Source organism: Amblyraja radiata, chromosome 1 (assembly GCF_010909765.2).
Source record: "Amblyraja radiata isolate CabotCenter1 chromosome 1, sAmbRad1.1.pri, whole genome shotgun sequence".
Taxonomy (NCBI): domain Eukaryota; kingdom Metazoa; phylum Chordata; class Chondrichthyes; order Rajiformes; family Rajidae; genus Amblyraja; species Amblyraja radiata.
Window position 1 is genome coordinate 127,426,089 of NC_045956.1, and position 144,179 is coordinate 127,570,267.

The 144,179-nt window shown below is 42.6% G+C and overlaps 1 protein-coding gene across 1 annotated transcript; it reads left to right on the forward strand.

The window, feature by feature from the left end:
- Positions 1–14,175: 14,175 nt before the first annotated feature.
- On the forward strand, positions 14,176–101,334 carry LOC116979191 (chondroitin sulfate proteoglycan 4-like). The gene is made up of 10 exons (XM_033030747.1): positions 14,176–14,380; positions 43,362–43,525; positions 43,612–47,130; positions 48,703–49,176; positions 49,426–49,602; positions 51,220–51,418; positions 63,234–63,365; positions 90,359–90,528; positions 98,065–98,242; positions 98,935–101,334. The coding sequence occupies exons 1-10, from the start codon at positions 14,302–14,304 to the stop codon at positions 100,965–100,967; spliced, it is 7,125 nt and encodes a 2,374-aa protein (XP_032886638.1). The 5' UTR covers positions 14,176–14,301; the 3' UTR covers positions 100,968–101,334.
- Positions 101,335–144,179: the final 42,845 nt, after the last annotated feature.

The window sequence follows — 144,179 nt, forward strand, 5'->3', positions numbered from 1 at the left end:
GAATTTCTGAATAATAGCGTTTTCCAGGGTCATATCCACTAAACAATTTTCTATTTTCCCCACGATGCAAATAGACACAATTCTCTACATTATGTTCCATCTGTCATATTTTTGTCCATTCACTTAATTAAATCATATTACAGGCTCTTTACAGCCTCTGCCTGGTTCACTTTCCCACATAGCCTTGCATCATCATCAAATATGGACATGACACTCAGTCCTTTATTCTTTGTCACTCACATGAACTAGCAATGGAAAGAAATGACATGGAAATAGGTAATTTGATCCACTGGGTCTATGCTGCCCATCCACCATACATTCACACCAACATTACATTAATCCCCATATACTCATCAGTTCCCCCAGATCCTACCACACACCTACACACCAGGAGTAATTTACAATGGGCAATTGACTTACTATTCCATACGTCTTTGGGATGTGGGATAAAAGTGGAGTATCCGGGTGAAACCCACGTAGTTGCAGGAAGAACATGCAAACTCCACATAGACAACATCAAACCCGAATCTCTGGCACTGTGAGGCAGTGGCTTTACTAGAAATCTGTCTCTTAAATAGCTGAGGAGCCAGCACTATTTTTTATGGGCCCTATTATTGACAGATAGCAACCTGAAAATTCTGTCCAGAAAGAGTTCCAAATCGATGCCAATATATTAAACCATGAGCCCTAATTTTGTAAAATGTCATTTTGTATGGCATATACTATAATCACTGGTTTCTATCTACAATCTAGCTAGTTACAAGCAACAAAGAAAAATAACTTTTTCAGATATGTCAACAATCTCTTTTTCAGAGTTCCATGCTGACTCTATTCAATCTTTTTTAGTGAAAACCGTCTTAATTTCAGAAATCAGTTCAGAGAATCGTGCTAAATTCCATGTTACACAAAAATGTTGGAGAAACTCAGCGGGTGCAGCAGCATCTATGGAGCGAAGGAAATAGGTAACGTTTCGGGCCGAAACCCTTCTTCAGACTGATAGGGGGTGGCGGGGAGGAGGAAGGAAAAAGGAGGAGGAGGAGCCTGAGGGCTGGGGGATGGGAGGAGACAGCTCGAGGGTTAAGGAAGGGGAGGAGACAACAAGGGCTAACAAAATTGGGAGAATTCAATGTTCATGCCCGCCGGATGCAGGCTCCCCAAGCGGAATATGAGGTGCTGTTCCCCCAATTTCCAGTGTTGCTCACTCTGGCAATGGAAGAGACCCAGGACAGAGAGGTCGGATTGGGAATGGGAGGGGGAGTTGAAGTGCTGAGCCACCAGGAGGACAGGTAGGTTCTTGCGGACCGAGCGGAGGTGTTCGGCGAAACGATCGCCCAACCTTCGCTTAGTCTCACCGATGTAGATCAGCTGTCATCTAGAGCAGCGGATGCAGTAGATGAGGTTGGAGGAGATACAGCTATCAACTCAAACACTTTGTTCAGGAGGAATTATCGTTTCACATTTTCTGTCGCACCTGGAATGACTGCTTGGGTCCTTGACTGGAGTCGAGGGGGGAGGTAAAGGGACAGGTGTTGCATTTCTTGCAGTTGCAACGGAAAGTGCCCGGGGAGGGGGTGGTACGGGAGGGAAGGGAAGAATTGACAAAGGAGTTGCGGAGGGAGCGGTCTTTGCGGAAGGCAGACATGGGGGGAGATTGGAAGATGTGGCGAGTGGTGGGGTCACGTTGGAGGTGGCGAAAATGACGGAGGATTATTTGTTGTATGTGACGGCTGGTGGGGTGAAAGGTGAGGACTAGGGGGACTCTGCCCTGGTTGCGAGTGCGGGGATGGGGAGAGAGAGCAGTGTTACGGGGTATGGAAGAGACCCTGGTGCGAGCCTCATCTATGGTGGAGGAGGGGAATCCCCGTTCCCTGAAGAATGAGGACATTTCAGATGCCCTGGTGTGGAACGCCTTATCCTGGGAGCAGATGCGGTGTAGGCGGAGGAATTGGGAGTAGGGGATGGAGTCCTTACAGGAGGCAGGGTGGGAAGAAGTGTAGTCCAGATAGCCATGGGAGTCAGTGGATTTGTAGTGGATGTCTATGTTACTGCATTTTAATAGTAACACACATTTCTTCTAGCACAGTTGTTATTAATTGACCCATGGCTTTGTGTTTTCTGTCCCTCTCCTTTCTTCATCGGCATTTTAATGTGATTAACTTTTAACCATCTATTCAAGACTTTATTTTTTGTGAAAAGAATTGAGAATTGATTTTCTTGCTGTAACCATCTGTTGTTTTGAGGAGTTTATTGGATTATTGAACAAACTACTATTTAGTACAAAGGTACACAAAATTGCTGGGGAACTCAGCGGGTGCAGCAGCATCTATGGAGCGAAGGAAATAGGCGACGTTTCGGGCCGAAACCCTTCTTCAGACCCTTATTTAGTACAGTTCACACTATTCACACACAGTTATTGAACTGTTTCACATTAATACATGCACTGAAATGTCAATCTCTTTACATTCCATCTATTCAGATGAAAATGTGAAACGATAATTCCTCCTGAACAAAGTGTTTGAGTTGATAGCACATATTATGTTTCCCTCTACTGGTGAGTAATCATTACTATTCTGTTGCTTCAATACTTTCTATAAAGAGTACAGTGCATACAAAGCTACAACCAGTTCAGTAAAAGCTTTGTGGCACTCTCAGAAGAATAAAAATTTTCAAATGCAAAAATGAGGCATACTTGTGTATCAAAAATGGGACGGATAATATTATTTACAAGTGCTGAATGAGTTTATAGTAAATATATGTAAAAGGGGAAGTTATAAATATTCAAAGAAAGAAAGTTCTTACATTTCTAAATATACCTTATTTTTTTATAATTGAAAAAATACAAGGTATTAATGATGATATTTGTGTGTTCTGTGTATCTTGTTCGAGACTTACTTTTTATTAATAGATTCTCTCGATCTCAATCTCTGAAATATCCTTATCTCTAAAACGCTTTACTGCAAGTTGTTCTTAATATCTCCAATGTCTCTGTGCTCCTGTAATGGATACAGATTATTTTTATCTGTGACTCCATGAAGTTTTCACCACTTTGTTTATGACTCTAAATATTCTTTGTCTGGTCTGAAGAGTTTTCATGTCATTGTATTGAATTGTCTCCAGTAGAGGGAAGCATAATATTTTCAATCCAACTCTGTTCAGAAAGTCTTCATAAGATTCACGAGGTTGTTGGAGCTGCATTCATCCAGGTCAATAAAATATATTCCATCACATTCCTGACTTTTTTAGGTTTTGGGATATTGCTTGGAAGGCCTTTTGGCCCACCGCGTCCGTGCCGACCTTCGATCACCCGTTCACAATAGCTCTATGTAATCCCACTTCCGCATCTACTCCCTTCTCACCAAGGGGAACTTTACAGAGGCCAATTAACCTACAAACCCGCACTTTTGTAAGGTGGGAGGAAACCTGAACATCTGGAGGAAACCCACATGGTCACAGGAAGAATGCGCTCACTCCACACGGAAAGCACCTGAGGTCAGTTTAGTTTAGTTTAATTTAGAAATACAGTGTGGTAACAGGCCATTTCGGCCCACCGAGTCCATGCCGACCAACAATCACCTGTGCACTAGTTCTATCCTACACACTAGGGACAATTTACAGAAGCCAATTAACCTACAAACCTGCACATCTTTGGCATATTGTTTGCCTCACAATCAACCCGGGTTTCTGGCGCTGTGAGGCAGTGGCTTCACCAGCTGCGCCACTGTGCCTTATTGATAATTGAGCAGTTTTGGACTGTCAGAAGGTGAGCCACACACCACAGGATTATTAACTTCTGACCAGCACTTGTTGACACAGTATTCATGTGTTTGGTCCAGTTGAAAGTCTGGTCAGCAGTGACTCAAAACAAATAGATAATGTATCTCAGCCTTGGTGATACTATCAAATTTCAAAGGAAGTCTATTTGATTCTTTTGTTGGAGATGGTCATTGCCTTTTGTGACATGCCATGTCAGCCCATGTCTAAAGGTTGTCAAGTCAACCTACAGGCGAGCTTGGGTTACTTCATATGGCAAGAAATTGAGAATGTAATTGAACACTGTGTAACTATCAGTGAACAAAACCAGTTCTGACCTGGTGATGGAAGTCATGCCATTGATGAAATTGATGCTTAGGCCTTGGACACAGCCTTGATGAACTCCAGCAGTTATATTCTTGGTCTGAGATAATTGACCACCAACAATCTGAAGCATCTTTTGTTGCATGAGCTAAGACTCCCTGCACTCCCTGATTTTCCCTTGTTTCTGGGAATAATTCAGAAAATGCAGGATCATTTCATTCCAAAGAGGAAGAAAGATTCCAGGGGGTGAATAAGACGACCGTGGCTGACAAGGGAAGCCAAGGACAGTATAAAAATAAAAGATAAGGCATGTAACATTGCAAAGATTAGTGGAAAGCCAGAGGATTGGGAAGATTTTAAAGAACAACAGAAGGTAACTAAAAAGGCAATACGGGGCGAAAAAAATGAAATATGAAAGTAAGTTAGCTAATACTATAAAAGGATAGCAAAAGATTCTTCAGCTATATAAAGAGTATGAAAGAGGCAAGATTGGATGTTGGACCACTGGAAAATGATGCAGGAGAAGTGATGATGGGGAAATAAAGAAATGGCAGAGGAGTTGAATAACTTTTTGCATCAGTCTTCACAGTGGAAGATACCAGCAACGTGCCTGGAATTCAAGAGAGTCAGGGGGTGGAAGTTAGCGGAGCGGCTATTACTAAGGAGAAAATACTTGGGAAGCTGAAAGGGCTGAATTTGGATAAGTCACCTGGACCAGATGGACTGCACCCTAGGGTTCTGGAAGAGGTGGCTTTAGAGATTTTAGAGATTTAGAGATAGGAGTGTTGTGCCTGCTGACTTTAACACCGTGGAGCTGTGGTTTGCGGAGCTTCTAGCCGTGGGTGCTGACTTTAACATCGCAGAGGCCTGGGATCTTTTGCCGAGGATCACCAATGTTGGAGCTCCACCCATCTCGGCCTGTGGACTTCGGAAGCCGCGGTCTTCGGTAGGAAGTGGCTGATTACAAAACTCCAAACCGCGAGTGTGTTCCGTTCCGTTCCGACGTCGGAGTTTCGATCATCCCGGAGAGAGGGCCTGTACATCGGGCCGTCCGTAGCGGTGACTGCGGAGGGCTCAAAGGCTCAGACCACGGGTGAACAAAGAGGAAGATGACCTAACTATATTCCACTACAGTGGGAAAAGTTGATTCCGCTGTGGTGGATGTTTATGTTCTTTTTATTTGTATGGCTGTATGTTAACTCAAATTTCACTGTACCAACTGGTGCATGTGACAATAAATGTAACTTGAACTTGAGATTGTGGTATTTCAAGAATCACTAGAGTCAGGAGTAGCTCAAGACAGTTGGAAAATTGCCAATATTACCCTGCTGTACAAGAAGGGAGCAAAGCAGAATAGTGGGAACTGTAGGCTGGTTAGTCTGACTTCAGTGGTTGGTAAGGTTTTAGTCCATTATAAAGGATGAGGTTACGGAGTACTTAGAAGTTCATGATAGGAACTCTAAACTTTAAACTATTATATTTAAGAGTTGCCTAAAATTCGCAATAAGAATTGGGTATATTTCCTGCAACGGATATATAATACTAACATTCTAGTACTAACCTCTAACAACTATTAATAATCAAGAATATTAACTAACACTAACTAATGATAATAAGATTATTTAGATTATTTAAGAATTAATTAAAAGTATGAAATATAAGTATAGTATTATTCAGGTATTTTATAATGAGAAATGTTTGATGGCCCTCTCTCTGATGTTTTCGTTTTTGATTATTCTTTGATAAATGTTTATATTATACAAAACTAATATTTCAATTTGAGACTACTAATTATACCATTAATGGAATATAATCAATATTTCTTTCCCCCCCACAAATTGTATGCATCGAATTGGAAACTTTCCTTTCAAGGAAAGTACGGAGCTAGTATTTTTATAAACCAAAAGCTACGGAAGTCCATAGATGCTTAGCCACATTAGGGTGGCTATCACTAACTGCACTAATTGTAGTTGTAGTTGCTTTTCTTTTTTACTTTCCACACTTTACTAACCCTATTAGCTATCACCTTTTTTATCTTATATCACATTATATTTTGTATTTGGAATGGAATTGCATATTTTATTTAAGGAGATACGTTCGGATGGAAAACAGACGTGACCTAAAATTCATCTACCTGAAGTTCAAGTATAAGGCAGGGTTGAGTGTGCTGAGTCATCTGCTCTACCACTTAATCACAAGATGCAAGACATGAATATAAAAATTGGGGGTGAGGGAATTAAATTCTGTAGTTGGAATGTTAAGGGAATTAATGAACCTATCAAGAGAGGCAAAGTGTTAGCTCATTTAAAATCATTGAAAACAGATATAATATTTCTCCAGGAGACACATCTTAAAAAGGAAGCACAACACAGATTGAAAGCAAAATGGATTGCTAAAGCGTACCATTCTTCATTCTCACATAAATCAAGAGGTGTTGCAATATTAATTCGTAAAGGTATACCCTTTAAACATATATCAACGATAGAAGACACTGAAGGCAGATATATTGTAATAATAGGGGAGTTATACTTAAAAAAGGTGACTCTCCTCAATGTGTATGGACCAAATTTTGATAGCCCTCTGTTTTTTAAGAGAATTCTTAACAATATCCCGGAAGGTACACAACAAAACTTAATAATCGGTGGAGATTTAAATTGTACATTGGATGCTTGTTTGGATAGATCATCAAAGAAAACTAAAATCTCGATCAAGTGAATTTTTAAATTCATACATTAATACTACTAATATTAAGGACGTTTGGAGAATTGAAAATCCATCGGGCCGAGAATATTCATTTTACTCACCAGTACATAAAACTTACTCAAGGATAGACTATTTTTTAGTAGATTCAAAACTTATCCCATTCACCTATAACTCACAATATCATAACATCATAATCTCAGACCACGCCCCATTAACATTTATGATCAAAGTAAACGGAATGGCAGAGACACAGTCACAATTGAGATTTAATCCCCAAATCTTAAAAGATAAGTCATGTAATGAATATCTAGTAAAACAGATTTAAATGTTTTTTGAGGCTAACGATAGCCCTGAAATCTCTGCCTCCCTTCTTTGGGAAACATTTAAAGCATTTGTACGAGGAGCATTAATTTCTTCCCAATCATTTTTTAATAAAGAGAATAGGGCCAAACAACAGAAACTGGAAATGGAAATAAAGCAATTAGACACAGAAAATGCAGCAGCACCATCCACGATAAAACACAATAAAATTGCAGTATTGAAATATAAATTAAACAAGATTTATTCAGACCAAGTTATAAAACTTTATCAACATACAAAACAATTAAATTTTGAATTTGGTGACAAACCACAAAAACTATTAGCGCGTCAACTTCGCAAATTGGACGGGGAAAAAACAATATACAAAATTAGAACAGATAAGGGAGAAACATTAACACTGCCTAAAGACATTAATGATAGATTTCTACAATACTACCAAAAATTGTATTCATCTAAAATAACAGAACAATCAACGGGAATGGAAACATTTTTACAGAATTGTAAGTTTGCGGGTCTAGATCAGAAAGAGAGAGAATTGCTAGGGGCTGAAATTAGGATAAAAGACATTGAAGAATCAATAAAGTCCTTAAAAAACGGAAAGTCGGCAGGACCCGATGGTCTAAATTCGGAATTTTATAAAAAAAATTATGATTTGCTTTCCCCACGCCTACAGACAATGTACAAATACGCGTATACTCAACAGAAACTCCCAGAAACTCTAAATGAATCTACAATCATACTTATACCAAAAACGGACAAGGATCTTGAAGACCCAGGTTCATACAGAGCTATAGCCCTCTTAAATACTGATCAGAAAATATTAACTAAGATTCTATCTAATAGATTGAGCTTAGTGATCAGCAAATTAATACATCCCGGCCAAACAGGGTTTATCCCCAAACGGTATTCATTTTTTAATCTGAGAAGATTATTTAATATTATATACTCCAATAGAATCCCTAACGCAGAGCTAGCAATTATCTCGTTAGATGCTGAAAAAGCATTTGACCAGGTAGAATGGCCATATTTATTTTTGGTGATGGAAAAATTTCAACTAGGAGAGAAGTACTGTACATGGGTTAAATTGTTATATTCTAACCCAACAGCTAGAATATTAACAAACAAAATGTTATCAACTAAATTTAATCTCTCTAGAGGCTGTAGACAAGGATGCTCACTATCCCCACTATTATTTGCTCTTGCAATCGAACCCCTAGCAGAAAGCGTTAGAAACCATCCAGGAATATTTGGATACAATACTAGAGACACAAGGAATAAAATCTCCTTATATGCAGATGATATACTAATATATATTACAAAATTAGAAACTAGTATTCCAAACCTATTAAATCTAATAACTCAATTTGGTCAGTTTTCGGGATATAGAATCAATTGGAATAAAAGCGAAATCATGCCAATAACAAAATTCAATTTACATACAATACAACAATCCCCTTTTAAAATAGTTAAAGATAAATTTAAATACTTAGGAATCTATGTAACTAAGACATATACCTCTTTATTTAAACTAAATTTCCCACCCTTACTGAATAAACTACATAAGAATATTCAATACTGGAAAACACTCCCCATTTCAATGCTTGGGAGAATTAATGCTATAAAAATGATTTTTTTACCGCAACTGCTGTACCTACTTCAATTAATTCCGATATATATCCCAAAAACTTTTTTCAAAAAAGTCGATTCCATTGTTACAAGTTTTGTCTGGGATTATAAGAATCATAGAATAAGTAAAAAACATTTAAGTAAATCAAAGATAAATGGAGGTCTGGCTTTGCCAAATTTCTTATTTTATTTTTGGGCAGTCCGTATTAAAAACATGAATTTTTGGCTGGAAGAAATGGATCAACAACCAGATTGGCTAATGATGGAAAAGGAAGACTGTCTACCTTTTGAAATTGGACCGATCATATTTGCCCCCACAAAACTGCACAAAAAAACCTATAAAGAAAACCCCATAATACATAGTGGAATACGAATTTGGAAACAAATAAAAAAAGATTTAAAATTGAATAATATACCACTCTGCCTTCCCATTGTAAATAATCCTTTATTCAAATCATCCTTTATGGACAAAGGTTTCACACAATGGAAAAATCATGGAATCAAAAATATAGGACATCTTTATGGGAAAGGTACTTTTCTTTCATTTCAAGAGTTACAACAGAATTATGGACTGCACTCAAATAATTTCTTCAGATATCTACAAATTAGAGATTATGTTAAATCTAATACACAAGTTTACAGGAATAGGGAATCAGAAATTCTTGATGAATGTCTGAACAAGCATCCTAATACTGAAAAACTAATAGCTTATATTTATAACACCCTACTAAATAACGAGGTACCACTGACCGAACCATATAGATACAAATGGGAAAATGAAATAGGTCATCCTATCACGAAAGATATGTGGGACGAAAGTTTACAACAAATACATCAATGTTCATTAAATGCCAGACATACTTTAATACAATTCAAGGTCTTACATAGACTACACTTCTCTAAAATAAAGCTAAATAGAATCTTCCCACAAATCTCTCCTATTTGTGATAAATGTCTACATTTAGAGGCCAATTTAACACATACGTTTGCAAACTGTATAAAACTTAAACATTTCTGGACAGATATTTTTGAAATAACTTCAGAAGTTATTAATACAAAACTGGACCCAGACACAAAATTAATAATACTTGGAATATCAGAACAAAGCTTAACACTCACAACAAACCAAAGAAACTTCCTCAATTACAGTATAATAACCGGAAAAAAATTAATATTAAAATTTTGGAAAGGCCCTACAACCCCCACAATTAAAATGTGGATTACGGAAATGTCGGAGACCCTATACTTAGAAAGAATTAGACTTGTCTTAATGGACAAACAAGATCTTTTCCATAAAATTTGGGCTCCATTCATTAACTATCTGAAGGGATAGATTGGCACAGCACGAGGACCCAGCTGAAACTTGAACTCAGGAACAGATGAAAAGCTATACTTTATAACCTACGAGCCTATCTCCATTGATGTATTACAGGTAACCCATTCCACCTCCCTTGTTTTTCTGTTGTGTTTTTTTTTTTTTTTTTGCTTTCTTTTTTATTTGTAACTTTCTACCCTCTCTTTTTCTCGCTTTCTATAAAAAATAAAAATACTAGAAGTTCATGATAAAATAGGCCAACGTCAGCATGGTTCTGTGAAGGGGAGATTTTGCCTGATGAATTTGCTGGAATTCTTTGAAGAAGTAAATAGTAGGACGGACAAAGGAGAGTCAGTGGACATTGATTACCTAGATTTTCAGAAAGGTGCCACACGAGAAAGTGGGCAGAGAAGTGGCAGATGGAATATGGTGTAGCAAAGTATGGAACTCGCCTGTACTCACTGGAGTTTAGAAAAATGAGGGGACCTCAATGAAACATACCAAATAGTGAAAGGCTTGGATAGAATGGATGTGGAGAGGATGCTTCCACTATTTTTAAGAGCCCTATCTAGCTCTCTCTTGAAAGCATCCAGAGAACCTGCCTCCACCGCCCTCTGATGCAGAGAATTCCACAGACTCACCACTCTCTGTGAGAAAATGTGTTTCCTTGTCTCCGTTCTAAATGGAACGTTCTAAATGTTTCTGCACTGTATCTCTAAACTAAACTACTAATGTCTCTCTTTTTTAGGAAGAAATGGATCCAATTCAATTTATAGGTGTGTTCCACATTCTTTGTCCAATTTATTCCAATGATATTCTTATCACATGTTGGAGATAAGTACAGAATGGAACCATTGGATGTGAAATTGTATATCATCTGTTAGCCAACCTGAAATAAGGGTATGATCAACAGTTTCTGTCATTACTTTTCATGAATGATCACCATGTTCCTTGGAGATCTCTGCTTCTGGTCGTTATCCACATAATCTTATAACTAGACATTCCTTTACAAAAGTGCTGGGCAATAACCACCTAAAAACATGAGAGGGAGAGTTTAACAGTTTACCCCTGAGATTCAATTGTGTCAAATGGTCCCTTGTGAAAAACATCCTAGGATTCAGTAATGACCCAAACTTAAATACTATGGCTGCACGAGCAAATCAGAGGTTTGGTATCTCATGCCATGTGACTCACCTACTGATATCTGACACTGCAAGCAACATATACAAGGCACGTCAGGAGTGAATAGAATACTGTCCATGTGCTCAGATGACCAAAGAGGAGGTATTGGCAGCTTTAAAGTGATTTGGTTAAATCCCTAGGGCCTGACTAACTAGATCCCCATATTTTGTGGGAAGATAGGGAAGAGATTGTGGGGGCCCTTGAAGAGATATTTGTTCAAGCATTAGCCTCAGGTGAAGTTCTAGAAGGCTAATGTTGTACCATTATTTAGGAAGGGCTGCAAGAAGAAGCCAGGGAACTACAGGCTGATGAGCCTGACAGTGGTGGGTACATTGATGGACGGGTTCTTATTGACAAAATCTACTGGCATTTAGATAGGTACAGGCTGATTAGGGATAGTCAGCAAGGTTTGTACTCACGATTGTACTCATGTACGGTATGATGGAATGGATAGCACACAAACAACGTTTTTCACAGTATTTTGCAACACATGTAAGAAACCAACACTAATACCAAGTGGGGAAGACAAATATGCAATGGGCACAAAGAATCAGACCAATTGATGGATTGCAATTTGCAATATGAGAGAGGTCGTTGATGTAGTGCGAGCTGAGATAATTAGACATTTGAAAGAATATTTTTCGAAGATGTGGTGTGAGAGCTTTTGTAAGTGAGGTCTGAGGGTAGGGATAGAATAAGGGCCACAAAATGTGTGGATTTATATAAGTTTATAGAGAGTGCATTAAAGGAGGCAGGCCAAGCGAGCAGTGCTGTAGTTGGATTGGGAAGTGATTAAGACATGGATCAGAATTTCAGCGGCAAAGTCACAGGGCAAATGAAGGCAGTTTCTATGAAAAGGAGATTTGGGAATCAGAAGCTTAAAATGTACATGCATGCAACAACAATATGAAGAGTCTGAATAAGCCTGAGATAACAGCCAGGAATGTGGGATGATTAAGTTTTGATCCATAAGAGGGATAAATTGCTTTATTGGCCTAATTTAATTCAGTTTAGTTTAGTTTAGTTTAGAGATACAGCGCAGCAACAGGCCCTTCGGACCACCGAGTCTGCAACGACCAGCAATCCCCACACATTAACACTACCCTACACACTCTAGGGACAATTTACATTTATACAAACTACAAACCTGCACGTCTTTAAGGTGTTGGAGGAAACCGAAGATCTCGGAGAAAACCCACGCAGGTTATGGGGAGAACATACAAACTCCGTACAGACAAGCGTCCATAGTCAGGATTGAACCCAGGTCTCTGGTGCTGTAAGGCAATAGCTCCACTGCTACGCCACAGTGCCTCCAATGGACAAGTCATGTCATTTGCAGGCTTCAATACCTCAATTCCAAAATAGATACTTACAGTAAGTTCTATCACGGTTAGAAATTATCAAGTTACAAAAAAAGGGAGTGATATCTCTAAAAAGTGTAATAATTCTACCAGCCTGTATGGATTGTCAGCTGAAGACAGCTCAAAATGGCGCCTCAATCAATGGGCTGTTCTGTACATTCTGTATTAACCGGGAGATTCTGCTTATGTATGTTATTAGTCTTGCTGATCTGTACGGAAAAAAAAAATTCACTGAACCTTGGGTACACGTGATAATAAATAAACAATTGAACCATTGAAAATTGCAAAGATAGTGAATGGTGTAGCATTGAGAACCTCAAGTTCATCAGCAGTACCCAGAAGCAAAACAAAAGTAGGAACTAATATCATCTCCCAAACTATCCATCCACCTCACCTATTCAGTATCTCCTGCCCCACCTATGGCAAAGTCTCCACCTCATTTTGTTCTCATCAGCCACCCTCAGAAACACCAAACTGGAGTGTTGGAAGTCACCCTAAACCCCAAGGGACCACCTAAGTAGAAATATGTTTCGTTTTTTTCAAGACTGTTGATTACCACCCTCTTGATTTATGGATTCCCAGCTAAGATTTCCAAGCTGTTTCCAGTGCTTTCAGCATCTGATCTGCTAAGTACACAGCGAAGTTGATACCAACCCACTCATTTGCCACCTTGATTTATGTACTGTGCTTGTTAAAGAATCCTCCTCCTCACTCCTTCCAGGTGTCCTTGGTAGATTAAAGAGACTGTTGGTTTTAAAAGACACTAAAACAGACTGCAGACAATTTAAGTTATGACATTCCCCGCCCCATCAGTTTTGGCTGGTCTCCATGCTGACCAGAGGCACAGATTATAGACACAAAATGCTGGAGTAACTCAGCGAGACAGGCAGCATCTCTGGAGAGAAGGAATGGGTGACGTTTCCTATTGGGACCCTTCCTCAGGGGAGAGGGGGACATAGAGATATGGACCGGTAAGGTGTGAAACGACCAAACAGCATAGAAAACATGGGTTCTGAAACTGGCAAATACATTCTGTTACAAAATCATCGCAAATGATAAATGATTGAAGAGAGAGAGGGTGGTCTCTCAGTCTGAAAAAGGGTCTGGACCCAAAACGTCACCGAATTCTTCTATCCAGAGATGCTGCTTATCCCGCTGTTACTCCACATTTTGTGTCCATTTGTCAAGAGTGTTTTATTGTCATAAGTCACAGATAGAACAATGAAATTATTACTTGCATGATCTTTCTTACATGATTAAGGAAATGTTGAATGGTTCATTGTTAGCTGAGGGGAAGGTGACAACGAGGCTTACAATCAGCAACATTAAGCAGGAGGACAGGGAGACTGCTCGGCAAGGGAGCAAGGGTTGCTTGCAGTTGGAGACTGACGGGAGCTTGAGAGGGGGTTGCGTGCAGTTGGAGACTGACGGGAGAGAGAGAGGGAGTTGCTTGCAGTTGGAGACTGACGGGAGAGAGAGAGGGGGTTACGTGCAGTTGGAGACTGACGGGAGAGAGAGAGGGAGTTGCTTGCAGTTGGAGACTGACGGGCACAGATGAGGCGGGTCTGTAGCAACAGATGCGTGAGACGTGATTTGACGCCGTGCGCCTGTGTGTTGGCGGAGCAGGTACGGCGCGAACCCAGTGCCTGGAGTTTCATTTAACAAGCTCTGCCACCCAACATGTAACAAAGCAAGTGTGGAGGCAGTTTGCAACCAAGTATGGACTTTTCGGGAAAGTTAAGACACACTTTCTTACTCTTGGGGACGTTTCTATCTACGGCTGGGCTTGCTCTCGGGGGTAAGTTTTGCAACTCTAAAGTAATTAGAACTACTTTTCTCGGGGGAATAATGCAGGCTTGTTTCCATCAACTTTTGGCCGTTCAACTCTTCTCCCCTTAATCTTTTCTCATTTGCGATGTGTTTTTTTTTCAGAGTGTGTTTGGTAGTTTTAGAACCCGCGTTGTTGCCTTTTCCATACTGTGCAAATTCCTTGCAATAAGAGTTAAAAGTGAGCTTACTGTCAATTGTTTAAGTTATCTATAGATTCAAAAGGGCATGGGCCATATGGGGTTAAAACGTCGAGGTTTTTAACCGTTTAAAAACGGCAGAATTAATTGAAATATTTATTACCATACCTTGTCGTTTGTTTGCACTATTTATTGAAAATATAAGTACAGTAAGAGCATGTTTATTCAAAATCTTTTTTTGTATTGTTTAATGAAGCATGTAGTTTTACAAATGTGTATTCAAACGGATAAATGATTGGGAATGTTTGAGTTCCACTCCAATAAATTTGCCACACAAATCCCTGTCAAGGACATGACAGCACTTGCCCTGCAGTTAACTGTAATGTCATTAGTTTTAAGTTCTAGCTATGCAGGCATTTGGTTGTCACTAGAGTTACTACTTTTTGTTTTTTCATCATTTATTTATTGGGCATACCCTGTACATATACAAAGTAGTATCAGGATTCTTGATGTGGAGGTTGATATTTGGAGCAATTTACTTGTCATTTCTATTTTTTCAGCAAACTGGAGGTCAATTTCTGAAAGGTGCATGTTATAATGGAGCATGTTTTCTTCACACATAGCAGATGATGAGTAAAATCAGGATTCTTGACAAGTGGAGATTAGCATTTGGAGTAATTTGCTGTCACTCTAGCGTTTCACAGCTGACTGCGGGATTGGATTGCCACTGATCCTGCCAATCTTTCAGTTCAATGGTTCACTGGTGCGAGGTGCAAACGCACAGTGAAATTCTTCTTTTACAAACAGTCCAGTAGAGTATTGCCATACCTAAGTACATCTCTGATTAACAAATTGTACATAAATGCAAGAGGCGCCAAAATGTTTTTGCGCCAATTTCAAATTCCGATCCACGCTCTAGGTATTATGAGGGGTGCCCGTTCCAGGCAAGCCCCAGGTTATTGCGGGACTCAAGCATTGCCTTCCTTGGACGTACGGGTCGAACAGCAAACCGATGTCTCTCTCCTCGCCTGTCCACCTTTTTATCACGTGTCAAACCTTTCGCAAGATGCTGTTTTAAAAAAATATATATAATTTTACTTGAGTCATTGACCAAGACAGATTTTGAAGAATCACCAAGCAATTTTGCAAATTTTTTAGTTTAGTTTAGAGATCCTGCGCCGACCATCACTCCCCGCACGTTAACACTATCCTACACACACTAGGGCCAATTTTTGCATTTACCAAGCCAATTTACCTACATACCTGTACATTGTTCGTGTGTGGGAGGAAACCAAAGATCTCGGACAAAACCTACACAGATCACGTGGAGATCATACATACTCCAATGTTATATCTTAATTTTAATTTACGTATTCTATTCAATACATGCCGTCCTCACCACAAATTTATACTGATGTAGAAATTGGTCATTGTGTACTACCATCCTGCTGTCTTTCAAGATACCAGACATTTTTAAAACAGAAAGAACTGGAAAGGCTCAGCAAATTAGGCATCATGTGTGGAAAGTGAAAGAGTTCACCTTTCCAGTTGGAGACCAACTGCCAGAACCATGAGAGAGGGGAAAAATAAGGTAATTTTAAATTGTGGAGGGAGGGGTAGATAGGTCAAAGGGAATATCCATAATTGGCCAAATGGGTTAATCTGGCAGTTATATGATGATTGTTATGATTCATTGTTATGTGTTAATATCAGGATTGTGGATCAGGCTGCACAGAGGGAGAAAGGAAAAACAAAGCCAAATCACAGACAAATGTCTTGCAGCAATAACGGCCAAGTCTGATGCAGGCAGAAAAGGGAGTTATCTAAAGTTAGAGTTCATTGTTGTGTCCCACGGGCTCCAGTCTCCTCAGAGGGAAGGTGAGGTACTGTTCCTTGAACTGTTCCTCAAACTGTTTAGGAGGCCACAGGCAAAGAGGACGGTGGGAATTGGATGGAGATTTAAAGTGGCAGATGGAGTACAGATGCTTCGTAAAGTGATTCCTATGCAATTTCCTTCAGCAACAAGATTCCTCGATAATGGCCTAGTATGGCATTTTCAACTCGCAGGAACAGGAGGCTGCAGAGAGTGATGGGCTCAGCCCAATCCATCATGGGCACAGCCTTCTGCTCCATCGACAGCATCTACATGAGGTGCGATGGAAGTAAAGACGCTGATCCCCTGTTTAAATCACTGCATCAGTGTAAAGAGTCCATGTGTTCTTGGAGCCGAATTAGGACCTTTTGGCCCATCAATTCTACTCTGCCATGCAATGTTAGCTGATTTTTCTTTCCCTCTTAACCTCATTCTCCTGGAAAGGTTGGGTACTACGTTTTAACATTTTTGTGAAATGTGTTCTTGGAAATGGATTTCACGGTTAGGGACCTGATATTTTCACATGATTAAGGGGACAAATAGATATTAAAAACTCAACCATATTTATTGGCACATTTAGGAACAAAAGGCAATGGGAAAGAAAGTGAATAATGTACTGTTGCGTGAGGCTTTGAAATTGATTGCATGGAGTCTAATCAATAATCAGTCCTACAGCCTTTCCAACTAATTAAATACACATTATATCGGAAGGTCTCCAGTCTGGGCTCTTACCAGGGGTCATCCAGTGGAGGCAGAGTTTGCAACTTTGGATGCCACCATGTAGCTAATAGTGTATCGCTTGCTGCTTGAGCACCACAATGAGTTGCAAAGCGTACACAATCAATAACCCACATTGCGAGTTCATCTGACATACATGTTTGTCCTGCCGGGGTAACACACAATCCCGACATACAATCAACCAGACAACCGAGTTGCTTCCATATTTCTATATCTCGTTCAGGAGAGTTCTCCTGTAATCTAATGATGTCTTGGATAGTTGGCATTGGCTTTTCTGAGGGAGGCTTGTCTTTTTCTACACTTTTAGTGTGCCTCATCATTTTAGGTACAACCACCCTGTACTCCCGGGACATTTCTTTAGCTTTTTGGTCAGCACGACAATTTCCTATATCTACTGAGGTTTGGCCCTTAGTATGAGCACTACATTTCATAACGGAAATTTGTTCTGGCAACATTAAGGCTTGTAACAAGTAGAGATGCTACAAAACTTACCTTCAGCGGCGCTGCAGTTCTGTCACTGGCCATGTGCGCGACTTTGGCGCCTTTGGGGGGGGGGGGGGGGTCGGGATTAAAATGCCGTTTTCTCCTGCTTATCGGAGGCGGTTTTCCTCGGGCTGCCAACTGCTGAAGAACAATCGATCGGACTTCCGTTCCCGATTTTTATGTATTTAATCCCGAGACAATTTAATAATTACATTAAAATAAAAAGCGACTTCTAACGCCCTCAACGCCTACAACGTGACGGAAAAATGTTTGGGGTGTCACTGACAAGTAACACTGTCTTTTAGGAGCCCACGGGGTTACAGTTATCCCGTTATCTCCATATTCAATTTTCAACTAGAATGCACATAGCAAATCCCGAGCTAGCAGATTACAATCCAGACCTGTGGTGATTACAAACTCATGCTGCACTGGCCCGCTTCGGTATGTTACTTCAACTGGCATAGAGGGGGTATTGGCATACTTGCCCTTGGAATCCGGACAGTCTCTGGGTTTTGTCAGATTTAGGAAGATTGTAAATGGACTACATAGATGACATGGATGCCCCTATGTCCACTAAAAAGGTGCATCTTCCCACAACCTGTAGTTATAAAACAGGTTCCTCATCAGTGTTGCCCCCGTTCACCACTAAATTGGCCAGTCAGTTCTGGGAAAACAGATGATTCTGGGAGAAGTTGCATGCCTCTCCTGTCCTCAATTTCCTTGCCAACCTCCACTTTGCTCGTGCTGATAGCCCCCTCCTCCTTGTTTTCGTCATGGGCATTACCTGCTCCAATGACCATACCCGCCACAGCTAACGCAACGGACTGGTCCCAATGCTCTGCTCACTCTAAAATGCGGCTTTGGGGGAACGTAGGGTTGGCTGTAAGCGGGGGTACATGGTCCACTGGGGTAACCTGTACACCTGTGTCCATGTCTCTCCACCCATCCTGGCACACAGTACTGGGTTCCGCTTGGTAATTGCTGGTATCTGGAACAACTCTCGGTCCCTCCTATTTCATTACATACTCCGTTTTTGCTTTAACCTGGGGCTGATTCTCCTGTCTGTTACTATCCTTCCAATGGTACCTAATAGCACGGACCATTTGACTCGGACTATTTGCAGACCAGTCCTTATTATTAGTGTTTATTGCCTCTGCAACAGTGGCTGGCAGACAGTTTATTAAAATAGCACAATACTGGGGTGAGTTTTTTTCACACAGAGAATTGTGAGTCTGTGGAATTCTCTGCCTCAGAAGGCGGTGGAGGCCGGTTCTCTGGATATTTTCAAGAGAGAGCTAGAAAGGGCTCTTAAAGATAGTGGAGTCAGGAGATATGGGGAGAAGGCAGGAACGGGGTACTGATTGGGGATGATCAGCCATGATCACATTGAATGGCTGTGCTGGCTCGAAGGGCCGAATGGCCTACTCCTGCACCTATTGTCTAGGTATGTTGCAAAGCCTACCTGAAGCGTCTTTGAAAATCTGCCGTTGCGGGTGTGCGCGATTTTGGCGCCGTTTAGAGGGGGCGGGTTTAAAACGCGATTTTCTCTAGGCTGTTCAAATCGAAGATGTTCAGCCTAGTTAATTATTAACGAAAAATCGCTGGAAGACCCCGTCGCAAAAACTATTATTAGTTTTAAAGGCCTCGTATAATAGTTATAGTAGTTTAAAAATCAATCTCTAAACCCGCGACCGTCAGCAACCGCAGCGTCTCATAAAGCAAATAGCTGAAGTTAGGTTGTATATTTTTACATTAAAAAGGGCTTCTAAAGATCCCTTTATACAAAGTTTAATATTGCGAGTAGCTCATTTTGGGCCCATTATATCGCGCAGTATTTTTCTCGGCATTTGGGGGCACAAATCTACCGCAATGTGAACGTTCTAAACCAGCGCGTTCCACAGGGACCCACTAGAAAGCTGATTTAAATGGGCATTTATTTACAGCAATTGAACACTGAATTCCTTCCATTTGGTCTATAAATTAATGTAAATGAGATTTAAAAATCATGTTTTATTGTGAATTATTTGTGAATATTATTTGGACATTTAGGCTATTTAAAAATGTTAATCATTTATTAAGAAATGGATAGATTTTCTCGGCATTTGGGGGCACAAATCTACCGCAATGTGAACGTTCTAAACCAGCGCGTTCCACAGGGACCCACTAGAAAGCTGATTTAAATGGGCATTTATTTACAGCAATTGAACACTGAATTCCTTCCATTTGGTCTATAAATTAATGTAAATGAGATTTAAAAATCATGTTTTATTGTGAATTATTTGTGAATATTATTTGGACATTTAGGCTATTTAAAAATGTTAATCATTTATTAAGAAATGGATAGATCTAGTAATTGAAGTCTGAAATTAGCTACAATTAGGTAACTAACTAATTATATGCTTTAATTTCAGGTCATCCAAGTAAGATTATTTTATATTTGTTTCAGAATGCTTCAATCTATGATAACTGAAAATTTCATTCAGTTCTCTTAATTTTTAAGAAAGTTATGGGCTTTTGACTGTTCACGATCACAACTTTTTTGTTATGTCCATAGAAAATCAATAGGGAACAAGATGCTCATTTCCGAGTATGAAAATGGCCATAACTTTTTAAATACTTGAGATATGAAAGTGAATTAGGTGTAAAATTAAACTTATTTTTATGCTTTATCTGATGGGATAAATTACAGACTTGATTTTTAAAATCTCAAATTGCTATATTGTCTATTGAGTTTGCACCGTTCTGATAATTAGCATCCTCTGAATAGTCTATATACATCTCCGAAAATCTTTCCAAAAATTCTTCTGCCCCTCTCCTCTCCGGGGTCTAATATCCAAAATGTTGGAGATATCGATGGGTTTCTGCAGAGTGGTAGTATGGGCAGCTAGGATTGCATCCTCCCATGCCGTCCTCTAGGCAGGTTAGCTGGTGCATCATGAGTTGGGGATCCCAAGTTAACTAAGAATCTTGCATGTTTTACTGGGGTTAAATCTTGTTGCACTGGAGCCCACAAATCTCTTGAATCGGCATGATATACTTGTATGGTAGTTCGGAGGTAGTCTATAAATGAGGCCGATTACTTCTCTCTATCAGGCATCCGACTCAGTACAGCCATCATCTCATTCGGCTTCCAAGGGGAATAAACACCTATGGTTTGGGTGTTACCGGCGCCAATTGCATTTGCTGGATTAAAAGCTAGGTTAGACATTTCTCTAACCGGGAATTGGCAGCGAGCGGGTCGTCACTCAACTATCTTGTCTGTCCCTGCCTCGTGCTCAGCTCCAGATTCCCAGGGGCTCAAATCACTCAGAATCCTCGTTCTCGGTTATGAGAGGAAGGCAATAATTTTCAAAGGACTGGTCCCGTTCTCTTGGTCTACGCTTTATCCTTCTTGGTTTAGGGGGTTCCTGAACTCGTAGCATGAGTATACATTTTCTAGTTTTACTCTTAGTACCGAACACAACCGGGTTGGGGTCAGCGAATTCTGAGTTAGTGCTGTTGCAAGGGATGCGGGTGGTGCTGTGGGATCAATATCTGCATAAGGTTGGGGTTGTAGATGGGTCCTAATACGGACACTTTCCCAATCTCTTAAATACTAATTGTCTCCCTCTTCTAAGCCAAAGCCAACCATTGGATCACATAATCCTTTTTTCTTATCTATTTCTCACCCATCCTGGGACTGTTTGGACTCCCGTTCCTTATATTCCTTATAAGCACAAGTACATTCTCTTTTCAATGTATCCATAGGTTTGATCAAACTTCTTTCTGTAAGCACTATCCCCAGTTTCAGAGCTGTTTCTTGCCAATTTGCTAACATTACGGCTTCTTTCTGTTGCCTCGGCGCTTGATAATGTTGTCTCCAGAGACAAATATGCTCCTTAGCAGCCATATTTTGACTATACTTCCAAATTATCTTCTCTATGTATTTCACACCTTCCAGGGTCACTCTCTCGATCCAGTCACTCGAGCCCTCAGCAGCCTCGTGCAAACAGAACAGAAGAAAAGACAACCGACACGCCCCAACGAATCGATCACCCACTTATACCCCAAACAGTGGCGGGAAACTAATGGCGCAAATGTACAGGGGGAGGCAACCCCTACAAACCAATCACAAATTCAATGCATAGAAACAAAGTAAAAACATCTTTAGGAGCCCAGACTTTGTGGCAACAGGTGGGTCACATGGGTAGATGCTTCTTGAAACTTCTTTAGAGGTCCAAAGAAAATATTTGGCCAGGTAAGGTTTAGAAGGATATGCGTCAAACACAGGCAGGTGTAAATGAGGCACATCTTGATTGATGTGGGCTGATGGGTCTGTTTCCAAGCTGTATGACTCTATAGAGAGGTAGATTTTGTGTGCGATAGGTTGCAGTGGCAGTAAGATTTATCACATTGCCTTCAGGTGCAAGTTAATTGTTGATATGCACCAATCTTATTTTATCATCTGTTAAATGTGCTTCTTCATGCCTTTCATCTTTTTAAATGCTTAATTTTGCAAACTGTGTTTTGACTGCAAACTTGTGGCTGGTTCCCCAGTTATGCTTCTGGTGGAGCAGAGGGACGGCAGCTTCGTGATCTGTGCAATTGTTCATGTGCAGACACTAGAACTTATTCATCAGTTTTAAAAACCTATAGCCTCTTAATTATTCCTGCCATGATATGGATCATTATATTGCTATCACTTTATAATTTTCATTCTCTGTTTCAATGAAATTGCTTGTGTACATTTGTTAATCATATTGCCAGGCTTTAGTGGAAAGAAAATCTGGGTTTATTTTACACTTTTATTTAGACCAGTTTTATACTGAGAGGTGTTATTTCAGAGGGTGCTCATTTACCAGATTACTGCGCAGTTGGCTTGTTATTTTTAGGGATTTGGGGATACAAATAGCTGCACTGATTCTTTTTGGTGATGTGTTAAATGAAAAGCCTTTATCTCCTAAAGAACTCAAATATTGATAACATACTTTCCATGGAGCCAGTCTGGAGTGGGTTCAAACTTCAAACAAAAGTAGAACAAAAGCACATACAGATTTTATGTAAGAACACTTCAACACCAAGCGGCAGCTGCATTCTTGTAGTGCCATTCCTTGAGTGAGCTATGAAATGAAGGGCCTCATAAGTTTGTAACAATGTAAGATTATTTGAAAAGCACAATAAGAATCCTGGTTATCTACGGCAATCTCTTTTTCTCTTAAAACATCCCTACAGAGTAGTTGGTTATTCATTTCATTGATTGTCAATGGGACTCTATTTGCAATTTACTTATTATATATGCTGACATAAATGTTGCACTTTATTAGTCACTAGACCAAGTGCAGACCCATTGGGTCTGCTCCCCCAACGCAGCCGTTCCCTACCCGTAGCCCCCACGGGAGACGTGGTCCTCCAACTCAAGCGGCTCAGGAATGAGCAGTGCGGCTGGTTTTAAATGGCGTCTTTGAGGCGAGATGCGGGCGCCAGCAGCCGTTATGGTCGCTGGCCAGCAGGAGGCGACAAAATGAGTGAGTGGGGGGGGGGGGGGGAAGAGGATTTAATGAAAAATGTGGACATAAACATAACGAAATCTAATGAGGAGTGGATAGTTGGAATGAAAAGTGAAATGTCTACCGAAATGGCTGCTTCTATGGGTGAGAAGCCAGTTTATTTTTGAAATATTGGGGGGTGGGGGGGAGAAGGATTTGATTAAAAAGGTGTACTTAAACACGACGAAATGTAATGAGGAGCGGATACTTAGAAAGAAAAGTGAAATCTCTACCGAAAATGGAAAAGACGTCGGCGATTCTGCGTCCGGTTTCGGAGTTGCAGGGAATCAATGGAAGAAATGCGGCCGGAAGCCGTACATGTAAATGGATCCATTCCGATTGGACGTCTGCGAGCGTCGGGCATCGCGATTGGACGTCTGCGAGCATCGGGCATTGTGACATCGCACGGCGGGAACGAATCGAAAGGCAGAAAGGCAGCCGGACGGATGTCGGACGGATGGGGCGAGAGTTTTATAGATAGATAGATAGATAGATAGATAGATAGATAGATAGATAGATAGATAGATAGATAGATAGATAGATATAAACTGTGCAAATAAGATTTTTGGTACATAACTTAGAATTCATATAGTAGAAATGTAAGTATGATGCCAGCAGCTGCGGTACATTATATTGCATGCAAAGTGAACCTTACAGTTGTTATTCTTTAGTCCTTGCACATGGAGGATAACAATTGTATTTGCGTTTTTCTAATAAAGCGCAAGATTTCCAAGACTATCAATAGGCTATGAGGTATTGGCAGAAAAGCCTCACTTCTATGTTGCTGCCGTGAGATGAATGCGAGAAGACTGCGCTTTTAATGTTATCATCCTCAGCTGTCAGTGCTAACATTCATGTTAATAAGAAGCAACATTTTAATGAACATAATTCACCCTAGTCAAATGCATTCCACAGACTTTATGGTCCATATCCCAACACCTAAACGTGTTGTTTTATTGAGTATTTCATTATTCTTGTTATAATATTTGCTAACATCATCTGCAGTTTTCAGTGCACATTGGTTGAAGGAAGTAGGACGATAGTTATGGATGAAAAGTGTTGTGGCGGCTTTGGAGAGTGTAAAAAATGGCTCACCAGGATATTGCCTGGATTAGAGAAGATTAGCTATAAAGAGAGTGTGGACAAACTTAGATTGTTTTCTTTGGAAGGAGATGGGTGACCAGATAGAAGCATATAAAATTATGAGAGGTATAAATAGTCGATTTTTTTTCCCAAGGTGGATTTGTCAAATGCTAGTAGACAGAGATTTAGGGTGAGATGCAATATGTTTAAAAGAGATTTGCAGGGCATTTCTTTTGCATCGAGAGTGGTAGGTGCCTGGAATACCATGTTGGGGAAGGTGTTGGAAGCAGATATGATAGTAACATTTAAGAGGCATTTGTTTAAGAAAGAACTGCAGATGCTGGAAAAATCGAAGGTAGACAAAAATGCTGGAGAAACTCAGCGGGTGAGGCAGCATCTATGGGGCGAAGGAATAAGTGACGTTTCGGGTCGAGACCCTTCAGACTGATGGGGGGGGGGGGACGGGAAGAAGAAAGGAAGATGCGAAGACAGTACGCTATGGGAGAGCTGGGTATAAACTACCCAAGCGAAATATGAGGTGCTGCTCCTCCAATTTACGGTGGGACTCACTCCGGCTATGGAGGGGGCCCAGGAGAGAAAAGTTGGATTCGGACTGCGAGGGGGAGTTGAAGTGCTGAGCCACCGGGAGATCAGGTTGGTTATTGCGAACCGAGTGGAGGTGTTCAAGCGAAGCGATCGCCAAGCCTACGCTTGGTCTCACCGATGTAGAGCAATTGACACCTAGAGCAGCGGATGCAATAGATGAGGTTGGAGGAGATGCAGGTGAACCTCTGTCTCACCTGGAAAGACTGATTGGGTCCTTGGATGGAGTCGAGGGGGGAGGTAAAGCGACACGTGTAGCATTTCCTGCGGTTGGAAGGGGAAGTACCAGGGGAGGGGGTGGTTTGGGTGGGAAGGGATGAATTGACCAGGGAGTTACAGAGGGAGCGGTCTCTGCAGAAAGCCGAAAGGGGAGGAGATGGGAAGGTGTGGCCAATGGTGGGATCCCTTTGTAGGTGTCGAAAATGTCGGAGGATTATCTGTTGTATGTGACGGCTGGTAGGGTGGAAGGTGAGGACAAGGGGGACTCTGTCCTTGTTACGAGTGGGGGGGATGGGGAGTGAGATGGGAGCTACGGAAAATAGAGGAGACCCTGGTGCGAGCCTCATTTATAGTCGAAGAGGGAAACCCCCGTTCCCTAAAGAATGAGGACATTTCAGATGCCCTGGTGTGGAACACCTCATCCTGGTGTAGATGCGGCGTAGACTGAGGAATTGGGAGTAGGGGATAGAGTCCTTACAGGAAGTAGAGTGGGAAGAAGTGTAGTCCAAATAGCTATGGGAGTCAACGGGATGTAGTAGATATTGGTCAGTTGTCTGCTACTTGCGATGGAGATGGTGAGGTCCAGAAATGGTAGGGAGATGTCGGAAATGGTCCAGGTGAATTTGAGTGTCCAATGGAAGTTAGTGGTGAAATGGATGAAGTCAGTGAGTTGTGTGTGGGTGCAGGAGGTAGCAGCAATGCAGTCGTCAATGTAGCGGAGGTAGCAGCAATGCAGTCGTCAATATAGCGGAGGTAGAGTTCGGGGATAGGGTTGTTCGACGTACCCTACAAAGAGGCAGGCATAGCCTGGGCCCATGCGCGTGCCCATAGCTACGCTTTGGATTTGGAGGAAGTGGGAGGAGTCAAACAAAAAGTTGTTAAGGGTAAGGACCAACTCCGCTAAGCGGAGGAGAGTATCGGTAGACGGGGATTACTTGGTTCTGCGGTTGAGGAAGAAAAGGAGGGCTCTAAGACCCTCCTGGTGGGGGATGGAGGTGTAGAGTGACTGGACATCCATGGTGAAGATGAGGGAGTGGGGGCTTGGAAAACGGAAGTCATGGAGGAGACGAAGAGTGTGTGAGGTGTCTTGGACATAGGTAGGGAGGGATTTGACCAGGGGGGATAGGATAATGTCGAGGTATGTGGAGATAAGTTTGGTGGGATAAGAACAAGCAGAAATAATGGGTCTGCCAGAACAGTCGGGTTTGTAGATTTTGGGGAGAAGGTAAAATCGGGCCGTGCGGGTCTGAGGAACGATAAGGTTGGAGGCTTGGGAGGGCAGGGAGCCGGAAGTGATGAAGCCAGTGATGGTGTTTGAGATAATGGCCTGGTGCGCGTCCGTGGGGTCCTGGTCCAAGGATAAGTAGAAGGAGGTGTCTGAGAGTTGTCGACTGGCCTCAGACCGGTAGAGATCAGCGCACCAGACTACCATGGCAACTCCCTTGTCAGCAGGTTTGATCACACAGGCATTTAGACAGATACGTGAACAGATAGGGGATGAGCTGGATATAGCCTATGAGCAGGCAGATAGAATTCGTTTATAGAAAAAAGTAGATTTTCAAAGTCTACAGAGAGATTTATGCCAGTTGGAAGAGTGGGCTGAAAGATGGCAGATGGAGTTTAATGCTGATAAGTGTGAGGTGCTACATCTTGGCAGGACAAATCAAAATAGGACGTACATGGTAAATGATAGGGAATTGAAGAATGCAGGTGAACAGAGGGATCTGGGAATAACTGCACAGTTCCCTGAAAGTAGAATCTCATGTAGATAGGGTGGTAAAGAAAGCTATTGGTGTGCTGGCCTTTATAAATCAGAGCATTGAGTATAGAAGTTGGGATGTAATGTTAAAATTGTACAAGGCATTGGTGAGGCCAATTCTGGAGTATGGTGTACAATTTTGGTCGCCTAATTATAGGAAGGATGTCAACAAAATAGAGAGAGATCACAGAGGAGATTTACTAGAATGTTGCCTGGGTTTCAGCAACTAAGTTACAGAGAAAGGTTGAACAAGTTAGGGCTTTATTCTTTGGAGCGCAGAAGGTTAAGGGGGGACTTGATAGAGGTCTTTAAAATGATGAGAGGGATAGACAGAGTTGACGTGGATAAGCTTTTCCCACTGAGAGTAGGGAAGATTCAAACAAGGGGACATGACTTGAGAATTAAGGGACTGAAGTTTAGGGGTAACATGAGGGGGAACTTCTTTACTCAGAGAGTGGTGGCTGTGTGGAATGAGCTTCCAGTGAAGGTGGAGGCAGGTTCGTTTTTATCATTTAAAAATAAATTGGATAGTTATATGGACGGGAAAGGAATGGAGGGTTATGGTCTGAGCGCAGGTATATGGGACTAGGGGAGAATACGTGTTCGGCACGGACTAGAAGGGTCGAGATGGCCTGTTTCCGTGCTGTAATTGTTATATGGTTAATCATAGAAAACAATAGTTTGTGAATGAAGTGGAAATGCTTATCAATTTGAATTTATGCTTGTTATTTTACTTTGGTTTAATTGTGTCATTGTATAGAAAATTTGCATTTAACAGAAACATGGCCATTTAAAGAACTGCTGCAACTTAATTTTAAGGCTGAAATAAAAATTGTTTTACAGCTTATTACTTCATAGTAAATATACTCTTTGCTTGAACATGTTGTGAATTATTTACATTCCAAGAGGAAAATATATATTTTCAGTCTATAGATTTAACTTTAACTTTTAGAGTCAAGTATATCATTTCATTGTAATTTAGAATATTATGTCTAGAGCTAGTACAGACCTGTGGAGAAAAAAATGGACATACCTGTATATGGGCATTGTCTACACAGTAGAAATAGTTTGCTTTAATTATATGGATGCCTGGTGAGATTGCATCTAGAATATTGTGAACAGGGCTGGCATCTAAACCAAAGGAAGAATATACGTGCAAGAGAGAGAGTGCAGTGAAGGTTCACCTGAAATGGCAAGTGTCTCATGTAAAAGAGGTTGTCGCAGGTTTCACAATCTCAAGCGCTCTGGAGCCCAAGTTACTGAATATATTCAAGACAGATTAATAGGTTTTTAGATTGAACAAAAACAAGGAATATAGGATTAGTACTGGAAAATTATGTCAAAATAACATACGAGCCATAATCTCATTTAAATGCAGAACAAGCATGGGAGTTAAAGTTCACAAGTTGTAGGAGCAGAATTAGGCCATTCGGTCCATCGAGTCTACTCTGCCATTCAATCATAGCTGATATATCTTTCCCTCTCAACCTCAATCCCCCATAACCTCTGACACCCATCGGGCCAACTCTTGCTTAAATTTCTATGTTCAAGAGTCAATAGTGTTTTATTATCATACGCCCCGAAACAGAATGATGAGGAGGGACCTAATTGAAACTTATTGAACAGTGAAAGGCCTGGATAGAGTGGATGTAGACAGGCTGTTTCCACTAGTGGGAGAGTCTAGGACCAGAGGTCATAGCGTCAGAATAGAAGGACGTTCCTTAGGGAAGGTGATGAGGAGGAATATATTTATTCAGATGGTGGTGAATCTGTGGAATTTGTTACCACAGAAGGCTGTGGGGGCTGTCAATTGATATTTTTAAGGCAGAGATAGATAGACTCTTGAGTAGTACACGGGTTATGGGGAGATGGCAGGAGAATGAGATTAAGGGGGAGAGTTAGATCAGCCATTATTAAATGGCAGAGTAGACTTTTTTTTTCTTTTTTAAAATTTATTTATTAGAAGTACAATAAGTTACAGTAATACACACCACATATATCTTATTACATTTGTTGTACCCCTTCATTTTTTGAGCTTTAGGAAAGATAGAAATAAAGGAAGTAAGGAAAGTGAGAAAGAGTCATGATAGTGCGAGAGAGTGTTGGAAAAAAAAAAGCCCATTAGAAAGAGAGTTAGAGAAGAAAGTTAAGAAATAGACCCTAGAAAAGAGAGAAAGAAAGAGAAACAGTTGCTCTATTATAAAAAACTACACAAAAAGGGATCTACCAACCACATTTTTCATCCCCCGTTACCAGATCCTGGCACCATTTATTTTTTAAATTACTGTTGCACCTTATACTTGTAGTAAGTCCATAAATGCAGACCACGTCTTTTGGAAGTGGTCTGCTTTGCCTGCGAGGAGGAGTCTCATATCTTCCAGGTGTAATGTTTCGAACATATTTGAAATCCACATTTTTATTGTTGGTATAGCAGCGTTTTTCCAGAATTTGAGTATAAGCTTTTTTCCCGTTATTAGCCCATAATTAAATTAATTCTTTTGGAACACGTTTAGTTCAGGGCTACCTTCCATTATTCCAAAGATAATCCATTCTGCTTTTGGTATCAGTTTTATTTTAAATAATTTTGTGAAGATTTCAAAGATTTCGATCCAGAATTTTTGGATTTTTATACAAAAAACAAATGAGTGGGCTATGGTAGCTTCTTGAGACTGACATTTATCACAAATGGGTGAGACGTTAGGGAAAAGTTTATTTATTTTGGTTTTTGAATAGTATAGTCTATGTAATGTTTTGAATTGAATTAGAGTATGTCTTACGTTAATCGAGCATTTATGCACATATAATAAGTGTTTATCCCAGCTCTCTTTTGAAACTTTTTTTATAGCTAGTTCTTGTTCCCAGTCTCTTCTAATACCGTCAGTTGTAGGTATTTCTATATTTAAAATAGTGTTATATAAGTATGATATTAAGTTTGCTGATTTGGCCTTTGTCTTCATTGCTTCGTAGAGTAGACTTGATGGGCCAAATGGCTTAATTCTGATCCTTCCACTTTTCCCCATTCTTTTTAGACTCACCGGGGTCCTACTTTAGTTTTGAGATACAAAGTCAGGATCGAACCTGGGTCTCTGGTGCTGTGAGAGCAGTATTTTTATTTAGTTTTTTACTTTAAATTACAATATCTGCAGTCTCTTGTGTTTCAAGTTATTAATTGTTCCCCTTTATTCATGTTCAGGTTGTGCATATATAGTCAAGAGTAAAGAAAAGTCAAGAGAGTTTTATTGTCATGTGTCCCAGATAGGACAATGAAATTCTTGCTTGCAGCAGCACAACAGAATATTGTAAGCATAAACACAGAACAGTTCAGTGTGTCTATATACCATAGACCATTTATATTACACATAAATAAACCGATAAAATGAAGCTATATATAACAAACATCAATGATTTCACCGGGTGGCGCCAGCAATGGCTACCTCGCCAACAGTCTGTCTGTCCCTTCCTTCTTTGTTGTTTAATAGCATGTGTTAAATGTATGTCGTCAAGTCAAGAGTCAAAAGAGTTCATTGTCATGTGCCCCAGATAGGACAATTATATATACCTTCTACCTGATGGCAGCAGAGAGATGAGTGTGTGGCCAGGATGGTGTGGGCCCTTGATGATGCTGGCAGCCTTTTTGAGGCAGCGCCTGCGATAGATCCTCTCGATGGTAGGGAGGTCAGAGCCGATGATGAACTGGGCAGTGTTTACAACTTTTTGCAGCCTTTTCCGCTCCTGGACGCTCAGGTTGCCGAACCAAGCCACCTTGGGGGAAACCTTTTCTAAACTCTTACCTCGACGGAGATGTGATTTTTTTTTTTCCGTATCGTATCTCCGTCCGCACTGCGGCCAAACATCGAGGAGCTGACGGCTTCTGCTGGAGACTGACTTCGGGAAGCCCAATCGCGGGAGTCTGAGGACTTACCATCGTGGTGCTCGCGAACTCTGGTTAGAGACCGACGTTGGGAGCTCCAAGCCGCAGGAGCTTCGACCACCCCGACGCGGGAGCTTCGATCGACCCGACATGGGAGCTTCAATTGCTGGCTGCGGGAGCTTCGATCGCAGTGACTGCAGATGGTTCGACTGCCCCGAACACAGGAGAATAACGAGGAAGAAGATTGGACTTTATTGCCTTCCATTACAGTGAGGAATGTGAAGAATCCGCTGTGGTGGATGTTTATTAACTTTTATGTAGTTGTGCATCTTGCTTTTATTTAGTAATTCAAATTTCACTGTATCTTAATTGGTACATGTGACAATAAACTGACCTTGAAACCTTGAGATCCCAGCACTGACCCCTGCAATAAACAGTCCCTAAATCTCAGTGCTTAACTATTTCTAATTATCTTTTAAGGTGATAATTGCTACATGGGATACACAATTATTTTATGTTTGTGTGATGATTAGGGTTCTCAGCATTTTCAGGAAGAAATTAAGACTAAAGTCGTGCCCTTCTAATACATTATTAAAATGCATTCCTGGAGTGGATTCCCAATAGAAACAATAATTAGAGATGTTGTGTTTAAGAAGGAACTGCAGATGTTGGAAAATCAAAGGTAGACAAAAATGCTGGAGAAACTCAGCGAGTGAGGCAGCATCCATGGAGCGATGGAGATAGGCAACGTTTCGGGTTGAAACCCTTCTTCAGACTTAGGGATGTTGATTGATTTTGTGTTGATGCTCAGGATTTCGAAGATTCTTCACACAGTCGGGGGTGATACGAACTGCACCGATGGAGTAGGAGACCAATACAATTAGATGGAATTGCATTTAATTTCCAAAATAGTTTAGTTGTTTATTATCGTCATGTGTACTGGGGTACAGTGACAGAGAATTTACAGATAAAAGGAATGATAATACTGGGTTAAGATTAGTAAATAACAGAGTCAATCCGCAGTAAATGCAAATGAGAGCAGTGTAGAATTATTTCACGCTTGAATAATCGTCTAAACTATCAGAGGTAAGCAGGTGGGATATGTACACGTTTTACCTCAAAATACCTCCATGTGTATCATTAAAACATAGGCATCCCTATCCTTTTGATTCTCTGATCATTCTTGATGCTGACAAAAATACAAAATCCTGTTGTTGCAGTCTCCAGTCAGTTTTCAGAGCTTTTAATTTGCCATGCTTTTTTTTTCCTGCATCAAACAAAAGTATTTAAACATTTAGTTCCCTTACTCTTTCATTGAGTAAAAACATTCTAATGATAACTTACCTTGCAATGTTTTTAGTTGTTGATAAGCTATTCTTAAAAGTCCTTAGATGTGGCAATTTTTCAAACTTGGGCTGATAAATGAGAAGATATTTGTGTCACACAAAGTAATCTCCAACACGAGAGCCTATCTACCATTCCTGACCAATTATTGACATTATCATTGAATCTCCCAGTGTCAATATTCTGTGAGATGCCTTGAGGGCAAACCTAATTGAGCTAGGATATAAATAGAGCAGGTCATATTTGTGCATTTTGCAGTAAATGTCACTTCTCCTGGCTCTCAAAGTCTCTCTTAAATCTCTTGCCTGGATGTACAACTTCAATTAAAAAAACCCAATGAATTCACCAGCATACTAAACACCTGCTATGTTGATGAGACCGCACTCTGAATATTGTGCACACACCTGGTCTCCCAGCTGTAAGAAATATGTCTTTAAATTGGAAAGGGTGCAGAGAAGATTCATGAGGATGTTACCGGACCTTTTGGGGGCTTTAGTTTTCAGGATAGGCTGGGACTTTTTTCCCTGGAGCATAGGAGGCTGAGAGGTGACCTTAGAACATAGAACAGGTCCTTCAGCCCACAAATTTTGTGACAAACTTGATGCCTAATTGAACTAACTGCTTCTACCTGCATGTGATCCATATCCCATCAATCCCTATATATTCAAATGCCTATCTAAAACACCACCATCATTTCTCTTAACCACCACTATCATATCTGCTTTCATCACCTCCTCTGTCAATACAATCCAGGCACATGTCACTCTGTTTATATATATTTTTAAAACTTGTCCCTCTCATCTCTTTAAACTTTCCCCCTCTGACCTTAAAGTTATGCATTTTGGTATTTTACATTTTCACTCTGGGGGGGGGGGAGGGAAAGGTTCTGACTTTACTCTAACTTGCAGAGGTTATTGCGAGGGTGGCAGAAAAAGTGGATAGTCAGTCTTTTTCACTGGGTGGAGTAGCTTCTGTTACCCTAAACCATATGGTTGTGTGTGGCTTTCAGACTCAGACCTGTCACGAGATGTGCCTGATTTTCTTGGCTTTCAATATGCATGGCCTGTTCAGTACTTGACAACCCCTACGGCATCATGTATGAATAAATTTACTAATGGCAGACGCACGGACAACTTTTACTGGGCCACCATGAGCTGTTTGCTAGCTCCAAATTACAAAATGAATAATCTGATATCCTAGTGACCATTTGTCATCATTCTTTTCAATTTCTTATTAATTTAAGTATAAGTGCATACCTTGACTGTTGCTCTACTTGTAATGTGGATCAAATCTGCCTCCGTAGATCTCAGCTCTATAATTGGCAAGTGGAAAAATATTGGCTGTTAATGATGAAAATGTGGAAGGGGAAGTGACTACAGGAAAAGTTACAAAAGACTCCTGAATTAATGGGAAGGAAAGTTCGAGAAGGGATAAGAGAGCAAGGTCAGGGGTAATAGTGACCGGTGTGAGAGGGGAGGTGAACACCGAAGTTAAAGTGTTGCATGGATGCGTGAAGTATAAGAAATAAAGTGGATGACCTTAGGCTCAGTTGGAGATTGGCAAGTATGATGTGGGAATTACAGAGACATAGCTGCAAGAGGACTAGGGCTGGGAACTAAATATTCAGGGATATACATCCTGTCGAAAAAACAGACAGGTAGGCAGAGGGGGTGGGGTAGCTCTGTTGGTAAGGAATGAAATTCAGTCCCTTGCGAGGGGTGACATAGAATAGGTAGAGTCAGTGTGGATAGAACTGAGAAATTGTAAGGGTAAAAAGTCCCTAATGGAGTTATCTACAGGCCATATAACCATATAACAATTACAGCACGGAAAACAGGCTATCTCGGCCCTTCAAGTCGGTGCCGAGCACTTATTTTCCCCTAGTCCCATCTACCTGCACTCAGACCATAACCCTCCATTCCTTTCCCGTCCATATACCTATCCAATTTATTTTTAAATGATAATATCAAACCTGCCTCCACCACTTCCACTGGAAGCTCATTCCACACAGTAACCACTCCCTAAGTAAAGAAGTTCCCCCTCATGTTACCCCTAAACTTCAGTCCCTTAATTCTCAAGTCATGTCCCCTTGTTTGAATCTTCCCTACTCTCAATGGGAAAAGCTTATCCACGTCAACTCTGTCTATCCCTCTCATCATTTTAAAGACCTCTATCAAGTCCCCCCTTAACCTTCTGCGCTCCAAAGAATAAAGACCTAACTTGTTCAACCTTTCTCTGTAACTCAGTTGCTGAAACCCAGGCAACATTCTAGTAAATCTCCTCTGTACTCTCTCTATTTTGTTGACATCCTTCCTATAATTGTACACCATACTCCAGAATTGGCCTCACCAATGCCTTGTACAATTTTAAAATTACATCCCAACTTCTATACTCAATGCTCTGATTTATAAAGGTCAGCACACCAAAAGCTTTCTTTACCACCCTATCTACATGAGATTCCACCTTCAGGGAACTATGCACAGTTATTCCTAGATCCCTCTGTTCAACTGCATTCCTCAATTCGCTACCATTTACAATGTACGTCCTATTTTGATTTGTCCTGCCAAGATGTAGCACCTCACACTTATCAGCATTAAACTCCATCTGCCATCTTTCAGCCCACTCTTTCAAATGGCCTTAATCTCTCTGTAGACTTTGAAAATCGACTTCATTATCCACAATACCACCTAAATTAGTATCATCTGCATACTTACTAATCCAATTTACCACTCCATCATCCAGATCATTGATGTACATGACAAACAACAGTGGACCCAACACAGATCCCTGAGGCACCCCACTAGTCACCGGCCTCCAACCTGACAACAGCCATCCACCATTACTATCTGACATCTCCCATTCAGCCACTGTTGAATCCATCTTGCTACTCCACCATTAATACCCAACAATTGAACCTTCTTAACCAACCTTCCATGAGGAACCTTGTCAAAGGCCTTACTGAAGTCCATATAGACAACATCCACTGCTTTACCCTCATCAATTTCCCTGGTAACCTCTTCAAAAAGTTCAAGAAGATTAGTCAAACATGACCTTCCAGGCACAAATCCATGTTGACTGTTCAGACCCTGTTTATCCCCATGCTTATAAATATTATCTCTAAGTATCCTTTCCATTAATTTGCCCACCACTGACGTCAAACTAACAGGTCTATAATTGCTAGGTTTACTCTTAGAACCCTTTTTAAACAATGGAACAACATGCGCAGTACGCCAATCCTCCGGCACTATTCCCATTTCTAATCAACATTTGAAATATTTCTGTCATAGCCCCTTCTATTTCTACAAACAGTGGCCTGGATATAGGGTGCAAGTTGGATTGGGAGTTAAAATTGGCATGTCGTAAAGGTAATGCTACGGTGGTTATGGGAGATTTCAACATGCACGTAGACTAGGAAAATCAGGTTGGTACTGCACCCCAAGAAAGGGAGTTTCTGGAGTGCTTCCGAGACGGATTCTTAGAGCTGCTTGTACCAGGGAGAAGGCAATCCTGGATTTTGTGTTGTGCAATCTACCAGATTTGATAAGGGAACTCAAGGTAAAGGAGTGACTATAATATGATGTTTTAATGTATAATTTAAGAGGGAGAATGGAAAATCAGAAGTGTCAGTATTACAGTTGAGCAAAGAGGACTATGGAGGCATGAGGGAGGAGCTGGTCAAAGTTGACTGGAAAGAGATCCTAGCAGGGATGACAGTGGAACGACAATGGCAGGTATTTCGAAACACAGAAAATAGGTGTAGGAGGAGGCCATTTGGCCCTTTGAGTCTGCACCGTCATTCATTGTAATCATGACTGATCAGCCACAATCAGTAACTCATGCCTGCCTTCTCCCCATATCCCTTGATTCCGCTAGCCTCTAGAGCTCTATCTAACTCTCTTTTAAATCCATCCAGTGAATTGGCCTCCACTGCACTGTGTGTCAGAGAATTCCACAAATTCACAACTCTGGGTGAAATTTTTTTTTCTCATCTCAGTTTTAAATGGCCTCCCCTTTATTCTTAGACTGTGGCCCCTGGTTCTGGACTCCCCCAACATTGGGAACATTTTTCCTGCATCTAGCTTGACCAGTCCTCTTATAATTCTATACGTTTCTATAAGATACCCTCTCATCCTTCTAAATTCCAGTGAATACAACCCCAGTCTTTCCAATCTTTCCTCGTATGACAGTCCCACCATCCCGGGGATGAACCTCGTGAATCTACGCTGCACTGCCTCAATAACAAGGATGTCCTTCCATAAATTAGGACACATTTCTGGGAATAATACAGAAGGTGCAGTATCAGTTCTTTCTAAAGAGGAAGAAAGATTCCAAGGGGAGTAAGAGGCGACCGTGGGTGACAAGGGAAGTCAAGGAAAGTATAAAAAAAAAAAAGCGAAGTATAACATTGTAAAGATGAGCAGGAAGCCAGAGGACTGGGAAACTTTTAAAAGCAACAGAAGATAACCAAAAAAGGCAATAAAAGATAAGGTACGAAGGAAAGCTAGTCAAGAATATAAAGGAGGATAATAAAAGCTTCTTTAGGTATGTGAGGAGGAAAAAATTGGTTAAGACAAATGTAGGTCCCTTGAAGACAGAAACAGGTGAATTTATTATGGGGAAACAAGGAAATGGCAGACGAGTTGAACAAGTACTTTGTTTGTGTCATCCTTAGTGAAGACAGATCCAATCTCCCAGATGTACTAGTGACCAGACATAAGGTGACGGAGGAACTGAAGGAAATTCACATTAGGCAGGAAATGGTGTTGGGTAGGCTGATGGGACTGAAGGCTGATAAATCCACAGGGCCTGATGGTCTGCATCCCAGGGTACTTAAAGAGGTGGCTCTAGAAATCATGTTCGCATTGGTGATCATTTTCCAATGTTCTATAGATTCAGGATCAGTTTCTGTAGATTGGAGGGTAGCTAATGTTATCCCACTATTTAAAAAAGGAGTGAGGGAGAAAACGGGGAATTATAGACCAGTTAGCCTGACATCGGTGGTGGGAAGATGCTGGAGTCAATTATAAAAGATGAAATAGCGGCACATTTGGATAGCAGTAGCAGGATCTGTCTGAGTCAGCATGGATTTACGAAGGGGAAATCATGCTTGGCTAATCTTCTGGAATTGTTTGAGGCTGTACCTCAGAAAATAGACAAAGAAGAACCAGTGGATGTAGTGTACCAGGACTATTAGAAAGCCTTTGATAAGGTTCCACATATTTGATTAGTGGGCAAAATGAGAACACATGGTATTGGGGGCTTTCAAGAAAAGCTTCTCTTAAGGCTGTGGGCCGAGGAGCTTTATTCCAGTGTTTCGTGACCCAAGTCACAGAACGACATGAAATTTTCACATATTGTGTAAGAAAATTATATAAATCACCCCTGAAACTCGTCATGAACAAGACTTGCACATTTTTTATTAAATTAGAGGAAAAACGAAAATATTTCGGGTATTTTTAGTCCAATCAAAGCACGTTTAACATTGAGTTGTCTGCCAGTTAGCCAATCACGCGCTTTGTTTCAGGCTAGCACACATCATAGCTGAGAGGGCTTCACTGATGCCTGTTTTACTGGAGATTCCGATGAAGGTTCTTTGTCGTGGAAACTTGCAGCAGGGTAATTGAATTTAGTGAGAAAAGCATTAAGAAGTCTGAAAAATGTGCAGCTTTGTGGATAGAAGTGGAAGAAAGTCTTGAAAGCAAAGTCCCTGCTGAGCACAAAGTTGTGAAACTTTGTGAATCAACTCAAACTGAAAGGTAAGATGTAAAGTCTGAATTTATGAAAATTAATCTGTATGGACTTTAATTAATTTAATTGCACCCTTTATAATGTGAAAAAATGAGATTTGGAGGCTGTACATTCACTCATTCATTCATTCACTCATTCATTCACTCATTCATTCACACTCATTCATTCACTCACTCATTCATTCACACTCATTCATTCCTTCATACATTTCTTCATTCATTCTTTCATTCATTCTTTCATTCATTCCTTCAATCATTCATTCCTTCATTCATTCATTCCTTCATTCATTCCTTCACTCATTCACTCATTCACTCACTCATTCACTCATTCATTCAATCATTCATTCACTCATTCACTTATTCATTCATTCACGAAGTTGAGGGCCTAAACTATATGTATCAATAACAAGGTAAATTAAACATTTTCACTAATGCCAGCTTGTTGTAGAGTAATAAGTCTTAATCATCTAATCTCGTTGCTGCCTGCGATAACTTACCGGGAAAAGGTGCTCCGATCGCGGGGCCTATGTATTTAACATAGTGAAGCCGCGGTCTCAATGAAAAAGCGGCCGATTCGCGAACGCGGAGCCGCGGATCTTCTCCGTGGGCGGTGGTGGGGGGGGTACATAGTGCCGTCCGTAGCGGCCGTTTCCAGGAAAACGGAGGAATATATCTATCTGGAATATATATATTGGTATAATAATGTATTATATTATTATACCTATATTACTATCTGGAATAGATATAGTTATAATAATATATTATATTATTATACCTATATTACTATCTGGAATATATATAGGTATAATGATATATAGTTTAAATGGATTGCAACACGGAAATAAGCTGCCCATCGTGTAATATGGGCATTGGCCACTAGATGGCGCTTACTTTCTCATTTTCTAATTAGTTTAATTAATTAATGTGCAACTTTCGGCAATGACGAGTTATGACTTCCTTCTCAATTATATTTCATCTAAATCTGTGGAAAATTTCATGTAGTTTGGTGACTTGGGTCACGAAAACTGATTTCTAGACACATTTTTGATGCTCGGCCCACAGCCTATCTGGATACTTTCAAGAGAGAGTTAGATAGAGCTCTTAAAGATAGCGGAGTCGAGGGATATGAGGAGAAGGCAGGAACAGGGTACTGATTGTGGATGATCAGCCATGATCACAGTGAATGGCGGTGCTGGCTCGAAGGACGGAATGGCCTACTCCTGCACCTATTGTCTACATTTCAGGGCTCTCACATAACTTTTTTTCCCTGTTGCCAGCCGGGCAACCTAGGCAGCTTTTTAAGTTGCCAAATGACAGTTTAGGTGGTCATTTAAGATGGCTTGCACGATGCGTGCGATAATGTGCTCGGACGAAGTGCGTAGTTACCAATCGGAATTATGTTCAATGAAGCATTCACATATTATTTCTGCTTCAAATAAAGTCACAAACTAAACATATTCACCAATCAGGACATGATATATACCACAATGACATGCAGCAAAATAATAATACAGTATCTCAACTCTTTTTACACATTGCAATGAATCCAATTTCTATTATTTCTTTCCACTTCCAAACAAAAGTGTGGTTGGCTTATTCACCGTATGATCAACCTCGGTGAGACCAAGCGCAGGCTTGGCGATCGCTTCGCACAACACCTACACTCAGTTCGCAATAACCAACCTGATCTCCCGGTGGCTCGGCCATTCAACTCTCCCTCCCATTCTGAATCCAACTTTTCTATCCTGGGCCTCCTCCATGGCCAGAGTGAGGCCCACCGCAAATTGGAGGAACAGCACCTCATATTTTGCTTGGGTAGATTACACAAAAGCGGTAGGAACATTGGCATCTCCAATTGCAGGTAGTCCTTGCTTCCTCCCTCCTTCCGCTCCCATTCCCAGCTCTCCCACAGCCTACTGTCACCGCCTCTCCCTTTCTTTATTCCGCCCCCCCCCGACATCAGTCTGAAGAAGTGTCTCGACCCGAAACGTTGCCTATTCCTTCGCTCCATAGATGCTGCCTCACCCGCTGATTTTCTCCAGCTTTTTTGTCTACCACCCATTCACACAAGTGTACCCACTTTCCTCGCCCACTCCCTACACATTAGGGGCAATTTTACAGAGACAAGTTAGCCTACAAAGCCAATTGGGATGTGGGAGGAAACCCACACGCTTGCAGGGAGAATGTGCAAATTCAACACAGTGCCCGAGGACAGGATCGAACACAGATCTATGGCGTGTGAGGCAGCAAGTCTACCAGCTGTGCCACTATATTTTGTTTTCCAACACACAAAAAATTATACGTTGATAACTTTGGTTACTAAAAAAAAAATCAATTTTCAGTCTTAAATCTCTATGTCCCCCTTTGCAGCTACTGTATGTTTTAATTCAGTTCAAGGCTCTCTCGCTCTCTGCATGACGCGTGCGATAGTGTGCTCGAACAAAGTGCGTAGTTACCAGTCGGAATTATGCTCAATGAAGCATTCACATATTATGTTCAAGCATGAACTGCAAATGCTGGAAAATCGAAGGTAGACAAAAGTGCTGGAGAAACTCAGCGGGTGCAGTAGCATCTATGGAGCGAAGGAAATAGGCAACGTTTCAGGCCGAAACCCATCAGTCTGAAGGAGGGTTTCGGCCTGAAACGTTGCCTATTTCCTTCGCTCCATAGATGCTGCCGCATCCACTGAGTTTCTCCAGCACTTTTGTCTACATTCACATATTATTTATGCTTCAAATAACTCACAAACTAAACATATTCACCAATCAAGACATGATATATACCAAAATGGCATGCAGCAAAATTATAATACAATATCTCAACTCTTTTTACACATTGCAATTAATACAATTTCTATTAGTTCTTTCCACTTCCAAACAAAAATGTGGTTGGATTATTCAGCGTATGATCAACCTGTGTCAATAAATCCTGGACCATGGTCACATATATGCTTAACCATGCACACTACAGATTGATGCAAGCATGTTTTCTGTGAAGGACCGAAAATTATCATGACATGGCCATAGCATGGGTCGTTATTGCTATTGGCACAGAATCACTCTCGCTTCCCACATAATTTATCCATGACAAAATATACAGGTTGCAAGGAAATTTCTAAAGGCATTTTATGATAATAGCTGTTAAAACCGACTATACCCATCTGACAGGTTAAACATTACACTAACTGACAAAAGATGGCAAAAGGGCATAGCTGCAGCAAATGTTCTTTTGGTAATATGTTTAAAGGTGTCAAAATGCCACATTACCGGACATTCAGATTAGATGTACGTGTTGTGAACGGCAATGAAGATACCCAGTTTGTATGCACAAGATTTATTTTTTTAAATGATTGATAAACGTTGTTTTCATCATTCCCACTTCAGAATTAACGTTAAAATTTCAACTGAAATATCTCATGACCAAATTTGTGATGTATATGACCGACTGTAGAAGTAAAACCTCGATAAACCCAACGTATAGTTGTGAATGTTGCTCATTAAATAACTAGTACTGATACTCCATATTAAGAGCATTAATTTGCAGTTAAAATGAATTCTGTAATAACGTGTCAACGGTAGCAGTGACAATCGAACACTGCGGTTGTAATGTTTCACGTGTTCACAATTTAATTAATCCATCTTTATGGACTAAAACAAATAATAACATTTGATTGCATTCCGTTATCAAACATGGTCAATGTTCGCTCTGAATAAATTTCCACGATGGATGGATGGGGAGGGGAGATCAGCACAGGATGAATGGGGGGGGGGGGGGGGTCAGTACAGTGTGGATCGTAGGGTCTGTGCAGGATGAATGGGTGATCACTTCAGGATGAATGAGAGGATCAATATAGGAAGAATGGGGGGTTCAGTAAAAGATGAAGAATGAGGGGATCAGTACAGGATGAATGAGGGGATCAGTACAGGACGAATGAGGGGATCAGTACAGGATGAATGAGGGGACCAGTACAGGATGAATGAGGGGATCAGTACAGGATGAATGGGTGGTTCAGTAAAAGATGAATGGAGAGATCACTACAGGATGGATGGGGGAATCAGTGCAGGGTAATGGAGGGTGGGCCAGTACGGGATGAATGGGAGGATCAGTGCATGATGAATAGGGGGGTGGCAGGAGAATCAATGCGAGGTGGATAGGGTGATCAGCGTAGGATGAATAGATGGGGGGGGTGGAGGGGGTAGATGGGGAGTGGGGCACAGGGGATGTCAGTGAGGACTGAATAGAGGCGGGAATGGTGATCAGTGCGGGATGGAGAGGAATGGTCTCAGGATAAGGGGGGGTGGAGGGGCCGTACAAGAGAGAGATAGAGAGAGAGGGGGGGAAGGGGCAGAGGAGGTGGGAAGGAAGGAAGGTCAGCGCTCCTCGGACAACATCGCAGCGCTGCCTTGGCTATCCCTGTCCACCGCCAAGTGCTGCCGCCAAAGGGGGAGGCGGTTGGGATCTTGCCATCGCCTACCCTCCTCCGCCAGCCAACAGCAAGGTGCGGGGCCAAGTGGTGCAGTTCAAAGATCCTATCGCTATAGGATCTTTGGTGCAGTTGCTTCAGACGGCAGAAGGAGGACTCCCCCTCCCTTCCTCCTCCCGGCCTCAGCGTGTGAGAGTGTTTTTGTTTTGAAAGCGGTTATCGCCATTAGTGGATTTGCAAGCAGCGGCCGCTATCAGGGCGGGCGGGGTGCGAGAGGAGGAGGCGGTGGAGCCGCTGTCGCGGCTGCTCCTGCCGCTGTGCGGGGCCCGTCATTCGCTCCGACCCTTCGTCACCACGCACCTAATATCTTTGCCTCGCACGACAAACGTTGCCGACACGAAACGTCACGTTCCTTTTCTCCAGAGATGCTGCCTGACACGCTGAGTTACTCCAGTTTTTTGTGTCCATCTTCGGTATAAACCAGTATCTGCAGTGTCAAGCCGGGCAAAATGACTCGGCGGCACTTTGGGTGGTCAATGGCACCCGGGCAACCGCTAATTTCGAGCCCTGCATTTTTCTAATATATCATGTGGTAAGCTTAATGATGACTTTATGAACTAATTTACTGTAATGTTAGCCACCATTAACATGTGAAAAATAGATTTTGCTAGTGTAATTACTCCAGTTTTCTTTTACATTGTCAGTTTAAATCAATTCCATATACTTTGTCAATTTCAGTAGAGCTTGCAAGGTCAACATTTATTACTTTTAAGGAGGTGCTGGTGAGCAGCCAGTTGTCTGATCGGAAGCTATCAACATTTTGAGACTATAATAGTGATGTTTGACTGTATTAAATCCACAGGACTTCTTTCACAGGTTAGCTTTTCAGCTGTGGTGGCAAAGGCATTAATGGCCTGAATGTATGATGCTGAGCATTGAAACAGTAGGTCATGTTCGTCTTCTGCTGTCAAAGTTGGGACTGGTCCTGCCTAAAACTGCACTGTAAATGGCGGCATTTCTATATTTTCAATTTGCTGACTTTTATTATGATTGGTAGCACTGCAGGTGTTTGAAGTGTAACCTCAAGTAAAGACTTTTGTTGCATTTAATGGTTGACAAGATGTTTTCCTTTAATTTCTTTCAGCATCTTTTTTTGGAGAGAGCTATGTGCATCTGAAAATAGCAGAGGCCTCCAGCAAGTCGTCATTAAGTTTACAATTTCAAACCGCAAAATCAAGTGGATTACTTTTCCTTGCGGCAGGGGAAACCGATTACTGGTTGGTGGAGCTTTGGTCTGGGCATGTACAGGTATGCTGATTATGGGGAAAATTGGAGCAGTGTTTTAAATTGATGTTCATCACTCCTGCTTTAATTGTGTGTTTTGCTCTTCTTAGGTAAAATTGGAGCTTGGTTCTGGTGAAAAGGTTCTCCGCTCTGAAAGAGGGGCGGAGCTAAATGATTTGGCATTGCACATGTTGGAAGTACACCATGAAGGTGATGATGTAACCCTGATAATCGACAAGCACAACACTAGTGTGAAGATTCCAGAACGCCATGAACTTAACATTCAACATGGCATTTATGTAGGAGGTACTGGTGAGTTTGATAAACCTTACCTGGAAGGAGCTGCAGATTCATTCCGCGGTTGCATTGATGAGGTGGTTTTCAACCAGTACGACATCTTGTCCTCTTTGAGAACATATTCCGGCTTTAAATTTGTTCATGAGGTTTCAGCGGGCTGCAGTGATGATTTTTTTGCTGAAGACAGCGATCCTATCAGTCTATTTAGTTCCAAATCGTATCTTGAATTTACTACATGGAATGCACACGAGGAAGCAGTGTTTGAATGTGCTGTAAGCACTGCTGAGTCATTGGGACTGTTGCTATATAATGCTGGCCAACAAGGTGATTTTATTACGATGGAGATTGCAGAGGGATTGATTCGAGTGGTTGTTGGGAAATCTGGAAAGACGACACACCTCACTTCTCCAAGTCAAGTTAATGACAACATTTGGCATTACATTAAGCTGCAAGTGACATCTAAGCGTATTTATCTCACTGTGGATAAGGAAACCATAAAGGCTACTCTGAGTCCTCGTGGCAAAAATCTTAAGTTGTGGGGTCCACTGTTTATTGGCGGCATTGATGAAAGCAACCGTGTTGAGGTCTTGAAGATTGGTCTTCAGTCCCTTGCAGGAAGAAAAGCAAGAGGAGGATCCTTCAGGGGTTGCCTAAAGGATATCAAAGCAAACTCGGAGAACAAAAGCTTGAAAAACGTGCTTGCGACAAAAGATATTTCAGCTGGATGCACAGCGGTGAAAGAACTTTCTTCAACCGCTAAAACGACCCCTGCGCAAATTCAAGTTATTTCAACAACTTCCACTCTGCAGAAGGCACTTAAATCCACAGAAAAGCCGAAGACGAAGAAATTCCTGACTCTCAACAATCTAGTAGTTGCAGAGGGAGGACAGGCAGCGCTAGAGACTAAACACATACAATTGAACCTGGAGTTCAATAAGTTAGGTCTACAACAGTCACAAATAGTATTTAAGATAGCAAAGCATCCAAAGCATGGAAATCTGAAATTGGACACTGATTCAGAGCATGAGCAGAATTCATTCACATTGTCGGACCTCTGGCATGAAAAAGTACTTTATGTTCATGATGGATCTGAGCATTCCCATGATCAGTTCTTGTTTTCTGTCATTACAAATAACATGTCCCCAAAACACCTGAAAGGAGACAAGCTGTATATTTTTAACATTACTATAACTCCAACCAATGATGCTCCAGAGCTTGTCCTCCCAGAAGGTAACATATTCAGTTTGCTAGAGAATTCCAAGAAATGTCTTGCCAGCAATGTGATTAAGGCCATTGATGTTGACACTAATTCAACAGAACTTCATTTCACCATTCTAGGTAATCTTAATGCAAATGCAGGATTTTTGGAAAATGCCATTAATCCAGGTACTCCTATCAGCACATTCTCCAACACTGATCTGGAAGAAGGAAACGTATACTACATTCACCGGGGTGTTCGTACCTCAAGGATTGTGTTGCGTGTCAGTGACGGTGATACAGTGAGCAACACTGTCGTTTTGCGTGTAATGGCTGTACCTGTGGATTATAAAGTAGTCAATAATACAGGTATGGTAGTGAGACAGAGTGATGCAGCCTTAATCACCAATTACAATTTGTCAGTTGAAACTAATGCAGTTAATCAGGAAGTGGAAATACGTTATAATATTGCTAAACCTCCAACGTATGGAGAAATTCAACGCCTGCATTCTGGTGGAGAATGGAAGCAAACTAATTCTTTTTCTCAGCGATCAGTCGGTCGGAGCCGAATACGATACTTTGGCATTTATCATAAACTTCAGACTAGAAATGTTACTGATATGTTCAAATTTAAAGTTATTATAGGGAGCAAAACGAGTGAGGAGCTGGTTTTTCCCGTAACCGTGAAGTGGTTTAATTTCAAGCTCCTAAAAAATCTTTGGTTAAAGATTAATAAAGGGAAGAAACAAGCGCTCACCTCTGAGAATCTCCATGCTGTCATAGAAGGTGTTAGCATCCCTGAGAGTGAGCTACGCTACACGTTGGTGACTGTACCCAAGAGAGGACAACTTCTGATGGATAGCAAGATATTAACACAGAATTCTTCTTTCAGTCAGAAAGATGTATCTGCTCAGAGGGTGGAATATGAACCAATTGGAAAGCTTCATGAAGACAAAGAAGACTTTTTCAGCTTTCTGCTTTCCTTCAAGCAAGTAGTATCAGTAAAGCATAATTTCCATATATTTATTAAAGCTGATGTCAATTCTATTAATTTAACAAATAATGGTCTCAATTTAGCGGAGGGAGAAGGAGAACTAATAACAAGAGCAGAATTATATGCAGAAACCTTGAACACTAAAAAGTTCTTGTACTCTATTGTACAGAGTCCCAGACATGGCAAATTGAAACGAATCAATCGCTCTGATTCAACTGATAGTAATGATAATATAACATCCTTTACTAATGAAGATATTGTTGGACATCGTCTCATGTATGTGCATGACAATTCTGAGTCTACACATGATGAGTTTATATTTGAGGCCGCAGGCAATTCGGAAACTGGCTCTTTATCTGTTGTAGGGTCGTTCACCATAACTATTCAACTAAAAAATGATGAGAAGCCCATTCGTGTTGTAGACAAAGTGTTCCATGTGGTAAGGAGTGGTCAACGGCTGTTAACCTCTGAAGATCTTCGCTACCACGATCCCGATTCGGACTTTAATGATGCGCAGTTGTTGTACACCCGCCGTGGTATCTCAAATGGTGACCTAGTTTCAGTAAATGACCACTCCAAAAAACTCTTCCAGTTCTCTCAAGAAGACCTTGAGAAGAAACGTGTTCTTTTTGTGCATCATGGTGCAGACAGTAGCAGATTTGTCTTGTTCGTTACTGATGGCAAACACTACACGTCGTCTCTACTGGAAGTGAGAGCCTCTGATCCGTACATTCAAATAGCCAACAACACAGGTCTTCTGGTGCAGAAGGGACAAGGAGAGTCAATAACAACAGCTAATTTCAGTGTTAATACAAATCTTTACATCGCAGACGAAAGTGAAATTATTTATAGAGTGTTTCTGTTACCAAAACATGGGGCACTGTATTTAAATGATATACGCACAGAGTCTTTCACACAGAATGATCTGAGGAAGGGAAGCGTCATGTACCAACATGACAACAGTAACAACCTTGTGGACATTTTCAATTTCACAATAAAGGTCAAGAATATGCTGCTGGATGGGGGTGTTAATGTTCGTATATACCTGGAAAGCCATCAGCGTGCTCCAAAAATTGTGCACAACAGCAATTTGTTGGTTGAGGAGGGAAAACCCGTGAAGATCAGCAAAACAAATCTGCAGGTGAGATGGCAGCAGAATGCATAATTATTTGTGTTTTTATATTCCTAGTTAACATTCATTATCCTTGTCAAATTTGTTTCTCAAAACAATCCTTGAGAAAGAACCATTTTCTGCAACTGTGCCGGACTCTGACTTTGCTGTAGTGCCTCAAAGTCTTGTCTGCCCACACATGTTACCGTTGAATAAACAGGATGTTATTCTATAACTTCTAATGAAATGGGCCTTTCAAGATTGACATGCAGTGTTCATGTTGTAGAAATCCTGGTTCCTTACCAAGCCTATAAAATGCCCTGGTCTGCACATCATATTGTATGTTGCAATCTTTCAGTATTTATCTGACGTTATTTCCATGTTATTATTAAATGATGATGTATGTTGTATAGCATAAACTAGTCAGAAACTTAGTGATCTGACCTCTTCATTCTTAATGTGAGGAAAGAACTGCAGATGCTGGTTTAAATCAAAGGTAGACACAAAATGCTGAAGTGGATGGGGAGAGAGGGAAAGCAAGGGCTATTTGAAGTTGGAGATTTCCCTCTCCATCCCTTCCCCTTTCCAGTTCTCCCACCAGTCTTACAATCTCCGACTACATTGTATCTCTGTCCCGCCCACTCCCCTGACATCAGTCTGAAGAAGGGTCTCAACCCGAAACATCACCCATTCCTTCTCTCCAGAGATGCTGCCTGTCCCGTTGAGTTACTCCAGCATTTTGTGTCTACCCTCTTCATTCTTTATGATGTGTGTGAGATATATATGATATGAGACTGAAGATCCAGGAATCTTGAACAAAAGGAAACAAACCTCTGGATGAACTCAGCAGGTCAGACGGCATCTGTGGAATGAAATAGACAACATTTCAGATCTGGACCATTCTTCAGACTGATGGAATAGAGGGGGGATAAGAGCGTAAAGAGAGGTGAGGGGAAGGGGTGGAGCAAGATAGGGAGATACAGGTGAGATGGGGTTATTGGCAGATGGGTAGCAATAGTAATAATTTTATATATTGGTATATTATAACATATTTACCTTTTTGCATCATACAAATATTTTTGAAAATCATTGAATATATAAATGTAACATTTTACTAACATTATTAAAAACTAACAAAGCAAAATACATATATTAAAAAGAAATGTTTAACTCACAATGGTTGGGTTAGAATCTTAATTACAATTTTTTTTTTTCCCATAGTATATAAATTTAATATCCGTCATATATCTGATTTTGTAAAAGGACTCTGCAGCTTCTACAAGTGTAGTGCAAAACAGCACTTGCATTCTTAACAGCTGTTTGAAGGCAGTTAATTTGAGCGATTTTGGTGTCAATTTGATCAGTTGCTAGTTTAATTAAAATAATATTGTCAGTTTGTTGTGAATGCTATTATACTGTGGTTAGAGTACTTTTTGGAGTATTGTAATGTGGAGAGAATTGCTATATGTGCTCCTTCAGTGTTTATGTTGAAGTTGTAGTTGAACATGTTGGAAAATGTCAGGTATGAGAGTTTATCCTTATTAGCTGCGTGTAAATTAGCTGTTGATCAAGTAATTTCACATCCACTACTTTTTCTTTCAGGTGATTCATGAGGATAATCTGCCATCTGAAATAATTTACAAAGTGAATGTTGCACCTGCTCATGGCTACATACGAAGCTTTACAGAAACAGAAGGGTTCTACGTTGGTACAGAACATAATCCCATCCAGTACTTTAGTCAACAAGACGTAAATGATGGCAGTATCCAATACGTGCAAGTGAGAAGAAATCAGACAAAGGATATTTTTACCGTGGACATCTCTAATGGAATAGTAGAACTGTCTGAAATTCCTATCCTGATCGATATTATTCCAACCCTGATTCCTGTCAAAATACATAACTTTACAATAGAGGAAGGTGCATCTAAGGCATTGACTGAAGACTTTATAAAAATTGCAAGTCCACATTTTGCAGAGCTTAATTTTGAATATTTATTAATAAAAGTACCAAACCACGGGCACATAGAGAACTCCCATTTTCCTGGACAGACTCTCTTGTCATTTGCTAGACATCAGGTAATGTAATAATTCATTAGAAATTTTTTTGCTAATAATTGTCAATGAGAGGTTTTCCATAATAATAATTTAGTGTTATCCTCCTCATAAGATGTATTGTTTGTGAGCCAAGTTCAGAATAAGATTTTGGTTTAAAATCCAGTGAATGATATAATAAAGGTATAATTTCTACTGATTGTTCAAATTCACATTTAAAATATTTTTTTAAAGCTAACTGATGGTAATACTGATTTCTATACTGTCTTTTAGGTTGAGGAAGAGTTTATTTACTACGTTCATGATGACAGCGAGAGTCTTTGGGATAACTTCTCCATAATGGTGAACGATATCCAGTTAAGAAAACAGAGTTTGCTTTGGACAGTTTTCATTAACATTATACCTGTGAATGATGAACCCCCCATCATTGTTACTAAAAAAGAATTTAAAGTAAGTTAGCTATATTTCAATTTGTTAATCAGAGGTGAACATGTACACAAAATAAGTTAAGAGATCTTTCATGATGTTGTCGGAAAGGCCAGATTTGTCTGATTGTCACGTTGTCAGCACTGACAATCAAAGAGTGCTCAGGTGCTCCTTCGGTTCATAAGGCATCATACCAATCGCAATCCCACCACTCTTATCCTTTGAGCATCCCCTACCCCTGGTGCCGACCCTTCCAATCCCCGAACCACCCTCGTGTCCTAAGGCTTGGTTCTATTGATTTCCCAGATCATGGCCACACCTAACACCCCTCTCACCCCCATGTCCAGAGCCAGATGTTGATGATCTGCAAACGGCCCTTACCTTGTTAGGTCTTCGATTTAAAAATGCAGAAGCGAGACTAAGTAGTTTTTTTGAAAAGGAATAGAAAGTAGGTAAACACTTATTCATTAATTGTGAGTGCTGGTAAGTCATTTACACTTTACATTCTGGACCAATATCATAAACTTCACTCCATAGATGCTGGCTCACCTGCTGAGTTTCTCCAGCATTTTTGTTTACCTTCGATTTTCCAGCATCTGCAGTTCCTTCTTAAACATTTTGTCTACCCCACCGTGAAATCTCCTCAAGATATGTCTACTTTGAAGTTCTCGTCCTCCCTCCGAAGACAGTTTAAGTCCTTCGCTCCATAGATGCTGCCTCACCCGCTGAGTTTCCCTAGCATTTTTGTCTATCATCATAAACTTCAGACTACCTTTCTAAAAATGCAGCTCTCTTTCATTACTTTATGTAACTTGAGTTGTAAAATGATGCATTGAACTGCGTTAGAATTGATAACTTTCTGTACATCAAGCCAAAACTTTATGTTGCATTTTGTTCTTTAGTTTTTGTAAATGCTCTGCTACTAATTATTATAACCTTAGATTTTGTTTAGATCAATGACTTTAGTTTGTACATTAATAATATTTTACAGACATACATGATTTTGTAAACAAACTGAGGAAAGTCCAGAAGAAATGTAACAAAATAATAAAGCAGTGTGTATTTCAGTTGGATTTATGAAGGATTGATATTAGAACACTTTTCTGGGTTGCATGCTTGAAAATATTAGATAAAATGCCATTTATTTCCTGACCATCTTGGGAGCAAGAATTCCCAGCAATGTGAATAGAAATCATTTTGTGACCACAATGACAATTTAAAGGCCCAGTACTGCTTTTGTTCAAATCTCCTTTTATATTCATTGGGAAAGATATTTCGGTATATTAAACAGTCAGAGTGGAATCGGACAGAATGTGGCTTTTGTGTTGCAATTTTGCAATCCTGCCATGGGAGCCATGGGAGATTACAGTTCACAGTGAACAAAGTTGCTCAACAAAAATTGTCAATGGCAATTGACCAATGTATATTACAAATATGAGTAGCAAGATATAAACAAATATTATTTAATGTATGGGATAGAAAGCATAAAGTTGTTTTACTTATGGACATGACTGGTATTTATTAACATCTGCATTTCTCAGTATAAATATGAAAGAATTTTAAGATTATTTTTCTGGGGCAGCAAGTAATTGAAAATGGATACAAATTGATTATTTTACCATTGCTTTATTTTTTCTTTAGGTATGGGTTGGCTCAATCACAGAGATAACAAAAAATGTTCTGAATATAGAAGATAAAGACTCGATCCCCAAAGAATTAGTTTACTCTGTCACTCCTCCGAGCAATGGCCACCTTGCTCTAAAGATGTCACCAAATAAGCATATCGTCAACTTTACCCAGTTTCATATAAATAATGGTCAACTTGTCTTTGTTCATAATGGTATGTTTTGCTGTTATTTAACTTACACGTTTGTTTGTGTGATTGCAATGCAATGTGTTTACAGACAGAACACGATATTTTACTGGATGTATATTGGGTACTATTTTGGCAGTTTTCTAAATATAATATTGAATGCTGACCCACAGGGGAACGGTGGACGTCAAGGCAATTTTGGTTAAATAATTTGTACGACTGCAACTTGGAGATCAAGTTAGCCTTGCATGTGGATAGAATACAATCAAGTTTCATCCGAATATTGCTGAGGCCAAAAGAGCTACATCATTGATTTAAATATAGTGACTCATAAATATGATGTCAAGGCATGATTTTGAGGGGTTGGTGAAACTTGCTGGAGATGTTTGTCAGGATGTTTGCACTCATGGAAGAATGTCGAATGAGGGAACATATTACAAGATAATGCAGTCATTTAAAACTGGAGTGTACAGGATCTCGTTTGCCGTGAGGACGTTGAATTACTGGAATTCTCTATCTCAGAGTTGTAAATTCTAGATCATTGAGGGTATTTGGAAACAATTTCTGGAAGATTGAGGGCATAGAAAAGCAGATAAGGCCTGGGCAGATCAGGCATCATATTGAATGACCGGGGATTCAGGATAGATCCAGTGATCCTATTTTCTTATGATTTTGTTCAGAAGGCATTTGATAATTTAAAGCATATTCTATTAGTAATTAGTTGGATTCAAAGATGAACTCGTGCAGGGGTCGGCAACCTTGTTCTGCATAGGGGCCGGGACGCATGTCTGTGAGTGGATGGTGGGCCACATCTATCACGTGTACACATGGATCCCGCCCCCAGCCCGCCCCACATGGCAGGCATCAAATCACATATCACATAGAACCCGCCCCTTCGAGGATGCCACCTGGAGCACTGGCCCCTAATTATGGGCGCTCACGAACATGGCGTACATACGGACCATTGCCTTGGCTCTGTCCTGAAGGCAGTGGCTCAAATACACTCACTCGTCCCCGGCCTATTGACAACCCCGATCCCGACAGTGAAGCCCAGACACAGAAGGTGCGAGCCCGTGCCGGCGGCTTTGCGCAGTATGCGGTACAGCCAGAGCTCGGCAATTGCGGCAGCCAGCGCAGGCCTTCTTGCGTCCTTGCGTCACCGCGCCTGGGCGCCTCGGGCCTGGGAGGTACCGGGGATGAAGGAAGACTGCGGGCCGGATGATTACCGAAAATAGAATGCGGGCCAGATGATTTTGTGTTACGGGCCGCATTTGGCCCGGAACCCGTAGCTTGCCGACCCCTGGACTAGTGTAATAGGTAACAATAGACTGTTCCTGGGATCATCACAGTAGTTGCATAAAGTTACACATTAGGTTATTGTATTATGTAATTTTGCAGAATTTATTGATGAAATTAAACCTTTCAGCCAAATGCCAGTAAATGAACTAAAATTGGAATGAAATAAACTGATGAGTGAAATACTAAGTTTAATGTAAAAATGTAAATAGTGGGACACATAAATAATTTCATGATCAAAGGTAGTAATTTTCTTTAAACTGGAGTTCTAGAAACATCAGCGACGAAGGGTTTTAATTGGTCCAGTATGCTATGACTGTCTAAGAAATTACTGTGTGACTGTATAATGTGAGATAACGTCCACAAAAGGAAAAAAAATTACATTAGTGTAACATTTTGCATTAGCAGAAGGTCTGATAGTTCAGAATTAGTTTACATTTTGAATAATTTTACATTTAATGTTCAAAATATAAAGTACTGGTGGAACTTGGCCTGAAGAAAGGTCCTGGCCCAAATGCTGTCGATCTGTTTCCTCCACAGATGTTGCTTGAGACACTGAGTTCTTCCAGCACTTTTGTGTTTAGCTCAGGATTCCAACATTTGCAGTTTCTTGTGTCTCCAGTTTATATGTAATGTTCTTGGGATTAGTTTATGAACTTTTAGTACAGTAGTTAAGGAAGAATGTTGAAGTTAAGAACTTCTGCATAATTGGTGATGGGGGGGGGGGGGGGGAATTTGCAGTAGCTTTCAGAGTTTTTTTGTCAGTTTTCCAATTAAATCCGATGCATAATACCTTGCATGGATCTGGTTAATGAGACTGCACTATTGAACAAACTTTTTGGTTGCAATGGTATTCTGGTCCACTCTTAATAATATAAATGAAAATAGGTTCAGGAGGAATAACATTTTGGAAATTTATATAACCATATATTAAACATTTGAAAACGACTTTGTTAAAACAAAGCTAATTAGTTAAGTTAGCTAGCTAGTTAAGAATATTTACTAACTTCATTAGTTTAGTCAAGGCAGCTTCATATTTAATGAAAAACTATTCAATGTTTTACAATCTGGCCACTGGTATCATTGAACCGAACAATAAGCTTTTTATGAGCTTGTATGAATGGGCACAATTAGTGGGAACTCCCCACTAATTTGAACGAGGATCAAATCAAGTCATTAGGGTGTGGACTATAGGGTGTAGATTACCTTGAAGTTTATCTAGGCAGTTAAAAGTGAGTTAAGAACACATTACATGGTGAGCCAATGACAATTAGATTGTGGGCATCCTGCAGTTAACTTCAGTCATTGGAAGATACAACACATTGGTACAGAGAGAGACCAGGTGGCAGAAGGCCACATGAGGCTGTGAGCTTAAAGAGGGTTGGCTAGCCTTATAGCTTGGAGCCCGCAACCAGAGATCAGAACCTTGTGCTGGTGGGTGCTCATAATAAAAACTACTCAAATAATGCTTGTTGAAGGGCTCAGAAATGAGTGCAGAATTTAGTATTTCCCTGATTTGGCATCTAAAGCAGTTACATTTGGGATCCATAGATATTCCCAAGGTTTTCTCTTTAAGTATTGGTCATCAGTCAGTCGATGCTAACATTCATCTGGGGCTTTGAAAAATGCCTGTGTGTGTGGCACAGTTCAAATATCAGGGCCTGGGTAGAGATAGCATGGACTTGATCTGGGTTCTCTGAAGATTAATCCGAAGTCTCCAAATTCCTGGAACTAGGAATCGGCACCCCACTTCTACCATTGGGTTCCCAACCTCCTGACCCATTACCACAATCATGAGGAGAGTTGACAACACTTCCTCCACAATAATTCTCTATGCAGGTGCCCCACAAGGATGTGTTCTCAGTCCACCATTATACTACTTATCCACTCACGACTGTGCAGCCAAATTTAACTCTCACTCCATCAACGATGACACAGTGATGGGCCAGATCACGTATAATGATGAGATGGAGTGCAGGAAGGAGATGGAGAACTTAGTAGCACAGTGTAAGGACAACAACCTCCCTCAATGTCAGCGAGATGAAGGAGCAATTATGAAGTTAAGGAAGCATGATGAAGTACATGCCCCAATCAGCATGAATGGTGCCGAAGTGGAAATGGTTGAAAGCTTCAAGTTAATATTACCAACAATCTGTGAAGGACCAATCATAGTAAGATGACAGCCAAGCAGGCACACCAAAGCCTCTACTTCCTTAGGAGACTGAGGAAACTTGGGATGTCTCCAAAGACTTACAAATGTCCACAGATGCAGCACAGAACGCATATTGTCAAGTTGCATCACAGCTTGGTTTGGGAACAGCTCTGCCCAAGAACACAAGAAATTGCAGAGTTGTGGATGTGCCCCAGCCATCACACAAACCAGACACACACCATTGACTTCATCTGCACTTCGAAATGCCTCTGAAAAGCAGCTAGCATAATCAAAGACGTCCCACCTCAGTCATTCCTCCTTCTCCCTGCTCCCATTGAGCAGAAGCTTGAAAGTGTGCCCCACCAGACTCCAGAAGAGCTGCTGTTATCAGAATTCTGTATGATCCTGCTGGAAGTTAGGATAAGTCTCATCTACTTAATTGCAGACATTGGACCTTGTCTGTGGAACAGGTGCAGTACAATGCTGAGAACTATATTTTGTACTCTTACCTTCCCCAATGCTCTACTTGTTGTACTTGGATTTGATTGTATTGATGTAAAGTGTCTGAATGGATATTATACAAAAGAAAGTGTGTCACTGTACCTCGGTACTCGTGTTAATAATGCAACATTGGACATAGAACAGGATAGATAGATAGATAGATAGATAGATAGATAGATAGATAGATAGATAGATAGATAGATAGATAGATAGATAGATAGATAGATAGATAGATAGATAGATAGATAGATAGATAGATAGATAGATAGATAGATAGATAGATAGATAGATAGATAGATAGATAGATAGATAGATAGATAGATAGATAGATAGATAGATAGATAGATAGATAGATAGATAGATAGATAGATAGATAGATAGATAGATAGATAGATAGATAGATAGATAGATAGATAGATAGATAGATAGATAGATAGATAGATAGATAGATAGATAGATAGATAGATAGATAGATAGATAGATAGATAGATAGATAGATAGATAGATAGATAGATAGATAGATAGATAGATAGATAGATAGATAGATAGATAGATAGATAGATAGATAGATAGATAGATAGATAGATAGATAGATAGATAGATAGATAGATAGATAGATAGATAGATAGATAGATAGATATAATTTATTGCCACACAACCAGGGTTGGTGGAAATTTGGGTTGTCAGCAGCAGTACAATAATAAAGAACACATAATAAAACTAACACAAACATCCACCACAGCATTCATCACTGTGGTGGAAGGCACAAAAATTTGGCCAGTCCTCCTCCATTTCCCCCCCGTGTACAGGACCAGAGTCCAGTCAGTCCAGGATCGGCTCTTCCTCACCGGAGACCGCGGCTTTAGATTGTTGTAGGCCGCAGGCCGGCGGTCGAGATTTAAAGTCCCCGCCGCAGCCAGAAGCATTGTAGACTGCAGGGCCTGCGGTCGAAGCTCCCCTCCAGGGGTGGTGGTAAGTCCATGCCGGACCCGCGGTAGAAGTTGGCCGCGGGCCGGCAGTGATGGCTTCTTCTTCCCCCGGGTCCCCCACGAGGGATGCCGGGCTGTAGACGCCGCACCAGCTGGAGCTCTGCAGACCGCGGCTTCAGGCTGCGACTTCAGGCTGCCGGCTGCCCCGGGCCAGCGAAACGGAGCGCTCCCCTCCAGCGAGCCCCAGCGAGGGTCGCCCGCTCCACGACGAGAGTTTACGCTGCGCCCGCCGCTGAAGCCCCGGGCACGTCTCCGGGAAAGGCCGCGTCGATCCTTGATGTTAGGCCATGGGGGAGGCGACCTGGAAAAAATCGCCTCTCCATGGAGGAGGCGACCGAAGCGGTTTCCCCCTTACCCCCCCACACCACCCCTCACACAAAACACAAGAAGAAACATTAAATACATACTTTAAAACATACTAAAAAATAAAAAAAAGCTGGAAAAACTGACGCGCTGCTGACATGGCTGCACACAGAGGAGCGCCCCCTACAGTATAGCACAGGAACAGGTCCTTTGGCCCGGAGGAGGCGCTGTCCTGAACGGCTGCCTGTCCTGCAGCTGTCCGTTTTTTCCCCTTCTTTTTTATTATTTTTAGTTCGTTAAGTGTACAGTCAGGGGGTCTAAATCTTTTATGTGTGGGGGATGGTTGGGGGGAAGGGGGAAACTGCTTTTCTAAGTCCCTACCTGGTCGGAGGGGTTGCCTTCCTCCGAGCAGCGTCTTCGACCTGTCCTCGCGGCCTACCAGCGGGTCCTGGAGCGACGTTTCCCTGAGGGGACCTGGCCAGAACATCGGCTTTGGCGGCGGCGCAGAACGTCGGCGTTGGCAGCGGCGGCGCAGAACATCGGCTTTGGCGGCAGTTCAGCGCTGGAGCGCTATTGCGGAGCGGGCGATGCCTTTCCTGGGTCGCCGCGCTGGGACTCCAGTATGCTTGGTACCGCCGAGGAAGACATCGTGGAGCCGCGGTTCTGCGGAGCGGCCAGCTGCGACGTTTGAACTTACATCTCGCCGAGATCACCAGTGTGCGGAGCTCCGTCCGGCATGGTCTGTTGGCTTGGAAGCCGCAGGCTCCGGTGGGAAGGCGGCCGTTCCTGGCACCCCAAGCTGCTGGGGGTTCTCCCGACGCCGGAGTACCATCACCCGGCGAGAACATCGGGCGCCGTGGCGGCGACTGTGGAGGCCTCAATAGGCCCGACTATGGGTGGACAAGAGGATGGGGACTGGACTTTGTGCCTTCCCCCACAGTGGGAATCACTGTGGGGGGATGTTTTGATGTTGAATTTCTTTATGAATACTGTGTTGTATTTTTACTAGTGTGCTGCAAGGACATTAGAATTTCCCCTGAATAAGGGGATTAATAAAGTATTTATCTATCTTATCTAATATCTGTACTGATGCCAAGACCAACCTTTACCTGCCTGCACATAATCCATATTCCTCCATTCCCTGCATCTGTGTGTGCTTATCCAAAAGTCTCTTAAATGCCACGTTTGTATCTGTTTCCTCCCTCACAACTGGTAGTGCATTCCAGGCACTCAACCAGGTAAAAAAAACCTTTCCCCCCCCATATCTCCTTTAAACCTTTTCCCTCCTTAAATTTATGCTCTAGTTATCTATGCCTCATAATTGTATATACTTCTATTGGGTCACTCCGCAACTTCTGATGTACCACAGAAAACAACCCAAATGTGTCCAACCTCTCCTTGTAGCTAATACATTCTTATCCAGGAATCTTTCTAGTAAAAACACAAATCTAACCGTAAATGTCGGCAAGATTGTGGGGATTGGCAGAGATGGTAGGTCATCAATGCAGTGTGTGTGGTTGGTATATTGGAGGGCCGCCTAAGGAGTGTTGAGAAGTTCAAGACCATGTTCAGGCACTGGGTTGGACTTGGTCCAGAAAGCCACCTCTGCACAATGTTATGATTGTATTCTCAGAGATCACAATATTGTCTTAATAAATTACTATATTTAGAAGTTGAAACGAGGAACTGCAGATGCTGGATAACACAAGACAACTGTATCTACTTGTTTAAGAAGGAACTGCAGATGCTGGAAAATCGAAGGTACACACAAATGCTGGAGAAACTCACCCGCTGAGTTTCTCCAGCATTTTTGTGTAACTGTATCTACTTGTTTGTACCACCAGGTGGCAGCAGTTTTGCATTGATCGACTGATGTAGTTCGAAGAGAAACCATGGAAAAAGTTAACGTTAACAGTATAACAGCATCTGGGTTGTATATCAAGTTCTGGATTAGGAAGAGACTAATTGTTCCATACTGGTTCCTGGGCCTTCATTGTTTCAGAAACAAGTAAAATTTAACACAGACAGTGAGGAGAGTTTTGTTGCCATTGACTAGTATCCAATTAATCAAATCTATTGCTGATGTGGGCTGGGTTTGAGGAGAGGTTCACTTCACAAATGAAACACTTAATGCCAAATTGGCTGTTGAGCATTAATTAGAGCCTTTACTTTATTTAAGGGACCTACACCATGTATAACTTGTTTTTTTCTGGAGGTTCTGATTGTTATGAGTGTCCTCAGTCATGGAGATAAGCTGTGTATATTTGTGGCATTGCCTAGTTGTTTTCAAACATTGTAACAGCTGATTAACCAATTAGCAGCCCCACTGAACAAGGCGCACAAACTCACCAGCCATCCTGCTTTTAGAGATGAGATTACTTACCGAGTGACCAGTAATTTGCTATGAAGAAAGTCAGAATTTTTACTCAATTGATGAATCAGTTATCCTATTCAAAGACTTAAATACGGAAAAATGTGCAAATAGTTAAGAGAAAAATCAGGAAATTGTGAGGATTGTACATTAAGGAGGCAGAAAGGGTGGTGCAGCAGTAGAGTTGCTGCCTTACAGCACCAGAGACCCTGGTTCGATCCTGAGTATGGTGCTGTCTGTATGGAGTTTGTACGTTCTCCCCTTGACTGTGAGGGTTTTCCCAAGGTGTTCTGGTTTCTGCCCACACTACAAAGATGTACAAGTTTGTAGGGTCTCGACCTGAAACATCACCCATTCCTTCTCTCCAGAGATGCTGCCTGTCTCTCTGAGTTACTCCAGCTTTTTGTATCTATATTTGGCTTAAACCAGCATCTGCAGTTCCTTCCTATACCCTACCTGGTTCCACTTCTCACCCTCATTTCTTACTCTGCCGTCAGCATCCATTGCCTCTTGTGTACCCACTTATCACCTTCTAGATTCCATCTCTTCCTCCACTCTTCCCTCCCCCCCCATTTGATTCCATCTGACCTCTTTTGCTCTACCTATCACCCCACCTGTCACTGGCAATTCCACCACTCTCCTTCCCCCATCTGCTCGTCATCTCCATCACCTAGTTCATCCTTTGCCCTGCCTCACCCTGCCTCCTCGCCTCTTCATACTGGCAATCTCACCTCTACTTTCTCAGTTCTGAGGCATGGTCTAGATCTGAGGCATCACCTATCCCTTTGCCCCCACAGATGCTGCTTGACACACTAAATTCTCCAGCAGTTTTTTTTTTGTTTGTTTTTTTGCTCCTATTAGACAAATTTGATTGGAGTTTTCAAAGCAATAAAGTGTATTGATGAGAGCAGTGGAATTGATGTAGTCTACATGGATTTCCTGTGACAACGCCCCATGTGGGAGACATTGGTTAGAAGCCCATGTGATCCAAGGCAAGTTTGCAAATTGGATCCAAAACTGGTTTGATAATAAGAAGCAGAGGGATTTGGTGGAGGTTGCTTTTGTGATTGGAAGCCTGTGACCACTGATAAACCACAGGGATCGGCAATGGGATATTAACAATTTATGTGATTGTTGGGCATATGCTCACTAAGTTTACAGATGATGCAATAATTAGCAGTTATTGATGAGATGGAGAAAAAAGCCTTGGGCTATAGGGCAAAATTGATCACTTGGTAGGAAGGTCAAATAATGACAAATGGATTTTAACCCTAATAATGTGAGGTGGTGTATTTTAAGACAAAAAAGGATAGAACATACACAAAGAATGCTATGACTCTAAGAGTATTGAGGAACACCTTCTGAACCATCTGAATTTGTAGTTGGCAGGACTGTAATCTGCATATCGCCAACTTGGATGTGTTGTGCATACCAACGGATGTGTTGTGCATATAGGAACTTGCTGTATAATTTTAAGGATCACTGAAGGTGGCAACAAAGGCAGAGAAGGTAGTCAAGAAGATATACTGAATATTTGCACCTGTTAGCTAGTGCATTGGATATAAGAGAAGTTGGACAACTTATTATGTATCAGTTGGGCCATAGCTGGAATACCATGTGCAACAATGGATGCCACACTATAGGAAGGATGTGATGGCATAGGAGAGAATGCAGCAGAGTTGACTGGAATAGGGCATGAGATGAGATTGAATAAGATGGGTTTGGGTGGTGGAGACAGAGATTCTCACAACATTGAACAAGTTTCTTAATTCACCGACATACAAGGCTATGACGTGTTCCTGTGCTACACGACTCTAACACTGTTCAAATAACAGTTAATGTAATTAGTAGAATAGGAAAAGTTGCTTAGAAACATAGAAGATAGGTGCAGGAGTAGGCCATTCGACCCTTCGAGCCTGCACCGCCATTCGATATGATCATGGCTGATCATCCAGCTCAGTATCCCATCCCTGCCATCTCTCCATACCCCCTGATCCCTTTAGCCACGGGCCACATCTAACTCCCTCTTAAATATAGCCAATGAACTGGCCTCAACTACCTTCTATGGCAGAGAATTCCACAGATTCACCACTCTCTGTGTAAAAAATGATTTTCTCATCTCGGTCCTAAAATACTTCCCTCTTAACCTTAAACTGTGACCCCTAGTTCTGGACTTCCCCAACATCGTGAATAATCTTCCTGCATCTAGCCTGCCCAACCCCTTAAGAATTTTGTACGTTTCTATAAGATCCCCCCTCAATTTTCTAAATTCTAGCGTGTACAAGCCGAGTCTATCCAGTCTTTCTTCATATGAAAGTCCTGCCATCCCAGGAATCAGTCTGGTGAACCTTCTCTGTACTCCCTCTATGGCAAGAATGTCTCTCCTCAGATTAGGAGACCAAAACTGTACGCAATACTCCAGGTGTGGTCTCACCAAGACCCTGTACAACTGCAGTCGAACCTCCCTGCTCTTATACTCAAATCCTTTTGCTATGAATGCTAACATACCATTTGCTTTCTTCACTTCCTGCTGCACCTGCATTCCTACTTTCAATGACTGGTGTACCATGACACCCAGGTCTCGTTGCATCTCCCCTTTTCCTAATCGGCCACCATTCAGATAATATTCTACTTTCCTGTTTTTGCCACCAAAGTGGATAACCTCACATTTATCCACATTATACTGCATCTGCCATGCATTTGCCCATTCACCCAGCCTATCCAAGTCACCTTGCAGCCTCCTAGCATCCTCCTCACAGCTAACACTGCCCTCCAGCTTCGTGTCATCCACAAACTTGGAGATGTTGCATTCAATTCCCTCATCCAGATCATTAATATATATTGTAAATAGCTGGGGTCCCAGCACTGAGCCTTGCGGTACCCCACTAGTCACTGCCTGCCATTCTGAAAAAGACCCGCTTATTCCTACTCTTTGCTTCCTGTCTGCCAGCCAGTTCTCTATCCACATCAATACTGAACCCCCAATACCGTGTGTTTTAAGTTTGTATACTAATCTCTTATGTGGGACCTTGTCGAAAGCCTTCTGAAAGTCCAGATATAACACATCCACTGGTTCTCCCTTATCCACTCTACTAGTTACATCCTCGAAAAATTCTATAAGATTCGTCAGACATGATTTACCTTTCATAGTGTATCCAAGTATCCAAGTTTCATTTAGTGTATCCAAGTATCCAATGAATGGCAGTACTGGCTCGAAGGGCCGAATGGCCTCCTCCTGCACCTATTTTCTATGTTTCTATGTTTGGCATCAATCTTTAAAATGTTCTGTAAAAGACTCCAGTCTTGAAGTGCTTAGGCAAATGTTATACTTGGCAGATTGGCATTCAGGATGAGATCTGCTGGCACTGGTCCCATTACTGTCTCACCTTTAAACAGTAATCAAGACATGAGGGTCATAGGATTCTTGCTTGTGCTGCCTCTGCCTTGGCTCGCTGGATGATGTGGTCAAGGAGGCTATTGTTATCCTCCCAGAACTACCATCAGTTTTGCCTTTCGTTGTGCTGACATAACTGTAAAAAGACATCCTAATGTCAGTTCCTAAATGCAATGAGAATATTTCTGAGCTTTGTTTTAAAGAAATGACACCCATTGGCTGATGTATTTTCATGGTGCCCTGGAGTTCCGTGTCATCTGCATGAAATCTTCGAAGGAACACCATAAATGGAGAAGGCAGACCTGCCCCCCACCCCGGCATCAGTCTGAAGAAGGGTCTCTAACCGAAACGTCGCCTATTCCTTCTCTCCATAGATGCCGCCTCACCCGCCGAGTTTCTCCAACATTTTTGTCTACCTTCAATTTTTCCAGCATCTGCAGTTCTTTCTCAAACATTCCCTTTATCTACATGAAGTTATCCTAAAATATTAGAGCATGTCCTTGCTGGGTAAACATGTTCTGCCTCCATTTCATTTGCTGTGGGGAACTGGGCTGTTGGATTTTGGAAGACAGACATAAAGTACTGAAGTAACTCGACGGGTCAGGCCACATCTTGGAGGGAAAAGGATGGGGTTGGTTCGTGACCCTTTTGATCGATCCTTTTCCTCTCTCGATGCTCCAGCACTTTGTGTCTATTTTTGGTATAAACCAGCATCTACAGTTCTTTGTTTCTACATGTTGGATTTTGGAGTTCGTTTGACTTAAAGTTAAGTTGTGCGGGTAACAAAAATCCGGATGGTTCCAAGTATACTTAATTTGTCCACTCTCTATTTTCAGGAGCCATGTCAGGTGGATTTAATTTTCAGGTTACGGATGGATTAAACTTTACTCCTCGACAAATCTTCACCATTACAGCCGCAGCTTTAGTGATAAACATGGAAACAAATAATGGTTTACACATCTTCCCAGGTAAGCTGTCAGTTCCTCGGTTCTGGTCTCATCACTCTAAGTATTTTGGTACTTTAAATGAGAAGCTTGAAGAGCATCTTCTCATTTTTATTAGCCCAGGGCGCATTAATTTGGACATGTTGGCACCTCTCTTCGAAGAACTTGAGAATAGACATAAAATATATCTGCTTCATGTAAAATTGAGAATGCTTGATACATAGACAGCAAGAAAAGAAAAGTATATCTTATCGGAAAGAAGAGTATTATTTACACTGCTTTCATGCATACATTAGTTCATGAATGTTGGAGGGTGAGTGAGCTGGGAAGCTGCTCCACATGAGAGGATAACAGGCACTTAAGGTGGATCAACACCTCAGATCTTTTGGCAGCAGCTTTAGTTTAGATCAGGGACACCAATTGCTACAGTAAAGCTCCTGTCCCACGTTCCTGAGTTACTCACGAATTCTCCCGAGTTTTCCCCTTGATTCAAACTTGGAGATGCCAGTCGTAGGTACTCGATGCAATTTATTTTACTCGTGGACATTTTTCAACATGCTGAAAAAACGTCCCAACTTACCTGATTCCCCGAGTACCTACGGCAGGTATTACGAGCCGCTAAGAAATATCTACGGACTCGCTACGGACATTCTCCGAGTTTGAATCAAGGGGAAAACTCGGGAGAATTCGTGAGTAATGAGGGAAAGTGGGACAGGGGCTTAACTCTCAACAGTTAGTAATTTTGAGGCCTACACAGTTTTTGAAATGGAACTGTGCAGTTAAAAGTTCTGTATCTATCATCATCCGCCACTCTACATCGATTGCCAACATTTCATAAGTCCAGTGACCTCCATGTGTATGGGAATTGGGTTTAAGATTTAAAAAAATTTCCAGTGAATCTCCATTAAGTTTTCTTTATGCAAGAGAATCCACAAGCCCATCTCAAATTTTAATACCGAATTGCCTGAAGTTGTCCTCCCTCGATCAAGACCTGGATTATAAAGTTCAGCATATTTAGCATTGCAAAGTCAATGACTAATCTTACTCGTGATCTGCTTTTTAAGTACAAATCCCTTGGCAATTTAACGATAACAAATAAGATGTATTAAAACCAGTGATGTTGTTGATGGTGGATCACAGTTTAAAGGCAGCATTTAATTATATTTTCATGCAGAAAGGGCTTACATAATCATCAGTAAATGCAAGGTATTGTTATTAATCTTGTAACATCCATTGGTTCGTGTTTTGTTGATATAACACTCTATTGCTTGTTCTCCTACCCATTCAGAGTTATAACCCTTTGTATCCTTGATGATGCCAATAGCATTTGTTTCCGAAATGAAGAACGTAAGAAGTAGAATGAGTAGCACACCATGTGACTGCCTTGCAATGCAATCAAGTCATGGTGGATCTTTACCTCTGCTTGACTTTCCTGTATAATCCTCATATCCCTTAATTCACAATATTTTAAATCAATCTTTATCTTGAATATATGCTCGCTGCGTTGAATCCCCACTGCTCTCTTTGGTTGAGAATGTCACCACCCTCCTAGTGAAGAAATTGCATCTTGACACCTCCCCCCAATAGCCAGTCCTCATTCTGAGATTGTGACCCCTGGTTCAAGACACCCCAGCCGGAAAACAGGTTATTACTGCAATCACATAGCCATATAGCAAGAAAATGGGCCATTCAGCCCAACCTGATTACTACCGTGCCCCATCTATTCTAGTCCCCACCTCCATTATTGCGGTAGATGGCACAATGGGCTAAGTGTTCGGCTGGCGACCGGAAGGTGGCCGGTTCGAATCCCGCTTGGAGTGCATACTGTCGTTGTGTCCTTGGGCAAGACACTTCACCCACCTTTGCCTGTGTGTGAATGTGTGTGAGTGATTGGTGGTGGTCGGAGGGGCCGTAGGCGCAGAATGGCAGCCACGCTTCCGTCAGTCTGCCCCAGGGCAGCTGTGGCTACAGAAGTAGCTTACCACCACCGAGTGTGACTGAGGAGTGAATGAATAATGCGATGTAAAGCCCCTTGAGTATGAGAAAGGCGCTATATAAATCCCATCCATTATTATTATTATTATTATATTTAGCCCAAAGCCCTCTAAATCTTTAAGAAGGAACTGCAGATGCTGGAAAATCGAAGGTACACAAAAATGCTGGAGAAACTCAGCGGGTGCAGCAGCATCTATGGAGCGAAGGAAATAGGCAACGTTTTGGGTTTCGGCTCTATAGATGCTGCTGCACCCGCTGAATTTCTCCAGCATTTTTGTGTACCCTCTTAATCTTTCCTGCCAAGCCTCTTGAAGATTCTTCATGATTCAGTGAGAGGGCCTCATTCATCTGTCCTCTAGATAATAGACCCAGACTGCCATATCGCATCTCACAAGCTAAACATGCCATCTCATAAATCAAACTTGTGAACATTTTGTGAAACTCCTATCATAAGTGCATCATTTCTTTGAGCAAGGGAGAACTACGTGCGTTGTTCTGGCTGTGGTCACACAAGGTAATTTATTGTCTCTCTAAGGTAAATTGTCTCTACTGTTATACTCAATAAATACCAACTTTGTGGTCATTTGTTTATCATTCCCTAAAGGGAAAAATAAGCTTGATGTGTACTGTTTGATATCTTTTCTTATCCTGGTTGTTGTTTTTAATATACTGTAACTGATGAACACAGCAAAACAGGCATTTTTCTGGTATTTTTCGCACTGAGTTTTATGGGAGTCTGTTGTAAGTACCTGTGCTATGATGACCGAGATCATTGTTTGAGACAGTTTCCCTGAGATTTGAGTTGCAAAGAATTACGTTGCACTCAGTGAATGCAGGAGAATTGTGTCTGGCCCTTTTGTCAGCATTTCATGGAGTCGTACAGTGTGGAAACAGGCACCTTGACCCAACATGCCCACGCAAACCAACATGCCCCATCTACATTAGTCCCACCTGCCTGTGTTTGGCCCACGTTCCAATAAACCTATCCTAAGCATGTACTTGTCCAAATGTTTCTTAAAAGTTGTGATAGTATCTGCTTCAATCACCTTCTCCGGCAGCTCATTCCATATACCTACCACCATTTGAATAAATGTTTTTTGTAAATCTTTTCCCCGCACCTTAATACTATGTCCTCTGATTCTTGATTCCTCTACTCTGGGTAAAAGACTCGATGCATTTCCCCTATCTATTCCTCTCAAGATCTTATACACCTCTATAAGTTCACCCCTCATCCTCCTGCACTCCAAGGAATAAAGTCCTAACCTGCTCAACCTCTCCCCATAGCTCAGGCCCTCAAGTCCTGGCAATATCCTCGTAAATCCTCACGGCACCATTTCCAGCTTAACACCATCTTTCCTATAACAGGAAAACTGAATACAATATTCAAAATGTGGCCCTACCAATGTCTTGTACAACTGTAACGTAGGCTCCTAACTTCTATTTTCAGTACTCTGACTGATGAAGGCCAATGTGCCAAAAGCCTTCTTGACCACACTATTTACTTGTGATGCCACTTTAAAAGAACTTTGTATCTGCATTCTTACTCGACAACACTCCCCAGTGCCCTGCCATTCACTGTGTAGGTCTTGCCTTGGTTAGACTTCCCAAAATTCAACACCTCACACTTCTCGTTATTAACCTCCATCAACTATTCTTCAGCCCGTCTGCCCAACTGAACAACATCCTGCAGCAATTTTTGACAACTATCTTCATTATTTACTAAACCTTCCACTTTAGTGTCATCTGCAAATTTCTAAAAGCTGGTTTCTGTCAGCAAACAATATCAGTAACTCGGTATCTACTGTGGATGTAATTCGTATAAGCTTGTCCACAGGGCAACACCAAGGCATTAATAAAAATGTTGCATTTAAATAAACCATGTACCACGTATAACTCTCTTGGAAATGTGTGACATTGATTTATTTGTATTGTGTTGGTAATTGAATTGAATACTTTATTGTCACATGTGCTTGCCTACCTAAGACCATAGTCGCCACTTACAAAGTTAAAAATTCACTTACCCCCTCCCTCACGACAGACTCCCGATGCCGGGTCCTCCTTTATTCCTTCCCTCAGCAGCGACACCCTGATTTCCACGTTTCCATCCTCATCCGTCGGTCGTTGCCATCACCGAACGCCACAATGACCTCTCTACTAACGCTGCCGGGTCTTCTCCGGACATCGCCGTGGCGCCGTCCCAGGCCCCAATGACCCAGGCACCGATGGCCGCGGGCTTCGTCGACCCGCGAAGCTCCACCTCTGACCCGCGAGGTTCCGGCCTGCAGGGCTCTACCTCCGGCCCAGGCCATGAGGCATTCGGAATCCGGCACCTTCGGAATCCGGCAGTGTAATTTCAGTATCTGCCCATCAAACCTTCCTCATCTGTGTTCACCTATCACTTGCCTGGCTTTGTCCTGCTCCCATATCTTTCCAACTTTCTATTCTCTACTACAATCAGTATGAAGTGGTCACAACCCAAAATGTCACCTATCCATTCCCTGGAGAGATGTTGCCTGACCTGCTGAATTACTCCAGTACTTTGTGATTTGCTCAAGATTCAGCATCTACAGTTCATTGTGTATCTAAATCTTTGTATTTCTTTTCAGTTGCTTTTGATTCCTAATTGATATTTACAGGTGCACCCTCCCCCCCCCCCCCCCCGGAAGGAGATTGGTCTACAATTATGTCTTTATTTTAACTTTATAGCTCACTTGCTTCCTCCATAGTCTTAAATGCTGGATTATCAGTTTTACTGGATTAGCAGGATTTTACCTAAATTGGTGCAAGGTTGGTTTTACTGGCATTACATTGCAACAGTTGCTTGGGAGAGGCTGCAAGTAGGTAAAGAGATGTTGAATGACAAATGAGAGGTTTTCAAATTAGAGAAAGGGAGAGATCATGGCCAACAAGTTCCTGTTAGAGTGAAGGGCAAGGCTGGCAGGATTAGGGAACCCTGGTTGATGAAGGCTGGTGAGGTTCTAGTCAGGAAAAAAGAGGCATGCTTAGGCACTGTGATCAAACACATTCCTAGATGTGTATACGGAACATATGAATACATCAATAAAGTGAGAGTCATACAGCATGGAAACAGGCCCTTTGGCCCAACTAGTCCATGTTGACCAAAATGCCACATCTAAACTAGTCCCATTTTCCCACATTTGGCCCATATTCCACTAAACCTTTCCCATCGATTTACCTTCCATTTGCCATACCAAGGGCATGAGGGATTACCAGGATCCTGTGAATAGCTACAAGGAAACTGACAAGGAAACCTTCCTGTTTAATGATGATGGTGGTGGAGGAATGTGGAAAGTCCTCTTTCGTGTGCATGCTGTGAGAGTAAATGGACCGCTTGATCGTGGTCCTGATTGAGGAATGCCACCTCACGCTGGCTGCAAAACTGAAGCACCGTTACACCAAGGACCCCATCCCTGCCCTACAGAGCCCGATTATTCAAGCCTCAATCCTCCAACCCCCCCCCCCCCCCTCACAGGTTCCTCGCTTTATTTCTACATCATAGAAGCCTATTGCCAGTTCTCAGAGCTTTCCCATAAATTCCATTTTACTCCACTTATTTATTTCTAACCTATTTTCTGTAACATGTCTGGCGATTCTTCTACCAGTCATCTGTAAGAAGGTAGTTAGGACACATACCGAACCTTATTGATCTTTCTCCAATCTTCATCAATTTGGGAACACGGTAATTTCTAGGCCTTTGTATTTTATGTCCTTTTAATTTTACAAATCACAAACAGAAATGAACAGTTTTAAAAAGGACATTAAACTTGTCATGGAAAGACTGTCACTTTAATGTATTTACTAATTGATAATTGGGGGATATTTTAACATGATACTAAGTGCTCTTGACTCTTGACTCAACTGTACCTTCTCATAATTCGTATACTCACAAGTTATCAAAGTATTGGCCCAAATTAAGAAAATTCAATAACACACTATTTTGAAGTGAACTAGAATGATTATTAACTGTTAACTTTTTGCTGTGAAGATTTTAACACAGTTACATAAATATACTTGGAAATTTTTTAATAGTTATGTTACACTGCAGTGTTCTGCAGTTTTAAGTGATGTTGAATGAGATAGAAGCACTGTTTCTTTGGCACAAGTTCTGGGGCAATTTGTGTTTCAAGTTTTCCAGTTTTATGAATTGTGTTCTTTGTATAGTAAAACTATCCTAGATCCCAAGCAAGAAACTAATTACATGCTGGCTATAATACGTATTTGCTATGCTGTGGATCAATAATTAAGGAGGAAGGCTTTTTATGAGCTGAGTAAAACATTTTATAAGATGTTCTGTAGGCAAAACAAATTGCTTATTTAAACATCTTCCATTAAATGCTGGAGTTATGCCTCATCTGAATGGTTCTGGAAAAAACACATTGACGCACCCGAGATAATTGTAATGAAGATGTTCACTGTTGTCATTTTCCTGTGTTGCATGAACCTGTCAAAGTCTTGAGATGGTCTGCCAAAAGCACAATAGTACATTCACTTGACTCTAGTGAATAGTACATTCACTATTGTTGTGAATCAGATTGTGACTACAGGTGCACAACCTTTTATCCGAAATTCCAAATAACGAAAAGCTCCGAATAGCGGACATTTTTTCGGTCCTTGAAGAAAGGTCCTTGAAGACGTTCACCGAGGGCGGCCCGCAGAGGTGACAGCGGAACCTCCGGTCGGTCCTCGAAGAAAGGGGAACTAAATCCCCATTCATAAAAGAGAAGGTGAGGGTATATTGCGCGGGAGGGTTAATAATTGACAATCTGCTGCTGCCTGCCCGCTGAGTTAAAAAGTTCCCACGGTAGACTCACGATACACAGTGTATCGTGAGTCTTGCGTGGGAACTTTTTAACTCAGCGGGCAGGCAGCAGCAGATTGTCGCTCCCTTCAGTTTCACCCCACCTACACACCTCTGCTTCCCGGCCATGTGTGTGACCCCTTCCCTCCCCTCTCCAGCTCCCCGCCCATTGCACCGGCGCGGGGGCTTTGCACTGTCTTCACGTCGGCGATGCCAGCAGGTCAGTGCCAGTCACCGGAGACGTCAGGACCAACGGGACACCGACCCCCAGGCCCACTGCAAGCACGGAGATCCCAGAGACCCACAGCCAGCAGCAGCCCAGCCCCGTTCCAACTCCAGAGGAACACGCTCCCCGTAGGGGCAGAAGCTGATGGTGTGCAAGGTACGTCTTGTTCTTGGGGTGGCGCAGCTCAGGCTGTGGGCGAACTGCCACTTGTCGCCGTAGCGGCCCATCGGGGAGCGGATTCCTCTGGAGTTGGAGGGACAGGGAGACACAGCGGCTTTTGAGAATGGTGGGCAATCACTTCCAAAATTCTGCCCACGCAGTCAGTACACCTCTCCTACACTTGTCTCCCGCACTAAGATCATCTCGCAGAGAATGATCCCAGCCTAACCCTCCCTATTCTCTCCTATTCTGCAAGAAAAAACTACATTGAAGACTCAAACTCGCGATCGAGTAACTGCCGGGATCGAGGCGCAAACTCGTGACCTTGCGGATATGAGCCGAGCACTCTACCACTGAGCCAGCCGTTAAAATCTACGCTAAAAATCTTCCATTCCGAAAGCCGAAAAATTCGGAATTACGAAAAGTGTCTGGTCCCAAGGCTTTCGGATAAAAGGTTGTGCACCTGTAGCAGTAAAAATATATGCTATAACGATTGAAATCCGAAATTCAATCAAACGATACTTTTACAACATTTTGCAATCGAGGTTTTTTTCAGAAGTAGAATGTAATAATGCCAATTTTATGGTAATTTTTAATCACTCTGGAAATTAGGCTGGATAATTCTAATGGCAATTGACACTTGCATTGCAATTGTGACATCAAATGCACGCTTCATGACATACAACAACGTTTTCAAACTGCTGTACCTGTCTTTGGTCAATCGTAGACCAAGCCATGTTTTCACAACATTATTTCCTGTGAAGCTCCATGTTTTAAAGGAGCACGCCAACACACTAGCTTTCAACTTCAGCAGCCTGGATATTGTGAAACGTGTTCTTAATAAGGACTGTGGCTTTTACACAACTACACTGCCAGTTGAGCACATAAAATATGTGCAGTGGGCTTCTGTGGGCTGGTGTTACTGGAAGATTTGGAAATTAATCCAATGCAGGCATACTAGTGGCCTGATATGGCCCACGTTGTTGGAAGGAAGGACGGAAGTATTTCGTCGTAGGCAGTCTCTCGGGATCAAGAATGCCTTGCATCTACTTTGGTGTTGTGGGTTCTGAGTTGGCTAATGAAACCAATGTGGAACTATAGTTTCCTCCACAGATGGGCAGGATCTCCCAATCCCATTGATTGGATGGACGGACGGATAGTTTGAGGTGTGCACTGCTTATGTAGACCTTCTAGCTACTCTCCGTCTATTTGCATAGACTCAATTCTCTATACCATCCCAATGGTCAACCATTTGGTGAGGCCATGGGCCAGATTTTCCCAGGAGTCATTGAGGATATTGCGTATCTTCAAAAATGCTTTGTGGACATTCTTGGTTCTTCTCTGTCTGCTTATTAATCCCTTGCCACACCAAAGCTCAATGAAATGTATGTCTTGGGAATGTGGCATTCAGCACAGAAACAACAACACAAAATATCCAACTGAGAGTAATCAGGGCTTCAGTACTGAGGAAGTTGGCCTGGAAGGGGATGCTGATGGAAGTTTACTTATCCTTCTGCCACCACCTTCAGTTCGCCAGCACTGCATTTTCCAATTGAGAAAAATGGTATTTGAAGAATCAGACCTCAAACCTGGTACAAAACTCTCTGTCTGCAAGGCAGCAGTAATCTGCCTGTCAAGACATGAATTACCTATAGAAGGCATCCTTAGGCACTGGAAAACGCATTCAATCGTGGCAAATGCTGAGAATGCTGTTCATCGATTACAGCTCAGCATTCAACACCATTATACCCTCTAAACTGATCACCAAACTCGGTAACCTGGGCATCGACCCCTCCCTCTGCAACTGGATACTGGACTTTCTAACCAACAGACCCCAGTCTGTTAGGTTAGACAAGCACACCTCTTCAACCCTCACCCTGAACACCGGCGTTCCACAGGGCTGTGTGCTGAGCCCCCTCCTCTACTCCCTCTTCACCTACGACTGCATACCTGTACATGGTACTAACACCATCATCAAGTATGCAGATGATACAACGGTGATTGGCCTCATCAGCAACAACGATGAGTCGGCCTATAGGGAGGAGGTCCAGCTCCTAGCAGCATGGTGAGCTGACAACAACCTGGCCCTTAACTCCAAGAAGACCAAGGAGCTCATTGTAGACTTCAGGAAGTCTAGGGGCGGCACGCATACCCCATCCACATCAACGGGACGGAGGTGGAACGTGTTTCCAGCTTCAGGTTCCTGGGGGTCAACTTCTCCGATGACCTCTCTTGGACCCACAATACCTCAACTCTGGTCAAGCAGGCTCACCAGCGTCTCTTCTTCCTGAGGAGACTGAAGAAGGTCCATCTGTCCCCTCAGATTCTGGTGAACTTCTACCGCTGCACCATCGAGAGCATCCTTACCAACTGTACCACAGTATGGTACGGCAACTGCTCTGTCTCCGACCGGAAAGCACTGCAGGGGGTGGTGAAAATTGCCCAACGCATCACCGGTTCCTCGCTCCCCTCCATTGAGTCTGTCCAAAGCAAGCGTTGTCTGCGGAGGGTGCTCAGCATCGCCAAGGACTGCTCTCACCCCAACCATGGACTGTTTACCCTCCTACCATCCGGGAGGCGCTACAGATCCCTCCGTTGCCGGACCAGCAGGTCCAGGAACAGCTTCTTCCCTGCGGCTGTCACACTACTCAACAATGTACCTCGGTGACTGCCAATCACCCCCCCCCCCCCCCCCCCCCCCCGGGACACTCCTCCCACAGGAAAAACACTATGGCTGTATGCATGTAAATAGATTTATTTATTGAAATCATATTCTATGTCGCTCTTCCAGGGAGATGCTAACTGCATTTTGTTGTCTCTGTACTGTACACTGACAATGACAATTAAAGTTGAATCTGAATCTGAATAAAAGTACTGCTGTCTCGCAGCACCAGAGACCCAGGTTCGATCCTGACTTTCTATCTCGAAACTAAAGTAGGACCCCGGTGAGTCTAAAACGAATGGGGAACCCAAAGAAGTGAAGTTTAACTGATAGGATCAGAAATAGGCCATTTGGCCCATCAACTCTACTCTGCCATTTAATAATGACTGATCTAACTCTTCCCCCTCAATCTCATTCTCCTGTCTTCTCCCCATAATCCCTGACACCTGTACTACTCAAGAGTCTATCTATTTCTGCCTTAAAAATATCAATTGACAGCCTCCACAGCCTTCTACAATACAATACAATACAATTCAATTTATTGTCATTTGGACCCCTTGAGGTCCAAACGAAATGTTGTTTCTGCAGCCATACATTACAAACAAATAGACCCAAGACACAACATAATTTACATAAACATCCATCACATCGCTGTGATGGAAGGCCAAAAAAACTTATCTCTCCACTGCACTCTCCCCCCCGATGTCAGAGTCAAAGTCAAAGCCCCCGGCGGGCGATGGCGAATTGTCCCGTGGCCATTAAAGCCACGCCGGGTGCTGCAAGGTCGCGCACCGGGTCTTGATGTTAGAGCCCCCGGCGCATGCTCGCAAACTCCCGCTGCCATTCCAAGCCGCGCGGGGCGGTGATGTAGGCCCCGCTCCAGGAGCTCTTCAACCCCGCAACTCGGGCGGGAGAAGTCGCCGTTGCGGGAGCCCTGAAAAGCGGACTCCCTCCAGGGACCCGCGGGCTCCCGGTGTCGCCGTCCGCCAAACCCGCAGTTGCAGCCACCGAATCTCCAGAGGTCGGGCCGCAGCAGCGTCCACCACAGCTCCACCCGCTCTGGACTCGGCCAGCTCCACGACGGTGAGGTGAGTAGTCGGCACCACAGCCCCCGGTCTTCCTGTTGGAGGCCGCTCCTCGTTGCAGCCCCAACGACAACGGAGACCCGACAAAGAAAAGGTCGGGTCTCCCGTGCAGGGAGAGATTTAAAAGTTACCCCCAACCCCCCCACACCACCCCCACCCCCCCCCCACACACATACCCCAACAAAAATAACAAAAACTACATAAAAACATAGACATAAAATAATACAAAACGCTGACGGACTGCAGAGGCCGCTGCTGACGAGAGTCGCGCCGCCCACCGGTAACAAATTCCACAGATTCACCACCATCTGAATAAAGAAATTCCTCCTCTTCACCTTCCCTAAGGAACGTCCTTTTATTCTGAGGCTATGACCTCTGGTCCTAGACTCTCCCACTAGTGGAAACAGCCTGTCTAAATCTACTCTATCCAGGCCTTTCACTGTTCAATAATTTTCAATTAGGTCCCTCCTCATCATTCTGTTTCGGGGCGTATGATAATAAAACACTATTGACTCTTGAACATTAGAAATTTAAGCAAAGGTTGGCCCAATGGGCGTCAGGGGTTATGGGGAGAAAGCAGGAGAATGAGGTTGAGAGGGAAAGATAGATCAGCTATGATTGAATGGCGGAGTAGACTCGATGGACCGAGTGGCCTAATTCTGCTCCAACAACCTGTGAACTTTAACTCCCATGCTTGTTTTGCATTTCAATGAGGTTATGGCTCGTATGTTATTTTGACATAATTTTCCAATACTAATCCTATATCCCTTGTTTTTGTTCAATCTAAAAATATTAATCTGTCTTGAATAAATTCAGTAACTAGGACTCCAGAGCGCTTGAGACTGTGAAACCTGCTACAACCTTGTTTACATGAGACACTATCACGCTATGTTTAATGCCAATTATAGTCCCTTACTTAAGAAACTAAATAGTCTAATCAAATTATGGAAAACGCTCCCGATGTCTTTAATAGGTCGAATAAATGCTATAAATATGATCTTTCTACCACAAATCCTATATCTATTTCAATCAATACCTATATATCTTCCAAAAAAGTTTTTCAAAAAACTAGACTCAGACATTACAAATTTTACATGGGACTATAAATCCCACAGAATACAAAGAACACACCTTAGTAAACCCAAAGAGCTGGGTGGTCTTGCACTCCCTAACTTTATGTACTATAATTGGGCAGTAAATATTAAAAATATGATTCACCTGCTGGACAATTCTGCCCAGCAGGTGGACTGGATTGTAATGGAGAGAGAGGACTGCTCTCCGTGTAATATAGGAGCGACTATCCTTTCACCAATGAATCTGAATAACAAAAATTACAATAGAAATCCAATCATACACAGCGCAATTAGAACTTGGAAACAAATAAAACAGAATCTAAAATTAAGGAATCTATCTCTTTTAATGCCAATAGTCAATAATCCGTCGTTTAAACCTTCTACTATAGATAAATAATTTACACAATGGGAAAGAATGGGAATCAAAACGCTCGGAGACTTGTATGAATTAGGAAAATTATTATCATTTCAACAATTACAACTGAAATATAATTTGAGAAATAATCAATATTTTAAATATCTTCAATTGTGTGACTATCTGAAAAAATACACAAAAGACTATCATAACATGCCGCCAGACTTACTGGACGAAGCAATGAAGACAAAGGCTGAATCAGCAAACCTAATATCATGCTTATACAACACTATTTTAAATATAGAAATACCCACAACTGATGGTATTAGAAGAGACTGGGAACAAGAACTAGCTATAAAAATTTCAAAAGAGAGCTGGGATAAACACTTACTATATGTGCATAAATGCTCGATCAACGTACGACATACTCTAATTCAATTCAAAACATTACATAGACTACTATTCAAAAATAAAAATAAATAAACTTTTCCCTAACGTTTCACCCATTTGTGATAAATGTCAGTCTCATGAAGCTACCATAGCGCACTCTTTTGTTTTTTGTATAAAAATCCAAAAATTCTGGAACAAAATATTTGAAATCTTCACAAAACTATTTAAAATAAAACTCATACCAAAAGCAGAATGGATTATTTTTGGAATAACGGAAGGTAGCCCTGAACTAAACGTGTTTCAAAAGAATTTACTTAATTACGGTCTAATAATGGCCCGTAATTAACGGTACCTCTTTGACATTTATCCATTACCTTTACTAGGTTCTCAGAATCGGTTAAATTTTGGCAATTATAGATTTGGTAGTTCACAACAATAATGGCACACAATAGCTTTGCAGGTCCCAACAAGTTTGCTTTACAAACATAACTTGCCTTTTATAGAGTTCTTTTCATCTTTATTGGTAGTAACTTTGGTTAGATCGCCCACGGTGCAAGCTCTGATATCTTATTTCCTGAAGTAGTGATTGGAGTTCTATGTGAGTCTTCTTCTATCGTGTCCATCTTCCATGTTTCAAATTTTGACATCGCTGTCATCGTCCGTCCTGAAAAGGACGCAAGCTTCCGGCGACAATCAGTGGGAGCCATCACGTTGCAATAGATGATTGTGGTTGCAGAATTAGCTCGGGATACATCCAGTTTCCAGCCCCGCAACGTGGACGCTTCTGCAATGGGGCCTATGTGAGTGATCTGTTACCTGATCCAACAGTATTTCAGATGTTCACCAGTAGGGTATCTGCAGGGGGTAAAATACCACCATTTTGGGTACATATTAATCCCAATATTTGAGCCTAAAATCTGTACCCACGTTCCCTGCCCTTCCCCATTACAAGGCCATCAATCAATTAGACAACTTGAAATAAGTTTACATTTCATACTTTTTGTTATAATATCAGATTTGGGAAGTAAAATAATGAGATTTAATTTCATTTTAGGCTTTGTAGGGAATTTTTTAGTCCATCTGGACAGCAGTGTATTGTAATTGTGTATTCCTGATCAGTAAGCTTCCAAATTTGCGTATTTTGAATTTGGAGCTGATTTTTAATTGTTTTGAAATTATCCAGAAGATGCTGAAATATATACCTATTCCAATCTTCTCCCCTTCTGTCCCAAAAGGTACTAATCTGGCAGTTCAGCAGACTACCAACAAGTTACTCCAGTTCCTCGTGTGCAAGTCCAGACAATGAGTGCACAAAGCTATTCCACTGTGGAGGCTACATCATGTGAGCCCAAACTTATTTCTAGCTGTTGCTTTGCACTTTCTATTAGGCTATTAGAATAGCAAACATTTTTGTAGGACAATCACTGATTTAAGTGTTCACTCTAGTCTTAGCTGCAGACGTGGAAGGAAGCTATATCAGATTTTTATACCAATTGAGACATTCCAGTACTATCTAGAATCAAGGAATGTTGTCTGTGATTTTCTCAGAAGCAATGTTATATCCACATTAACTGACTGAATTCCACAGAGGCTCAAGAAGAGGGTACTGACGCCCTCATGCAAACATCATTTAAAATTAGTTTGTTTCTATTTTGTAAATTGAGGGATTTGGGGCATTCTAATGTTTTTATTTTGTACATCAGAAAAACAGTAAAATTAGGCAATAGTTCAACAAAAATAATAAAGATCGAAGCCTGGACTGCATTTAATGGTGACTCAGTAGCCAGTTTACATCTCTTCTATTGGTTATTTCAATGGACATCATTGGTATTTAAGCACAAATAAATGTCAATTTGTTATTGTCCACTTTAGACAATCATAGAAAGTTTTAATTATCTATCTTTGTATGTTAATCCTAAAAAATGCTTTAGTTTTATTTTGCAGCTCAAATCTTGATCCTTTATATCTGTCTGTGAGCTTTTCTGTATCATTTTGAATTATATTCCCTCTGTGCTGTTACCTCCAAAAACCATGTGTTATCATTCCCAGAACTTCTGGTTTGATTCTCTCCAAATTAGGTTTCCACCCTATCATTGTTCTGAAATAATCCCATCAAAGTGGCAAATTACATTCAATGTGACTGCTACCATGTGAACCATCCCTTCTCAATCTGTCTTGATTACACATCCTCTGCACAAACGGTTTGTACTCTTTCCATCAACTAAGCAATCTTTTCAAAGTGTACAGGCAAAATAGAGTGATCTTGTGTTTAGTGTCATGCCAAACATTGGGACTGTTTACCGTCTGTTTTATGTTAGTACAGTGCCTCTCGTTCCATCCTTTCTCCTTCCACATATATTTTGGTTCATTTGAAGTTCTAATGAATTTAGTGTATACCACATTAAATCTTATTCACTCACTGTGCCAGTTCCCATTCACTTAAATTCCTAATCTCTCAATTGGGTGAAGTTAAGATTTGTGTATCACGTTAAAATCCCTGTTTGGATTCGCACCTCCCTATTTATGATGCTTACCATCAGCTTTACAATCCCCAAATTCCCTATTCCTCCAGCTTGTGAATTTGCTTCCTATGAATGGTGAACATAAAATCTTTCTCTTCAGCTTCCTAGCAACAGCTTATTTGGGTCTCTTGCCATAAAGTGCCCACTTTAAAAAAAAAAGATACAGCAGGGAAACAGGCCCTTCGGCACACATTAACACTATCCTACACACACACTAGGGACAATTTACACGTACACCAAGACAATTAACCTACAAACCTGTCCGTCTTTGGAGTGGCACTGTGAAGCAATGTTGTATTATTTAAAGATGTAAATACAAGTTGGCTTTTGGAGGTTATTTTTGGTGCAGTGGGCTAAGGGATGGAAAAGTTGGAATCGGTGAGAGTTGGGTTTTGTTGAAGTGTGGTGGCACATAAGGTTGCAGCAAGGAAGGGTGGGTGTAGAATATTGGGAACCACATTACCACAAAAGTAATTGCATAGAGTCATACAGGAATGCACACCTGCATCTGGGAACTTGGGACAAAGTTTCCATATCCTGTGAACAAGGTTCCCTTCCTGGCACTCATCGGGCTCCAGAATCTAAAAAAAATTGAGAGGTCATTTTTTAATCTTCTGTGGGACTGTCCTGTTAATCCTTTGTTCAAAATAAAATTGTGTTAAATGTTCAAATATAAATTGCCTTTTGTTTTCCTTTACTCCGAATACAATGCAAGCTGGTAGAGGTGTAGAAACAAGGAACCACAGATGCTGGTTTACAAAAGAAGACACAAAGTGCTGGCGTAGCTCAGTGGGTCAGGCAGCATCTCTGGAGAACATGGATGGGTGACATTTTGGGTTGTGACCCTTCTTCAGACTGATGGGGGGGGGGGGAGAGAATACTGAAATAAAGGAGGGGTGGGATAAAGACTGGCAGGTAACACAAGTGGGTGGGGTATTTGGTAGGCAGATGGTTGCACAAAGGCCACAGATGAAAAAAGCAAAAGGCGAGTGACAAAAGGATTGTAGAGTTGTGAATAATGAGGCTGGAGTAAGGAATGTAGGTGGAAGAGTAGGGGAGAAATGGGTGCTAGACCTGGTGGGACAAAGGGGAGGGGTGGTGTTGTGGGGAGGCAGCTGATAGAGCTGTTGACTCAATACCAGTGTCCTGGGTTTGATATGTCGGTATGCTTTGCACGTTCTTCCTGTGACCGCGTAGGTTTCCTTTGGATTCCTTCCATGTTCCATAGATGTGTGTATGTGTAGGTTAATTGGGCTGTCTAAATTAAATCACCCCAAGTGGGTGTGGATCGGATGAGAAAGTGAGATAGCAGAACATGCGTGAGTGATTGATTGAAGGCCGGCGAGAACTTGATGGGCCAAAGGGCCTGTTTCCATGCTGCATCTCTAAAGGAAAATGATTAATGAGAATTGCATTTTTCATCACCTCAGTTACCTGAAAGCACTTGAGAACTAATAAGTACATTCGAATTATAATCGATGTTATATTGCAAAAATGCAGCAGAAATGTTCTCTCAGGAAAAAACTAAGAGCAACAATGTAATTAGATTATACAGATTATTATTATGAATGACTTAACAAAGGGGTTGGATGTCAGCTGATGTTAGAACTCACTACTACTTTTGTAGGAGGCTTGAATCTTTGGCCACATGATTCTGAGGAATGAGAACCAAGGTTGAAATCAATATACATTAAATATAATGCAGGCTTAAATATAATAAGGTTAACTCAATTAGGGAGTTAAACTGTCAAATTTGATAGATTTTGCATCCCTTTTAGGACATCCCAAAGTAATTTGAAGCCAATTAAGTGTAGTTACTACAGTGACTGGAAATTGTGAAATAAATGCACTTGCGGATGAAAATCTTATTCTACCACACACGATGCCGTGGTATAATGCTGCTGGAGCTGCACAACCATTTTAAGATGTGTAACATAGAAACATAGAAAATAGGTGCAGGAGGAGGCCATTCAGCCCTTCGAGCCAGCACCGCCATTCATTGTGATCATGGCTGATCGTCCCCTATCAATAACCCGTGCCTGCCTTCTCCCCATATCCCGTGACTCCACTAGCCCCTAGAGCTCTATCTAACTCTCTCTTAAATCCATCCAGTGACTTGGCCTCCACTGCCCTCTGTGGCAGGGAATTCCATTAATTTCACAACTCTATGGGTGAAAAAGTTTTTTCTCACCTCAGTCTTAAATTACCTCCCCTTTATTCTAAGACTGTGGCCCCTGGTTCTGGACTCGCCCAACATTGGGAAAAATTTTCCTGCATCTAGCTTGTCCAGTCCTTTTATAATTTTATATGTTTCTATAAGATCCCCCTCATCCTTCTAAACTCCAGTGAATACATGCCTAGTCTTTTCAATCTTTCCTCATATGACAGTCCCGCCATCCCAGGGATCAATCTCGTGAACCTACGCTGCACTGCCTCAATCACAAGGATGTCCTTCCTCAAATTAGGAGACCAAAACTGTACACAATACTCCAGATGTGGTCTCACCAGAGCCCTATACAACTGCAGAAGAACCTCTTTACTCCTATACTGAAATCCTCTTGTTATGAAGGCCAACATTCCTTCAGCTTTGGTACACAAAATTGCTGGGGAAACTCAGCGGGTGCAGCAGCATCTATGGAGCGAAGGAAATTCATTTAGCTTTGTTCACTGCCTGCTGTACCTGTAAGCCAACTTTCAGTGACCGGTGTACAAGGACGCCCGGGTCTCACTGCACCTCCCCCTTACCTCACTCCCCTCCATTGAGTCTGTCCAAAGCAAGCGATGCCTGCGAAGGGCGCTCAGCATCGTCAAGGACTGCTCTCACCCCAACCACAGACTGTTTACCCTTCTACCATCCGGGAGGCGCTACAGGTCTTTCCGTTGCCGGACCAGCAGGTCCAGGAACAGCTTCTTCCCTGTGGCTGTTACATTACTCAACACTGCACCTCGGTGATTCCCCCCCCCCCCCCCCCCCCATTCTAAGTCGCTCTTCTAGGGAGATGCTAACTGCATTTTGTTGTCTCTGTACTGTACACTGCACAATGACAATAAAGTTTGAATCTGAATTGAGATAATAATCTGCCTCCTTGTTTTTGCCGCCAAAGTGGATAACCTCACATTTATCTATATTATACTGCATCTGCCACGCATCTGCCCACTCACTCAACCTGTCCAACCTCACCCTGCAACCTCCTAACATCCTCTTCACAGTTCACAACCAATTTTCTATCCATGTCAACACCCTACCCCCAATACCATGTGCTCTAATTTTAGTCACCATTCTCCCGTGCGGGACCTTATCAAAGGCTTTCTGAAAGTCTAGATACACTACATCCACTGGCACCCCTTCATCCATTTTACTTGTCACATCCTCAAAAATATCCAGAAGATTAATCAAGCATGATTTCCCTTTCATAAATCCATGTTGACTTGGACTAATCCTTTTACTGCTATCCAAATGCCCCATTATTACCTCTTTAATAATTGACTCCAGCATCTTTCCCACCACCGAAGTCAGGCTAACTGGTCTGCAATTCCCCGTTTTCTCTCTCTCGCTCCTTTCTTGAAAAGTGGGATAACATTAGCTATCCTCCAATCCACAGGAACTGATCCTGAATCTATTGAACATTGGAAAATGATCAGGGGGGGTAGGACTTCCTAAAGGTGTGTGGTTTGCAGGTTTATTGATCACAGTGATTGCCCCTAGAGTGTAGGTGAGGGGTAGATTCTGGAGAGGGTTTGATGGGAATGTGGGCAGAATCACAAAATTGGATTAGTGTATGATGTATGTAAATGGGTGGTTGATTTATAGATGCAGACTTGGTGGGCTGAAGGGTCTATGTTCATGCTGTATCGCTTTGACTTCATAATTACATTCATGATGAATGTATTGTGTGTTTTTTACTTAAGGTATCTTTACCTTGTCTATTTCCGATGAAAATGTCTCATCACTGTGATACATCAAATGAGTACAGTCATCCGAGATTTCCACAGGTTCTGAGATATTTGGATTGAGTGTTGATTTCAAATGTCAGATACTGCTGAATCATTGCAGGAAGAACTCTAAATAATTTTGTGTCAAATGAAAATGTATTATATTGCATGTAGCCCATTACTTTCATGGACTGTGTGGTGTGAGACACTTATGTTCATTTGAAAGTTGTGGGCAATGCTGGCAAAGGCAACATTTATTGTACAAGGTGGTAGTGTGCCTTTGTAATTCAAGACAATCTGGCAACAGGCTGTTTGTGCAGGAAAATGGCAGAATAAATGTTAAACCAAAGTTTAAAAAAAAATCAACTACACTCTTAATGAAGAAACTCAACTTATCTTGTACAAGCGGCATGTTTGTATAAGCACAAATGGCATCTGAAGAAATGGGTCAGAAGAAGGGTCCTGACCCAGCTTGTCATCTGTCCATTTACTGCCTGACCCACTGAGTTCTTCTAGCAGTTTGCATTTTTTGCACAGATGCCATACTTGTGCTATTTCTCATGTTGTTATCTGATGAAAATGCTCCCATAGTTTTGTTATGTGGAGGAATTAGGTCATAGGGTCATAAGGAATAGGAATAGAATTCAGCCATTCAGCCCATCAAGTCTAATCTACCAGTCAAACATGGCTGATCTGTGTCTCCTTCCTAACCCCATTCTCCTGCCTTCTCCCCATAACCTCTGACACCTGTCCATCTATCCATCTCCACCTTAAATATATCCACTGACTTGGCATCCACAACCTTCTGTGGCAAAGAATTCCACAGATACACCACACTCTGAGTAAATACATTTTGCGTCATCTCCTTCTTATAAGAACGTCCTTTAATTATGAGGCTATGACCTCTAGCCCTAGACTCTCCCACTAGTGGAAACATCCTCTCCACATCCACTCTATCCAAGCCTTTCATTATTCTGTATGTTTCAGTTAGTTTCCCCTAATTTTTCTAAACTCCAGTGAGTACAGGCCCCGTGCCATCAAACGCTCATCATAGGTTAACCTACTCATTCCTCTGATCATTCTTGTAAACCTCCTCTGGACCGTCTCCAGAGCCAGCACATCCTTCCTCAGATATGTGCCCAAAATTGCTCACAATATTCCAAATGCGGCCTTACCAGCGCCTTTTAGAGCCTCAACATTACGTCCCTGTTTGGTATACACGTCCTCTTGAAATAAATACGAGCATTAAGTTTGCTTTCTTCTACTGATTCGACTTGCAGATTGACTTTTTGGGAATCCTGCAGCAGCACTCACAAGTCACTTTGCACCTCCGATTTCTGGATTCTCACCCAATTTTAAAAATAGTCTACGCCTTTATTCCTACTACCAAAGTGCATGACTCCACACTTTGCTACACAATATTCCATCTGTTGCTTCTCTGCCCACTCTCCCAACCTGTCCAAGTCCTTCTGCAGAGTCCCTGCTTTCTCTGCACTCCAACTACTTTCGTATCATCCTCAAACTTTTCCCCAACTCCTTCAATTACCTCGACCAAATCATTAATATACAACGTGAAGAGTAGTGGCCCCAGCACCGACCCTTGTGGAACTCCACTAGTCACTGTTCAATTACTGTACTTGAACAAAGCATGATCAAGCAAAGTTGATACATTTCCAAGAAGGTGCTATATGTGACCTACTGAGAACCTTGCAAGTGTGGCACGAGGTAAATCTTTTTAGCACAGACTTGAACTCGAATTAATAATCTGAAAGGATATTGGAAGTAGATTCAGTCAATAGTTCTTTTATCATCATATGTCTGGAAACGGAACAATGAAATTCTTACTTGCTGAAGCACAAGAGATATGTAAACAATTTACTCTAAATAGGCAATAGTAGTGCAAAGTCAAAAATATCCACAAGTCTATATAGTTTGGAGCCTATTTGGAGGTTGTACTGTTTAATAGGCAGATGGTTATAGGGAAGAAGCTGCTCCTGAACCTGGACATTAGTTTTCAGGCTCCTATAACTTCTTCCTGATGGCATCACTTTTAAAGAGGAATTGGGTAAGTTTACAAGGGCTTGAAATTTCAGTGTTTCTCTTTTCAATGATTTTTCTCCTATAGGTACACCAAATTTGGATTGCAATGTGCCAGAGTGCTATCCATTCTGAAATAACCAATTGGTTTCTGCCCAAAATCTATCCTAGCACCAATGAAGCATTTGTATAAATGACTGCATAAAAGAGATCAAGCAGGAATAGTCAAGTTCACTGGCTATGAATGTCAAACAGAGCCATCTGAAACAGGTCATCTCAAACATACCTTGTTATGTCAATACATCTGGTGCAGAGTTTAGCTGGGATGATCCAAGGGTCTAGGTGCACTTCACATCCAACATTCAAATTTGACTGAAGGAAGGAACTGCAGATGCTGGTTTAAACCGAAGACAGACACAATAGCTGGAGTAACTCAGTGGTCAGGCAGCACTCAAACTTTACTAAATGAGTAGGGTTGCTGATCTGATTAGAAAAGGAAGGTTCAGGTTTTTTTTAAAAATATTTTTTTGTTAATCTGGATACATTTAATTTGTGTCTCATAAAATACTTTAAATTGTTTTTTAATTATTTAAATCAATCAAAATGTGTTAATATCTCTGATTATCAAAGATATTTAACAACCTTTAAAAATATCTGCCTAAAGATGCCTGGGCAGAGCAGTGCAGAGGTTTAAGATCCATCATCTGAGGCCGTTACCATTCACATAATGGTCCACCTCATGGAATGACCCTGGCAACAAGGCCGAGGCCTTCATAGAGCCTCAGAGTAGGGACAGGTGCAGGAATACTCCTTCAGCGAGCTCAATATGTTACCACATAAAACACAATGCAATCCATATAACCATATAACCATATAACAATTACAGCACGGAAACAGGCCATCTTGACCCTTCTAGTCCGTGCCGAACACGTATTCTCCCCTAGTCCCATATACCTGCACTCAGACCATAACCCTCCATTCCTTTCCCGTCCATATAACTATCCAATTTATTTTTAAATGATAAAAACGAACCTGCCTCCACCACCTTCACTGGAAGCTCATTCCACACAGCCACCACTCTCTGAGTAAACAAGTTCCCCCTCATGTTACCCCTAAACTTCTGTCCCTTAATTCTCAAGTCATGTCCCCTTGTTTGAAACTTCCCTACTCTCAGTGGGAAAAGCTTATCCACGTCAACCCTGTCTATCCCTCTCATCATTTTAAAGACCTCTATCGTCCCCCCTTAACCTTCTGCGCTCCAAAGAATAAAGCCCTAACTTGTTCAACCTTTCTCTGTAACTTAGTTGCTGAAACCCAGGCAACATTCTAGTAAATCTGTTCAAGAAGGAACTGCAGATGCTGGAAGATCGAAGGTACACAAAAATGCTGGAGAAACTCAGTGGGTGCAGCAGCATCTATGGAGCGAAGGAAATAGGCGACGTTTCGGGCCAAAACCCTTCTTCAGACTGATGGGGGGTGGGGGGGAGAAGGAAGGAAAAAGGGAGGAGGAGGAGCCCGAGGGCGGGGGGATGGGAGGAGACAGCTCGAGGGTTAAGGAAGGGGAGGAGACAGCAAGGGCTAGCAAAACTGGGAGAATTCAACGTTCATGCCATCCGGACGCAAGCAACCCAGGCGGAATATGAGGTGCTGTTCCTCCAATTTCCGGTGTTGCTCACTCTGGCAATGGAGGAGACCCAGGACAGAGAGGTCGGATTGGGAATGGGAGGGGGAGTTGAAGTGCTGAGCCACCGGGAGTTCAGGTAGGTTATTGCGGACTGATCGGAGGTGTTCGGCAAAACGATCGCCCAACCTCCGCTTAGTCTCCCCGATGTAAATCAGCTGACACCTAGAGCAGCGGATGCAGTAGATGAGGTTGGAGGAGATACAGGTGAACCTTTGTCGCACCTGGAACGACTGCTTGGGTCCTTGAATGGAGTCGAGGGGGAGCTGAAGGGACAGGTATTGCATTTCTTGCGGTTGCAACGGAAAGTGCCCGGGGAGGGGGTGGTACGGGAGGGAAGGGAAGAATTGACAAGGGAGTTGCGGAGGGAGCAGTCTTTGCGGAAGGCAGACATAGGGGGACATGGGAAGATGTGGCGAGTGGTGGGGTCACGTTGGAGGTGACGGAAATGGCGGAGGATTATGTGTTGTATTTGCCGGCTGGTGGGGTGAAAGGTGAGGACAAGGGGGACTCTGCCCTTGTTGCGAGTGCGGGGATGGGGAGAGAGAGCAGTGTTGCGGGGTATGGATGAGACCCTGGTGCGAGCCTCATCTATGGTGGCGGAGGGGAATCCCCGTTCCCTGAAGAACGAGGACATTTCCGATGCCCTGGTGTGGAACGTCTCATCCTGGGAACAGATGCGGCGTAGGCGGAGGAATTGGGAGTAGGGGATGGAGTCTTTACAGGGGGCAGGGTGGGAAGACGTGTAGTCCAGATAGCCATGTGAGTCAGTTGGTTTGTAGTGTATGTCGGTCAGAAGTCTGTCCCCTGCGATGGAGATGGTGAGGTCAAGGAATGGTAGGGAAGTGTCGGAAATGGTCCAGGTGTATTGGAGTGCCGGATGGAAGTTGGTGGTGAAGTGGATGAAGTCAGTCAGTTGTGTGTGGGTGCAGGAGGTGGCCCCAAAGCAGTCGTCAATGTAACGGAGGTAGAGGTTGGGGATGGGGCCCTGGTACGTATTGAACAAGGATTGTTCAACGTACCCGACAAAGAGGCAGGCGTAGCTGGGGCCCATGCATGTGCCCATAGCTACGTCTTGTGTTTGGAGGAAATGGCAGGAGTCAAACGTAAAGTTGTTGAGGGTGAGGACCAACTCCGCTAGGCGGAGGAGAGTGTCAGTGGCTGGGTATAGGTTGCTCCTCTGGTCGAGGAAGAACCGGAGGGCTTTGAGGCCATCCTGGTGGGGGATGGAGGTGTGGAGTGACTGGACATCCATGGTGAAGATGAGGGGCAGAGGGCCTAGAGAGTGGAATGCGCGGAGGCGGCGGAGAGTGTCTGAGGCGGGAAGGGATTTGACCAAGGGGGATAGTATGGAGTCAAGTAAATCTAGTTCTAGTAAATCTAGTTCTAGATTCTAGTAAATCTCTGTACTCTATCTATTTTGTTGCCATCCTTCCTATAATTAGGCGACCAAAATTGTACACCATACTCCAGAATTGGCCTCACCAATGCCTTGTACAATTTTAACATTACATCCCAACTTCTATACTCAATGCTCTGATTTATAAAGGCCAGCACACCAAAAGCTTTCTTTACCACCCTATCTACATGAGATTCCACTTTCAGGGAACTGTGCACAGTTATTCCCAGATCCCTCTGTTCACCTGCATTCTTCAATTCCCTACCATTACTGTCGTTGTGTCCTTGGGCAAGACACTTCGCCCACCTTTGCCTGTGTGTGTCCTTGGGCAAGACACTTCATCCACCTTTGCCTGTCTGTATGGAAGTAATTGTGTGAAGCACTTTGGGGTCAATGCAAGTTGACTAAAAATGTGCTATATAAATAAAGACATTATTATTATTATTATTATTATTTACCATGTACGTCCTATTTTGATTTGTCCTGCCAAGATGTAGCACCTCACACTTATCAGCATTAAACTCAATCTGCCATCTTTCAGCCCACTCTTCCAACTGGCATAAATCTCTCTGTAGACTTTGAAAATCTACTTCATTATCCACAACCCCACCTATCTTAGTATCATCTGCATACTTACTAATCCAATTTACCACACCGTCATCCAGATCATTGATGTACATGACAAACAACAGTGGACCCAACACAGATCCCTGTGGCACCCCACTAGTCACTGGCCTCCAACCTGACAAACAACCATCCACCATTACTCTCTGGCATCTCCCATTCAGCCACTGTTGAATCCATCTTGCTACTCCACCATTAATACCCAACCATTGAACCTTCTTAACCAACCTTCCATGAGGAACCTTGTCAAAGGCCTTACTGAAGTCTATATATACAACATCCACTGCTTGACCCTCATCAATTTCCCGAGTAACCTCTTCAAAAAATTCAAAAAGATTAGTCAAACATGACCTTCCAGGCACAAATCCATGTTGATTGTTCCTAATCAGACCCTGTTTATCCAGATGCTTATATATATTATCTCTAAGTATCCTTTCCATTAATTTGCCCACCACTGACGTCAAACTAACAGGTCTATAATTGCTAGGTTTACTCTTAGACCCCTTTTTAAACAATGGAACAACATGCGCAGTACGCCAATCCTCCGGTACTATTCCCGTTTCTAATGACATTTGAAATATTTCTGTCATAGCCCCTGCTATTTCTACACTAACTTCCCTCAATGTCCTAGGGAATATCCTGTCCGGACCTGGAGACTTATCCACTTTTATATTTCTCAAAAGTGTCAGTACTTCCTCTTCTTTGAATCTCATAGTTTCCATAGCTACTCTACTTGTTTCCCTTACCTCACATAATTCAATATCCTTCTCCTTGGTGAATAATGAAGAAAATAAATTGTTCAATATCTCCCCCATCTCTTTTGGCTCTGCAGATAGCTGTGCACTCTGATTCTCTAATGGACCAATTTTATCCCTCGTTATCCTTTTGCTATTAATATAGCTGTAGAAACCCTTTGGATTTACTTTCACCTTACTTGCCAAAGCAACCTCATATCTTCTTTTAGCTTTTCTAATTTCTTTCTTAAGATTCTTTTTACATTCTTTATACTCCTCAAGCACCTCATTTACTCCATGCTGCCTATAATTATTGTAGATCTCTTTCTTTTTCCGAACCAAGTGTCCAATTTCCCTTGAAAACCATGGCTCTTTCCAATTTTTACTATTTCCTTTCAACCGAACAGGGACATAAAGATTCTGTACTCTTAAAATTTCACCTTTAAATGTCTTCCATTTCTCTTCCACATCTTTCCCATAAAACAAACTGTCCCAATTTACTCCTTTTAAATCCTTTTGCATCTCCTCAAAGTTAGCCTTTCTCCAATCAAAAATCTCAACCCTAGGTCCAGTTCTGACCCTCTCCATAATTATATTGAAACTAATGGTATTGTGATCACTGGTCCCGAACTATTCCCCAACGCATACCTCTGCCACCTGACCCGTCTCATTTCCTAACAGGAGGTCCAGCACCGCCCCTTCTCTAGTAGGTACTTCTATGTATTGCTGCAAAAAATTATCCTGCACACATTTTACAAACTCCAACCCATCCAGCCCATTTACAGAATGTGTTTCCCAGTCTATGTGTGGAAAATTGAAATCTCCCACAATCACTACCTTGTGCTTACTACTAATATCTGCAATCTCCTTACATATTTGCTCTTCCAATTCTCGCTCCCCATTTGGCGGTTTATAATACACCCCTATAAGTGTTGCTACCCCTTTCCCATTTCTCAGTTCCACCCAAATAGCCTCCCTAGACGAGTCCTCTAATCTATCCTGCCAAAGCACTGCTGTAATATCTTCCCTGATAAGCAATGCAACACCTCCACCTCTTGCCCCTCCAATTCTATCACACTTGAAGCAACGAAATCCTGGAATATTTAGTTTCCAATCACAGCCCTCCTGCAACCATGTTTCACTGATCGCCACAACATCATATCCAATGTACTTGTGAATTTTTGATTTTAGTGCAAATTATATGGAATAAATCTTTTTTCTTAATGATAGTGAAATACTTTGTGCCATAAGATCTTCTGTGGTGTCTCTGCTTGGTCCAAATTCAACCAATTATAGAAACAATCTTTAACTGTGTTCTTACAGGAATGTTACAATTGATTAATTCCCAACATTTAAAAGCTGTAACCAATGATGCCAACATTGAAAATCGACTCATATCATACACTGTGGTGGACTTTCCAAAGCTTGGCAGAGTTGTGAAGGTTGAGAAGGACAATGTGACGCTCGAAGTGGCTAACTTCACCCAAAGAATGGTAAGTTTCGTGTTCATTGAATTATTTGGTCTGCATCTTATAAGTTTAATAATGAATACATAATAAGTCAATATACAATACAATACAATACAATACCGTTTATTGTTATTTGAACCTCAAATGAAGTTCAAACGAAATTTGGTTTCTGCAGTCATACAAGAAAAGAACCAAGACACACTCCAACACAATTTACACAAACATACATCACAATGAATATCCTCCTCACAGTGATGGAAGGCAAAGTCTTGTCTCTCCCCTGCTCTCCATTCTTCTCCTGATGTCAAAGTCAAAGCCCCCGGCGGGCGATGGTAAGTCCTGCGGCCATTAAGATCGCGCCCGGGCGATGCAAGGCCGCGCTACGGGTCTTGACGTTGGAGCCCCCGGCGGGCGTTAGCAAGTCCCGTGGCCGTTAAAGCCGCGGCGGGCTATGTAAGGCCCCGCTCCAGGTTATTTTCAACCCCCCAACTTAGGCGGGAGAAGTTGCCGTTGCAGGAGCTCCGAAAAGCGGTCTCCCACCAGGGACTCGCGAGCTCCCGATGTCATTGTCCACTGGACCTGTGGCTGGAGCCTCCGAGCTCTGGAGTCGGGTCGCAGCCGCGCGCCAACACAGCTCCTCCCGTTCCGAACTCGGCCAGCTCCACGATGGTAGGTCTGCAGGCTCAGGTCGATCCGCTCAGAGGCCGCTCCACAGTGCTAGGCCCCAACGACAACGGACACCCGACAGAGAAAATCGACTGCAGAGGCCGCTGCAACGTCGGTCGCGCTGCCCCCATCTTATTTGATTGATCTAAGATTGAATCATTTAAACGGACAAAGTGGGCTGACATTCCTGTTTCCATGCTGTACAATTCTGAGTCTAAGGATTTCATATTTACTTTGCGCCTGTTATTGAGACTGTGTGTTTTCCTGCTAGTACCTCAGCGGGACAGGCAGCATCTCTGGAGGGAAGGAATGGGTGATGTTTCTGGTCGAGACCCTTCTTCAAACTGATGTTAGGGGAGTGGGCGGGACAGCGATAGAATGTAGTCGGAGACTAATAAGACTGGTGGGAGAACTGGGAAGGGGAGGGGATGGAGAGAGGAAAAGCAGGAGCTATTATTCAAATCGCCCTTGCTTTTCCTCTCACTCCATCCCCTCCCCCATCCCAGTTCTCCCTCCAGTCTTACTGTCTCTGACTACATTCTATCTCTAGAATGCCCGCAACTCCTCTGACATCAGTCTGAAGAAGGGTCTCGCCCCGAAACGTCACCCATTCCTTCTCTCCAGAGATGCTGCCTGACTACTCCAGCATTTTGTGTCTACCTTCGATTTAAACCAGCATCTGCAGTTCTTTCCTGCACATTTTATCCCAGCTAGTAGTTTGGCTTTGGAAATTTAGTTCATGCCACCAGAGGAATATCCCTTTTCATCTTCAAATAGTGCCATGGGATATTTTATATAAACCCTGAAAAGAAGTTGAGACTTCAGTTTCATCTGAACAATGCACTTAAGACAATCAGTCACCCCTGCTTTTGGAAGGATGGCATTAAGCTGGGAAGAGTGCAGAGAAGATTTACAAGGATGTTGCAAGGATTTGAGAGCCTGGGCTATAGGGAGAGGTTCGGCAGGCTAGGACTTTATTCCTTGAAGTGCAGGAGGCAGACGGATGATCTTATATAAAATCATGGGAGGGATAGTTTGGGGAATGCACAGAGCCTTCTTTTACCCAGAGTAGAGGAATCAAGAATCAGAGAACATAGATTTAAGGTGAAAGGGGAAAGATTTAATAGGAACCTAAGGGATAACTTTTTCATACAGAACGTGGCAGGTGTATGGAACGAGCTGTCGGAGAAGATAGTTGAGGCAGGTACTACAACAACATTTACAACACAATAGGATAGGTGCATGGATAGGAAAGGTTTAGAGGGATATGGCCCAAACACGGGCAGGTGGAACTAGTGTAGATGGGGCATTTTGGTCGGGATGAGCAAGTGGGCCAAAGGTCCTGTTTCTGTGCTCTGACTCTATAACACTTGACTGGAGCTTAGGGAAGTCAGTTTGCGTCATTCCGCGCTGTTTTTCAGCATCCTGACCATATCCTAGCCTCAGGTAAGTCTCCTTTCATACAGAGGGTCAACTGAGCTTTAGACCCCTCTGATCACGGACTCACGTTTGTCCCACCTGCCAATCTTCAACTGCGGGCTGTAAAGAATTTCTAGTCTATTACATTGTATAATCATTCCTCAGATGATACTTGTTACTTCAACATGCATCTGCGGTGTTTTGGTGGTGTTTGTTAATCTATAATAGTATTTAACTAAGGATCCATGATACGGTATTCAGGTAAGTATCCCAAAATATTTTCATGTGTGGTTTGTTTTGTTTGTCAAAACAAAGGAACTGTTATTAATAGAAGAAAACAGTCGGACAGGGAGAATAATTGAATAAAGAACTACTGTATTGAATTGTGTAGGAAAGAATCTGCAGATGCTGGTTTAAGTCGAAGATAGACACAAAAGGCTGGAGTAACTCAGTAGGACAGGCAGCATCTCTGGAGAGAAGGAATGGGTGACGTTTCGGGTCAAGACCCTTCTTCAGACTGATGTCAGGGGAGTGAGCGGGACAGAGATAGAATATAGTTGGAAACAGTAAGACTGGTGGAAGAACTGGGAAGGAGGAAGGGATGGAGAGAGAGGGAAAGCAAGAGCTATTTGATGTTGGAGAAGTCAATGTTCATACCGCTGCGGTGTCAGCTGCCCAAGCGAAATATGAGGTGCTGTTCCTCCAATTTGTGCTGGGCCTCACTCTGACAATGAAGGAGACCCAGGACAGAAAGGTCAGATTAGGAATGTGAGGGGGAGTTAAAGTGCTGAGCAACCGAGGGATCAGGTAGGTTAAGGAGGACTGAGCAGAGGTGTTCAGCAAAATGATCGCCGAGCCTGCGCCTGGTCTCGCCGATGTACAGAAGTTGACACCTGAAACAGCGAATTCGGTAGATGAGGTTGGAGGAGGTGCAAGTGAAGATGATGGGAAGTTGTGGCCCGTAGTGCGAATCTGTTGGAGGTTATAATTGGAGGTTAACAGCATATAATCTTCCAACACTTTTGCCACAGCATATAATCCGCCAACATTTTCACCACCTCCAACGGGATCCCACTACTGGCCACATCTTCCCATCTCCACCACTTTCTGCTTTCCGCAGACCGTTCCCTCCGCAATTCCCTGGTCAATTCTTCCCTTCCCACCCAAACCACCTCCACCCCAGATACTTTTCTCTGCAACCGCAGGAGATGCAACACCTGTGCCTTTAACTCCCCACTCGACTCCATTCAAAGACCCCAAGGACCCCAAGTCTTTTCATGTGAGACCGAGGTTCACTTGCACCTCCTCCAACCTCATCTACTGAATCTGCTGTTCCAGGTGTCAACTTCTGTACATCAGCGAGACCAAGCGCAAGCTCGGTGATCGTTTTGCTGAACACCTCTGCTCAGTATGCCTTAACCTACACGATCTCCTGTTTGCTCAGCACTTTAACTCCCCCTCCCATTCCCAATCTGATCTGGGCCTGGGCCTCCTCCATTGTCAGAGTGCAGCCCAGTGCAAATTTGGGGAACAGCACCTCATATTTCGCTTGGGTAGCTTACACCCCAGCGGTATGAACCTTGACTTCTCTAACTTCAAATAGCCCTTGCTTTCCCTCTCTCTCCATCATCTCCCCCTTCCCAGTTCTCCCACCAGTGTTACTGTCTTCAACTACATTCTATCTCTGTCCGGCCCACTCCGCTGACATCAGTCTGAAGAAGGGTCTTGACCCAAAACGTCACCCGTTCCTTCTCTCCAGAGATGCTGCCTGTCCTGCTGAGTTACTCCAGCATTTTATGTCTACCTACCGTATTGAATTTAAGTCCTGTAAAAGCACCTTAAATAATTCACACAGTATCGTGAGCCACATGAAATATTCTGACATTATTTCTAGCCGTGATGAAGAGGATCTATATATCCAGCAAAAATAACGAGAGATCAGACCCAATATTGGATAGTTGCACAATTTGGTCCGATTCATTAATTTTTATTTGTTCAGTCTTTGTAATAAATGAAAATCACTTGCTAACTTCAAAGAACTCGCATGCATGCAGTTATTTTTCTTGTTTCTGTTTCCAAGATGCATGTTTGATCTTGGGATCTGGATTTTTTGAAAATGCTCAACATACTTTCAACAGACTTCCTACTGCTAAGCTGAGGAGGTGTGTGGGATCAAGTTACATGTAACTGTTGTTCCAGTATCGTTGTACAAAAATGTATAAACTTTTTACAAAGTAGTAAAACACAGCTTTTTGAACTACTACTAATGGAATTCCCAGTACCTGGAGGCACAGGCATGATGTCGCTGCTGAGTTGGTCTTGTGAGAGGATATTAGTTTAGTTTAGAGATACAGTGCGGAAACAGGTCCTTCGGCCCACTGAGTCCGAGCCAACCAACGATCCCCGTACACTAGCAGTATCCCGCATACAAGGTACAATTTACAATCCTTACCAAAGCCAATTAACCTACAAACCTGCTCGCCTTTGGAGTGTGGGCGGAAACTGAGGCACCCGGGGAAAGTCCGTGCGGTCATGGGGAGAACGCACAAACTCCGTATAGATTGAACCCGGGTCTCTGGCAATGTAAAGCAGCAACTCTACTGTTGTGCCACCATGCCGCTCCTCGGATATACTTTGAGAAATTTGTTTGACCACTTGCATCTCAAACGTATTGTTACCCTTTATTTCCAGTATAAAACAACAGAGATGTTTCAACAAGCTGTTGCAACAAGCATAGTTAACCTTTACTGGACCTTGTTAACTGTATCTGTTCTCTATTAATTGGGTAATAAATAAACCTGTATTCTGAGCGAAACACAAAGTGCTGGCAGTTCTTAGAGGGTCAGGCAGCATCTGTGAAGGGATGGATGGCCACATTTTGGGCAGGGACACTTCTTCAAACTGCCTGTCTCACTGGATATGCAAAGTTGGTAAGAATAGACTATTACGAGTTCATATATTACCATAATTGTGAAGATAGTAATGAACTGGAAGAATGTTCTTCCAGCAGTTGCTTATAGACTTAAACTAGGCATTTTGTTCAGTTTTTTTTAGTTATTGTCCCAAACCAACTTCAACATAAATCACTTTGCAGTTATGGTATGGCATTCATCCCTCAAATAACATGAATACTTACACAATAATTCTGAACCAGTAATATGAGATGTATATAAGTGTTTGTCCCCTCTTCCCAATCTTGCAACCCCAATTTAATGCCAGATCGGTGTCCTGAGCTTGTGGTCAGGTGCTGAGCCCACAGATGTTCATTGATGCAAGTTACACAGCAACAATTTGCTGGGAAAAATACAACATGCTGGAATAACTCTGAGGGTCAACTGCATGTAAGCAGTTTTTTTATTGTCTGGAAATAATGGCATTGCTTTAGGTAACCAGAATGGAAATGATGAGGTGATTTCATGAATCAATAAATGTTGATAATTTATTGACACTGTTTGATTTAATATACGCATTTCATATGTAATATTTCTCCTGTCCCAAATTACTCTCAATCACAGAGAGAAGTTGCAGCAGTTTCTGTTTGCTCTGCACTTTAAACAGATTCAGTTTGCTAGATGCTAAATTTTCTGCAGCGTTCCAAAAGGGAAACCGCCCTCCTGGCTTTATGTTCATTGACTGACATAGTGATGTCAAGTTCGTTGACAGGTTGCGGGTCTTTCCAAAGGTAAGTATAACTTTACAAGATCAAACCTTAGAACAACAGGTAGGTAAGGGTAAGCGACTATTGTTAGATGGTGAAGATGACAGATATAGAACCTCAAAGGACCTAAATTGCAGGGAGGTGAGGATTACATTAGGACTTTTCCACTATTGCTGACTATCCTAATGAAGGTGAGATTTTTTTCATTGATAATGCGGGGATCAGATGGATAATGGACAACAATAGCACGTTAATTAAATTAGCTTGTTGGGCCCTGCAAGAATCACTGCTGATCTTTTTTCCCCACAAACACTTGCATCATGGATTTAGCCCTCCTTGCTTGCTTCCAGCTATGTGTTGCTTTTTAAAGATAGCTCTCCATTAAAATCAGGACAGGTAATCTCATTACTATATTATATATGGTCCATTTCCCTCGAGCGGATCATCTGGCAATGCTTGTTCCATCTCCACTAAAGATTTATTTTTCAATTTAATTTTTGACACACGCCCAGTCCATCCGTTGTTGTGAATTGAGTTTACATTTACAATGTGGTCTTCAATACCAGTTATGCCTTTAGATGGTGCTATGTTAGAAATGTTTTGATGCACAAGTTCATCCATTGTCGCATGAACTAAACACACAATACAGTAATTTATCTGCATTGTGCACCACTTCCAGAATTTGGATGCATAATTCCAGAGTACGTTATGCAGCCACTTCAATAATCACGTGCTTATCACATGCATTTGGATGCATCTCATGATCCCGACATTTATTGTGTGCAGTTCAGGCTTCCATGTTACAAGCAGGAAAGACTGCAGAAAAGATTGACCAGGATGTCACCAGGATGGGCATGAATTATGGAGAGGCTGGTACTTTTTCCCTTAAGCATCGCAGGCTGAGAGATTACCTTTGTGATTGTGTAGAAAATCTTGAGAGGCCTAGATACGGTGAATGTTTTCCCCAGGGTAGAGGAGTCTAGAACCAGAGGGCATAGAGGGTGGATATATGGAACAAGCTGCCAGAAGTTGAGGCAGGTACTATAACAGCATTTAAAATATACTTGGACACGGATAAGAAAAATTTAGAGAGAAATGGGCCAAATGCAGGGAAATGGGACTAGCTTAGATGGGGCATCTTGGTCAGCATGGATGAGGTGGGCCAAATGGCCTGTTTCCAAGCTGCATGACTCAATGACGTAGGTTTATGGTAAGAGGAAAGATTTAGAGGCGTGAAGGGCATTTCCTTCACACAGAGCACATGGAATGAGCTGTCAAAGGAAGCTGGATACAAAGTTTACATTTAAAAGATCTTTAGGCAGGTATGTGGATTGGAAATATTGAGGGATATGGGCCAAATGCAGGCAAATGGAAAAGCTCAGTTATAAAGCTTGGTCAGCCTGGTTGGTTGGGTTGAAGTGCCCGTTTCCATGCTATATGAATCTATGATTCCATGACAAATGCCTAGTCATATCTAGCATGTGAGAATTTTCTTCAGAGTAACACTGATTACCCCTTCTCCAAAAATCTGAATAACAATGCATTAAGCTTTCCAAAGGATTAATAAGGTTTACATATCCTCAAAAGAACCAGATAATAAAATGTACCTATTATGCCTTGCCTCCAACTCATGCATTTTATAATTTGATTTATTGAAAGTTATAAGTATAATAGTTACGTAGATGAGAGAAAGGCCAGTGGTTAGGTGTCCATAGTTATTTACAAAATGTTTTAAGTCATAATGTTAGATTTTAACATTAATACTTTACTAATTTATGGGGTAAACTTGTGCTTCTGAACTTTATTGTTTCCAATAGGTTGATGAGAATATGATTGCATATGAGCATACACGCACTGAGGCTGTAGATTGGAGTGCTGAAGACTCATTTCAATTTGTAGTGTATTCCTCGCCGGCCTCATTGGAACCCCAGGAGTTTCACATCATCATCTCCTATGATATTGTTGGACGATCCAGTCGTCTTCTTGCAAATGCAGGTGAAGTATTGATAGTAAAGCTTCTAAGTCTCTTGGTTAGATTGTACCGCACAATAGAACTACCGATGGTGAAAACCTCAGATGTAATAGCAGATCATAACTACTAGGTCGAGGCTTGCCTTCCTATCATTCAAAGTACACAATCATAACTATTCCCTCAACATTTTTTCTTCTTGCCCTTCCCCATCTCACAACCGAGCCTCCTCACCAGCAATCTTCCTTATCAACTGCTCCTCTCTGATCAACTCTACAGATAGATCCTTCCGCTTCCCCCTTCTCCCCCGTTATAGTCTATCCATCTTCCCCAAACACATCCCAGCTTCTCCGGTCAGTTCAGTTATTACTCCACCCTGAAATTGATCCTCAGTGTCATAATGATAGGAAGAAATGGCCTTGTGTCTCATGAATCCAAATTTTCAGTGTCTTGGGATATGGAAGGGCCTTTGCAAATGTAAAATAGTGTAAACTTTGCATAAAGTATTGGAGTAACTCAGTGGATCAGGCAGCATCTCTGGAGGATATGAACAGCTTTACGGGACCCGAACATCCATGTTCTGCAGAGATTCTTCTTGACCTGAGTTACTCCAACATTTTTTTATTTATTTTTTTGTAAAGCGCCATCTGCAGTTCTTTGTGTCTCCAACCTTGCACAGTTTGTTTTACTTAGGGGCAGTCTTTATTTTTCTCTCCAGGCGCTACTGTTACAGAAGGTGAAAAAGTAATAATTGACAAATTCAAGTTGGATGCTTCTAACCTAATGGCCAGACTTCCAGAACCTCAGCGCTTGCTGTATGAAGTATGGTATCAAGTGACGTCCTTGCCAGTGTATGGTGTGATCATTGTTGGTGAGCGTAACATTACCAAGCAGAAACCCTACTTTTCTCAGTTTATTGTGAACAAGTATGGGATAGCCTATCTGCACGATAATTCAGAAAGCCTTAAGGATAACTTTACCTTTGCTGCATGGGGAAACCTAAAGAGCAAAGTTGCATCAAGGCCCTTGAACGACAGTGAAGTGGTGGAAGAGCGGTTCAATATTACCATTATTCCAGTTAATGATCAACCCCCGGAGCTGAAAAGCAAAGCTCCCAGTTTGAAGGTTATGCAGGGTTACAATGCTGCAATTACTTCTGACCATTTAAATGTTGTAGATTTAGATAACGCTCCAGAAGAAATTAAATACAGCATTATCAGTGGACCGAATAATGGCTATGTGGCAGCATCAAAGAATCTGAGTAGGTCGATCAAGCACTTTACTCAAGCTGATATCAATAGTGGTGAAATCTGGTTTGTTCAGGATGGAAGCTCATCATCTGCGGTGTTTTATTTCAGTGTCACTGATGGTAAACACCGACCGTTGTACAAATTATTTAATTTTGAGGTTATACCTATAGTCATCACGCTTATGAACAACACTCAACTGGAAATTCAACAAGGACAAAGTATGTGTACTATCACCAATGAACACTTGGCTGCACAAACTAATGGGAAAGTTACGATGATACTTTATGAAATAACTAGGCCCCCACGGGCTGGACATATTTTACTTGGAAACAATAGGGTGACCTTGTTTGAACAGGACGACCTTGTAAAAGGACATTTGGTTTATCATATGACCAACCTCTCTGCATCACAGGATAGTTTTGAGTTCATGGTAAAGACTTCTGAAGGTAATGTCACTGAGCAGCTAGTTAGCATTATTGTACGGCCTCTACTGAAAATGGCAGAAGACTTTAAGATACCATCTGGAACTACTTGCTATTTTGGAACAGATGTGCTTGATGCAAGTAGATTGGCCAACCAGACTGGAAGTGTTCCCAGGTTTGAAATAAAACTTTTACCTATCTATGGTAGATTTGTAAGACCAAACCACATGGTCAGGGGTCACAGAGAAGCCACAAACATTTTTACTCAGAAAGACATTGAACTAGGTCTTGTTCTGCTTGAGGTTGAAGCCAATATGACAGGAATAGACTTGTTGAATGATTCTTTTGTATTTATTTTGACTGCAAACGATGTCCAACCAGCGGAGGGTGTCTTTCTCTATAGCATTATTCCGTTTAATGGTTCAACAACACTAAACAACACATGTGAAAATCCACCACCTCTCGATTCATTTACATCAGTTGCAGCAACTTCAGGAAGTTTACGACTTGGAGCACAAACAGAGGTTCCCACTCTCAAGCCTACTACAATTATGCTACGGTGGCGAAACAAATCACACTGGGAAAATCATAAGAGTAATGCCTCTGTCCCAGATGTGACATTGAGAGGTTATGTGCCACGGGTAACAATAGGGCCAGTCGGTGCAAAACCTGTTGCAAATCCCATTCGCAGTTCCAGGTCTCTGTATATAATTCTGGCCCTCTCTTTTCTAGCACTTTTGATCATCGTTATCTTTATTGTGATTTTGATAAAACAAAAGAAGAAACCAAACCGCAAACCTTTAACAACTAATTGTCCTAATAACGGTGGCATAAAGACTACGAGCTTTCTCCCAGTAGAGAGGAGCCCAACAGTGCCAGCTGTCACCGTCACGCACCTTAATACTGGTAATAGCAGCAGTCCCTCATTGGCAGACAGACAGAACCAAACTTCCTCAACAGCCTCCAAGTCAAACGAAACCGCAACTTTACTTTATAACTGTAAACAGATTGATGCAGAAATGGTACAGCATTGTCGTACGACCAATCCAACCTTGAGGCTAAATCAGTATTGGGTTTGACAAGGTAACAAACCCATTTCTAATAGTAAACATTGCAAAGCAAACTTTATTCAGTTGGAATCTCAATTCGGTGTTCATTTTTACAGAAAATGGTCAGAACGTAAAAGTGACAACATGGCATCTTGAAAATTATGTTTTAAACTGAAGTTTCCAAAATATTTTAAAACGACAAACGGATGTAATTGTCCAGATATTAAGTCAATTTGCATGATTTATGAATTTATGCATGAAACATCTACAAAAAACACATTGTATGAATGATTAGAATTGTTTGTGCCTATTTCCTGTTGCATTTCTATCCATCAAAAAATTGGACAGGACACATGCTGTTACGATCCACGCTAATACAAGTATTACTTCACTGTCATATTTTGCTTACATGATATGTCTTCAATATGCACACCCTCCATTCATTAGTTACAGTAGAAATCAGATCAAAATATCTTGACCTATCACTCAAGTTATTTGGTCTGAATAAAGGAGGAGCACTTCGAGCTGAAAGTGTTGAATCTTGCATAAGGTAAAGTGGATGGATATCTTCAGGTTATATTTGTCAAACCTGCAGTACTAAGCTGCTGCTGTGGCTTGGGATGCGATTGGTCTACTGCACATTGGTGGGAGGAAGACTTGCATATGGACACAATATGCCATTACACCCATGCTCCCCTTTTCTCAACACCTCTGTGGTTTGTGACAATCCCCCATCTCTATGACAGCCTGTGCCAAAAGTCTGCTTGATCGAGCAGGTCAAATTATAATGATTCTTAAAATGAGTCATTGAATCATAGCTATATAGCACAGAAAAGGGCCCTTCGACCCAACTGGTCCCTGCCAACCAATTAGGTCTGGATGACTGGAGCTATTTTAAAATGTCTTGTAATTGTACCTGTCAGAGTGAGGCCGAACATAAATTGGAGGAACAGCATCTCATATTTTGCTAGGGCAGCTTACAACCCAGCTGTATGAATATTGATTTCTTTAACTTCAAATAACCCTTGCATCCCCTCTCTCTCCGTCCCTCCCACACCCTAGTTGTCGTACTAGTTTTACTGTCTTCATGTTGGTTCTTCTGTCTGTATACTCGCTGTCACCTATCCCACAGTTAACAATGGCCTATTGTGTGCCTCACATTTCCTTGATTATCATTGCTTTTTGCATATCTTCCATTCATTTCTCTTAAGTACTGCCTATATCTCTTGTTCCTCTTCCCCCGATTCGCAGTCATGAAGAAGGGTCACAACCTGAACGTCACCTTTTTTTCCCCTCTCCAGTGATGCTACCTGACTCGCTGAGTTACTCCAGCTTTTTGTATCTATCTCCTCTGGCTGTTCATTCCAGATATCCCCCACCCTCTGTATGGAAAAATCTGCTCCTGGGTCTATTTTAAATCTTTCCATTCTCACCTTCAATATATGCAGTCAAGTTTTAGACATCCCTACCCTGGGACATCCCAGTCACCTTTTTTACGCCCCCAAAGAGGCCATTGTAATTTAATTTTAGAGCAAAATTGCACAAGTTAAGCAATATTTTGGTGTCCTTGGATTTCACAAAGTTTTTCAAAGTAAATATTGATTTCACGATTTTTAATGAAGGTCTAAAATCACATACCTTTCCTAAAGATTGTCTTTCTTAGTAACTTTGTTTACCAAGCAAATGACATCCTGATGCCATTTCATTGTTTAGATTTGCTTAATTGAACCACTATGTAATTCTGTGTGGTCCATATGGATAAGTAGCAGAAACCTGAAGCCACGCGCAGAGCGAACCCTCGGCTCTGGAGGGAGGAGTCGAGTGTCTCGTTGTGGGAGGTGCAGGTCACGGGGCTCCCAAGGGAATATTTATGGTCAGGCAACGCCCGTGCCCTTTTGTAGGAGTAGGGAGCAGTACTGTGAGAACCATTAAAGACCGATTGATTACACAAACTTTGTGTCCCATTTCATTCCTGGCTGGACTTCTGCGAGTCCCGCCACATTGGTGACGCCGACGTCCAGAATTGTCATTCTGGAAGAGAAAATGCGCCCCGCTAACGCCCAACGCATTGTTGCCGCCGACCAGGCCGAAGTGAACGCAGTTGCCTTGAGGTTACCAACCTTCTGGACCTTGCAGCCGTAGGTATGATTCCGGGTGGCCAAGTCCTAATTCCATATCCGCGGGGTAATGGTCGTCGAAACCCGTTATCACTGCGTCGTGAGTGCACTCGACCGGGAAACAGTCGGTCAGGTGGTGTTGTTCCTGGACAATCCGCCGGCGGTGAATAAATATGAAGGCCTTTAGGAGCTGCTGCTCCGTGCCTTCGGGCTCAGCCGCCTGGAGCGAGCAGCGCGCATCCTTAACATGGGCGGTTTCAGCGACCAGAAGCCTTCGGCCCTCATGAACGAGATGCTCACGCTCATGGGCGAGCACCGGCCCTGCCTACTTTTAGAATACAAGTTCCTCCAGCAGAAGCCGCGTGACCAGGCAGCAGGAAGTGGGCGCACAAGAAGCTGATACAAGAATGTGGTGTTTCTACCACCTGCGCTGGAGTTCAGCGGCCCGCCAATGCCGCCCGAATGTTCGTTTCCAGGAAACGATGGGGCCCGCCGCCGATAGTCACCGCGGTGGTCGGCAAGATCCATCGCCTTTATGCCTGGGACCGGCGATCGGGGCTCAGATTCCTGGTGGACACGGGGGCCCCTTCCGGAGTGGACACGGGGGCCCCTTCCGGAGTGGACACACGTTCGGTTAAGCGGGTACCTTCGTTGACTCCCGCGAATGGCAATCCTATTCGTACGTATGGCATCCGCACCATTCCCCTCATCTTTGGCACATGCCACTTCACCTGGCCGTTCACTACTGCGGACATGGCCCAACTGGGTGCCGATTTCCTGCGGGCCCAATCGCTCCAAGTGGATGTGTGGGGGCAATGTCTCATCCATGCTTCTATGTTGGAAGCGATCTCCTTGCGCCCTACTACGTCCGCCGCGCCAGTCCACAGCCCACTGGCGATGGCGGACAATGTGTACGCCTAAATATTGACCGAATTCCAGGACATTGTGACCCTGAAGTTCGAATCGACCAGCCCGAAACATGGTGTGATGCACCATATACTCACTTCGGGACCACCACTCAACGCCCGCGCCCGCAGGCAGGCCCCCCGACAAACTCCTGATCGCTGCGGCGGCGTATTGAAGAATGGAGCCCATGGTCCGACGTTCCCACAGCCCATGGGCCTCCCTGCTGCACATGGTGCCAAGGGGCTCCGGGGGCTGGAGGCTTTGTGGTGACTACCTTCGCGTTAACGAGGCCCCCATCGCCGATCATTACCCCATCCCCCATATCCAAGACATGTCAGCCCATCTGGCCGGTGCTAAGTTCTTTTAAAAAATAGACCTAGTCTGGAGATACAGATCCCCATGCGACTGGAGGATGTCCAGAAGACGGCAGTAATCACCCCATTTGGGTTGTTCGAGTTCCTGCGGATGCCCTTTGGCCTTAAGAGCGCCATGCAGGCCTTCCAACGCCTAATGGACACCGTGGGCCATGGGTTCGACTTCCTAGTCATCTACTTAGATGACATCCTGGTGGTGAGTCGCTTGCGGCAGGAACACTGCGCCCAATGTTTATTGTGCCAGCGCCTCAGTGAGCACGGCTTGGTCATCAGCCCTGGCAAATGCCAGTTTGGCCTCCTTGCCATCGACTTTCTGGGCCACCGGGTGACGCAGCACGGAGCAGTGCCTCTACTGGACAGGGTCGAGGCAAAACGCTGGTTCCAGTGGCCTTCCACAGTGCGGGACCTCCAGGAATTTGTTGGCATGGTGACATTCTACCACCAGTTTGTGCAGGCGAAGGCTAGAATAATGCGGCCAATTTTCCAGTTGTTGACCGGCAAGAGGCGGGAAGTACAATGGGACGATGTCACTGTGGCGGCATTTGAAGGGGCGAAGGAGACCTTGTGTTCGGGCGACAATGCTTGTGCATCAGTTGGCCGATGCGCCTGCAGCCCTTATCGTGGATGCCTCGAACTCCGCAGTCGGCGGCGTGTTGGAGCAGTCGTTCATTGGCCACTGGCGGCCACCAGCTGAACCAGGCAGAGCATCGATATAGTGCATCCGACCGGGAGCTGCTCGCCTTGCACCTGACGATACGCCACTTCCGGTATTTCTCAGAGGGCCGGGACTTTGTTGCTATCACAGACCATAAGAGGTGGAGGTGTTGCATTGCTTGTCAGGGAAGATATTACAGCAGTGCTTTGGCAGGATAGATTAGAGGGCTCGTCTTGGGAGGCTATTTGGGTGGAACTGAGAAGTGGGAAAGGTGTAGCAACACTTATAGGGGTGTATTATAGACCGCCAAATGGGGAGCGAGAATTGGAAGAGCAAATATGTAAGCAGATAGCAGATATTAGTAGTAAGCACAAGGTAGTGATTGTGGGAGATTTCAATTTTCCACACATAGACTGGGAAACACATTCTGTAATTGGGCTGGATGGTTTGGAGTTTGTAAAATGTGTGCAGGATAGTTATTTGCAGCAATACATAGAGGTACCTACTAGAGAAGGGGCAGTGCTGGACCTCCTGTTAGGAAATGAGACAGGTCAGGTGGCGGAGGTATGCGTTTGGGAGGACTTCGGGTCCAGTGATCACAATACCATTAGTTTCAATATAATTATGGAGAGGGTCAGAACTGGACCTAGGGTTGAGATTTTTGATTGGAGAAAGGCTAACTTTGATGAGATGCGAAAGGATTTAAAAGGAGTGAATTGGGACATTTTGTTTTATGGGAAGGATGTAGAAGAGAAATGGAGGACATTTAAAGGGGAAATTTTAAGAGTACAGAATCTTTATGTCCCTGTTCGGTTGAAAGGAAATAGTAAAAATTGGAAAGAGCCATGGTTTTCAAGGGAAATTGGACACTTGGTTAGGAAAAAGAGAGAGATCTACAATAATTATAGGCAGCATGGAGTTATTAGAAAAGCTAAAAGAAGATGAGGTTGCTTTGGCAAGTAAGGTGAAAGTAAATCCAAAGGGTTTCTACAGCTATATTAATAGCAAAAGGATAACGAGGGATAACATTGGTCCATTAGAGAGTCAGAGTGGACAGCTATCTGCAGAGCCAAAAGAGATGGGGGAGATATTGAACAATTTATTTTCTTCGGTATTAACCAAGGAGAAGGATATTGAATTATGTGAGGTAAGGTAAACAAGTAGAGTAGCTATGGAAACTGAGATTCAAAGAAAAAGAAGTACTGACACTTTTGAAAAATATAAAAGTGTATAAGTCTCCAGGTCCTGACAGGATATTCCCTAGGACATTGAGGGAAGTTAGTGTAGAAATAGCAGGGGCTATGACAGAAATATTTCAAATGTCATTAGAAACGGGAATAGTGCCGGAGGATTGGCGTACTGCGCAAGTTGTTCCATTGTTTAAAAAGGGTTCTAAGTAGAATTCTCAGTAGAATTAGCAATTTTACTTCGGAGTCACGTGAGTGACTACGTGAAGAAGGGCCGTCCGTCTGCGTGCGCGTCATTACGTCTGAACGCGATGCGCACAACGGACTGGAGAGGCACTGTGTCCTCCCAGCCATTGGGATTTTAAAAAGGCAGCAAGTAAGAGAAGCTGAACTACTAACCCTGCGCTTTCTGTTCGGGCTTGAAAAAATATTTGTGTTTCGGAGCCCCAAAAATCTCGAAGAGACGGTCCGCAGGGAAACCAGCTGCTGAAGACCGCAGCATTCCCAGTAGCGGGCGACGGTCGTTTTCGCCGACATTGCCGCCGGCATCAGAACCGGCAGCAGCAGACTTGGTGCAGGAGGAAAGCACCGTGGTGGTCCCGGCGGGGCATAAAGCCACCCATAAGTCTGCCAGACCCGTAGACTCGGATGAGTCCGGGGAAGAGGGATACTCTCCCTCAGCGGGAAGTGTCCGAGGAAGACTCCCAGATGGAGCAACTTGTAGAGAAGTTGCTCCACAAAGATAAGCTCCGAAGGAGAGAGCGATATCAGCATGAGTCCCCTCAACAGACCGTGCCAGCAGCCTCGTACACGGGGCAGCACTATGTCTTCCTCATGGAAGGGGGAAGTACATATGGGGACTGCTCGGAATCAGAATACGGAAGCACAAGGGGGGAACATTCCCTGGGGAGAATGGAGGAAGTACCTCTACAATCATCCAAGTTTGCTATTACCACATCACTGGGTGCTCCCCTGGATGAAGACCTGGCAAGTAACATAAATTACTTAGCATCTCACCAACTCAAAGAACTGGTCATGGAAGAAACCATGAACAGGTACCCCCCACCATCTAACTGGGCTTCCCTGAAGGTTCAAGCAGTGAACCATGTATTCTGGGGACAAATTGGTCCTATCATCAGGAACCAAGAACTAAAGTTCCAGAAAGTACTAAACCTGCTGGGGTCTGGTGTTACTTCATTTCCAGGAGGTGTGGAAGGAGGCCTCCTCACTGACCGGGAACAAGACACCATGGCGCTACTATGCAATGCCCGCTTCGAGATAAACTGCATTCGGAAGGATGCAATTAAACCAGCAATCAACTCGAAGTTCGCAGCTCTTTGTAAAGCCAGCAATATCTAGCCAGCAAACTACCTGTTCGGGGAAGACCTGCCGAGACAGGTACGGGATCTGGATGATGAGGCAAAGACCATGCGTCTCATAACCAAAGGTCAGGCTACCCCTAGGGTCCATCAACAAGATTTAACCCCTACATATCTCGGCATTTCACGCCTAGAGAGCCAGGCACTGGAAGAAGACCCACACCTGAGCCAAGGTCTTTTTTAGGGGCAGGCCCCAGCAGGCCAACAGCAAGGATGAGAGAGCAACCACCAGCTCAGCTCCCCAAACCTCGCGGACGAAAACCAGCGCCATACCGCCAGTAACAACAGAGGTAAGTCATGCCAGTTCCTTGGGGAACATTCCAGACGAACATCACTTACAGGTGGGAGGAAGGTTAAAATATTTCTTGAAAGAATGGTGTTGGGGCATTAAGGATCCGTTTGTACTGCACAGTATAGAAGGATTCAAAATTGAGTTCAATTTGAATTCATCACCACCCCCAACACATTCCAATGTTCGCACATATGTCTTCTCCCAAAAAGATACTATGGATATACAGATAGAAATTGAAACATTATCTGACAATAATGTCATTGAGAGGTCACATACAGAACCTCACCAATTTATATACAATATATTCTCAAAAGAGGAGAAAGATGGAGGGGTCCGCATCATTTTGGATCTTACGGAACTCAATACATATGTGCAATATAAACACTTTAAAATGGACAATTTTGGAACAGCAACTCAGTTCGTTTCCAAAAATGGTTATATGGCATGTATCGACCTCAAAGATGCATACTACTCGGTGTCTATTCACAAAGAGTATAGGAGATATTTGAAGTTTAGCTAGATGGGTCAATAATGGCAATACAAGGCTCTGCCAAATGGGTTGACATCAGCCCCTAGACTGTTTACCAAATTACTGAAACCAATTCTGGGGCTGCTAAGATCTTAGAACCACATAGTCATGGCATATTTGGATGACATTTTTATCTTTGGAGTCATCAAAGAATTGGCAAAAGCAACAGTCAAAGCAACCAAAACGCTTTTCGATAAAATTGGGTTCCTCATCCATCCAGTTAAATCAAAATTGACACCTACCAGGGTAATTGATTACCTAGGATTTACTATCAACACAGTAACCATGTTGGTGACTTTGCCTAGGGGCAAACAACAAGATTTGAGGAAAGCCTGCAATGATCTGATAGAAAAATACAAACCAACTATCAGACAAACAGCAAGCGTAATTGGCAAATTGGTAGCTGCCTTTCCTGCAGTACGCTACGGGCCTTTGCATTACCAGCATTTACAGCGAGCAAAGGAACGAGCACTGAAATTACATGCAGGCCAGTTTGGCAAACCTATGCGGTTACCATCTGAGGCCATTGTTGAACTACAATGGTGGATGGCAAACATAAGACTCAGCTCAAGGGAAACCTTGCTTGAAAGCCCATCAGTGTTTCTCCAAACCGACGCAAGCGGTTTAGGATGGGGAGCTACAAACACAGTCAGGAGCTATGGAGGCAGATGGAATGAGCAGATGTCTGCGATACTCCAACAATATGGAATCAATTACCTGGAATTGTTGGGGGCACAATATGGGCTCAAATCTCTCTGTAACAACATGCAACATGTGCATGTTCAAATTCAGATTGATAACACAGCGGTGGCATATATCAATCACATGGGTGGTGTAAAATCTGTATCCTGTGACAGATTATCAAACCTCATTTGGCACTGGTGCATCGAGAGGGATATTTGGGTTACGGCAGTGTATCTACCAGGAAGATATAACACGGTGGCAGATGCAAGGTCACGAATGTTTAATGATAACACAGAATGGATGTTGAATCGTACAGTATTTAATGAAATAACTACACGATTTGGCACTCCAGATTTGGATCTGTTTGCATCTAGATTAAACCATCAGTTACCCAGATATGTGTCCTGGGAGCCGGACCCAGGAGCAGAGGCAGTGGATGCTTTCTCTCTAAACTGGGGAGGAATGTTTATGTAGGCTTTCCCACCATTCTGCCTCCTAAACCGATGCTTGACTAAATCAAGCAAGACAAAGCCACAGGCATTTTAGTAGTACCAGATTGGCCTACACAAGCCTGGTTCCCGAAAATATTGGGAATCATAGTCCAGCCATTAATGGTTGTATCTAAAAGAAGGGATCTCCTAGTAAACCCAGTTACAGGGAGCAACCATCCACTTTTTGACCGTATTAATTTGTTGGTTTGCAGATTCTGAGGAGGCCATTTCTAGGTATTGGACTATCCGAACGAACTGTGGATGTCATCACAAAGGCATGGAGGGACAGTACTAAAAAACAGTACGCCACAAATATTAAGAAGTGGGAAACTTTCTGCCATGCCAACAATATAACATACAACACAGTTCGGATAACGGATGTCTTGGAGTTCCTATCAGCCCTGTACTATGACTACAAACTAAGTTATAGCGCAATCAATAGTGCCAGAAGTGCACTCTCCTCCTATCTGACGCTGGAGGCAGGGCACGAGCCGATAGGAACGCACCCCTTCGTTACAAAATTCATGAAGGGAATTTACAATTCAATACCTCCAAGGCCAAGGTACACGGAGACATGGGTTGTGAGCGTGGTACTAACCCTACTTCGTCAGTGGGGACCGCCTATGGCCTTATCATTGTCAAAACTAACACTGAAAGTGGTTATGCTGATGGCGCCCAAAGAGTCCAGACACTACAAAAACTACGACTGGACTACATGACCAACTATACGAATAATATAACATTCGTTATTAAGGACCTGATCAAACAGAGCAGGCCAGGAATGCCAGGGATGAAGATCCAGTTCCTGGCATATCCAGAGGACCAACGATTGTGTGTGGTAACACATTTACACCACTACCTGAGAGTTACGGAGAACCTCAGAGGCTCAGAACAATCGGTCCTCATCAGCCACAAAAAACCACACCAAAAGGTGTCAACACAAACTATCTCCAGATGGTTAAAGGAGGTAATGGTGGTAGCGGGAGTAAACACTCATATCTTCAAATCTCACACCACCAGGGCTGCATCTACGTCGGCAGCAAGAACGATGGACGTACCCCTTGATGACATCCTAGCGGCTGCAGGATGGGCGAATGAAAGAACGTTCCAACGGTTTTATAACAAACCCATAACCGGACCAGGGGTATTTGCTCGTGCCATCTTAAGTTCTGTTACCTAGGTTTCCCCCAGGTTGGGAGGGGGAACTATTAAAAATAAAATTATTTTCTTTAAAGCATCGGTGTCTTTACGAACTACGTTATGTCTGAATGCTTTAATAATACTCTCATCCATGGTCAATCCATTTAGTGTGAGACGCCTGGATTCGTAACCGGCGTGAAATCACAGAGCTTTGAAATCTTCACGTAGTCACTCACGTGACTCCGAAGTAAAATAGTAAGATTAAACGAGAACTTACCAGTTTGAAGTTTGATCTTGATTTTATGAGGAGTTACGATGAGCGATTACGTGCCCACCGCTCCCACCCTCATACAACCACCCTCATATGGAAGTTCTTCACAATCTTACTATTCTCAGGTCTTCTCTTTATCTGTGATTTAACACCGCTGCTTTAAAGATTGACGCGCACGCAGACGGACGGCCCTTCTTCACGTAATCGCTCATCGTAACTCCTCATAAAATCAAGATCAAACTTCAAACTGGTAAGTTCTCGTTTAATCTTACTATTATAGACCTGTTAGTTTGACTTCAGTGGTGGGCAAATTAATGGAAAGGATACTTAGAGATAATATATATAAGCATCTGGATAAACAGGGTCTGATTAGGAACAGTCAACATGGATTTGTGCCTGGAAGGTCATGTTTGACTAATCTTCTTGAATTTTTTGAAGAGGTTACTAGGGAAATTGATTAGGGTAAAGCAGTGGATGTTGTCTATATGGACTTTAGTAAGGCCTTTGACAAGGTTCCTCATGGAAGGTTGGTTAAGAAGGTTCAATTGTTGGGTATTAATGCAGGAGTAGCAAGATGGATTCAACAGTGGCTGAATGGGAGATGCCAGACAGTAATGGTGGATGGCTGTTTGTCAGGTTGGAGGCCGGTGACTAGTGGGGTGCCTCAGGGATCTGTGTTGGGCCCACTGTTGTTTGTCATATACATCAATGATCTGGATGATGGTGTGGTAAATTGGTTTAGTAAGTATGGCAGATGATACTAAGATAGGTGGTGTTGTGGATAATGAAATCGATTTTCAAAGTTTACAGAGAGATTTAGGCCATTTGGAAGAGTGGGCTGAAAGATGGCAGATGGAGTTTAATGCTGATAAGTGTGAGGTGCTACATCTTATCAGCATTAAGATGCTACATCTTGGCAGGACAAATCAAAATAGGACGTACATGGTAAATGGTAGCGAATTGAGGAATGCAGTTGAACAGAGGGATCTAGGAATAACTGTGCATAGTTCCCTGAAGGTAGGGAAGATTCAAACAAGAGGACATGACTTCAGAATTAAGGGACAGAAGTTTAGGGGTAACATGAGGGGGAACTTCTTCACTCAGAGAGTGGGAGCTGTGTGGAATGAGCTTCCAGTGGAAGTGGTGGAGGCAGGTTCGATTTTATCATTTAAAAATAAATTGGATAGGTATATGGATGGGAAAGGAATGGAGGGTTATGGTCTGAGTGCAGGTAGATGGGACTAGGGGAAAATAAGTGTTCGGCACGGACTAGAAGGGCCGAGATGGCCTGTTTCCATGCTGTAATTGTTATATGGTTATATAAGCCCCTTGTGTTCTCCAAGTTCTCGGATCCTTGGTCCGCCCACCAGCAGCGCCAGCTCGCGTCTATTTCGGAGTTCACCACTGACATCTGACACATCGCCGGTAAATGTAACCTGGTTGCGAATGCGTTGTCCCGCCTGGCTATCACAGCCGTTTTCGACGTGGCTTCCGGAACTGACTACTCCGCCTTGGCTGCGGTGCAGTTGGCGGACGAGGAGATGCTGGCATATCGAACTGCGACCTCGGATTTGGTGCTCAAGGACGTGCCGTTGGTTCCCTCGGGCGGTACTGTGCTGTGCGACGTGCCCACGGGGCAGCCGCGGCTTATTGTTCCGGCGGCCTAACGCCGTCGCATTTTTGACGAAATTCATGGGATTGCCCACCCGTCTATCCAGGCCACGGTGGTGATGGTGGCCACGAGGTTTATACAGCACGGGCTGCGGAAGCAAGTCGGTCGCTGGGCCCGGGCATGCATTCTGTGCCAAACATCAAAGGTGCCTCGGCACGTCCGGGCACCGGTTCAGGAATTTGCAGTGCCTCGCCGACGCTTCAACCACGTGCACGTGGACATCATGGGGCCGCTGCCTCCATCCCGGGTGTTCTGCACCTGCTGACGATGGTGGACCATTTTACGCGGTGGCCGGAGGCCATCCCGCTCATGGACACTTCTGCCCAGTCGTGCGCTCGTGCCCTCGTGGCCAATTGGATTCTCCACTTCAGGGTGCCGCTGGACATCACTTCCGACCGGGGTGCCAGTTCATGTCCGAACTGTGGTCTGCAATGACCCATCTGCTGGGGACACAGCTCCACCATTCGACAGCATACCATCCCCAATCGAATGGATGGACGAGTTGCCGTGGGTCCTGCTCGGAATTCGGACCGCCCCGAAGGAGGATTTATCATCGTCCTCGGCAGAATTATTTTATGGTGCTCCGCTCACTGTTCCCGGGGAGTTTATCCCGGCCGCTGATGAGTCCCGGGAGCCGCCGTCATCTGTGTTGGTGTGTTTGCGGTAGAGGGTCAACGCCTTGTCTCCCATCCCGTGTCTCGTCATGGGGTGGCTCCATTCCATGTGCCACCAATGCTCGCGGACAGTCCTTGCGTCTTTCTGCGCCACGGCGCCCACAGGTCGTCCTTGCAGCGTCTTTATGAGGGTCCCTTTCAGGTGCTGCGGCACGGGCCAACGACGTTTGTTTTATATCGAAGTCTCGTGATGAGACTACGTGAAGAACCCACCAGCCCGCATGCGCGTCAATACGTCGACACATGGCGCGAGATTCGGATGGGGAATGGACGTCGGGATTCCCCAGCGATACAGCTTTAAAAGCCGGAAGGTAAGTACACGGAGAATGGTCGACGTTGGTTTAAGTCCCAAGAATGGAGAAACCTAAAACCAAAGGCAAACGTGCAGCTGAATAGTCAGCGGCAGATAACCGCGGCGACGGGAGAGGTCGGTGGCCGTCGGTATCTATCTCGGAAACGCTGGCAGGCACAGCCTGCACAGCAACCTCGGCTTCAGCTCCAAAAGGGAGCAGTTTGGCAACCCCGAGTTTGGGGAAGGCCAAGGCCAAATCTGCAAAAAATGTCCAAAAGGACAATTCTGGGCAGGAAGGTACTGACTCAACGTCCATTGAGGATATCATCTGCCGGCATTCAAAATTAGAAAAACCTGATTGAGAGGCTGGTGGAAGGAAATGTGCTCCGTACACAGGAGGCCCTTACAGGCAGTTCCAGTCAGATGCATGCGGCAGCAGTACCTGGTTCAGGGTTGCATTATAATATCTCCCGCTCAGAGGAGGGAAGTGTTGAGGATTATTACATGGTGGACTCTGACTGTGGGGAAATCGACAAGGAACTCGAATCCCCTGAACAAGTGGATGATAAAGAAACATAGAAAATAGGTGCAGGACTAGGCCATTCGGCCCTTCGAGCCTTCGAGCCTGCACCGCCATTCAATATGATCATGGCTGATCATCCAACTCAGTATCCTGTACCTGCCTTCTCTCCATACCCCCTGATCCCTTTAGCCACAAGGGCCACATCTCACTAATAATGAAATATGGAATGTGAAAGTAGTTTTAAGTTTGCTTCGCAATCTGGCACCAGCTGCATCACTGACGTTGGAACAGCTCACTCATAAATTAGTGATGCTTTTGGCACTTATTTCAGCGCAAAGAGCTCAGTCTTTGCACAAACACTGTCTGGATAACTCTGTTGTATCTGACAAGAAAGTGGTATTTTCGTGATCACATTCTCGCAACGCCAGGATGGTCAGATGAACGCACGTTTCGGAAGTTTTATAATAAACCGATTAACAGAACTGGGCAATTTGCAGATAGAATTCTGGGTTGTGTTAATTAAGACATTTGTCTAACCCCGATGTAATGGGATTTTGGTTTGTTAAGGGCGATATACATGTATGTAAAATTAGCATCATGTTTGAATGGCCTATGTTTTTCTTTCAACCATTTATGGTTTATCTGTGTAGTGTGTTCACATACAGATTGGTTTACAGCATGAAACCACAGAGCTTCGAAGGCTTCACGTAGTCTCATCACGAGACTTTGATATAAAATGGAAAGATTAAACGAGAACTTACTATTTGAAGTTTGATCTTTATTTTATGAGAAGTTGGAGTGAGAGACTATGTACCCTCCACTCCCAACCCTGAATCTCATAAAGATCATTCGGTAAGTCAAGGGTTATTAATCTTTCTATAGTTTAATTTGGTGCAAGTGGTCTGTGGTTTCATACAATTGCTTCAAAGTTTGATGCGCATGCGGGCTGGCGGGTCGTCATGTGATGGCACCTGGTGGTGAACCTGGCGCAGAGCGAACCCTCGGCTCTGGAGGAAGGAGTCGAGTGTCTTGGTGTGGGTGGTGCAGGTCACAGGTCTCCCCTGGGAATATATAAGGTCGGGCAACGCCTGTGCCCTTTTATAGGAGTAGGGACCAGTACTGTGAGAACCATTAAAGACCGATTGATTACACAAACTTTGTGTCCCGTTTCATTCCTGGCTGGACTTCTGCGAGTCCCGCCACACAGGTTATAATTCCATCACCTAAATATTCACCACTTTATATTTTATGTGGAGGGTTATGAATAAAGTAAATAAAAGGTGAGAGACAGACATGAACACACATAGAACCTCCCCTAAACTTTTTATCACTTCTTCAGTACAGAGTATCAGAGTAAGGTTCAGGTCGAACGCACAGCAAAAGACCCTCTGGCCTAATTCAGTAAAATGGAATAACTTCACCATTATAAAAAAAAATGCTTTTCACTTTCAAGTAACAGTGTACTTGAAGCAACTAAAATCAATTGTTTTCCATTAAACATGGTTGAATATGTTGGGAAGAAACTGTTTACTTTTAGTTACACAATAAGAATAAGTTTGCGTTTTAAGTAATAGATATGAAATTCCTGTTATGAGAAACTTTAATTGTAAGTTAAACACCTGCATGAAGTAACAAAATAGTGGGGGGTTTTAACTCAAATTTTTGCTAGAATTAGTAAAAGCAGATCTTCCTACAAATGAGTAATGGATTTTTAAAAAACTTTTAACACAATCACCAACCTTTCAATGCACAATTGTGTTAAAGTGATTAAAGTACTGGTAAGAGATTAATTTTTATCCTGTGGCTAAATTTCCAGTTTTCTCATTGTAATTTTGTTATAAACTTTGCGAGTAGCCACATTTATTAAAGCAAATGCAATTCTATACTCCAATTTTCCTCACCAGACATGAGGAATAGATTTTTACAGTGTCATAATATGGAAAATAAAATTCACTTTGTACCCTGCAGTAAGTTGGTGCCCATTTTACCAGCATCTGGAATCAATTAGTTAGCATTTTACACTTTGTATAATTATGACTCAATGGAAAAAAAGGTAAAATATGTTCGTATACCACTTAAAACCCCTGGTGACCACCTGACCTTTTGGAGATTTTTTTCTAATCATACTACAAGTTTACCCTTTGGGACCACCTCAACCATTCACCAAGTAAAGGCATACAAATTACACAAAATGATTTAATGTATGTCAAGTAACCTCTAGTTCACATTGGCAAAGAAACTTGATTTTCTTTTCATTTGTTTTCCAATTTAATTAATGGATTAGTTTCTTGCATTGTCGGGAGTGGTTTATGTGATTTGTCCGAAGATGTGACATTTTTTATTGTCTATTACTTTGATAAAGTGCCAGTGATATTTCCTCTTGAACTGCTGGAGTCTTTCAAATGAGAATACATCTATTGTGATCTTAGATATTAAATGAAAGGATCATGAAACAATAGCATTGAGAAATAAGGGCATACTTCAAATTTAGAACTATGTATAATGAGACAGGAACATGGAGTTGATGATGGTCTCCCAATCCTGATATTTGTGATGGTCTCAGAGGTGAAAGGCAGGGGTTTAGGAAGTGTTATCTCCTGGCAAGCCCATGGTTAGCACAATGGTGTCATAGATTTACTCTTTTTGTTTTAAAAATACATTTGAGCTATATTTGTAGTATTATTTTATTAATTGCAGGTGGTAAACATGTGCCACCTTAGCCGCTGTAGATATACTCTATATTGAAGGGTTAGGGTGCTGTAACTCGCAGCGTGTGTAAAACAGTGCCCAGCAGGCTGTGCGTTCAAAACTGAGCACAGCGGGCCGCGAGGAGCAGAGCCATTGTGACATCATCAGCTCGTTAACTTTAAACAAGATTTCAGATTTGTGAACAATTTTAATAAATAACTCACAAAATAATTAATCGAATTTTCAGATAAGGCGATTTTTGACATGAGGTAAATATCTATCGGAATATGTAAAAATGTCACCATTAGCACGTCGTGTTTTCGAGGAGATGTGAATCACAGACAAACAGCACGCAAATAAATAAACACACACACACACACACACATCCAAGAACAGAGTTTTAATAGAAGATAAAATACATATTTAGCAATTTTACTTTTAAATATGTATGAAAAGCAGGTAAGCTATTTCTTGCTTAAGCATCAGTTGCTTTAAAACAAATGGAGTGTAATCGTGATTTAATCTGAGGAATATTGGCACGTCTCCAAGTTGGTACATTTAGTGGCTATGTAACATTTGATATAGATAGATATTTGAAGTTGGATCAAGACTGCAATATATTAAGACTGCAATACATCTCCATCTAATCATTCATTCATCTGAAAAAAACAAAACCTCTTAAAACTGCAGTCATCTTTCTTGATGCAAGATACAACACCGACCACTGGAATGTTTTCCATTTGATATCCATTGAATTTGTTTTACCTCAATACCAGAGTAAATCAAATGCTGCCTTGATGTCAAGAGAAATGTGTTGTAACTCAGAGCAGGAATGCTACCACTGAGGAAAACACTCAGCCCATGATGTAAATGTATTGTGTGAACGAATGCTCACTGATCTTGTTGCCCAGCTACATATGATGACAGCTTTAGATCTTGGTTCACTCATCCACTGAAAAAAACACCTGCAGCTCAAATAAGGGATATGGTCAGTGAAGACCTCAAAATTTGCCTTTAGTTCCTTCAAAGCACACTGTGAAACAGACCCGTGGGGGTGGTTCTTTGCAATGCGAACACGTTCACCCTGCACATGCACTTGAACAGATCATTATTAGGATCTTGGGTGAGGAGTTGCCACCAGATTTCTGCCTGTTCCTTTTTGCTTTCTTTCTTTTCAGTTCTGCCCACTTCCTGAGCACAACGAGACTCAGGAACTTCTGCTATCAGGCTTCTGAACAGTTCTTCCATAAACTAGGGAACTGTTCGATTCACCTCTCGTCCATTAAAGACATTGGACTTTACATATGGAACTGATGCGCTACGATGCTGAGAACTATATTCTAAATTGTATTTTCTCCTTGTGTCTATCTATTTTACCTGTGTATGAAATGATTGTATCTATGTAAACATAGAAACATATAAAATAGGTGCAAGGGTAGCCCATTTAGCTCTTTGAGCCATAATCAATATGATCACGGCTGATCATCCAAAATCAGTTCCCCGTTCCTGCGTTCTCCCCATATCCATTGATTCTGTTAGGTTTATCTGATCTATTTGGATAACATGCAAATCAAAGCTTTTCACTGTACCTTGGTACATGGGACAACAATAAAACGATACCTAAACACTTTAGCCGTGGCAAAGCTTTATGCAAGTTGAATTATCTTTCAAGGTTTTTGCAGTCAAGGATTTCTTAAATTAATTCCACCTTTTCATTTAATTCTTCAAAAACATTTAAATTTTATATACAGGTATTTGCAATTTTGTTCCCTGTAATGAAATTCCTACACAATTTACTAATATTGGACCAAGAACTGCTAAGGTGTAATAAAGTGCACGTCACTTGTCATTTTTTTTTTTGTTCTAACCTTCCAAGAGTAAATGTGCCTGAAATTGCATTGGAAGATTCATTTTTTTTGCAGTAAAGTCCAGAGGCTGATGCCTGAACCACTATTTCTGATTGCTGTAAATTTACTCCAGAAAATTGAGAGATCTTTATTTTGATGGGGAGAGTTTTGGTTCTGCTGCGCACCAGCCCGAAAGTGATACATTTTGAAGTACTGTGTTATTATTATGCATTCTCCAATTCACTGATTAAAATGCTGCAAAATGGATAATTATAAAAGATAAAATTGCAATCAGGGATCAGGCTTTAATAGCAGTAGGATACAGCTTTTGAAATAAATGAAAACTAGATTTGTTTATCTTCTGATAGAAACATTAAATCTATTGTAATTCCTAACTGTAAATAATACAAAAGACAGTATATTTTTAAATGATTCTAACATTTTTATTTATCTCTGAAACTCCACTTAATTATATGAATCCTTACACTAACGAGTGATTTTATCCGTTCATTTCATGCATTCAACAATATGCGTCAAATAAGCTATTTGAATTGATATTTAAGTGTATTTGGTTTTGTACAAAATGACGTGTATATTTTAAGCAATATAAACATATTGGCTGGTAATTAATTATAAGAATGTGATAACTTTATAAATTATTATGCGCAATATTCTTTTGTTTTAACGGCCAATCTGGCCTTGAATAAAGATCATAATTTTCTTATTTTATGCTGTATCTACCACGCATTCATTAACAATATCAAGATTATTTTCTGGTTAAAATGTTTTCTACTATTCAACTTAAAAACATAAGTATATAATGTATACAAATATAATGGTCTTGCCATTTCTTTTTCAGAATGAAAACTTTGTTTTAAAATAAAGGAATTGCATACATCAGTTCAGTGACTTATTATTAAAGTAATTTGACATCATATACTATATATAAATGATTCATTTTCCCCATGCCAGCTGTCAGAGAGATCTTTGTCCCATTCTCACTATTGCTGTTTTAGGTTTGCTGCTTGAATTGGCACAGATTAGAATGCAGTTTGCTGTCAGAGCAGATCTCTGTCAGCTGTGCAGGAAATGATGTTTGTGCTGAGAGACCAGTTCTTGCAGTTTCCTTGTTCATTTTGTGCTTGGGCTTTGTGCTGTATCATTGAGCACAGCTCAGCCAAGGTACGTCAAAGCAAACTGAACAGCATAAGAGACTTGCCAAAAGAAATAGATGATAGAAGAGTGATGATTCCAGTCAAATTGATCATTAAACTCTCCTAACCTTGGTCATAAGAAAGCTAATCCACATAACAATATAAACACAGCACCACAATACTTCAGCCAACCACACTCCTTCACATTTATAACAATTTCCAGATTTGTCTTTTCCCCTCTGATTAAAACTGAAGCTCTTTTGACATTCCTAAACAAAGACGACGGAGGGGCCAGTGGATTTTATGCAGTTTATCAATCAAAGATATCATTCAAAATATGCTTTGTTGCTGAACTTATCTTTTAATTTTTTATTAATGTGATAATAGAGGTTTGCTGTGCAGATTAAATAAATGGGAGAAAGTAAAAACAGAAAAAAACTAGAACCATTCAGCAGTCAGGCTGCATCTATGTCGTATCTGTATCTCCAGTTGCTCCTGTTACAATCTCGGGTTTATAACATTGTTCCTTAGTTAATTCAGAACACCCTCATGACTCAATTCTTGGAGAACCTTGATACATTAACCCATAAGACAGTATATTTTATCAGGCATAGACACAAAAAGCTGGAGTAATTCAGCGGGTCAGGCAGCATCTCGAGAGAATGAATGGGTAACGTTTTGGGTCAAGATCCTTCTTCAGACTAGCTAGGGATAAGGGAAACGAGAGATATAGATGATGATGTTGAGTGATAAACAACAATGAATGAAAGATGTAAAAAGGTAACGATGATAAAGGAAACAGGCCATTGTTAGCTGTTGGGTGAAAACGACAAGCTGGTGCGCCTTGGGTGGGCGAGGGATAGAGAGAGAGGTAATTTCATTCATTGTCCTTTATCTCTACATCATCATCTATATCTCTAGTTTCCCTTTTCCCTAACTGGTCTGAAGAAAGGTCTCGACCCAAAATGTCACCCATTCCTTTTCTCCAGAGATGCTGCCTGACCCGCTGAATTACTCCAGCTTTTTGTGTCTATCTTTGGTTTAAACCAGCATCTGCAGTAACTTCCTACATATTCAGGCAATTCTTTTGAGGAATATACTTAAGGAAATCAGGAGGACAAAATGATTTTTGAATCAATGAAATGACAACATGATTTTTCATTTTTTGGCAGTTAAGTAAAGAATCTATAAATATACTATAAATAATATATACTATAAATAAAAATACTATAAAGATTCTATAAATATACTGTTAAAAGGATAACTAGAGAGAATGTGGATGTTTGTGGGTGGAGCCAAAGGAGTTGAGTGAGGACTTAAATTAATCATTTTGTCTGTACTTACCAAGAAGGTCATGGAAGCTGGGGAGGAGAACAGTGATGCCCTGAAACATGTCAACATTATGAAAAGTAGTTAATGGCAGCTCAGAAAAACATAAAAGTGGATAAATCCTGAGGGCAGGACTACGTGTATCCAAGGGAAGAAATTGCTGCAGCCCTGGCTGATATTTTGTACTTTCTAAGTCACAGGCAAGATACTGGAAGACTGGAGGGTGGCGATTGTTGTGCCTTACTTTAGATGAACTGAAAGGACAAGCCAGAGAGCTACAGGCTGGTGAGCCAAACATCATTTGTGAGAGTTATTGGAGGGGATTCTGAAAGACTGGAACCATTTGCATTTGTCAAAGACTGATTAGGGATAGTCAGCATAGCTTTGTCCATAGGAAATCATGTCTCTCAATTTTTAATTGAATCTTTGAAGAGATGGTCAAGTGGATTGATGAGGGCAGGGTGGTAGAAATTGATTACATGGACTTTAGCAGTGCCTTTATAAAGTCCCACATAGTAGCATCCAAAAGTTTAAATCACATGGGACACAAGGTGAACTAACCAATTGGATATAACATTGAATTGCTGATAGGAGTCAGAGGGTGGTGAAGGAAGGGTTTTTTTCAGATTGGAAGCCTGTGGTCAGTGGTGTGTCGCAAGGATCGGTGCTAGATTCCCTGTTGTTTATATATTAATGATTTGAATGAGAATGGAGTGATTAGTAAGTCTTAATGTACTTAATGAGAATGATGCATTGTTGAGGGGGTATTAGCTACAGGAAGCTGTTGGACAGATTTGGATTGTTTTCTCTGGAATGCCAGAGGTTGACAGGAGATCTGACACAAGTATATGGCTGCCTCGCCAACGGTGTCTTGTCCTTTTCCTTCTTTGTTGTTTTTTAGCATGTGTTTTACTATGTTTTAGTGTTCTTTACCTTGTTTTATGTGGGGAAACATTTTTTAATCTCATACCTCAACGGAGATGCTATTTGTTTTCCGTATCGTATTTCCGTCCGCACTGCGGCCTAACTTCGTGGAGCTGGCAGCCTTTGCTGGGGACCGACTTCGGGTGCTCCAACCGAGGCAGCCTGCAGACTTACCATCATGGAACTGGCGATCCATGTCAGGGATCGACCTTGGAGTTCCAACTGCGGGAGCCTGCGGACTTTAACATCGTGGAGCTCGCAGTCCCTGGTTAGAGACCGACATCGGAACTCCAAGCCGCAGGAGCTTCGATCGCTGGCTGCAGGAGTTTCAATCGCCTCGACTGCGGATGGTTCGACTGCCACAACTGCGGGAGAATAAGGAGTGAAGAAGATTAGACTTTATTGCCTTCCATCACAGTGAGGAATGTGGGGAATCCACTGTGATGGATGGTTATGTTAACTTTTATGTTGTGTGTCTTGCTGCTTTTTTGAGTAGGGCAGTATGGTAAATCAAATATCACTGTACCTTAATTGGTTTGCGTGACTTTAAAAGACCTTTGAAACCTTAGAAAATTATGAAAGACATAGATAGGGGAGACAGTCGGAACTTATTCCCAGGATGGAAACATTGACTGCTAGAGGACATAGGCTTAAGCTGAGAGGGAGAAAGTTTAACGGTGATGTGCGGGGCACTTTCTTTGCACATTAGGTGGAGAATGCTTGTAATGTGCTGCCAGGAGTAGTTATTGAGGCAAATACAATAGCAAGATTAAACGAGAACTTACCAGTTTGAAGTTTGATCTTTATTATACGAGGAGTTACGATGAGGGATTACGTGAAGAAGCCCGTTCAGCCGCACGTGCGTCAATCTTCAAAGCAGCGTTGTGAAATCACAGGTAATAGTGACTGAAGTATGATAGTAAGAGAAAAAAGACTAGAACTACCAGATGATCTTAATGGGGCTTGGAGCAGAGGGTACGTAATCCCTCATCGTAACTCCTCATAAAATAAAGATCAAACTTCAAACAGGTAAGTTCTAGTTTAATCTTACTATTTTACTTCGGAGTCACGTGAAGATTTCAAAGCTCTGTGATTTCATGCTGTGAGAAACAAGTCTACACAACCACAACTGCCCCATTGACAAATGAGGGAAAACATTCATAATGCATACAGTCATGACATAGATTTAAACATGCTGATGCTGTTAAATAAGCAATAACAATAGTCACATCTCTCATCCGGATGGAACCTATAACAGAACATAAAATAAATTGAGAAATACCCCTGGGCTGGCAACGGGTTATTATAACATGTTTGAAATTTGTTCGTTTGACCATGCTACAGCCGTTAGGATGTGGTCCAGCGGAACATAATTAACCCTTGCTGCTGCTGTTATAGCAGCCCTGGTGGAGTGAGATACGGATCAGTATCTACTCCTGCATAACTCAACTGTTTTAACACCTTGCAAGATCTGAGCAGATAGGTTCTTATAACGTCTTTTGTAACTAACAATTGTAGTTAGCTCAGTCTCAAAGGCTCTTGGTGACCTTGACGTATTGTTGTATATGTGTGTCCCCACATAACGAAAGGTTCCTGGGAATGTCTTGAACTATTTTGAGACCTGAAACCCCTACTGCTCTGCTTAAATTAATTATAGCATAAAATACCATGCATATATTTGCAGATGTAATCATCCTCTCCTGTCGTAATAATGTAGCAAGTGACCTGTTGCGCTAACCAGCGCCAGGAGGATAACTATCTAATGAGGTCCGGTCAAAGCTAAGAAAGTAGCTGGAACCCCCTGGTGAAATAGTGTTACACAATGTTAATCTCCCATACTGCATTGTACTTGTCCTGGGAAACTTGTGTAACAGATATCCTTTACTAACTCGATATCCGAGGTGAACTCAACAACTTGGACCTCGTTAGCTGCAGTAAGTCTGATAGAAAGCACCTTGGCACAGTTAATGATCCTATAACTCAATATTGTCAGACCATTTAAATGAACTGCAATAACTCAGAATCTGTACCATTTTAAATGTAACATGAGCATTAAACAAACGCTTCCCATCTCCTGAAGCAGTAAAGTACCGCTTTTTGGTACCATTCCAGCACTGAATACATACAAAAATAGGCGTGACAACCCAAGCCGTAAGCAGTCTATTGAGAATCTGTAGAACATATATTGATTTTATCATGCGACGGCTGATCTCCCAAGCCACAGGCTGAACCAGCAAGTTACGTTTAAAATAACCATATAAGGTTGCATTATTATTATTCCCGACAAATCGGGAATCAAACTGCATAGGCCAATTTCACAGCTGGAACCTAAAGCGGCTCTTGATGACTTTATTTCAAAACCTGACTCATAAAGCAAAATGGAGGAAGACATAAAAGACCATTCCTCCTGCTTGTAGCGAGAATGTATCATTCGCCACTGTTATGCCACACATTTTTGCAACCTTTGAATTAGCATGAAAATAACATATCTATATTCGGTGTTGCATTGAATCAGAATTTCATAAATACTGTGTGGTCCAACACCCATTCTGTGTTGACATTGATCTGTACATAATGATACTCCAGTGGCAAATGAGATTATGTATCTTTTACAGGATATTTTACCTGATTGCACCCTTGTGCTTATCATATGCCACATCATAATGTATCAACATGAAGTTGCGCATGCTCCTATGCATATTCACTCAATCACTCTTTAACCCATAAAATGCACAGGGTCTATAGATAGTTAATATCAATACTGAAGAGTGAATAACTCATGCAACTCTCCTGCACCTCCAACTAGAGATGACATTCGCATTTTCCCACCTTAAGCCATAGCATCATTTTGCAATATAATGACATATTTATTGATCAACTACTGGAGCAATGCTGAATACTGTTTGTCCATCATAGTGACTTTAGTAGCATCAGCTGGTAATAACAATGTTGTATTATCAATGACCTTCATGGCCCTTATAGTTTACCATTAAGCATGCTGTCAGTTCTCCCACTTACACAGCTGCATCACATCTATTACATTGCCAGTTAGTCTAATGAATAGAACTGCTTTATAACAACAAGGCTGTTCCAGGTTTCTATTGACTCCAATCTATTGCTCAGTGCGGAGTCACAGGCCAACTATCCATTTGATAACAACCTAATTTAACTGGATAGGGAAGAACAATTTCTCAAGTAGCTTGAGACTAAAACATTGGATTTCAGCCAAATACAGCATCAAAATATAATCCAGACAATATATCACAAGTGTTTTTGAACTCTGAGTAGTCCTTTGAATGATTTATTGTTATCATACTGTTAAATTGCCTCATCATAGCAATGCCTTCAAATATCTCTGCTGATCATTGTACATGGAAAACCCTATGAAATCTGTTTGATCACCCTTCTTTCATAATGAACAGGCCACGCCTGCCATCATTTCGTGTCTGCCCTGAACGGCAACTCTGGCCTGGTTCTGATAATTCTCACATGTCCCAAGATAACTCTTGCCATACGGTCTTGAAGGCAAACCTGGCTAAAATACTGGACCTGGCTCAACACTCTTCTGGCCAAATTCCAACCTTCTTGGAATACTAGTAATGTCCAGTTTACCTGGTTAAAATGCCTCTGAGTAGATGACAATGTCTCAATCATTTGTGTATTGCACAACCAATTGTAAATCTTACCAACTTGTTCATGGTCACTTAGTTGTAGAGTAACTCTGGTCAGCTTTAATGCTGCTACCAGCTTCAGTGAACCGCTTCCTGCCGATGAGGCCATGGGGTGCGTTTTCCCCTAAACTATGAATCCTTACTCGTCGTTGGCCTAATTGGTCCAACAGTTTATGCTTCATCCTTTAGGTTTTGCCTGTGGAATAGGTCTTACCTGAATAGAAGATTCGGCGGGTGGCTCTAACGTCCCCTGATAGCGGTGTTCACTGCATTGTGTTGGGATGGCAACCTTGCTGCCAGGAATCGTACCTCTGACATGTGCCCTTCATCCCTTGAGGTATGCTCCACGCTAAAACCTCAGCCTCAGCATCAGATTTACACTGACCCGACATGTTCTCCTCTTCCATAAGAGAGACATTAAGCAGCCCTACTACAAGGCGCTGCTGGCGTGGCCTCACCAACAGGCCCACCCTTCAGGGTCAGAAAATGCCCCGGTAAGCTCACCTCCTCCATGAGGGAGACATCATGCAGCCCTTCTACAGGTGCTGCTGCCATACATTTAAGCAGCCCTATTACAAGGCATTGCTTGCACGGCCTAGAGCAATAGGTCAGCACTGCAATAGACCCGGCATCCCCATTATACAGCCCTGTTACAAAACGCTGCTGGCACGGGCTCTCCCATCTGCCCAACACTGCCATAGACTCAGCATCCCCTTTAAGCAGCCCTGCTGCTGGCGCGGACTTTCCCATAGTCCCGTACTGACACAACTCCTGATGTTAGGGTGTATCTATCTTGAGCCTCCTCTCAATAAGGCTCCATTCTGGTCAACTTCCACATTATTCATTTTACCAGAAGGGAACCCTCCCAGCACCAGGACTGACCACTTGGGTTGATTTACCCCATATCTTGGGGACCTCTGCGGTCTGGGCACCGCATAGCTGGTGGATTTCCCCTCCCCCGGGAATCCCAGCACCCTTATATATTACCAGAGGGAAAACCCCTACCGGCATCAGAGCTGACCGTTCTGGTCCTTTTAACCCCTTTCCTGGGGACCCCTGCGGTCTGAAAGCCGCATAATACTGGATTCCCCTACCCGGGAACCCCAGCCTCTATATGTATATCAGGGAAAATCCTCCCGATACCTGGCATTAATATTCATATCAGGGGGAAACCCACCTGACTCCCGGTCTACTGGAGGTCCCCTCCACGGGAACCCCAGCATTAATATTTATCTTGGAGGGAAACCCTCCCGACACCCGGTCTACTGGAGGTCCCCTCCACGGGAACCCCAGCATTTATATTTGAGGTAAAAACTCTCCCGTCACCCGGCCTACTGGAGGTCCCCTCCCCGGGAACCCCAGCATGTACCTGCCTATCGGTGGGAAACCCTCTCGGCACCCGGAGCGCCTGGAAGCCACTGACCACCCGTCAGCGACCGACTTCGCGACACCCGACATTCCCAGCTATCCGCTCCCGCGGCAAGAACCGGGGTTTCCCCACAGCCCATAGCTGGTTCCCTCGTCGGGCCTTGCGAATCCTCCAGCAGGAAGCCTCTGGAACAAGAGGTTCCTGCAAGGAACAAAACAGGTAAGAAAACAAGCTTACCTTTCTTTAGTTTAAAACTTACCGGGCTGGGGAGCTCCTGCTGCCCCAACCGGTCACCTGCACCAATGCGTCTGACGTAATGACGCACGTGCGGCTGAACGGGCTTCTTCACGTAGTCACTCACATGACTCTGAAGTAAAATAGAGGCATTTAAAGACTTTTAAAGAGGCACAAGGATATGCAGGCACTGGAGAGATATGGATTATGTGCAGGCAGGTAAGAGTCGGCATATTCGGCACAGACATTGGGGGCTGAAGGATCTGTTCCTGTGTTGTACTATTACATGGATAACGAACAAAACAACGTTTTTCACTGTATCTCGGTTCTTGTGACAATAGTAAACCAATACTAAAAACGAATGATTTGATTGCGGAAGAGAGAGAAGTTGTAGGAAAATAAACAAGACCGTGTCAATCAGAACTAATCTTGCCTCAATGAATTCATCCTCCTGATCCCATCAAAGTATGTTTTTTGAGACGTTAGATTGGAATTCTCCACAGAGCAGATTAAAGTTGCAGTCAATTCCAAAAGTATCATCAGATCTCAGCCTACATGTTTGAAGAACGACCTTTAGCATCTGTTATGTGTTTGTATCTGCTCAAATATGTGGATTAAAGGAAGGATCATGTAATGGAGTTGAGAGGGAGAGAGAGGGGGGAGGGGGGGGGGGGTGGAACATCTGTTTATAAAGCACAAGGTGGATTTTATTTCAGTCTACTTTGAATGCACCAATTGGCTTTTAGTGTATTTGATTAAAATCTCAAGTTAAATATTTTCCATCAAAGACACAAAGTAACACAGCAGGTCAGACAGCAACTCTGGAGAACTTGGATAAGTAACGTTTCGGGTTGGGACCCTTCTTCAGACCCGTGTCACATATTAATGTTCTTAGAGATGCGTCTGGCCCACAAAGTTACTCCAGCACTTTGTGTCTATTTTTGGGAAATGAGCATCTGCAGTTCCTTGTGTCTACATTTATTTTCCAATCTTTGGCATATCTTTCCTTCTCATTGGTGAGCCAGTATGTTTGTATAGTCATCCAGCAATTTCCTGTTCAATTTTAATGATAATAGCTTTTTATTGGTAGTTCTTACTTTGTGAATTTATATTCTATTAATTTATTAATCCTGGTCTCTGGATTACCCAATACTCTTATTAAAATTGCAGTTTATATATTAATTATACATTCACTTTGGTAAGTGAGAACATTTTAGGTAAAGTATACAACCTGAAAGCAATCCAAGAACCAGCAACTCCTATCTGATTGCATTTTAAACCCATTTTTAGACTTGCATTTATAGTCTTATTAAAATTTAATTAATGCAACACAGGGCTCTCCAAATAATGATGAGTGTATTTCCAGAAAATCTTTAGATGTAGTTAGAATATTTTTTTATTATATGAGATTTAGATTGTCAGGTGATAGGATCCAATCCAATACTGAGGCCGGTGGGAGGCTGGAAGTTAGTACAGAAGTCAATGGCAGCAGGTTCAGTCGGCAGAATAGGCAGGAACATGGCAAGGAAAGAGGATTGGATTAAACTATATTCATCTCAGTGCAAGAGGCCTGACAGCTAAGGTAGATGAACTCAGGATGTTGAAATGCAACTGGGATGTTATAGCCATTATAGAAATCTGTCTAAGGGAGGCACAGGACTTGCAGCTCAATGTTCCAGGATACAGGTTCTAAATGCCAGGCGGAGGTGGGGGGATAAAAGAGGATGGCGATTTCTTTATTGTTGAAGGAAAGCATCTCGGCAATAGTCTGAGATGACATTACTGAAGAATCGTACAATGAGGCTATATGGGAGGAGCTAAGAAATAAAAAGAGTATGATCACCAACATGTTAACTGGAATGTATTATTTTTGGATGTGTGGTAGAAATATTACAGGAGTCCTGACTGAGATATATGAATGATGTTAGACACCGATGGTACCAGAAGACTGGACTGTGTCTAATGTTGTGCTCTATTAAAAAAGAGCTGCAATGAAAATTTGGGAACTATAGACCAGTAAGCGTTACATCTGTGGTAGGAAAGGTACTGGAGAGCATTCTGAGGGATATGTTAAATGCATTTGGAAAGACAGAGGTTGAATTGAATTGAATTAAATTTATTAGCCAAGAATGTATACATACAAGGAATTGGCCTTGGTGCTTTGCTCGCAAGTAACAACACGATATACAGTAAACAATTAAGTATAAAACATCATAATTTAAACATGTGAAGAATGAAATACAATACTGGAGCAAAAGGAGACTACAGACCTTTGGTTGTTGAGTAGAGCTACTGCTCTGGGAAAAAACGCTGTTTTTATGTCTGTGGGGGGAGGGGGAGCTCTCCTAAAGTCTACAATCAATTCCATCGTCTTAAGAGCATTGAGCTCCAGGTTGTTGCGATGGCATCAGGATGCCAGGTGTGTCACTTCCTATCTGTAGGCAGATTCCTCCCCATCCTGGATCAGTCCAATCAGGGCTGTGTCATCTGCAAACTTGAGAAGCTTGACAGAGGAATCTGTGGAGGTGCAGTCATTGGTGTAGAGGAGAGGGGAGAGTACACAGCCTTGCGGTCCTTCTATGCTGAGGGTTTGCGGGTCCGAGATGTGCTTTCCCAGCCTCACTTGCTGCTTCCTGTCTGTCAGGAAGTTGATGATGCACTGACAGGGGGGTTCAGGCACAGTCAACTGGGAGAGTTTGGAGTGTAGTAGCTCTGGCACAATGGTGTTGAATGCAGAGCTAAAATCCACAAACAAAATCCTTGCATACTGTAGGTTCCCTTGTGATCTAGGTGCTGGAGGATGAAGTGCAGGCCCAGGTTGACTGCGTCATCCACAGATTTATTTGCCCGGTATGCAAACTGCAGGCGGTCCAGCAGGGACCGCCTGCATCCTCCAGCACATCACCTTGCCATGTGATACTTTTCAGGTGGGCCTTTCAAGGGTCTTCATGATTACAGAGGTCAGTGCGACAGGCCTGTAGCCATTAAGACCAGTAATCCTTGGTATTTTGGATACGGGAACAATAATGGAGACTTTGAAGCAGGCAGGGACAGTACAGGTTTGCAGGGACTGGTTAAAAATGTATGTGTAGACTGATGCCAGTTGTTCATAGAAACATAGAAAATAGGTGCAGGAGGAGGCCATTCGGCCCTTCGAGCCAGCACCGCCATTCATTGTGATCGTGGCTGATTGTCCCCTATCAATAACCCATGCCTGCCTTCTCCCCATATCCCTTGACTCCACTAGCCCCTAGAGCTCTATCTAACTCTCTCTACCTTCGGCACAGCGATTGAAGGTACAGGGGGAAACATTGTCCAGTCCTAGAGGTTTACAGCTTTGTCTCCTGAATAGCTTCTCCACCTCCTCAATTTCTATTGTTAGTGATGGAGAAGAGGGCAGACTGATGTTGGGCAAAGGGAAGTGGGAAGTGGACGAGGGCCCAGTCTTTGCAGACTGGTCAGGCAGTAAGTGGGTGTGAAGTGGGGAATGGGAGGGGGTGCCAGGATTATGTTTCTGTTTATCGAACCGGCAGTAGAACTCATTCAGGTTGTTGGACAGCTGACTAGTAACCAAGGAGTGGAGGGTTTTCCTCTTGTAGCTGGTGATTTCTTGCAAGCCCTTCCACACTGAAGATGAGTCACTAGCTGAGAACTTGCTGCTCAACTTCTCAGATTACCTTTCATTGGCAGTTCTGATTCCTCTTCTCAGCTTGTACTTGGCCTGCCTGTAGAGGTCTGCATCCCCGCTCCTGTAGGCCTCATCTTTAGACTGGCAGAGCTGTCTGAGTTCTGCAGTGAACCAGGGCTTGTATTTGTTGAACCTGATCCGGGTCCTAGTGGGAATGCAACTGCCCTCACAAAAGCTGACATATGATGTCACGGTGTCTGTATATTCATCGAGGCTTGTGGTTGCTTCCCTGAACACATTCCAATCAGTGCAGACAAAGCAGGATTGTAGGTTTTCAATGCCTTCGTTTGTTCACTTTTTCATTGTTCTGACCACAGGCTTAGCAGCTTTTAGTGTCTGCCTGTAGGTCGAAGTAAGGTGAACTAAACAATGATCAGAGAATGATCGGGAAACAGAGCGATATGCATGCTTGATTGTAGTATAACAATGATCGAGTATTCTCTCCCCTCTGGTGGGGCAGGTAACGTGATGTCTGTATTTTGGAAGCTCTCGGTTGAGGTTAGCCTTGTTAAAATCCCCCAAAACAATGACCATGAAGTCACTCTCTACTTTCATTACCTGGTCAGCGAATTGCGTTTGCGCCTCACATACGCAAGCTTGGTGTGAGGGATGTAAACTCCAGCGAGAATAAAAGAGGTAAATTCCCTCGGAGAATAAAAGGGTTTGCAATTTATAAAAAAAGATTCCAGAATAGGAGAACAGGAGTTAGACAGTACCGTGTTGTCGCTGCACCAGCCCTGGTTGGTATAGAAGCATATTCCACCACATCTTTATTTCCCCTCTGCCTCCACTTCGCGATCCGCTCTGTAGTTGAAAGCCAGCCAGTTGCAGCGCATTGTCCGGAGTCGACTCACACGGCCAGGTCTCGGTGAAGCACAGGGCAGCGGATCGAGAGAAGTCCGTGTTTGTTTGGTACAGGAGTTTCAGTTCGTCCACTATGTTGTTGAGAGAACGTAGATTTGCAAGGAGTATACTCGGTAGCGGTGTGCATAATCCTCGTTGCCGGAGTCGGGCGAGTGCTCCAGAGTGCTTCCCCGGGTCCTCCTCCATCTCAAGACCATGAGCACAGCCACAGTCCCGCCGACTAGTATGTCCAAATAATCCAGCAAGTGAGGGAAATCCGGAACTTGTTTGGAGGTACTGTATATCTGATGTTAATGAGTACGTCTCTCATGAAAGTGATCTTTATGGGATTTACACAGACGACATAAATTGAGCCGGAGGTAGGCAAAAAGTGCTGGAGAAACTCAGCAGGTGAGGCAGAATACATGGAGAGAAGGAATTGGCGACATTTCAGGAACCCGAAACGTCGCAAATTCCTTCTCTCCATAGATGTTGCCTCACCCACTGAGTTTCTCCAGCATTTTTTATCTACCTTTGATTTTACCAGCATCTACAATTCTTTCTTAAACATTTTGATCCCGAGGGTCTGTTTCTATTTTGTACGGCTCTATGATTCTGGATTATTGATATTTTTGTTATAGATTAGTCAAATAAACTAAAATGTCAGTTGAGGGTTAAGTTTTCTGGGATCTGCAGCCACCAGTGGATGTAATTTGTTCTCAGTTTTCAGGTTCTGCTTCGCTTTTTCCTGGAAAGCTTATTTGGAGAACTATCTTGAGGCAATGTTCATTATGATTGCTTTAGTTAAGAGCCAACTTCAACAAACGTGTGGTACTGCATGTGATTCATCCATGTGGTTAACTCATAACTGCTTTCTGAAATGATCTTGCCAGTCACTCTAGAAGTGGGACAATTAGGAATGGACAATAAACTGACTGCAAAACACAGTGCACAAAGGTTCAACTGTTCTTGATTAGTCACATACACCAATTGGTGTAGTGAAATGCTTATTGCCAATGCAGCACATTAAAAAAGAATACAACATAACAATAATAAAGAAATTTAAACATAAAAACATCCCCCCACAATGGTTCCCATTATGAGGGAAGGCGCAAAGTCCAGGCCCCATCCCCATATCCACCATAGTTGGGCCTATTGAGGCCTCCGCAGTCGCCTTTACGGAGGCCCAATGTTCCAGGCCGTTCTCGCCGGGTGATGGTGCTCCGGCATCGGGAGAATCCTCTTAGCGGCATGGGATGCCTGGAACGGCCGCTTCCTTACCGGAGACCTCGGCGAGAGATCCCAGGCTCCCGATGTAAAGTTCAGCGCCGCAGCTGGCCGCTCCACAGACCCGCAGCTCCGTGATGTTTTTATCGGCGGTCTCAGCTCATCGGAGTACCAGCGCGGCGACCCGGGCAAGGCATCGCCCACTCCGCTCCGTGATAGCGCTCCAGCACTGTGCCGCCGCCGAAGCCGAGGTTCTGGTCGGTCCCCTCAGGAAACGCCGCTCCAGACCCCGATGGAAGGCCGCGAGGGGGGTCGAAGTTGCCGCTCGGAGGAAAGCCACCTCTCCAACCAAGCAGAGACCCTGAAAAGCAGTTTCCCCCTTCCCCACCCCCCACCCCCCACCCCCCACATAAAAAAGAATAGACCTCCAAAAACAAAACACTTGACTCGCTAAAAATTTAAAAAAGTGGTGAGAAAACGGACAGCTGCAGGCTGGGCAGCCATACCCATACAGGACAGCGCCTGCATTTGCGGAGGGGATGGATAGGCGACCTCAGAAAGCTGAAGAAAAGTTCCGACCCATAGATTACTCTATCTGTCCATTCCCTCCACAAATGCTGCCTGAACCGCTGAATTCCTCCAGCACTTTGTGTTTCAAGCTCTGCAGTTCCTTGTGCTTCCAGTAAACACCGACTGTAGTAATAATTGAACGGAGTTACTCAGACATTGAAGTTGTTGATATAAAAGTCTTCATTTATCAGGAGAAACAGACATTCTCTTGGAGACCACTGAGGTGGATTCTCCCAGACCCAAAGTACATCAAGTTTTAAGGTTCTTAATATCAAAGATGAAAGCAGGTGATTACAATACAATACAATACAATTCAATTTATTTGTCATTTGGACCCCTTGAGGTCCAAACAAAATGTCGTTTCTGCAGCCATACATTACAAACAAATAGACCCAAGACACAACATAATTTACGTAAACATCCATCACATTGCTGTGATGGAAGGCCAAAAAAACTTATCTCTCCACTGCACTCTCCCCCCCGATGTCAGAGTCAAAGTCAAAGTCAAAGCCCCCGGCGGGCGATGGCGAATTGTCCCGCGGCCATTAAAGCCACGCCGGGTGATGCAAGGTCGCACACCGGGTTCTAGATGTTAGAGCCCCCGGCGTGCGCTCGCAGTCCCGCGGCCATTCCAAGCCGCGCGGGGCGGTGCTGTAAGGCCCCGCTCCAGGAGCTCTTCAACCCCGCAACTCGGGCGGGAGAAGTCGCCGTTGCGGAAACCCCGAAAAGCGGTCTCCCTCCAGGGACCCGCGGGCTCCCGGTGCCGCCGTCCGCCAGACCCGCAGTTGCAGCCTCCGAATCTCCGGAGGTCGGGCCGCAGCAGCGTCCACCACAGCTCCACCCGCTCTGGACTCGGCCAGCTCCGCGACGGTGAGGTGAGTAGTCGGCACCACAGCTCCCGGTCTTCCTGTTGGAGGCCGCTCCTTGTTGCAGCCCCAACGACAACGGAGACCCGACAAAGAAAAGGTCGGGTCTCCCGTGTAGGGAGAGATTTAAAAGTTACCCCCTCCCCCCCACACCACCCCCACCCCCCCCCCCCCCCCCACACACATACCCCAACAAAAAATAACAAAAACTACATAAAAACATAGACATAAAATAATAAAAACGCAGACGGACTGCAGAGGCCGCTGCTGACGAAAGTCGCGCCGCCCACTGAAATATGTTTTCAATAGGTCCAATGACAGTGTTTACTTTGATATTTTGAGTCTGACAAATGGTTTCATTGAATTACACATATACACTGTGGGCGCTCTATAATGGATGAGACACTTCTGAATGTCCAAACACCTTTGCTAGGACACAGTAATTCAAACAGATAGTCTAAAAGCTTCTGAGGAATCCATCACCCAAAATCAGTATTGTGAGGCCTGACCCTCTGAGTACACAATTATTGATGGAACAAAGATGGACACAAAGTGCTGGAGTAACTCAGTGGGTCAGGCGGCATCACTGGAGAAAAAAGATGGGTGACGTTTCGTTTTGGGACCCTTCTTCAGTCCTGACCTGAAACATTTATCTCTAGAGAAGCTGCCTGAACCGTTGAGTTACTCTAGCACTTTGTGTCTATCTTTGGTATAAACCAGCATCTGCAGTTCTTTGTTTCACCTATTGATGGACCATGTCTGATGTACCAAGAAACAAACATAAGTCTGGTTTGGAAGCTTGTTGATCTATATCACAATGGCGCAAAATAACTTAGGCTCAAGATGTTTGATGTGGGCCAATTAACATACACCCCAAGAGGCAGTACCCATCATCAAGGATCCCAACTATCTGGCACATGCTCTCTGCTTGTTGCTGCATTGGGCAGGAGATACCGAAGCCTGAGGTTCCCCACAACCAGGTTCAGGAACAGCAACTTTCCTACAACCATCAAGTTCTGAAACCGACCTACACAATTATAATCCCACCATGACAATGAAACACAAGGGATCTCCTCTTGCACTAGCCTGGACTTGTATTCTAATGTTGCTTTTGCACTAATATCTAGTTTTGCGCAGTCTAGTATAATTTATGTGTAACATGTTTTTGTGAGGGTCTATGTTGCTGTGATGCTACTGCATGCAAGGTTTCATGGTACCTGTACGTCACTGCACCTGTGCATATTAGAGTAAACTCAACTTTACTTGCATTCAGCTGATGGCATGCACAATCCCGTATGTAAACTGTTTGTTTATAAAGCTATCCTTTTAATTTCAAACAGATTACTACTTGCAATGTACACTGGAACAGGTATTCTGAAGACTAATTCTGGTTTGAATTAATGCCATGTGATTCTATATATAACTCCTGAATAATCCATAACACAGACTTTGGCAGCAATATTCACGTCCCATAAAGGAATACAAAGAAAGTTAACCAGACTATCAGACATTACAGCTCGCACCAGGTTTACAAAGACCTGAATTGTACACAGCCTGTACTGATGGGATGGACTTGCCGGCTGCTGCAAGGCTGCAGGTGACAGTTCTTAACACCTGGAGCAGCTGGAATTTTACCAGATTGAACTCAGGAACAATATTGTCTAATTAACATGTTGATGTCCATTTTGTTAATTTTATCCAGAAACATACTGTCTGGGCCAGCAGCAGTGTCATTTTTAAAACTGACAATATAATTTAAAACCTTGTCTGCAGTAAAATCCTTTAAACAAACATTACTATTAGCTCAAGCAAGGCTCACGCTAAATTTGTTAATATCAACTTCAATATGAAGAATGGCAAAATGAGACTTAAAATGTTTTTCCAGACTACCCATTCCTTTTCCACCTCTGCAGACATCTGCCATGTGAAAACTCAGTTGGTAGCAGCATTTTTAACTTGTGAACTCTTTGCGTTATGCACAGTTCCAGGAACAAAATCCAGCCGTAACCTGCGGTGTGCCTGTAATCTGGAAATTGTAATGGAGGGTGCCAGGAATTCAAGGACATTTCTCAGGTGGTGACTGCAAATCATCGCGTGTGGTGTGAATGCCCTCAAAATGCCAAAGTGTCCTTCAAAGAGTCAAATGCCTGCTCAGAGTACACAGAGCTCCAGCATTGTAGAGAAATGTGCACTCAACAATCCATTACCTTGGACACATGCACAGACGTCAGGAAGCGAAGTGGTACACATACGCCAGTTTGCATTGACGGTGCTGAAGTAGAGATGGTTGAAAACTATCAATTCCTAGGAGTCAATATCACCAACAACTAGACCATCCATATCGAAGCAGCGACCAAGAAAGCACAACAATGCTTCTACTTCCATAGAGGCTTAGGAACCTTGGCATGTCCCCTACAACTCTCACCAACTTCTACAGATGCACCGTAGAAAGCATTTTATCAGGATGCTTCACAGCTTGGTTTGGGAACAGCTCCATCCAACAACGCAAGAAATTGCAACGATTTATGGTTGCAGTCCAGACCATCACACAGACCAAGCTCCGTTCTATTGACTCCATTTATACCGCACGCTGCCTCGGCAAGGCCAACAGCATTATCGAGGATGAGTCGCACCCTGGTCACTCCCTCGTCTCCCCTTTCCCATCAGTCAAAAGGTATAGAATGGAAACGCACACTGCCAGATTCAGGGACAGTTCCTTCCTAGCTGTAATCAGGTAACTGAATCATCCTACCACAACGAGAGAGCAGTGCTGAACTACTATCTACCTCTTTGGTGACCATCAGTCTATCCTTAATCGGACCTTGTTGGCTTTACCTTATCATGTATCTATACACTGTAAATGGCTCAATTGTAATCATGTGTTGTCTTTCTGCTGACTGGATAGAAGGTAACGAAAGCTTTTCACTGGACCTCAGTACATGTGACAATAAACTGTAAACTGTAGAAGGGTAGCACAGTGGCACAGCGGTAGAATTGTTGCCTTATAGCGCCAGAGACCCGGGACCGACCCTGACTAAACGTCCTGTTTGTACAGTGTTTGTACGTTTTCCCTGTGACCACATGGGTTTTCTCTGTGTGCTCTGGCTTCCTCCCACACTCTAAAGACCTACAGGTTTATTGGCTTCTGTAAGTAGCAACATAATTGATATATTCGTTGGGATCAGTGGGAGGTTGGACAGACTTGGGTTGTTTTCTCTGGAACACCAGAGGATGCAAAGAGACCTGAACGAAGTATATAACATTTTGAGAGGCATAGATAAGAAAGACAATCAGAATTTACACAGTGGTGCAGTGGTAGAGCTACTGCCTTACAGTGCCAGAGACCCAGGTATAATCCTGACTACACATCCTGTCTGTACGAAGTTTGTACGTTTTCCCTGTAACCATATGGGTTTTCTCTGTGTGCTCTGGTTTCCTCCCACACCAAAGACATACAGGTTTATTGGCTTCTGTAATTAGTAAATTGTCGCTAGTGTGTAGGATAGTGCTGATCTACAGGGATCGCTGGTTGGCGCAGACTCGGTGGGGCGAAGGGCTTGTTTCTGTGTTGTATCTCTAAACTGAACTAAACTAAACTAAACTAAGAACGTCTTCCTGAAGAAGTATGCCAAGATATTCAACAAGAATCATAGTCAGTTATCTCATACTGCAGTATACAACTGTGGCTGTCTATCAGCTTATGTTACTATATTTGGATGTAAGTGCTAATTCTATGATGTTAAGAAAGAAGTGCTATTCAAGACATTTTGGAAGTGTTAGTCATGTTCCTGTGAAAGGTATTATAGTTCAAATATTGCATATTCAACTGCCTCCAGTAACCTGTTAAAATGAAAGCATGAATATGAGATAATGGGGATGTTGTGAAGTAGCGCGGCAAATTGCTACCAGCAGACGTACTGAGGAAGATTCTTCACTGAGCATCCTCTAGCTGAAATATCTTTGAACAGAGATATATTCTTTATCCCTTATGCTACTAAGCTATTTCACATGGATGCTGCTGTTTGGATTCCACACTACACAAGCTTACATATTAATCATAATTATCATTGTTTATAGAAGATGACCGGCAAGTTGGTATAACCAAAAATAAACCAACCAATAGAAAAATATAATTATGGGGAATACAGAAACAAAAACTACCAAGATTGGAAGTTCCAAGAAACTGCATCTGCTGGAATCTGGACGAACTCAGCATTCGTAGAGGGAAAGTACAGGTGACATTTCGGGTTGGGACCATTCTTCTAACTCTAAGATGGTGATTTATTTAGAAAACTGCCATTTGTTGACTATAATAATCACATAATTGTGGGAATCATTTACAGTTTGGATTCCAAACAATGTTTGTGTTCTTTTGTGAGGGATAGTTTATACTGTTAAGGGGCTGTCCCACTGCGGTGTCCTAATTGGCGAGTTTAGAAGAGTTTAGGAGAGTTTGAAATAGTGTCATGTTGAAGACCTCCTACGATTTAAAAAAATGTCAATTTTTTCCATGGCGACCTTTTTTTACCCGCGGGCATTTTTCAGCATGTTGAAAAATATGCCACGACCTAGCTGAGGTCTCGAGTATGCAGGTGTAATGTATTCATCCATATTCATGTATATGTTAATGAGTTGGTGTTCAATATAAGCAGGGAATGTTGGGTAATAAAACTCTCTCGTGATCCAGGCAACCTGCGTGTAAGTTGTTATTCATTCTGCCGTCCGGAATTTAATAAAATTGGCGACGAGGATGGGATAGAGTTTGTGAACTCATCCTTTAAATACAGTGCAGGACTGTTTTGCAACATGCAGTATTGTTTAGCAGTTTAAACAGTAAATACGGAGTTGGGTCGCAGTTGTTTGCGAGCTGGACACCATAGGCCGCAGATCCTTCTATGCAGGGGACTGTAGTTTAAAACAGCAGCTGTACAAATCGGCCAGAGTTTGTCAGGCTATCTCTATGTTGTGTCTAAATGGCAAGATGTCGTCCTTGGGATGGTATAACATTTAAGACTGGAGTTTTTTTTGTCAAGTTCCTTAAGACGAATAGTCTTTGCACAGCTAAGTTTTAGGTGAATTGTTACACCAGACAGACAGGAAATCGGGGTTTTTGAACGGACTTTAAAAAAAAAGAATGACACGATGCCTACATCGGAAACCTTGACACTTCTGAACAGTGTAGAGAGCCGTTCAGCTCCTATATGGAGAGAGCAGACATGTTTTCCACGGCAAACAACATATTGGAGATTAGTGGTGAAGGAGAGATATTGACTGAAACAAATAAGGCCGTTTGTGAACGCATGAACGCGATTCTGCTCACGGAGGTCGATCCTGAAGTGTACGGCACCCTCGTGAATCCCCTTGCGCCCTTAAAGGCAAAAGACGTGCCATTCAATGACATTATAAAGAAGTTGGAGGAGCATTTCAACCCAAAGCCTCTGGAAACTGCAGAAAGCTATAAATTTGGCACTAGAAACCAGAAGCAGAATGAGACAATCAATGAGTACATTATTTGCCTTGAAAAACTTAAGTTTGCACTATAACTTTGGAACCTTTCTCAGATGCACACTATGCAACAAATTTGTTTGTGGTCTAGTGGATGAAAAAAATTCAGTCCAAACTCATGAACACTCCAGATGTCACATTCGAGAAAGCATGCAAGATTGCTACCACAATAGCAAAGAATGCTCGCAAGATTTTTTCACCATGAACTGCAGTGGCCGTTTACAGTCACAAGGCAGTGCCTATGGCCAAACCAAGAGGCGCTAAACCAAAACCAAAGTATGGCGGGAAGCCGAGTTCAGCCAGTTGTTATCGTTGCAACGGTAATCATCCAAATTTTGTAAGTTCAAAATGGCCAAGTGCTCTAACTGCCAGAAGAAAGGCCATATTGCCTCAGCATGTCGGGCCAAGCATAAAACAGGAAACCACCAATCTGCGGGAAACAAGCGACAACACCAGAGAGTAGTTCACAACTTGGAGGTGAACTCAGATGGAAATGAACTTGTGTTGTACATCATTTATGCAACCAACATCAATAAGCCTACAACCAGCCAAGGCAAGGACTTTCGAACGAAACTATTGATAAATGAACAGTTAATCGATATGTGTATTGACACGGCAGCAAATTGTTCGGTCATGAGCAGAGACCTGTACGAAACAAAGTTCCCACAGATACCATTGTTTGCGAGTAAGGTCAAGCTGAGAAACTACTCGGGCAAAGTTTTGGAGACGTGGACAAATGAACTGTAAAGTTCAGCATAATGGTCAGTCAGTAACACTGCCCATCACAGTGGCCAGCTACAGAAATAAACCAAACCTCCTTGGAAAGGATTGGCTGAGTAGAATAGAATTAGACTGGAAGAACATTTTCAGTGTCAATTTGTCCAAATCACGTCTTGAAAACATCATAAGCAAACATGCAAACATTTTTGCTGACAGTTACACGGGAATAACGGCGTACTCTGCACACATTCGACTTAAGCAAGATGTGAGACCTGTGTATTGTCGACCAAGACCTGTACCATATGCACTAAAGCAACAAGTGGTGGAAGAACTTGACAGTTTGGAGCGCGCTGGAGTACTTGTGAAGACAGACCAGAGTAACTGGGCAACGCCAATTGTGGCCATACCCAAGGCTGACAAAACTCTTCGATTATGTGGTGAATACAAAGTCACAATCAACCACGCCGTTGATGACGAACAATATCCGTTACCAACCGCGCAAGATCTGTACGCAGAACTTAGCGGAGCAAGAGGCTTTAATAAACTAGATTTGTCTCACGCTTACGCCCAACTCAATGTCGACAAGGAAAGTCAGCAGTACTTGACTATCAACAGACATAAACGCTTGTATTCATATACAAAGCTGCCCTATGGTGTGATATCTCCCCCTGAAAATGTTTCAGTCTGTCATGGACCAAATATTACAAGGCATTCCGCACTGTGTGTGCAACCAGGATGACCCACTGATATTCACAGAGGGCATGGTAGAACATCTGGAAATCCTTGAGCAAGTTCTCACACGACTGAACTGCCACAATGTCAAACTGCGACAAAGTAAATGTGCATTTGTGCTGTCAGAGGTGGTCTACCTTGGACTCAAAGTAGATGCCAACGGACTTCGCCCTGTGAAGGCGAAAGTTGATGCAATAGTGAATGCTCCAAAACCCAACAATGTGTCAGAGCTACGATCATTCCTTGGGATGGTGCAGTTCTATACATAATTCCTTCCAAAAAGATGTGAAATGGACGTGAGGAAAGGAACAGCAACGTGCATATGACATCTGCAAGGAAAACTTGACAAGTGACAAACTCCTTGTTCACTACGATACGACACGCAAAATGAAACTTGCTTGTGATGCTTCAAGTTATGGTGGAGGTGCAGTGATCTCCCACATAATGAATGACGGACAGGAAAAGCCTATTGCTTTTGCATCCCGCACCCTGTCATCGAGTGAACGCAACTATGCACAGATAGAAAAGGAATCATTCAGCACCATGTTCGGAATCAAGAAATTCCATCAGTTTCTTCTCGGCAGACCATTCACCCTGGTGACTGATCACAAGCCACTACTAGTGATACTTGGTCTCAAGTCAGCTACACCTTCCATGGTGGCATCAAGGATGCAGCACTGGGCAATTTTACTGTCCCAGTATGACTACAAGGTGGAGTATAGAAGCACCAAGTGCAACGTAGTTGCAGATGCGTTGTCCCGGTTGCCCCATGAGAACTCTGAAGTGGGAAGTGAGAACTCAATCTACACACTGCAAGTTGTTGATGAAAACTTTCTGGTGACTGCAACAGAAATTGCAGCAGAAACTGAGAAAGACAATGTGCTGAAGTGGGTTTATGAACAGACATTGAATGGTTGGACTGAAATCGATCGTGGATTGAACTCAGTTCTGACCTCAGAGCAGAAGCCTTTCCATAGTTGACGCCATGCTTTATCATGTGAGCAGGGTTGCGTTAAGTGGGGTTACAGAGTGGTTGTACTAGAATCTTTGAGAAACAAAATTATGAACGAACTTCATGCCGAACATCCTGGCATAGTAAGCAAGAAGTCAATTGCCAGAAGTTTTGTGTATTGGCCTGGTATTGACAGTGACATCGAGTCACTGGTTTGCAAATATAGCGTCTGCCAAAATTGCCGGAGTAAACCACCAAAAACACCACTGCAACCGTGGTCATGGCCAAGTAGACATTTTCAGAGAGTTCATGTAGATTTTTGTGAAAAGGGTAATGATCACTTTCTGGTGATGGTAGATAGTCATTCCAAATGGATTGAGGTTAAACATATGGGGTCAAGCACTATTCCTGAACGTACCATAGATGAGTTGAGATCCATTTTTGCATGCCATGGTTTACCGGAAGAACTTGTTTCTGATAACGGGCTTCAGTTTAGTTCAGAACGGTTCAAAGAGTTCATGCAGCGGAATGGTGTAAAACACACACTTGTTCCCCCATACCGTCCAGCCTCCAACGGGGTGGCGGAAAGGTCTGTTGGAATAGTCAAGATGCTCTCAAGAAACAAGTTTTGCAGGGTAGTTCAATGCTCATCATGAAACATTGTTTGGCTAGTTTCTTGCTAAAGTACAGAACCACACAACACACAACAACGGGTTACTCTTCTGCAAAACTGTTGAGGAAGAGAAGGCTAAGAAGACGCCTAAGTCTAGTTCAACCCAATTTGGCCTTGGGAGTTGAGCAAAAACAGTTGAGTCAAAAACGCCATTTTTACTCCCATCAAGCCAGATGAGCAAGTTCGTGTTCTCAGTCCTCCCAACATGTCCAGTCGAGACAAATGGAATGCTGGGAAAATAGTGGAAGTGTGTGGAACAAAAAGATACTTAGTTGAAGTTGGAGATAGGATCAAAAGTGTTCATGTTGATCAAATGATTCCAGCTAAAGATGAACCAAAAACTGAGCATGGAGTCCTAATCTCTGAGTTTTTATCTGAAAGTGAGTTGGAAGAGCCAACTGTGATTGAAGCACAAAGTTCAGTCAGTACAGACAAAGAAACAGGTTCCTCTGGTCAAACTCAGGGTACTAAAACAGAGCCAAACAAGCCAACAGTTGAGTCAACACCTAAACCTGTTACATCTGTTACTGTTAGATGATCTGGCAGGATTCGTAAACCAGTAGTCACATTAGGTTTGTAAGTTAAGTAACTCACTGTATAAGTAAAACAAAAATGTGGAGATATGTAAAATAAGTATATTATGTTTACCATTTAAGATTTCATAAATACTGGTTTAAATCAAGTATCACAACAACAAAATTGTAACTGTGTACTTAGATTTAATACTTAAAAAAGGAGAGCAGTGTAATGTATTCATACATATTCATGTGTATGTTAATGAGTTGGTATTCAATATAAGCAGGGAATGTTGGGTAATAAAACTCTCTATCTGATCCAGGCAACCTGCATGTTAGTTGTTAAGTGGCTGTCCCACGGCGGCGACCTAATCTGCGAGTTTAGAAGAGTTCGACTCAAACTCGCAGAATGGTCGACATGTGGTCCTAGGAGGTCCTATGACATCACTGGGACTCTCCTTCATGCTTGATGGAAGTTCCCGCATACTCGTGGGTTCCTCAGCTAGGTTGCGGAAATTTTTTCAGCATGTTGAAATTTTTTCCGCGAGT

Coding starts and splice junctions, on each gene's coding strand:
- LOC116979191 (XM_033030747.1), top strand. CDS start 14,302: ATGGACTTTTCGGGAAAGTTAAGACACACTTTCTTACTCTTGGGGACG. Junction 47,131..48,702: donor TCAGCAAAACAAATCTGCAG/GTGAGATGGCAG, acceptor TTTTTCTTTCAG/GTGATTCATGAGGATAATCT. Junction 98,243..98,934: donor TCGTCTTCTTGCAAATGCAG/GTGAAGTATTGA, acceptor TTTTCTCTCCAG/GCGCTACTGTTACAGAAGGT.